Raw genomic sequence first — 114,454 nt, 5'->3', positions numbered from 1 at the left:
CTTTCAGCCCTTTGTCAAGGCATCAAAGGTCATGTTCTTCCTTATCTCCTCAGGCTCCATAAACCCCCTCCCCATGGAGCGGATGTAAGGTCACAATCTCCATGATACCTCCAGGGTGTCAGTGCACTGCAGGACCCACTGAGACCCATCACCCTTCTCCTTCCTGGGACATGGCAAAGCTGTGACTGAGCTTGTCTCACTGGTCTGTTCTCTCTGTTGTGCAGCCTCCAAAAGAAAGATCCTGAAGGAGTGTGGGACTCCCCAAAACACAGCAAAACTCAGCCAAGAGGAACTGCTCTCCCAGTCCAGCTAATTTTTCACTAGAAGACTCCTAAAGCACCATCCAGGACATCCCCAGAGAATCGGCGAGAGACAATTTACAAGGGCCTGGAGTGACAGGACAAGGGGGAATGGCTTCCCACAGCCAGAGGGCGGGGTTAGATGGGATATGAGAAGAAATTCTTTCCTGTGAGGGTGTGGAGGCCCCGTCACAGGGTGCCCAGAGCAGCTGTGGCTGCCTCTGGATCCCTGGCAGTGCCCAAGGCCAGGCTGGACATTGGGGCTGGGAGCAGCCTGGGACAGTGGGAGGTGTCCCTGCCCATGGCAGGGGTGGAATGAGATGAGCTCTGAGGTCCCTTCCAACCCAAACCGGTCCAGGACTCTGATAAATTGTGCTGAGCATTTCAGACTGTGTTTTACCAAATCTCATTTTATTTGAATTGAATCAGACTTCAAATTGAGCAGCTTCTTGATTTCTGTCTGAAAGACATGATGCACAGCCACTCCAGCTGGTATTCCAGGGCTGGTGGCCCCCCAGGGCAGTGTCTCCTGCCTCCTGGTCCTGTGCAAAGGGACCATGGCCCCACTGAGGTTCAGATGAGCTTTTCCTCCAGTGACACACTGGCAGCCCGCTCAAGGCAAGAGCCTTGGGGCAGCAAGAAAGCCTGGAGGAGAAGGGATGTCTCAGGGGATGGAGAGACCAAAGGTGAAGTCTGGGCTATTTTTCTTTCCCTGGTTTCCCCTGCAGCCCTGAAGTACCCATGCCCTGTGGAGGGCAGTTCCCCACACTTGGAGGTTTCCCACCCACGGGGTTTTGAAGGAGGGTGGAGACGTTGGAGTTGCCAGACCTGGAGGGGATCTCCTGACCAGGGCACCAGAGAGAGCAGTCCAGGGAACACCCACACCCACAGAGATATCCTCTCTCTTCACCCCAGGCCCCAGCACCACAAGGCTGGAGTGAAGCCACCATACAGGCAGCTGCCACTCCCAAATCCCTGCCTGGAGGGTGCTGCTGTGTCCCATGGATGGCACAGTGGGATCTCTCAAGGACCCTCTCTGGGCTGGAGAGGACCAGGTCCAGCAGCACCCTTTGCCTTCTGAGATGTTTTGGAGTAGCAACACCACAAACGCACACCATTAACAACACAAGGCTCCCCAAATCAAGCCTTTATTGCCTTATTCCAGCACAATTCACACCAAAGTCAGCACTACATGGCAGGTTGGGCACATACCCTTCCCCAGCAGCCTGTGAGATGAGCATCAGGGCATCAGTGATCAGGGGACTCCCCTGTCCCCGTCAGTGGCACAGAGGGTTATGGCACATCCCTGCTGCAAAGTGCCTTCCCAACATGTGGCACATGGTGGTTATCACACGTGGCAGGTCACCCCAGCAGCCGGGACCATGTGAGAATCCTGCCAGGACACTCACCAAGGCACTGAGGTGTTTCCCTAGTGCTGCCCCACTCACAGGGAGAAGCTGGTTGGGCTCCCAGGTCTCTGCCCACCAGTGACAAACCAGGGCAGCCACTGTCACAGGATGATGCATCCAGTCCCCTGGGGGTCCCTGACCCAGGAGATCACCAAGGGTTCTGCATTTCTGCCCCCCAAAAAGGCACCCAGGAAAAAGAGAGGCCGGAGATTGCCCGAGAACTTGTCAGTGAAGGTGTAAATGTGGGAGCGGTCGCTTACGCTGTAGAAGGAGACTTCTCCCGCCTCGTAGTCCAGGAAGATCCCGACACGCCGGGGTCTCACACTCAGGGTCAGGGGGGACACAGGGACGGTCAGAGCCTCGTAGGTGCCCCCGTTTTGCAGCCGCAGCACCCAGTAGCCATTGTTGGGGGAGAAGAGGACAGTGCCTTTGCGGCCAGCAGCCTCCCGGCACAGCCCCAGGCCCCACTCGGGCTTGTCTCCCACCTGCACCTCCCAGTAGTGGCGGCCCGAGGAGAAGCCCGGGCGGCCCAGCACCACCGGGGTGGTGCCGAATCTCTTGGGGTTGTCAAAGAGGGACAGAAGCAGCTTCTTGCTCCCGCGCCGGACGCTCTTGAGGTCCTCGGACACAGTGAGGTCTGGGTGCGCCGTCTCTGGGTCCAGAATCACGTCCACTGGAGAGAGAGAAGGGTGGAAGGATGGACAAGGCTTCAGGCATCTGCAGGCACGGACACAAGCAGGTGCCTGTGACCTGGATGCTGGGCTCTCCCAAACCATCCCGCCTCCCACCATTATTTGCTCATGGTTCTGCACAGGTCCCAGTGCTGCCTGGTAGTGGGGAAGTGCAATATAGAAAATCAGCCACATCAAAATATTTGGTGTCCAGCTGCAGAGCCAGGGCAGAATGAGGGCAGCTTCAGAAAGAGCCAACACTGAAAGCAAAAGGTCACGGGCAACATGGTGCTTGAAACCCCTGAGGGACATCCTGGGCTTCAGGGTCCCCTCACAATCCATCCAAGACCACAACAAAGGTCTTCCCACCATGAAACCAGCCTGTGCACAAACTGGGAGCAGCTGGACAAAGCTTGTTGGAAAAACCTCCCTGTGCCCCAGGGTACTGGGGGAAACCAGAGCCCAAATGTGCCTGGAGCTGGCACAAAAGCAGCCCCCTTACCTTTGAACTTCTTCAGCATGTCCCTCATACCCAGGCAGCGCTCAGGAATGCTGTAGTTTTCCTTCAGGGTCACAGACACAGCCTGGGGGGATTGGAACTTTACCCCTTCACACCTGAGAAGAGAGGGATGTCCATGGGCTGTATCCAGAGCCTGTGCCATGACCCCTCTCTTCTGGGGAGCGGAGTTAATGCCCTTTTGTTGGCTCCATAGATCCATCGCCTCCCTGGAGCTCTGGCTGGGAAGAGCACTAGGGATAATTACTTGCATATTGGCAACCCAAGTGAGATCAGAGTTAAACAATACAGGGAGCAGGAGTACCAGGCCTGGGGAAGGAAGGAGCAAAGCCACTGGGCAGCACATCCCTTAGGAGGGGACACATCTCTCATGTCACAAGCCAGGCAAGACCTTGGCTCTGAGCTCCTTGTGAAAGAGGATGGATCCTCTGAGGGATTGTCTCTGTCCCTCCTGTGTCTATCCCAGGAGGACCAAAGCAGATGCTGGGCAGGGAGGACGGGATGGAACAGACACAAACATCTGCCTCAGAGCCTGGAGGCAGCCTGGAGGACAGTAGGAGGAACAACCATGGTGCCTGCCAGAAATAACCATGGGTACCTGCCAGGAGTAATCAAGGCACCTACCAGCAAAAATCACCCACCTGCTCAGGATGCTTTTCATGTCCTAGAAGATAACAAAAATGATTCTAGGTTTGTCTGGGCCAAGCACCCACCCAGGTGACAAAGTCACTGGGGCTGAGTTAGTGGTGCTGGTGGCAAAGCCTGACCTTGAGCAGCCCATCAGCTGGCTGCTGGCTCTTCTCCTTTATCTCCAGGATCAGCTCCTCCAGCAAGCACTTCTCCTCCACCAGCCTGGCCAGGTTTTCATTGATCAGCAGCAGAATCTGCTTCTCCTCCTCCTCCAGCTTCTGGAGCAGGAGCTTCTCCTCATCAGCCAGCAGCCGATGCAGCTTCCCAAACTCACTTACAATCCTCTCCCGCTTTTTCTTCACTGTCTCCTTGGGATAAGAAGATTCATGGGGTGAACATTACCCAGGCAGCCGAGACAGAGCCGGATGCTCCGGCATCCATGCCCAGCATCAGGCCCTGGGAAAACACCGCATTTTTGTGATAAGTGCATGAATTTAAAAACCAGCTGGAGGCAAACTTGTGCTTCCACCTCACTGGAGTTCCTGCTTCACATCCTCAGTTTACCAGCAGCAGGACTCTGCCTAGGGCATTTCTGCTCAGCTGGACCCCAGATGTCTGGGGTGTGTTGGGCTGCAAGGAAGTGACCTCAGGTGTTGGGGTAGGTTTTTATTACAACTCATACCTCCAGCCAAATCCAGGCTAATTCACTGCTTGTGCAGATGGAAAATGCTGGGAAAATCCCCAGTAAAGGGCAAGAGGTGGAAAAACCATAAAATCATGGAGTGGTTTCAGTTGGAAGGGACCTTAAAGACCATCTGCTTCCAGCCCTGCCACGGGCAGGGACACCTTCCACTAGATCAGGCTGCTCCAAGCCTCATCCAACCTGGCCCTGGACACTTGTAGGGATGGGGCAGCCACAGCTTCTCTGGACAACCTGTGCCAGGGCCTCACCACCCTCACAGGGAGGAAATTGTTCCTTATCTCTAATCCAAATCTCTCTTCTTTTAGTTTAAAACAGTTCCCTCTTCTCCTCTCTCTGCCATGTAAAGAAGCCCCAGGGCTGTGGAGGGCTCCCTGGGTCTCACTATAAGGTGAAGAGCCAGCAATAGGCAGGCTCTGCCAGTGCTTTAGGGTTTTTCACCTCAGCCCTAAAAACTAGCTGGAAACCTGGAGCTGCAGAAAGACACCCTGTGGTGAGCTTGGGCCGGGAAACCTCAGAACAAAGAAGATGAAGGACAGGAAATTGAACTTCATTTTTTTTCCATCCAAGTACATCACTCCTTGGACCTGAGTCATGAAGACTTGATAAGCCAGAACAGCCTCTTCCACCCACCATCCACAAGGGACTTCTTGCTCTTTTTGCTCTAAAAGCACAACCAGAGGAAGCTGGAGGCAGCTGAGCCACGGCCCTGAGCCCTGACTCAGGCAGATGGGAGGATAGTGACACAGCTCTCACAGTCTCTATCCCCAGCCCCATCCCAGCCCCAGGGGGGACAGAGGGTTCACAGGGACTTCCTCAAAACCCAACACCACTTGCCTGGACTGCCACAGGCAAGGGAGCTGAGCAAAAAACTAGGGGAGTTCAGAGAAGCCTGTTTTCCCTGCCAGAGCTGATTAACCATCAGCTCACATTCAGGGCTGGATAACTCATCCAGCAGTTTCATTTCCTTTTCTACAGTAACTTTCACTTTCCAGCTTTCACCCCAAGGGACTTGAAACGCAGCTGTTTGCTGGCATCTGCTCTTCCCAGAACTGTCTGGAGTCAGGCAGAGGTGCAGTAATTCAGCTTTTTTTTTTCTTATGAAAACACTTCTGGTTCCTGCTGTTGTGGAGCACAGCTCACCACACAGCTCATGCCTGGCCTGGAACTCAAGCACATGTTGTAAAACAAAGGGCAATAAAAAATAGCCCATGTCTCCTTGTTTAACCAGCACAAAGTCCTCATGATTCCAGGGAATCTGGCATGCTGCTCCTTGCAAACCTTTTTATGGAGCCACACATAGTTACTGAGCCTGGCTTCCAGCATTGCTCCTACATGTGACAGCAGGACACGGGGACATGTCCAAGCCTGGAGACTATGACAAATCTGTGTTCCCAGACAAGACCATTCAGGGTGTTTTTTAAAAAATCCTGATATCTCTGAAGCTCATTCTTTAAGAATTAAGACAGGCACCTGCCTTGCACTCCTGGGTTTTCATCCTTTCTGCTGACTCACGCTTCTTCACCTCCTCCACTTCCTTTGAAAGATTCTCCAGGGATTTCTGGAGTTTGACCTGGGAAGAGGAAAAATGGGCTCAGCTCACCCCACCAGCACCCGCTGAGCACTGCAGGTTGGCTGGGTCCCCTCTGCCTGGGGGGAGACAGTGACCCGGTGCCAGGCGGTGCCAGCACTGGCACCCGAACCAAGCAGCTGCGCTCTTCATTCCACTTGCAGCGTTAACCCTCCCCGTGCTCCTCAGGTTTACCCTATGCTTTTCCTCACTATTAAGGTTCTGGAGTGCAAAGTGACAGCCCTCCTTCAACGCTGGGATGAAGGGTGGATGGTGGTACTTCCAGGATCACTGCTGGGATGTGGGGTTTGGGTGCCAGCATCCCTCCACCGAGGCAAAACGTCCTCAGGGACCCACCGGCTCAGCTTCTGCAGGGGTTGTGAATGGGCAGGGAGCCAGGCTGCCTCCCTGAACTGGATGGACAGGGTGAGCCTGGGTCCATCGACAATTTGGGAGACAAGGCGGGTCCAGCCTTATCCCTGCAGCGAGGGCGGCTGGGGGAGCGTCACCGTCTGCGCCACCTCTTCTCCGCTCTCCCAGCGGTGCCACTGGGCATGCTGGGGTCCCGGTGGCCGCACGCCCCCGTGCCAGAGTGCCTCGGGGCAGGGCGGGGACCCCCGGTGCGCCACCGTGCCCTACCTTGTACACGTGCGCCGCCTCCTCGATGGGGTAGACGGTGTGCGGGCGGTGCTGCAGGGACTCCCGGCACACCACGCAGATGGGCTCCTCGTCCTCCTCGCAGAACAGCTTCAGGCGCTCGTCGTGCTGGGGGCACAGGGGGGTGCCCGGCTCCAGCTCGGGCCCCAGGCCGCCCCGCAGCCCCAGCTGGCGGATGCTCTCCACGATGTTGGCCAGCTGCCTGTTGGGTCGGAAGCCGCTGCGGTGGCAGGAGGCCCGGCACTGCGGGCAGGAGAAGGGCCCGTCGGCCCAGAGCCCCTTGTCCTGGCAGTGTTTGGCGATGCAGCCCCGGCAGAAGTTGTGCCCGCAGTCGATGCTGACCGGCTCGCTCATGTACTCCAGGCAGATGGGGCAGATGGCCTCCTCCTGCAGCCGCTCCAGGGCACCTGCCAGCGCCATGGGGACCCGCTGCTCTCGACGGGCACTGCCCTCGCCCCTCCTCAACCAGCAAAGGCGGACTCGCAGGCAGGCACGGCTGGCACAGCCCCACGGCGAGGAAGTGGCGGCAGTGCCATGAAAGCCTGGAGGACGAGCCGGCCTTGCTGCCGGGTAGCACCGGCCACGGAGCTTCCGTGCTGGCGGGGGGAGGAGCTGGCACCGGCCGGGACAGCTGCAGCCAGCCCCAAGGGCTGGGACTGCCTCCAGCCCGGCGGGGCAAAGCCAGAAAAAAGCCCGCGGGGAGAGCGGGACAGATTAGGAAGCACCAGAAATAACCCGCGCCCAGAGGTAACCCCAGGCCAGGACGGTGGTGGAGATGCGGTCGGGTCTGGTGTTGGCTGAGCCAGCAGCCCCTGGAGCCCCTGTGGCACCTGCCTGCTGCCCAAAGGTGCTGGTCGAGGTCGGGGACCCCTCGCCACACCAACAATTGTGCCAAAACATCCCCCGGGACACCCACTCACTGCAGAGAGCTGAGAACTTGGGAATGTGCCGGGGCAGGAGGCAGGAGGGACAGGCAGGATGAGAAATGCTCTCCTATGCATGCACACAGGGGCTGGGGGACAGCCAGGAGTCACCCCATCACTCACAGACACTCGAGTGTCAGCCCTGATCCCCTCCCAGCCACTGGTACGCACCCCAGTCTCTGCAGAGCATCCCAAGAACCACTGGGAGAAGCTGCAGGGTTTGCTCCTTTTTATTATATGATAACTTTAACACATTCAGTACAAAGGAGGATGAAGGGCTTCACTGAAAATGCCAAATAAATTAAGACTACCTTTGCATAATTCTAAATAAAAGAGGTAAACACTGAGTTGAATACCCTGCCAAATTCCCAGGCAATGAGAAAATGGAATACGTCTCAGAGGTGTCCATGAGAGCAGGTCCTTGCAGAAGTGATGCTTGGAGAGAGCTCATCCACTGTGCTCATTCTCCTTTAATTGATTCATGATGTCCTGGACCCACTTGTCATTCAGGTTGGCACAGACCAGCTTGTTCTTGACAGTGGTAAATCTGGAAAAGGAAATCCAGTGAGGAAAGGAGAGGGAAAGGAAGACAGAGAGGAGAGTGGGACCACCTGCTCCACACCACCAGTGAACCCTGCCAGACAGCTCTACAGGCTGCAAAACAGCCCTAGGAAAATGGAGTGGGGGTGGGTCTATGTCATTAGAGGTATCCCGCTCTCTGTCACTTAAGCCACTTTGTCCCCAGCATCTCTGCAGCTGGGACACCGTGCTGGCTGGGTCCCACTATCTGGGGTGAGGGGCGTGACCAGCAAAAGCTCTTTTGGCTCAAATTTAATAGGGAGGTTCACAAACTGGCTGCCTGGGATGTGGGCTTGCCCTGTGATATGTTCCCAGGCTGTTCTCCTCACACGGGAGAGCCCTGCCCAGTGCTTTTCCTTGTCAGGATGAGGTGTGATGTGGGGTTCCCTGACACTGTCAGGACAAGCAGGGTCCCCAGAAACAGGGCAGGAGACCTACTCACATCACAGCTGGTGGGGAGCAGTGTCTGCCCGTGTGCTCAAACTTCACCACACGGCTCAAGGGCAATGGTCTGGTGATGCGCTCAACACAGCAGGGACCATAAAAGTTGAGAGAAACTGGAAGAGAAGTTTTCTGATTACACCAGATCAGGAAAAGTGCCAGTGGGGAGAAATAGGGTCAGAAGATGAGAAGATCCCCATTGGAGGAAGTGCTGCTTCCAGAGTGGCCTCCCACCACAGCCACCTTCCCCTCAGGGAGCCAAGGTAAGACAGGCCTCTCCTTTCCTGCAGCAGATGCTGGGGAGAGAGAGCTGCCAAGCATTACTAGACCTTATGCAACAGATAGGAAGAGGAGAGAGCACCTTGGAGAGGAGAGATTGGACTCACTTGGAGAAGAGGCAGCCTGGTAGCAGAAGACAGCCACAAAAAGTACAGCAAGGGCTGCTGTGAAGGTCTTCATGGTCCTGGTGGGTGGAGATGAATTGTAGGAGTCAGGCAGGACTGTTGCAGAGTGTCCCTTACGGTGCCTAGTGTGGGATCCATGGGTTCAGCCCTCTTTATAGAGGGAGAGAGCAACCAAGGATGGAGACATGATGGAAACATTGCTGAAAGCCGTGACACAATGGAAAAAGTGCAGTGTCAAGGATACCACACAGCCCTGCAGAGGAAACCATCCAGAGCCCTGATGAGAGCAGTGTCCTGATATGGCACCAGGTTCGATACCATTGAATGATATGATACCATGAGAGGGCAGAGAACAGGATGTGGCTTGTCATTTTCTTTCCCCTGACCTAAGGACTCTGCAGAAAACCCAGAATGAGCGATTCAGAAGATCGTTAGGTTGACCACTTGCCTAGAAGTCACAGCAATGGATGGAGGACGACCATGGTTGTCACACACTTGTGTTTCCCGGAACATCTGCATCATGGACAAACAGGAGATCTCACCTCTGCCACAGCAACTGGAGCAGGGAAAATCTGTGAGTCGGGCTGGCCACCCGTGTGCCCACCCAGCCATGCTGGGTCCCACTTGCAGTGGGGGCTTCCTCCGTGGGACCCCAAAGGCCATCGGTGCATAAATGTGCAGAGCAGAGGGTGGAGCATGGTGCCATTCCAGACCTGGGCTCCTCTTCTGTGCTTGAGCATCCCTTCCAGCAAGTCTTTAGGGAATTGGTTCTGTTACATCACAGCTTCCCAAATACCAGTGACAGCTAAAATAGGACTCAGTTCTTCATGGACATGGGAATCAGCCATTGATGCCTACAGAGAACTTTAGGAGCTCATGACCATGTTGGCACAGCAAAGCTGACTCAGATGATTATTTGGTTCCAGCAGTGTAGCACTAGCACCCTCTTGACACTGCTCTGTCATTGTCCCAGCTGCCAAACACACACACAGAAAAGATTGGCTGATTTAGCTCATATTGCTTAGGACAAGAATGGTGTCTGCACTGTCAGAAAAACTGTTGGAAATGTTACATCCCTCCAGAAGGGGTCTGCTGTTTTCCAGGCAAAGGTCTGTGGACAGAGCCTCAGGAGAGTGGAGGAAGAGAGAGGTCTCCATGGTGCTAGGAAATGTGTCTGGGTGCAGGACAACCACAGCCACAGTGGGAAAGCCAGAGGAGCAGGCTGCCTTTCCTGATGGTCCAGTAACAAAAGGGGTCTTGCTCCTCTCTGGAGGAGGATGATCACAAAATAGAATTCCCCAACCAAAGTGGGGCTTCTTGGAGGAACCCAGAGGAGGAACTCAAAGGGAAATTAAGATAGGTGAATTTAAGATAGGGAAATTAAGAAGGGTGGATTCCAGGCCTGGGGCTCCCAAGTGCTCCAGGGCATGTGATCGATAATCAGCACATCTCAGGAGACTGAACTCCATGGAAAAGTGAGCCAGACTCATTAGAGGGTGCAGGCTGGTGCCATGGTGGTGTTTGTTTTACACAGAGCTTTTTCTCTCACTACAACACTCTGTTACTAAGCATGAGCAAAACTGAGCCTGGGTGAGACCACACGTGGTGCCTTGGTGCCAGGGAGGTGCAGGTACAAACCTGGGGAGTGGGCAGTGGAGGAGGGTCTGCCCGCAGAGCCCTGGGAGCACAGGGCATGTTGCTGGGTTTCTGAAAGGACATTTCCTTAGCAGACACATACCTGCCCCTTCCCACAGCAGTCAGGCAGGCTCCATACAGCCCATGGATTCTCTGTTGCCATCACAGCCCAGTCCCCAGCTTAGCCTTGGCACATCCATTTCCTCTCTGAAGCTCTTTCCCCATGCATTGGCTCGCTTCTATCCCAGCTCCTGCTAAAAGGTTAAACTCCCAGAGTGAGAGTCAGTTGAGACAGCCAGAATCAAGGCTGAGGTTTTACTTGTGAAGAGGACTCGGAATACCCTGCTCCAAATAGCTGAGGAGCTCAGGATTCCTGTAGGATCCTTCCTGCTCCATGATCTGCCTTGTCCTGTGTTCCAGAGCCCATTTAGATACTGGGATGAAACCTGGCACCTCCAAGGGCATGAGGTCCTACCACCACCCTGGATCCACTCCCCCCCAACACTGCACACAGTGGGACAAGGAAGGTGTGAGGGGACCGAAACCCAAAGCTCAGCAAGAAGGAGTGCAAGGACAGGGACAAACTGCCTGCACACCTTAGGAGCAGGAGTGCTGATGGAGCTTGGTGTGCCATTCCAAGGGAAACATGGAACAAAGGATGGAGCAGCACGGAGGCACTGCAGTCATTCTCTGTTGAAATCAAAGCAAATATAAAACAAAGGATGGAGTGACACAGCAGTGTCGTGGACAGGCAAACAATGCAGCTAATGGGAACTGAGCCAAAGGAATGATCTAGATGGAAATCGAAAGCTGAACTTTGCTCAACTCAGAAATACATATTACTTTTCACACTTCTTCATATGCTAATAGCTAAAGTCACTCAAACTCCACCTAAACAGTAAATGACATCAACTGTAACTTTACTGTTTCCCAAGAAAATAATATAAATATAGCTGAAGTGGGGAGGGAGGTCAGGAGACTCCAATATTTTTGCAGTCGGTTATTATCAGTGGCAGTCTCTGAACCTGTCACGGTCTTCTCTGAGCAATGTTAATAAACTGCTCAAGTGTGAGTCACAGAATCACAGAACCACTGAATAATTAAGGTTGGAAAAGCCCTCCAAGATCAGGTGCCACAAACATCTACTCCTTCCATCCCCTACTCCTTCCATTTCTACCAGCATATGCAGAAACAAACTTGCCCAAATTTCCATTTGGACCAACCCTACACTGCTCTGACACATCTCTGCACAAGGACCAGAATAAAACTGAGAGGAGGAGAACAGACTGGGGAATGAGCTGGAGCCTGCTCGCTGATGGCTCACACCAACACAGCCCAGCTCAGAGCAGCTTTAGTTGAGTGTTCTGGATGTTCCACAACATTCAATTACAGGTTTGATCAAAATGTCAAGATTTGTTTTGAAAAATCAGTATTTTATAGCAGGAATATAAATGTACCTCAACACTGTCAATGAATTCTCCCTCCTTTCAGATACACCGTGCTGTGTTTCCTGCTTTTATTCATCCCAAAGGAATTCTTGGAGGTTTCAACACCTCTGTTATTTCCCCTATTCACTGTTTTCCTCAACTCTCTTCCTTCCTAAAGATTCTGTATTTCAGTCTTGGCTGCTCCTTCCTGCCAAGACAAATAATGCAAATCTCTAAATATTTTGATTTCTAAAACCTCCTCCATATTATACATCCTAAATAGTGGCTATTTATGGAGTCTGTAAAACCTCTGCCTTATGGTGTGTTTCAGCTATAGAGACCACACACGATGTCTTTGGATCCATCACCAGGACAGTTTTGGGATGTGGGAGGAAGCCTCTGCTCAGCCCTGAGGGCAGCCTCCACCACACCACCTCCTGGGCTGGAGTCATGTCTGGGGGATCACATTATCACAGTCCTCCTGGGAGCTGCTGGATCACTAATGTGGGAAACGGAGTTTAACTGTGAGCAAATCAGTTGGAAACAGAAAAAAACTGACTGGGGCCAGAGATCCCGGGGTGGTGCAGCTCCAAGCAAGATCTCAGATGAGAAGAAGTATTTTCAAGAAGAATTGAGACTTTCCACATGGGAATTGAAGTCTGCAAGATGATAAGTGGCCTAAAAAGAGGGACAAAGTGAATAGTCACTGTCTGTCCCAGAGCAGGAGCTACAGATCATTCAATGGAGCAGGCAAGAGGTAGGTTCAAAAGTAACAGAGGGAGGCAGCTCTTCACATGAGGAGCTCCTTGCCAAGGGACATGGTGAGCACAAGGAAATTTCCTTGAGTCCGAGCTTGGATTTCAGACCGATAAGCTTGAGAAGATTTGGAAAATGAGAATGGTTGGGGGCTGGAAGTGCACTCCAGGGTGGCAGTACAAATATTGGTCTGTTTCTTCAAGGGGTCTGCTGTGGCCACGTCTGGAGGTATCAAGGCTGGTCTAGATGGATCCTTAGTCTACATCCTCTGGGACTGTTCATCTTTGATTCCCCAGGACAACTGGCCCAACAGGACCATCAGGGCTACAGAGTAGCTTGTGAAATTGCATTGAAATCCCTGGACTGAAATCTATACATCAGGATGTGCCTCCAGATAAATATTTTTGGTAAATGTCAGCAGAAAGACACCAACAGTTTCTAAGCAGACAGCAAGGCAGAAATACATTGCTGCAGTTCTTGCAATTTTCCAAGACAAATTTGGGGCACCTATAAAAACTTCACTTTGGGACCAAGAGTCTAAGGAGCAGGAGGTGGCTGGATGCCAAGTTGGGATGTGGCCGTCACAGAAACGTGATGGTACTTCCCAGGACAGCCAAATGATGCCTCTGCCACATGACAACTTTGTTTCCCCAGTGATGCACTCAGTACTGAGCAGCCACTGGCCTGGAGCTGAGCAGGGCTTGTCCAGCAGCTGCAGCACAGCGTGACAGGTTTAGCCACGGTTCAGAGACAGGAAAATAAAACCATTTAGTGTTGGGTTTGAGATGGGCAGGACCTGAGCCTGCCAAGCACCAGCATGACGGCTGCGTTGTCCTTGCACACTCTGCCGCCTGTTGTTGTCAGCTGGAGGTACAGGGGACCTCTGCCAGTCAGGCCATGGAGTTGCAGGAATCCTGAAAACAACGTTTGACAAGAGCACTTGTGCATGTTGGATCATGGAAATCATAGAAATCATGGAGTCATTTGGATTGGAAAAGACCTCCAACATCATTGAGTACAGCACTGCCAAGGCCACCACTAACCATGGCCCTAAGCATCACATCTCTATTTCTGTTAAAGCCCTCCAGGGATGGTGACTCCACCACTGCCCTGGGCAGCCTGTTCCAATGCTTGACCACTCTTTCAGTGAAGAAATTTTCCCTAATATCCAACCTGAACCTCCCTTGATTCAACTTGAGGCCGTTTCCCCTTGTCCTATCACTTGTTCCCTAGGAGCAGAGCCCGATCCCCACCTGGCTCCACCCTCCTGCCAGGGAGTTGTAGAGAGCCAGAACGTTTCCCATATCATAAAGGGAAGACAGGGATATACTGGCTCTCCAGATCCATGGCCATGCCTTGCTGCAGCGCCTGCCTTGTGCTCTCCCAACACGGCTCTGCAGCCAGCACAGGGCTCCTACACCCAGCTACACAGTAGGACACCCAAGTCCCACACAGAAATCCTTTCCTCGGTGATCCCGCTCTGGCAGCCAAAGCTCACAACACAGAAATAAAGGAAGAACTAGGAAGAATTTCTTCACAGAAAGGGTGATCAGACATTGGAATGGGCTGCCCAGGGAGGTGGTGGAGTCACCATCCCTGGAGGTGTTTAAGGAAAGACTGGATGTGACACTTAGTGCCGTGGTCTAATTGACAGGGTGGTGATCAGTCACAGGTTGGACTTGATGATCTCAGAGGTCTTTTCCAACCAATTGATTCTGTGAAACCAAGTTTGCCATGCCCTGCCTTGGAAGAGACCTGGGCTTGGTGGGTGCTCCAGCTGGACCTGCTGGCCATGCCAAAGGGAAGGTCTCCAGCAAGTGGCAAAAACACTTCCCACCTCCAGGTCCTCTCATGAGCCGGTTTCTCACCTAGGCAGCTGCCCCTGCAGCCCAGCATCCCTGTGGAGTTCAGGTCTTCTCCTGTTCAGGTCTTTGCTCTGGAAACCTGTTCAGCTTTGCTTTTGAATTCTTGGGCAAGCAGAGGCAGTTGCTGAGGCTTCCATGCAGAAAACACAGCAGATGATGTTTTGGGGTTACAGCCCTCCTTGTAACACCTGGGCAAGTAGGAGACCTCCTCCTAGATAGCACAGAGGTGAGGGCCCCATGGACCTCAAGCGCCTTAGTCAAGCAGTCTTCTCCAAGACCTTCTCCCAATCCCAGGCTGCTCTGCCTCCAATGCTCTCCCAGGTCCTGCACCAGGACTGTCCCTGCCCCACATAGCAGCCCAGGGTCTCTTTGGGAGCATAAGCAAAGACTCAGCAGCAGCATCTGGTTTGCCCAAAGCATTCAAAACATGGGATCAAAAAATGAACAACCTCTCCATGCCCCCATGCCTGCTCCTCCTGGCACAATCTTTGCTCCCCAGGGACCCTTCTGCTGGGTTTGGACCACTACCCTGCTGTCTCCAGATGGGCACTTTGGCTCAGAAGTTGTTTTTATCCCACAGTCTGAGCAAATCACCCCATCACCAGGGCAGGGCTGCATCTGGGGCTGCAGGATTGGGTTTATGGAAGGCTTGAAATGGCCACTGCCCTTTCCAGATATGCCCCCCAGGGATGGCTCATCTGCTCAGGTGGGATCAGGATGGCGTGCCTTGGAATGTGTGAAGGCACTACTGAAGGGGATCCATTTGGGATCCATTTTTCTCACCTCCAAGGGGGAAAGAGCAGGATCTTAGCACAGAGCCCTGTGCCTGCCCACTCCAGCACAGCCAGCAGGATAACAGAGGAAGGACTGTTGGAGCTCTGTGATTCTGTTTTCCTGCTGAAACAAGGGCGATCTGTGCTCTCCCTGAGCCCAGGCCAGGCCATGGGAGGATCATGAGTGCTGCAACAGCACCCTGGGACTCTGCAGCTCTGGCTGGGGAGGGGATTGGAAAAGGAGACTCTAGCTCCCAGCCCCTGGGAAAAGAGCATCCCTGAGCCCCGGGCAGGGCCCACAGCCCCTGCAGTCCCTTCTGGCCCCTCTCCTGCCACTTGTGCTTCCCCTTTGGGTTAAGGCTGTCCTGACAGAATGGGAGCAAACGCCCTTTAAGGGTCCTGTGGATAGGAGCCTCTGGGGATGGTGCAGGAAGAGGGAACTGCTGTATGGAGCCCTGCAAGAGGGGAAGGAGCTCCAGTCCCACCTGCCTGACCTGAGCAGTGCTTGATGGGTACCACACTCTGCTGAGCAGGAAAAAAGAGAGGGCACACATTGTCCTCTACATGCCCAGACAATGTCTGTCCCTACACAGGCCAGACACCCCCATGAGGGGTTCTGCCATCACCCTTCAGTCCAGCCTCTTGGACAGGAGTCAGGACAGAGCACTGGAGCAGGCGAACCCCAGCCACGGATCCCAAAAAGGACCTGCTGGGGAGGAAGAGCAATGCCCAATCTGCTCTACCTCCACCCTGCTCACTTCCAGCCCTTCCCCATCATCTCCCCATGGAACTGGAGGCAGAGGAACAGGCACTCCACAGGAACAGCTCTGTGCCTTCCCCTCTCAGCTACCTGAAAACAAGGCACTCTTTCCCACTGGAAAGGAGCCCCTCAAATCCCTGCAGAGCACCACAGCACATTTCAGCAGGGATGCTGTGTGGACTGAGCCAGCCCAGGGTGGTCTGACCAGCAGCCCATGGGTTGGATCCCAGTTCCATCCTGTTACAGTCCCTTCCTGGAGGAGGCAGGAGCAGCCAGTAGAAACAGCCTGGTTTGTCCCACATCCAAGAACCTTCCTCTGCTCCTGCCCAGGTCCCAGAGTGGGCACTGAGCCCTGGCCAGGGAAGAAAAGGCTGTGACCCTGCTGTTCAGCAGGAGGGAGCAGCTACACCAGACCTCAGCCTTGTGGTCCCTTGCCATGCTCTCTGGAAGCAGAATGTTCTGAGCCAGGTGGAGGGTGGGACAGGTCCAGATCACAAGGATACCACTGTCCTTTGTCCAGTGCCCTCCTTTGCTCTTCCTTTCCTCCATCTCTACTCAGCAATGACATAATTTCTTCAATTATTAATCACCTTGCTGCAGTAGTGGATGAATCAAACCCATTAAACCTCCCCTGGGAGCAGCCCCAAGAAAGGAGGCAGGTTTCCAGAAAGTACATTAAGGAGAATGCAGACAGGCAGTTGAGACAAGCCCCAGTGGGAGGAATGGCCTCGCTGCTCCGTGCAGGCCATTTCCCATCAGCTGGGATTTGATATCCAATGCATGGGGACTGGGAAGGCCTATGATGCAAGCAGCCTGTCACATACCCTGCTGGGCAGCTCCAGGAGGGTCCTGGTGTGGCAATTATTTCAGCTGAAAAATAAGCCACAAAAGAGAGATATGCTGGAAGAGTTGCTTACACAAGAGCTCCTGACAGCTCACATCCTACACAGCTATTCCCAGATTGCCCCATCACCACAGCAGTGTTTTGCACAGTTCCTCCCCACCTGGAGCAAAGTCACTGATTTGCTATGATCTGCTTTTAAGGATGCAGGAACCCAGCTGGTATGACCCTAGCACAGCCCATCTGCCATCTCTGGGGATTCAGTTTTCAGTCCCTTCACAAAAAACGTAATTTCTCCCAATTTTGCGGAAATGTTCAAAGTGTGAAATTTGCCTCTGGAATGGGATGATATTCCTGGTCAAAATTAAAGGAGTCAGCAATTCACCATGTTGAGAGAATCCCAGAATGGTTTGGGTTGGAAGAGACCTTAAAGTTCATCCTATCACCAAAACTGTGGGAAAAACAAAACCTTTCCAACAACATTTTTTAGTGTTAGAGAATTCAAGCATTACTTTATTCTGGCCAGGATGTTGTTCTGTCCAGGATGTGCAACAGAAATCATTTTATCCACACATTGGCCGGATTGTGCAAGGAAAATCATTCCATCACAGGTGTCTCTCTCCTAGATTTTTCACATACTTACACAGTCAAAACCCAGAGAAATTCATTAGTTCAATGTTTATTGGTCTCAAGTGGTTCTTAGCATTTGGTTTCCTATTTGTTATTGATCCCTTTGACTTCAATGCTAATCAGGTCCTCTTTATTCATTCTCTTATGATCTTTTCCTAGACCAGGTGTCTCCGACACACACACCAGGAAGGATGTTTGGGCATTGGTGTTCATTAATGGTCGCTTATCTCTTGTGCATCCTCTGGCAGCTCCCAGTGCATTGAGATGTTAAGTTCATCGGGCCTTGCCCAGGGAACAGTCTCTCGAAAAGAAACTTCCATTCCCTTCCCCCTGGGCAAAGATGAACAAAGCCTCTGACTAAAGTTAGTTAAAAATTTTAGAAGTTGTATCATTTCCAACAATCCTGTTCCACCCCCTGCCATGGGCAGGGACACCTTCCGCTAGAACAGGTTGCTCCAAGCCCCATCCAATCTGGCCTGGATAACTTCCAGGGATGGGGCAGCCACAGCTCCTCTGGGCAACCTGTGCCATGGCTTCAACCACCTTTACTGCCAAAAAACTCCTTCCCAGTATCCAATCTAACCCTACACAAACCTCTGATGAGTGATGGGACCACCAAGACATAGGCTTGGATCAGATTATGCCAAAGTACAGTCCAGCTGCTCAGGGGAAGCAAAATCCTTCTCTCACCTCTCTTCTTTTTCAGACACCTGTAACCACACTGTATTCATTACAACACTTTGCCCCTCTGCCAATGCTACACCCTTCTTGTTGGGCTCTGCCAGCTGTGCCTGCAGCACCCCCTCCAGAGCTCCCACCCACAGCCTGGATCCCACAAAGGAAAAGCCCCACACAAGTCCCGCAGGCTGCCGGGGGCCCTGCTCCCGCTGACGGACGGCGGAGCCGCCTCCCCATCCCTGCACCACCCGGTGCGCCAAGCACAGCCTGACAAGGGCGGTCAGCGCCGAGAGGGGCCGGGCTGGGCCTGACACGGGTAGCAAGAGAGGGGGCATTGGTGCCGTGTCACCCCTTGGTCACAGCCTGGGCCCGGCTGAGGGGCCGCAGCCTCGCAGGCAACACCCACGGCCTGTTAAGGACCCCCGAGGCGGGCGGGCACGGATGGTTCAGCCGCGGCTCGGAGCCGTTCGACAGCGGCTCCCCGAGCCCCCGGGCCCGATGGACGCCCCGGCGGCGCCCCGTCCACGGCCGAGCCCTTCCCGGCGCGGCCCGAGCGCGGCCCGATCCCCGCCCGGTCCCGGCATCGGCGGAGTCCCCGGTACCGGCAGGGGGCGCCGCGCCCCGCACCCGTGAGGGGCGGGGCGGGGCACCGCAGTGTGAGCGGCAGGGCCGTGGGCCAATTACAGCAGGGAACGGCACGAAGGCGCGGCCACAGCGCTTGGGGACTCTTGGGGGGCGGGAGCCAGTGTTGAGTGACGTTCAGCCGAACCAATGCGCTTGGCAGCTGCCGCACAGGGGCTGGGCCTCCCGGGCGCTCCTCCCCAGTGGCATTGCCGGGAACCAATGAGAGCGAGAAGCCGGGACGGTGGGCGGAGCTGCGGAGTAAAGGCGGTGCCCGCGGGGTGTGAGTGGCAGGTGGGCAGGCCAATGGCGCGGGGCCCGTGCGGCGGCGCCGCTGAGCGGGGCTGCGGGGCCGGGGCGGCGGCGGGCCCGGGGCGGCCATGGACCGCGTGAGCAGCACTATGAAGCAGGTGTCCAACCCGCTGCCCAAGGTGCTGAGCCGGCGAGCGGGCGGCGGCGGCCTGGAAGCGGAGCGAGAAAGCTTCGAGCGCGCCCAGGTGCGGGCGGAACAGGGCGGGGCGGGGATGCGAAGGGCGAGGAAGGGAAGGTGCCGGCTGCCGGGGCGGGGCCGGGCTGGGGCGGGGTGCGATGGGAGCGGCCCGGCAGGTACCTGGAGTGGGCACGGCGGGGCGGGGCTGTGCCGAGCGGGCGGGCTCAGCCAGGTGAGCCGGGGCGGGGCTGTGCCGGGGGCGGGCACAGCTCGGTTGCCCCGCAGGTTGGGGTTGGCACGAGGGGCGGAGTTGGCTGGGCCGGCCTGGGCGAGCTGGGCTGGCGCCAGCGGGCGGGGCTGCGCCTGGGAGGTGGGGATTGACGGGGCTGGCCCCACCCAGCCAGCGGGTCGCCAGCGGGGACAGGGATGGGGACCCGCGGGTCCCCTGGTTGGGGCTGAGCGCGGCCCTGGAGGAAAGCCCGGGGGCATCAGGGTGCAGCGGCACCCGGGGTGCCCCAGCCCAGCTGCTCAGCCTGGCCTCCCCACCAGTGGGGCCAGGGCACGCTCACCCGCTGGCCTGGGCTGCCGGCTCTCCAAGCCCAGCCACAGCCGGGCATCTTGCCCAGGACAGTGCCACCCTGTCCTTGGAACCACCCTGGGCACACATTGCCTGTGTCTCCGCTGGCTGGAGGGTACATGGAGTGGCTCTTTGGCCAGTGGAGTCAGTCACCCCACTGGGTTCTGCTCCTGTGTCCCTCAGGGACACCAGGTGTGGACAGGGCAGGGGACAGGGTCTGTCTCTGTGGATGGCTCCTGGAAAGAGGCACCGACATGTTGAAAAGCAGACAGAATTTGCTCCTCAGCAGCATCCAGAATATCCAGATGGAGCCCTTCACTCAGGTGTTATTAGGTGATGGATTGATGTCCTGCACAGAGAGAAGGTGGCAACCAAGCTGGAGGAGCAGCAGGGGTGCTTTGGTGGAAAAAGCTGGTCATTTGAGGAAAGGATGTGCTTGGAGCAGCTGGGAATATGCCTGGACAAGGCACTGGGAGGGTGAAGAGGGAGGGATGGCAGCAGGGAGAGCTGGGGACAGCTTGGCCCCTGCTCCATGTCCAGGGATGGAAAGTACCAGTGAAGCAGAGCTGTCCAGACCTTCTGCGAGAGAGGAAGGGAAACTGAGGCAGAAGCAGGGTAGAAGTAGGTCCAGTGGGAGCAGACTTGGATGAGACCAGAGTGGGAAAAACACATGGGAGATGGCTTAAGGATGGAAATTAACACCAAGGATCAGGTCTGAGGGGATTTTGCAGGAAGAAAACCCACCAGGGTGTGAGGTTGGATGCAGGATCATGTGCAGGGCTCTGCTCACCTTCCCACTCAGGTTACCTCAGACATCAATTATTTATTCATAGTGCTAGAGGTAGGACTGGGACCGGTTTGCTCCTGGAACCTGCCATCTCCTTGTGTCAGCAGCAGCCCCATGGGATGCCTGGAGCTCTCACGGGCTCCCCCTGACACTCGTGCTTTGCCGGGAGGGGCTGAGTGGAGAGGGCAGTGGAGCAGCACACACTCCCTACATCCCTGCAAGCTGGATTTCATCTTCCTCATCTGATTTCCAGACTAATGACACAGCATGGCTCTGCCTGGCTTTTCCTTCTTCTGTGCTTCAGCTCCATGCAATTCCCTTTTTCACTCATTTTTTTATTTCCCCCCTCCTTTTTTTTTTTTTTTGCATAATTCTCTCTCTTAGTTTAGAGAACTTGCCAGGCACCCCTTAGGTCTTGGTCATCCAGTTTTTGTCCAACTTCTTCTTTCTGAGGTTTTTTTTAGAGAAACTTTGTGTGTTTGCGGTTTTTTCTTTTTGAAAGTGACTTCTTTTAAGAGAAGTTTCATCTGTTAAATGGCTTTAAAATGAAAAGTCTACCTGTGTTTCAGCATGTACAGACTCCTTCCCTCCTCCCCTCCAAATCTCCTTGTCTCAGGGCAGCAGAACATACACCGCAAAGCCTATTTTGGGCTAAAAGAGCCCAAACAGGCAGAAAGTGTGTCCAAATGGGCCTTTGGGGAGCCTGAGGAACACCTGCTTGGGTTGACACCACCCAATTTCTGTGGTCTGAGCTTAGTTTGGAAGAACAAGAGCACCCTACAAAGCTGTGGTGGTGGTGGGACACCCTAGTAGTGGGGAGGTCTGGTGGTGGGATGTTCTCATGGTGGTGGGATGCTCCTGTGGTGGTGGGATACTTCCATGGTGGTGCTAAACTGGTGATGGAATGGTTCCATGGCAGTGGGACGCTTCCACGGTGGTCATTACATTGCACAATGACTCTTCCCTGACAACATCCATCTATTGGCTTGGAGACAAACAGGAATAAATTTCCTGGTAGCCTCTCTTCTGCTCCTACAGTTGTTCAAGTGTCTCAGTTTTCCTGGGAATGCAAATGTGGGAAACCTGAGGACATGCCCAGGCACGGTGTTCCTTTCATGCTGTCCTTGCTGCCTGCTGGGCACAAGCAGCTCAGGGAGAACAAGACACAGCCAAGGGCTCCTCTTTTCCTTTCCTGACAATGCTGATCGTTTTCATGGGAAGTTGAGCAACAGGGACACCAAATCCTGCAGTTCTGCTGCCGTCGGGATGAGCTGGGTGCAGCCCTGCTGTGGGAGTATGAGTGTTGCAAATGTGCCCCCTTTGCTGGTGTTTCACGTGGTGATTCACCACCACTCATCACCTCAACCTCAGCACAAATCTTTGGGCACAGCAAAGGTCACCAAGGGAGGAGAAAAAAAGTGAAAATTCTGCCGTATTTTAAGACAAATGTTTGTATTTCATATGGTGTCTGATGTTTGCATCCCCTCCAAGTTCTCCTGGTTGGATTGAGGGGCATGTCCTGGTGCTGGAGCTCTGTAGGGAAGGTCTTCTTTGTTTAGGTTGGTGCTTGGGATCTTCCCTCCTTCTTCCTCCTTCCACACTGTAGTTGTCCACAGCAGACATCCTTGTGCCATGATGGAGCCAAGGAGGTAAATTCCTTCTGTGCTTGGCTGGTTGGCAAAGACTGGATATTCATCAACTGGATGAGCCAAAGCACTGAGGGTGAAAACAGAGTTGGAAGGACACAGGACTTCGGCAGGGCAGGGATGATGCTCCAAGGGTGATGTCCCAGGCTCTCCTGCTCCTTCACTCATGTTTTGGACTGCTGTGGGATATTTCCCTTCATTCCCAGCAGGGCATCAGTGCGGGTGCAGCTGCAGACTCCCAGAGGTGGTGCGTGACATTCCCAAGCAAAGCAGCATCTGACTCCTGGAAGGCTGGAGGTGTGGAAAGATCTCCTTCCTGACACAGCTCAGCTCTTCCTGCACCAACCCTTTCCTTCTTTTTGTAAACCCATCACTGGAGAGGGGCAAAAATGCTCGGACATCAAAACTGAGGGAAGTGCCCTTGAAGTTGCAGCAGGATGTGCCCTGAGCTTCAGTCCTTGTCCCTGCCCTGTGGGTTTTGGTGGAAGGGAAGCGGCATGTTGTGGTGGCATGTCATCTCCTGGGCTGCACAGTCACCAAATAACTCTCTTGTGTCTCCCATCCTGAGCACTGCTCCAGTGCCTGGCTGTGCTCCACCATGAGCCATCATGTCCCACACCACTGCAGGCTGCCTTGTCCTGAGCTGGTGCTGTGTCCCAGGGATGAGGAAATGAAGTGGAGACAGTATCTGGGGCTGTGGAGGAGCTACAGAAATTCCATGTTTGTTCCCCAGAGCTCATGGCTGCTGGGGCTTTATGCCAGCAGATGTGGCTGCATGCCCAGCATGGTCCCTGTGGCATAGGGACAATTCCAAGGATGATCCATCCTGACAAGGGTGAGGGTTGAGACGAGACACTTCTTTGAAATTCCTGCAGAAAACCTAAAAAACTTGCATTTTAGGTTCTTTGGCAGCAGTTTTTTTCTGGGAAAGTCATGGAGTAGCAAAGGGAAACAAGGACCACTTGGGCTGCCCACAGCCGCCACTACCTCTGGCGCATTTACACGCTGGGTCCTTAGCACTGTGTGCAGCAATAAAAGCAATTTATGACTCAGAAATGACCCTGGAAAGACGTGTTTGCAGCAGAAGGTGATTGCTGACCTGGCTGCATCTCCACTACTGCCATCAGAGTCCCCAGGGTAGTGTTGGGGATGTCAGACCCTCCTGCTAAGGGTTTCCCAGTGAGAAGGTGTGGCATTTTCATGTCAGGAGTTGCAGAACTCTGAATGCAGCTGATGCCACATCTCTTCAGGAAGGTTTTAAGGTCCTGAGTATCCACGAGCCATCCCTCAGGGGCTGCAAAGCTGTTTTGCTTCCTGCCTCGCTGCTGGAGGAGCCTTCTCCAAAACCAGGTGCAGAGAGATGGTGCAAAAGAAAGAGAAAAAGTATCAGGTGCAAATTAAATGGATTTTTTTTCTCCCCCAGTATCAGTTAATAAATCCTTTTGATGTGTGAACCAAACTTTTTCACAGTCAAATGCAGGTTAAAAGCAGCTTTGTGCCCATCCAGTCCCTGCCATGGGCTATGCCACCTCTGGGCACCATCACAGCCCCATTAATGCAATTAATCCTTTTCTCCCATCATTTTTATAATTGTGAATCTGTATCTCCCAGACACAGCAGCCCAGCTGGTTTCAGACCAGACCCAGCTTGGTCCGACTCACAGTTGCAGAGGAAATACCATTTTACTACTGAAAAAAACAATTTTTGTGGTTCAGATGCTGCAGCCACCAGCAGCTTTGCCAAGAACTTCAGTTCTTACACAGGAAATGAGGCTCCTTTCAAAGCACCAGAGTGGGGCTATATATATACAGCCTCTCCAAAAAGATATTTAAAGAAACATATTGACACTATCAAGAACAGGAAAAAATAGCTCCTGGCTGTGGGGAGCGAGGGCTCAAGGCAGCTGAGCCCATCCTGGGGGAGTAGGTGATAGAGGGGATTAATTCATGGCCCTTTCATCTCCAGGAAAAGGAACTCCTGGGTTTTGTGCTGTGTGAAACCCCCATGCTTTCGGTCTCCTGGCTTTTACTGGGAACTAGAGGTGCTGGGGATTGAATACAGCTTTAGCAGTGAAGTAATGAGTCATCTCCTCTCTTTTCAGCAAGTCCCTCTTAGAAACTTATTTCCATCCCCAGGGAAAGAAAATAGTTTGTCTTGTACCAGATATGGGGCTGCTTTTCTCATCAGTGCACGCAGGGATGGAGGGGTTTAGGAGGTTTTTTTAGATATAGAAGTATCTATTTTAGATGCAGAAATATCTGATTTTTTTAATGTGGGGATGGACTCCAGAAGCAGCTGAGCCTCAGGAGGATGAATGGATTTGGTGCTGAAAGTACTGCCACTGAGTCCAGGAGCTTCTGCAGCTGGGAAAACATGATGGTTTTGGACCACCAAGTGACAAGGGGGAACCTTGCCCTGAATTACACCAGAGGCCGAGTGGGAAGACGGAGATGCTGGGGGCTGTTGCTGCCCCAAAAACCCCTTTGCCTCTCGCTCAGCATGTACTTTCCCATCAAGGATGTCCTGAGGGGTGCAGGGGGGCTCTTATCCAGTTAACTCCATCCATCTGCAGAGCTGAGGAGAAACAGCCAGGAAGGCAGGGTTTTTACTCAATTTCCCATCAGAGGACTCTGGACTGAGTGTGGTCCCCTCTGCTGCCACTGGCCATGACCCGAGTGCAGGGAAAACAGTGGGGAAGGGCATATAGGATGTGGGCACCTGTCATGAGGAGGGGGTGACTCATCCCAGCCTTGCTCTCCCAGAAGAAAAAACTTCTGGACAGGGGCTGGAGCTGCAGAAGGGCCAATTTTGGCTGGAAGACTGAGAATCCAAGGATGGGGAGAAGGTGCCCATTGCAGCCCATTGCATCATCCCATATATGTGACATGGGGCCAGGATAAGCATCGCCTGCTCCAGCAGCGTCCAGCACATGACACTGCAGCACAAACCCCAGCACCTGGATTCTGTCCCCACCCTCATTCCATCGCCTGCTGCTGGCTCGGCACCCTCTGAACCTGGGACAGAGCGTCAGCAGCTGGGGGTCATGCAGCAGCATGAGGGCTGGAGGAAGGGCTGGATCCTGGCCCTCATCCCTACCACCAGCTTGGCTGATTTATTTTGCACAGTCACCAAATAAAACTTCCTGGGGACAGCCTGTTCCCCGGGTGACAGCAGCAACAGGCAGTACAGCCGGTGTTTTAGCCCGGATGTGTGAGTCCAGCCCACGGCTGGACTAATTATACATTGTGTGCTGTCCTGGGCTAATCACAGGGCAGGGTAAATGATCCCAGTCCACAGGAGAAAAGTGAATTATTTTATCAAATGCATACACAGACATTGAATAGTTTATTATGGACTCGCCGAGGGGGTTGGGTCAGAAGGCACCTTTAAAGCTCACCTTGTTCCACCTCCTGCCATGGGCAGGGACACCTTCACTAGACCAGGCTGCTCCAAGCCCTGTCCAGCCTGGCCTCGGACACTTCCAGGAATAGAAGTGGAGCTGTTGGAGCGAGTCCAGAGGAGGCCGCAAAGATGTGCTGGGGCCTGGAGCCCCTCTGCCCTGGAGACAGGCTGAGACACCTGAGGGTGTTCATGTGGAGAAGAGAAGGCTCTGGGGAGACCTTAGAGCTCCTCCAGTGCCTAAAGGGTCTCCAGGAGAGCTGGAGAGGGACTTGGAACAAGGGGCTGGAGTGACAGGACAAGGGGGAATGGCTTCAGATCAACAGAGAGTGGATAGATAATGAGATGCTGGGAAGAATTCATGGCTGTGAGGGTGGGGAGGCCCTGGCATAGGTCGCCCAGAGAAGCTGTGGCTGCCCCGTCCCTAGAAGTGGCCAAGGCCAGGTTGCATGGGGCTTGGAGCAGCCCAGTCTTCCTCCAGTGGAAGGTGTCCCTGCCCATGGCAGGGGGTAGAACTGGGTGATCGTTAAGGTCCCTTCCAACCCAAAGCAGTCCGGTATTTGTGCTATGTGAGTTCAAGCTTTCCTGGTGCTCTTTAGGAGTCCCAGTGGGCCATGACTGCTGAGGTCTCCCCACTGATGCCATCCCCTGTCTTCTGGGCTCTCAGAAGGAGAAGGGACAATTCCTGGGTGTCCCTGAGGTTCTGGCACAAGCACCTTGCAACACAATTTGCACTTACAAACCCTGAATTCTTGTTCACTTCCATGTGAACACAGACTGGAAAAAACTATTTTCCAACTAGTATCTGCTAATTCAAATAAAACGCGATGCCACAGGCTCTCTCGAGAACGCTGAGCTGCTCACATCCATCTTTTATTCCAATAAAAGAGACAAATGGAAACAATAAGCAGCAAGTCTCCAACCTGGCCCTGGCGAGAGAAGCCACTTCTCCCAAAGGATCCCTCCTCTGATGGAAATTTCCTCTTTCCTGCATGGTGAGCACTTGGCACAACAGGACCAAACACCCACTGGGGAAGGGCACAGGCTGATGATGTTAAACTGGGATTTATTGTCATCACATAAAGCTACCAGTCAGACTAGACAAAAATAGCATCTAAAATTATGGAAGTCTTGGAATAAAGTAGCCACAGCTCAGCAGGGTTTTATTAGTTTGCTTCACTGCCAGGCAACAAAGGGTTTTCTTCACGTATGGCACATTTGGGCAACCCCAGTTCCCCTTGAACCTGAGTTTCATGGCCAAACCATCAAACCAGCCTGACAACCTCCCTATGAGCTGAGTAAAGCTAGAGCCAACTCTGGAGCTGCCCAATTCCTCAGTCCACACTGTTGCCAGCCACTGGACTGGTACTTTCTGCATTGGTGGGAAAAGAGGCACCTTCTTGTTGGAGCACCAAACTGGCACAACCAAGGGACAGGAAGGGATCAGTGAGTGAGTGCTGAGCACTGTGGAGCACACAGACTCCAGGACAAACGTGATAGATATACCCAGCCCAGCCCATGGTGGGGACTGACACCCTGTGTTGGCCTGAAGATGTTGTTGGAAGCCATGACCAGGGTCTGATTCTGCAGCAGCTACAGAGCTGAGCCCATCCTCATTGCACAGCACCAGCCACAACCACAACCAACACTCAGGACATGCTTTCCATTGGTGTGAGGCTTGGTAAGCTGGAGAAGTGTCCCACCAAAGAAGGGACTGAGATTCCTCAGTTACAAAAGTCAGCTCCATGTGCTGAGAGACTCTTAAAACATTGGGGTAGGCTGGAGGACCTTTAAAGATCATCTAGTCCCAATCCCCTGCCATGGGCAGGGACATCTTTCTCCAGGGTCAGGCACCTGAGCACAGGAGGGCTCTGTTGAACTGTTGAAAAGAGCAACTGGCATCTTTTGCACAAGCCAGATGTGACCCTCAGATCCCCAACCTGATCCTGGTGAAGTCACAGTTCATCCAGGTCTAAATGCAACCTCTGCATCCCATCTCTAAATGAACTAAATGCAACCTCTGGATCCCACTGAATAAAGCATGGATCAGCAGTCTGGCATCTCCATGGGCTTGGCAGCAGGTCACGCTGGTGCCCTCAACTTGTTGATCCATGGGCATCACAGAATCATTTGGATTGGGAGACACCTCCAAGGTCATCGAGTCCAGCCTGTGACTGATTCCCACCTTGTCCCCCAGCCCAGAGCTCTGAGTGTTATGTCCAGTCATTCCTTGGACACCTCCAGGGATGGGGACTCCACCACCTCTCTGGGAAGCCCCTTCCAATGCTGAACAATGCTTTCCATGAAGGAATTCTTTCTGGTGTCCAACCTAAACCTCACCTGGTTCAGCTTGAGTCAATGCCCTCTTGTCCCATCTGTTGTTCTTCTCCTGAACCGTGGTTACCAAGTGTGCCAACCTCAGGTTGCTCCATATGGACCACCCAGTCCAGCTCTACAACCCTTGGAACTGCTCAGGAGAAAAGTCCCACAGCACCAGTTAGTGGTGTGAGGATATCTTCTGAGGTCTTAAGGGAATGCTGAAGTGGTGGCAGAGGAAGACTTCGACTTTCAGGGTGTTGAAGAAGTCAGTGTAGGCTAGGAATGGCTCCCCAGAAGAGATGCTGCTTCTACACTACGTCAGCGAAGCCATTGAAGAACTCATCTCTCCTGGTGGCTCCGTTCCCAGTCAGTGGCCTGGTGGTGTTTTTCCAGCCAGGAATGTTTTGTGCACTTCACAAATGGGAATGAAATGTTCCGACAGTCTGCAAGGTTTGGCTGCTTCTGCAGAGGTAAATACTTGTCTGGAGAGGGCAAAGGTGGGTATTCCTGAATTTGCTGAAGTTTATGGTCACCTGGAACTTGCACAGTCCATCCTGTCCTGCTGGGATTCATGGAACAGGTGTCGGGTGAGGCTGTTAACCCTTTCAGCAGCCTGGGGAAAGGGGAGCTGCGGTTTGGTGGAGCTCCTTCCACCCTGTGGTCCCGGGGGACACTCCATGCCCTGTCCCTGATCACTGTGGTACCTGTGACCCTCCCCAAGCACAGGGAACCCAGAGTTGTGTTGGGGTGATGGATGGGGCCAGTCCTGGACCTTCTCCTCACACAGGAGGGGTGGGAGGTGGTGGGGTGCCTTGGGATACGGCACAGACAACATTTTGGTGGGTGGGATCCAGCCTGGAATTTTTGTTGTGCCCCACAACTCTCCTTCCTTGGGGGCACCTCAAAAGGTGGGTTGAGCAAGACCCTCTCCTGACTTCACCCATGTCCTCAACAGGAGGGTAAACTACTCCCTTGTTTGTCTTCCTGGCTCTTGCAGTCCCACTCCAGCTCTTTTTATAGCTCGGGAAGAAGTGCCTTGAGTTTCTGAGTCGTCTGGGAGGCCAAGCACACAGGGAGGAGTCACAGCTAGAAATAGGGCTGCTCTCTGCTCCTGCATTCCAGATTTTTTATTTTTTTAGCTGAAATGTCCAAATTTGAAGAGTCCCATTGCTGCAGACACAGAGCTGGGAACCATCCACATTTTTTCCATTCACATTGGGTCTTCTTTCTCCTTTGCCTTATTTCCAGTGCCCTCACACCAACCGCTGAGCCTCCTCGAGATGATTTCCCCAGGGAATGGGGTCTGTCAGCCCTTCCTGTGTTTTCTGTAACCCCCAGATTTCACCCCTCAACATGGCTGGTTTGCCAGGAGAACTCCCTGAGGAATTAGTAATGTCTGGGGGGGGTGGAGGAGCGATCAGGTACTTGCCAAAGCTTCTGAGTGGTGGGCAAAAAGCTCAGACTAAATATCCAGGATTTTCTGCCTACGGGGAGGGAAGAAAAGCTTTGGCAGCAGCACGGACAAGAATAAACCAGAGCAAAGGAAAGAGGAGAAATTGTTGGACAAAACCTGTGGTTTCCAGCCCGTTATTATATGGGATTTTGGCTGTGGTGCTATGCTAGGGCAGGGGCATGTGGACAGAGCTGCAGAGCATCCACAGCATCCTGGGGTCAGCTCCTCTCTCCCATAGGAGCAGGGCATAATTAACTGTGTCACCTCAAGACTTTTCCATTAATCCCTTAATATTTGGATACTATTGGAGTATGCAGCTAGGGTACTAGCTATGTAGTAGCTATGTAGGGGCATACCCTAGCTGCAATCTCCCCTCTGAGAGTTCTTTTAGCACAGAACCACTTTGGGTCCCTGCTGTCCTTTGTCAGCCTCCAGGGTGCTGTGTGTGTGCACCAGCATCTCTGTGAGCTGGGAAAGGAACATGCCAGGGAAAAATAAATCTGGGATCAAATCTGAACCAATCTTTCTTCTAATCAGCTGTCACATCGTTAATAATTTTAACCCTTTTTCCTCCCTTTCTGCTGCATTCACTAACTCTGTGAGCAGTTGCAATCCAACTTCTCTTCCCCATCAGCAGGGAAAAGAGGTTTTTCATATTGTGGGAATGCTAAGAACTATGGATTCCTGTCAGAGGGGGGAAGTCTGTTAGGCCCTTTCTTTGGATAATAAGAAAATTTTGAGAACCCAGTCCCAGCACCTCCAAGGGATTCTTTCTTTCCAGCTGCAGCAGGAAGTGCTGTGATTTCTGCTTGGGGAAACAGCAAGCATCTCATGAACAGTATGTGTAGCCATGGTGAGGTCTTCTGCTTCTTCTTCCCATGGGTATTTCCACCTTTCCCAGCCCTGGAGGGTAAGGATGGTACTCAGCTCCTTACACAGCAATCCCCGGCTGGTCCCACAGCCTGGGTGTTTCAGGACCTGGAGTTTTGCTTCTTCTCTGCAGGTGTTCCTGGTCCTGTGTTTGGCTTCAATATGCTCTTCCAGAAGGAAGCAGCATTTGGAAATTCCCACCGATTGTCCCCACATGGATTTGTTTCTCTGCCTCACCAGGGTACAGCAGAGGGCCTGGCCATGGTGGTTGGGCTGTGTCAGGGCTCTCTGGGTTGTTTCTGATTAATATCATACAGCAGATTTCTAGCACATTTTTATTTATTTATTAAAAAAAAAGAAAAAAGTCCTGACTCCCTGAACATCATCGGAACACTGAGGATTTTCTCCGCAGAAGTGCTGGGTGCAGCTCCCACTGTCCCCGGGCTGGTGCCTGGCTTAGCCATCCATCATCTTCTCCGAAGCCACTCTGATTCCCGTGGCTTTTGTGTCCCAGGAGCCTTGTCCCTGTGTCACTCCACCCAACCCTGTCACCTCCCAGCACAACATGTCCCCAGCAGGAGGATGTGCTGGGGGCGGGGCAGTGGCGTGGGGGGTGTGAAGACCAGGGTGCCCTGTGCTGGGCTGGGCTGGCCTGGCAGTGGCTGACGGCTGCTGAATTGCTGGAAAAGAAGGAAATTGGGTGCGTTTAGTGTCTCTCAGAGCTGTCCCGTGTGCCCTCTGCCAGCGTCGATGGTATTGTGTGTGCTCCACGCGTTGTGATTTGCATTTGAGAGCAGAGATTTCCCTCCCACATTAAACCCCCTGTTTTCCTGGAACAACATGGAAATCCCGGGGCTGTCCTTCCCTCTGTCCTGATGAACTCTAGCAGAGGCATCCCTGGGGTGCAGAGCCCTTCAGGCGCCCATCTTCGTGCCTTCATTCTGCTGTGGAAGATGTATCATCCTGCTCGTAGGGCCAGAGGAAGCAGGGAACAGAGTGGCAGGCACAGCCCTCCACGCCCAACCCATTCCACTGTGGAATTACACGTGGGGGATGCTCTCCATGCCATGGGGAACCAGTGGCTCCCAACACCAGGGGCATCCCCTGCTGCCAGAGAGGCTCTCGATGGAGCTGCATCTTACAGTCTGTGCTTATTCCAAAGTGCCTCCCATCCGTTTTCCCAATGCTTCCGGGAGGCATGGGCGTGTCTTCCACACCCAGAGCTGGGTTTCATGCCCTTAGTGCCCCTCCATCCTCGGTGCTGGGGCAGGACAGTGCAACCTTTCTCCTTGGGCTGCATGAGCCCAAAAGTATGCTGGCAACACTCCAGCCAGTGGTGTTTATTTCCACACAAGGAAAATGAGGAAAACCAAATATTTATATCTCAGGAAGGGATTTTGCAGCCTTTTGCATGGAATCGTGGCTGCTGTTCCCTCCTCGATCAGCTCAGACAGGCGGCAATAACACATGAAACACAGTTTCCTTTATATGCTGGGGTTTTTTCCACCTCGGGCTCCACCCTGGTCGCAGCGGAGATCCCTGCTCCAGCCCTGCCGCCTGCCCAGGCCCTTCCCACACCCAAGGAGCCGGCAGCGTGCTAGGTGCTCTCAGCCAGGCTGAGAGACCAGGCTGTTGCAAGACCATCACCTGTGGCAGGAGCAGCCACAGGCATTAGATGCAGGAGCAGGGACTGTTAAAAGAGCACAAGGAAAGCTTGAACTCTCATGGCAGAGAATCCTGGAATGGTTTGGATTGAAAGGAACCTTAAAGACTCCACCCCTTGCCACGGGCAGAGACACCTTCCACTATCCCAGGTTGCTTTAGGCTCTACCTCACCTGGCGTTGGCCACTTCCAGGGATGGAGCAGCCACAGCTTCCCTGGGCACCCTGTGCCAGGGCCTCACCACCCTCACAGCCAAGAATTTCTTCCCAATATCCCATCTAACCTCGCCCTTTGGCACTGGGAAGCCATTCCACCTTGTCCTGTCTCTCCAGGCCCTTGTCCAAAGTCGTTCTCTAGTTCTCTTGGAGCCCCTTTAGGCATTGGAGGGGCTCTAAGGTCTCCCCAGAGCCTTCTCCAGGTGAACACATCAAGGTATCCCAGCCTGGCTCCAGAGCAGAGGGGCTCCAGCCCTTGGGGTTCACCCACGGGGTTTCATCCTAGCACTGGTGCATATGAGGGGATGCCAGGCTGGGAATTTACCATGTCATTTTTAGCTGTCATTTGGACACCTATTTGCTCCAGCATTTTCCCCTTGGACTGAACTGGGCACCTCCATCCTGCTGGGTCTGCTGGGAGGGAGACCAGCCCTTGGCCCCTCTGCAAACCTGCAGCTCTCTAAAGCCCATGGCTCCATAGCCCTTCTGGGAAGCAGCTGTTTGGGACACAGGGAGGCGGACGGGGTCTCGGTAGCTGGGGTGGGGGGAAGAGAGTTGGGAAGTGGCCTCTGGGGCCAAAGCAAGCAGCCAAACCTGTGGGAGCACTGGGAGGAGGCAGCTTTGCTGCGACCCAGCATCGCCCACTCTGCTCCGACCTCTCCCTGCAACCACACAGCACTTAAATACGAACAAGCTCAGGGCTGGAAACTGTCCCCATGCTGGAAGTATGTTGCATATTTCCTATAAATACTTCGGCTGCTGCCTGTTAGCCAGAGGCAGGCGCAGCATCCACATCCCCCTACAGCCCCAGCACTGCTGAGGGGGCTGCAGGCAGGGGCTGGCCTCATGGGGTGTGGTCTGGTGCAGGGAAAACACGTGCTGTGGCATTTCCCAACCTATTGCATCCAGTGGTTTCACTTCAGGCGAGTTTGTTCCCCCTTTGCTATCTGGTTGCAACAAAACCGTTCACATTTAAGACTCGTGCTGAGGTGTGTGTGCCTGTACTGTACCCCTGCTCCCCTGTCCGGGTTCACATGGATATAAAGCTCAGGAGAAGGCTTGGGAAGGTCCTGGGAGGTGGTTATGGGCTGGACACTGAGCTGAGCGTCACATGTGGCAGTGGTGTTGCCAGGCTCTGCTGTCTCAATTCAAGGGACAAACAAAAGCAGATCATTAAAGTGATTCCTCTGAGGGTGCAATTGAAGGATCACCTAAGGCAAATGTTTGGAGATTCACAAGGGCCTCACTATGCTTTGGGAGAGGGAGGAAGGCACCTGAGAGCATACGCTGAATGTGTTTTGGCGCTGTGCTTCATGTGAAGCTTCAACTCCCCATTTATGAAGTCTCCAGGGCAGAACTTGGCAACTTTAAAAGGAAATGAGTGGGAGATGTGTTTTATGGTTTCAAACTGAAAGAGAGTAGGTTTGGATTGGGTGTTAGGGAGGAATTCTACCCTGCCTGCAAGGGTGGTTGTCCAGAGCAGCTGTGGCTGCCCCATCCCTGGAAGTGTCCAAGGCCAGGTTGGACAGGGCTTGGAGCAACCTGGGATAGTGAAAGGTGTCCCTGCCCATGGCAGGGGGTGGACTCAGATGAGCTTTAAGGTCCCTTCCAACGCAAATCCCTCTGGGATTCTATGATGTATCAACCATCTTCTGAGTCACTGGTGACACTGATCCAGATATGGAAGGGCTGCAAGTAGAGAAGGGAGGACAAAGTTGGGGGCTGTTGATGGGGGGGTCAGTGGACTCATGGCTGGGGGTAAACGTCCCCATGGATGGGGACAGCTGCTGGGGGCACTGACACCTGTAAACTTTGGGGCTTGCACTTGGGTGACATTGGAGCTCTGCTTCCTGTGAGCCCAGGGAACAGCAAGGGTCAGACATGGCAAGATGAACCAGTTCCCAGTACAGTTGTCTCCTTTGCTGACCCTGTTTCCTTCTTCTGGGCGTTGTCTCATCTCAGTGGTGTCAATGTGAGGCAAGAAGGAAGCGACGCCACAACAGAGCATTGTGTGTGTGCAAAGGAAGAGCCAGCCTGGGGTTCCCAGGAGGGTTCCCAGATAACCTGCATGTAAGGATGGGGCCACAGGGGACCCAGGAGACATCTGCAATGATGAGCAAGTTGTCACATAGAGGTTAAGTGTGCAGGTTTACATCCCACTGCCATGATTCACCTGTGCCAGCCCCTCACCTCCCTCATGGTCCAGCATTTCTTTCCCATGTCTAACCTGACCCCACCCTTGTTCAGTTTAACATCATTGTCCTGTGTTGGGGCCCTAGAGGTAGAGGCAGCCCCAGGGGGGTCTCAGAAGACACTTGGCTTTTTGGGCTGTCAGCATATATGGCTGGATCATGTCCCATTTGTCACCCACCAGAATCCCCCAGTCCTCCTCCACAGGGTCATCTCCATCATCCACCCATCCATCCATCCATCCATCCATCCATCCATCCATCCATCCATCCATCCATCCATCCATCCCTCCATCCATCCATCCATCCCTCCATCCATCCCTCCATCCATCCATCCATCCCTCCATCCATCCCTCCATCCACCATCTATGAAATCAGTGATGGTGGAATACACTGAATCACTATGGAGTCAGTGGATCCAGGATATGGAGGGGCTGCAAGCAGAAAAGGGAGGACAAAGTTGGAAGCCATTGGTGGGTAAATGGCCCCATAATGAAGAGAGATGCTGAGAGTGTTTATCCTCACAGACCTCTGGGGTCACCACAGACCTCCCTAGTCTCTGCTGGCACTAGGGATTGCCATGGCCCAGGTCCATGATCTGCCCTTGGCCTGACTGAACCTCATGAGGCTCACATGGACCCACTGCTCCAGCCTGTCTAGCGCCTTGTAGATGTCCTCCCTTCCCTCCAGCCCATCAATGGCACCACTCAGCTCAGTCTCACCCTTTCTATGGGTTCCCAACCCTCCACACCAGGTAGGAAACAGGAGTTTCATCTGCCCTTGGTTTGGATGGGAGGATCTACCTGTCTCCTTGCAACACTGGCAGGAGTTGGAAGCAGCGAAGGGGGAGGATGCTGCTTATCCCACCTCTCTCTTTCCCTCTTGCATTTTTAATCCCACTGGCATTGTATTGCTGCTCTCTGAGCTCCTGCTCATCTTGGAGCAGCCCCACTGAGCCGTGTTTCACAGGGCCGTGTGGTTGTTGTAACACCAACAGGGATGGATTGAACAAGGAGCTAAAAATACCAAATGATCGATAATGGCACCATGAACCCAGCTTTTGCTTTTTATTTTTTTAAAGAAAATCTCTATATTGACAACACAACCAAGTGGCTTCCTGTAAAGGCAGGAGGGATAATGGAGCTCGGCTCCCTGCCCGCACACGGGGCTGGCAGCGACCCGCACCCCTCTGTCCATGAGGATCCTGTGGTCTGCCCTGGGAGCCCTTCATGGATCTCCTGCCCGGGGTGATGTGGAAGGGCTGCTCTCCTCCCTGCTTTCCATGCTGGTCCAGTCATGATGAGCAGCTGGGAGAACTTGGTGCTGAAATAGCCCCCGGTCTGCCCACTCCTGCCTGCTCCTGCACGCTCTGTGCCGGCACAGCCCTGGGCACAGCCGCCAGCCCTGGCCCCGTGCCTGCTTCAGCCTGATCTGCTTTTTCCTCTCGCTTTCACATGTCCAGGAAACTGCAGCATTACAAGGATTTGAAAATGGCCTTGAGCTTTTTAAGCACTGCTCCCAAGCGGATATTTTTCCTAAATCAAGATTTGCAAGATTTGGGCATTAGCCAGCCAGGGGGATTTCCAGAAGTGTTGGAGCAGCCAAACACCCTTTAAATCTGCCTCCATGCAGTGTAGGGTTGAGGCTGGAAGTGGCTGGTTCATGAGGACAGTGACCATTTGGAGACATTTTTTACATCACCAGTGTCAGCATGAGGGTTTTCCAGAGCTTGTTCATTGATGGATCTCTTTGGAAAATCACAGTGGGTTGGGATCAGGCCTGAGGGATTTGGCTGTACTGCAGTGTCCGAGTCCAGAGAAACTCATCACACCTCCAGCTCCTGCCAGTGCTGTTCCATCCCTATATCCTGACTAATCCATGATGTGGTGCTGGCAGTGGGGAAGGTGCCTGGTGCAGGTCTTGGCTCTGTTTTGGAAAGACATGGAGCAGTGCAGGAAAGCTGATCCCTGTTAGAATGTTCTAACATCCCATTCAGTGGGGAAAAAAGCCATTGCCACCAATGTGGTGACAGCAAGGCAGGATTTTCCTCTAAGTCCCACTATCCCAAACACTGCTGGTGCCCAGCATTCACTCCCTGCTCCTAAAATGCAAGCTCCTCACACAGCCAGTGCTGCTCTTGCAGCTCCAAGGATGATCCAGACACCAAACCCAGCCTAACCCAGCCTCCTCAGCACATCCCCCAAGGGAGTGCTCCAGGGCTGGAAAGCTGCTGGAAAGAGCTGAAACCTGAAAAACAGACAATAAATTGTTTTGTAAGTGCTTGGTGGTTTTCCCAGTGAACCTGCTGTTCTACCTAGAGCTCTGAAAATCCCAGGATCCTGGAGCTCCCCTATCAGAACAATGCTTCAGCAGCACTGGGCAGGTGTAAGCTGTGGAGCAGAATTAGTTTATGGTGAGCTGAGGAGCTGGGTTTAAACTGCTTCTACACTGGAGGAGCTGGGAAAAAATACCATTCTCTGAGGAAAATGAATTTAGGAGTCTGAATCTAAGGGGTTGGTTGAGAGCACAGCTCTGACTTGGTTCCTCTCCTTGGGGAAGACTTGGGAAATAACAGAGAGATCAAGAGGGAGCAACAGATATTATTAGTCATCCAGGAGGGAGGCGGCTGCAGGGGAAGAGGGTTTTTAGTAGAGTATTTTTAGACCTGGTAAAATGAACAGAAGGAGAGGAAAAAAAGAGGGAAGGAGACCTTTGAGAGGCACATAAATGCTCTCTGGAGCAGCTTGGCCCAGGCTTCCCACTCCTGCCCTGAGCATCAGCTCAGGCGGAGATTTGCTCCAACAGAAATCAGAGATGTAAAAGCAATAAAAGACAAAGCCTTAGAGAGCATTTCCGAGGAGCCTCTCTGGGCTGCAATGACAAAAGCCCACACTTGCTGAGACATTTTACCCTAATTCCCATCATTTTAATGGGAGGCGATTGCTGAAGTAGAGTTTAAAAGCTGCTTGCAGAGCCTCTGGCGGGTGGGGGAAGATGCTGATTGTCTCTTCTTTTTTCATCCGTCGTGATCCGGACCACACATACCATCCTGGAAGCTGGCAGGAGAGTCACGGAGCTGCAGGAGGATGGAGGGTGCTTCCAGGGTGGAGAAAAGGGACTTGGAGTGAAGCACCCAACGAGATTCAGTACAGCCAGGGGGAGAGGAGGGATCTCCACCTCTCCAGATCAGACCAGAGGATGATGAATGAAGGCCCTTAGGGGACAGGGTGAAGCAAGGAGCTGCCTCCCCCCTGGTTCTCTGGGGAAGCAGCCCTCACTTTGCCTTCCCTACTCCCTGTGGGAATGGCTCCTTCCTACCCCAGTGGAGGCAGTGCCTGTGATGCCCTGCAGTTGTTCAGCAGCCCCATCAGTGCATCCCTCCTAATTCCCTCCGTCCCACCTGGAGAGGCTTGCTACGGCCTCTGCAAGCACATCCCGAATTGTGGAGATAGGATGCAGCCCTGGAGAGGGTTGCTGGAGCCTGAGATGAAGCGTGTGGTTTTGCACATCTGCCTGGGATACTCTGTATATCCCTTGCTCTTCGGGGGAACCCCTGGGAATAATCCAAGAGCAGGGTGGGGCCAAGGAATGCCTCTTCACCCTTGTGTCCTCAAAGTGATGCAGTGAACCACAGCAAGGAACTCTCCTGGGAAGAGCATGAAATTCTTTCCACCTCAGTGAATCCCTGAAGTGGTGGGATTTGTCCCCATAGGCTGCACTGGCCTTTCTTGAGCCCTGGAATGGTTGGATGCTGTCATTCCTGCTCAGTGCTTCCAGCTTTCCTGGCCGCTCTGGAACTGGTGTTTCCCTTTGCTCTGAGGATCCTCCCAAAATTCCTTTTAAGTTAATTTCCAGATTTTCTCCTCGAGCTGCCTTGGCTCTTAGTTTTGCCCCCTGGCTGAAGCTCCCCCCATGCTGTGAAGCCAGGTGGATTTGGAGCTCTCTGCCTTTGCCCCAAGTGCTTCCTGGTGGTGTCCAAACTCTGGGCTTGCTGGAGCAGCTCAGCCATAAGGAATACACACACAGTGGCTTCGGATACTCGGATGTCCCAGCTCTGCAGGAGACCCTGGATAGCAGCTATAACCACCTTCCCCCTGAGCTGAGCATTTTGTTCAGGGGGGAGCTGGTCTGAAAGCTTGATTTGGAAAAATAAGGTTAATGATGAGCTGATTTTAATTTGGGGGATTGAGGAGGGATGCTGGAAGCACAAAGCCTGTGAGTGAGGGGTGGGCAGTCTGGCATGACTGCATGCAGGTTCCAGTGGCACTACAGCATGTCACCACTAACTATGAAAAAATGGATGTATCCTGCTTATTCTTTTAGAGGCTATTTTCCATGCAGGGGCCATTGTAGAGAAAGTCCCATCCATCCTGTGCATGTGGGAGGAACTGGGTTTAGTCCAGATGCTCTTTGGCTTTGGCTGTGCTCTTTGCATACCTGCCTTAAGGTCTCTTCATGCAAATGAGCCATTAATACTTGATGACCCAGTGCTAATTGCAGCACTGTGGCCTCTGGAAGCTGTGGCTTGGCTTCTTGGTGACTCCAGAGATGGTGCCCTGGAAATTCTGGACTGCACCTCCAGGATATCCTGGGGCAGCAGGCAGCAACAGTCGTGGCATTGAGTTCAGAGTGATGCTAAACCCAGCTAAGGGGGAATTAATTAATTCCAGGACCCCTTTAAGCTGGGGGCAACACTAGGCTGGTGGGTGGGCTGCACAGCAAGGATCCAAGCTCTTACTTTTCATGTTGAGAACATGTCTGGGAGTCGCACGCTGAGGGGCTTCACTGGGGGGAGGGCACAAAACCTGGCCCCATGATGGCACCTGTGACAGGAGCAGGTACCTGCAACAGGGGCAGTGCCTGCCCTGATTGCAGAGCATTGACCCGTGCTCATTCCCAGGCTCAGAACAGGATCCAGACTCTGCTCCCAAAGGAATTTGGCTGCTGCTTAAAACCATCTGGTCCAGCAAAACATATTTAGTCCAGCAAAAAACCTGTGAGCTGTGTGCTCTGAGACAAGCAGTGCTGCCAAGCGGTGCTCCGTTCATCTGTCTGTCCATCCCAGGGATCTCATAGGGGCTTTAACAGCTACCTGAGGAAAATACAGCCTGGTCTTGGCCCTAAAAGCTCCCCCAAGGCTGGGATGAACTGGGTGGTTGCGGAGCTGGGTGTTGGGAGAGTGCAGGGGTGGCAGTGCTCTGTCCCCTCTGGGATGTGGGATCCTGTTATCTCATTAAGAGAGGCCAAGTCACCATCCCGGAGTAAGTGGCTGAGCTGTGACTAGACTGCAGTAATCCCAAGAGATTAGTGTGTTGGCTGGGCTGGCCCTGCAGCAGCACTTAGTTCTTCGGGCTCTGAAGCGTCTCCTCCGCCGGCAAGCCAAGGGCCCCGCCAGTGCTTTGGGATTGCTTTTAGGAGATTCACTGAGTAATAGAAGAATTGTTTGGGTTTCTTTTGTGCCTCCAATCGGAAAATGTTCCTTGAGCACAAGGAGGAGCTGGGAAAAACCAAAATCCTCCTGCCTGGATGTTCTCTTGTCCCTCGGCAGGGTGGTTGTGGCAGTCAGCAAGCTGTGCCTGCCTGTGGGGTGGGCTCGGGCCAGGGGGTTGTTACCACACTGGTTTAATTGCTTTTGTTGTTGGAACCAAGACGCCAGCAGCCGAGTGGGCTCTGGAATAAGGGAACCCTGGGTGGGTCCCAGACAGATCCACCGGTGTAGCTTCACCCCCAGGCACAGAGGTGGGGCAGGGGATAGAGTAGGAGGGGCTGACAGGGAATGGACATGGGGACACACACAGGGGTAGGGAGTCTGACAGGCAGTAAGAGAGGGGTCTGGCAGTGGAGTAGAGGGTCAGGCGGTGGGGCAGGGGATGGAGCAGGACGGTGCAGGTGGTACGAGGGATGAGGCAGGGGATGAGGCAGGAGGCAGGGATGGGGCAGCAGACCTGGCAGTGGGGCAGAGGTTCGGGTGGGAGTCGTGTAGGGGATAAAGCAGGGATCTGGATGGAGCTCGGCAGTGGGGCAGGAGATGGAGCGGGGCGGCGGCGCCGAGAGGTGCGGAGCTCCCCAGGCGCCCACCGTGCGGCCACCCTCCCCCCGGGTACCCTCTGCCACCGCCCCGGGGCGGGCGCGGGGGCGCGGCGGGGGCGGGCGGGCGGTTCTGCGGGACGGGGACGCGCCCCGCGCGTGCCGCCCCCCGCGCCCGCCCCCCGCGGGCTCCTTTGTGATTCCGGCCGAGCGCCGCGGCCGCGCCCCCGCCCCCCGCCCCGGCCGTGCCGCCCCTCGCCCCGGCCGTGCCGCCCCTCGCGGGAGCGCGCCCCGCGCCCCCGCCCCGCTCCCGTCCCTCCCGCGCCCCCCCGCTCCCCCGCCCCGCTCCGCCGCCTTTGCCCGGCAGAACCTTCCAGCGCCGCCGCCCCGCGGGGCCGCCGCCATGGGCGCCGCCGCCGCGCCGCGCTGAGCCCGCAGCCGGCCGAGCCCCCGCCGCCCCCGCCATGGAGCTGGGCAAGGTGGTAAGTGCGCGGCCACGGCCACCCCCCGGGGACCCTCGCGCCCCTCCCGGGCTCATTCCTGAAATCAAGGCTCGCATCCAGGGAAACTCCTTCCCGGGGAAGTTCGTTCCCCCCGATAGCGGCGGTTCCCGGAGGAGCATCGCGGGGAGCGGGGATGGTTCGTGTGGCGGGGGGACCCGCCAGCATCTGTGGGGGGCTCGTCTCCGTGGTGCTGCGGCCGGGGCGGGTTCGCTCCCACACACCCGTGTGAGTCGTGTTCCCCCAGTCTTCGGCTCGGCCGGCTTCAGGCCGTGCCACGAGCACCCGTGTCCCCACGAGCACTCACTCGTGTCCCCATGCATCCATGTTCCCGTGTCCCCAGGAGCACCTGTGTCCCCACATACCTGTATCTCCACGCGCTTGTGTCGCCATGTCCGGTGCTGCTGTCACAGCTCCTCCGGCCCATGGGGACTGCCCCTCACCCAGGTAGAAGGAATGGAAACAAGTTTGGGGCAAGAAGTGGGTTTTTAGGGTCCGTTTCTACAGGGAGCATGCTCACCCCTGCGCTGCTCTCCTGGGAAGAGGGGTTTGGCTTTTCCCGGTGCTCCAGCAGGTCCCTCAGATGCAGCATCGAGCCCACATGGTCGTGGCTGCTATTGGCACCATTGCAGGATCCAGACGTCCTGGGGGGATAACAGGGGAGGGATTGCCCCATCCTCCTCCCGGGAGTTGCTGCTCACCCAGAAGCATTGCAAGGAACGATTTCCACCAACACTAGATCCCAGCTTAATTTGGGAATATCCTGCTAGGGCAATGAGCACCGCCGTGTTCCTGCCAGGGTGACACTTCCCAAGAAAGATGCGTCCTGAATGGCAGCTGGTCATAGAAATGCACGTCTGGATGTGAGCTCCTTGCATCTGCTCCCCAAATTCTCTATCCTCGCTCCTTTATCTCCTCCTGTTCCAAAAAATGCCCAAATATTTGCATCTGCTGGGAAGCAGAAGACTCTGGTCAGCATGACTGGGAATGTTTCAGGAACGTTTGAAGGTGGTGGAAGACCTTCCTGGACCACTGACACTGTCAGACACAGCCACAGTCCCTCCCCAGACAGAAGTCACCACTGCTGGAAGAGATTATCCTTGCATAAAATCCCCATTTAGAATTAAAAGCCTGGATATTGGGGCAGCTCATGAGAAAGGCTCTGGCTGCGGCCAAGCCAGCTGGGCACATGGGGCAGGATTGACAGAGTGCCTTGAGCAGTAATTAAGTGAGGAGAGTAATGAGCAGATGTGCATGTTTTAATGGAGGGATGGGGGTCCTGGGGTCCCTCTGGATTTCTGCCTCTCCTCGGATCCAGCTCCCTGTGATGGGCTTTGGTTGTGCTGTGGGGTCGGAAGTGCTGGCCAGCAGCAGCCTGGGCTCTGAGCTTTACAGTGTCAGCTTCCCTAGTGGTCCCTGTGAGGTCTGCATTCTGTAGCCTTGCTTTTTGCCAGCTGTTCTCCCCAAAATTGCTCTTTACTATCCTTTTTTTCCCCTAAGGTTTATCTGTGTATTGGAAAAGTCCACATTCCTTAAACTGGATTTAAAAATTCCATGTCCAAGTAATTAAACTGCATAAGTTGTTTATGGCTGGACAAATCCAGTTGCCCAGCACTCCACTTGCTGGTTCCCTGTGGTGGGCAGTGATGTGTTCACTGTGGTGAGCTCTCGTCCCTGGTGTTGGTGGAGCCAAACCCTCCCTGGGGTCATTCCAGCTCTCCCCTGCTGGCATCAAGTATCTCAGTGGAGCCCTTGGGACCCACCACAGATTGGTTGGGTGGTTGTGTTCTTTTCCTTTGCCTCGAAGGTGGAGGAGCAGTTGGATCACACTGTCTCATCCTACCCTGTCTCTCCTGATGGTGCGGAACTCGGGATTTTCACTGGAGGCTCTGGAAGAGCCAACAGTGGGTCAAGTCCTTGCACACGCAGCTCATGGGTGCATACCCCTGTGGATCCCAACCTCTGCTACCCTCAGGAGGAGCTGGGAGCTGGTGGAATGGGCTGTCCAGGCACACTCCAAATGGACATCCTACAACTTTATTTTGGTTTTCCTAGTGGGATAACAGCACTACAGCTCTCAAGGCAAAGGCATGCAAGTAGTCAGGCGTCAGCTTCCAGCCTCACATGTCTCCTCGTGGTTGGAGACCTCTGAACCTCATATCGCCATTCCATTTCCTGGCCCAGGTGGTTTTTTCCCTGGAAACCCCACCTGTGCTGGAAGAGCTCTGTAACACTCCATCGGGCATTGCTGAGTGCTGGAGGGGCTGGTGGTGTCATCAATCTGAAGTCATCATCCTCCTGGCCTCAGGAGAGCAGACCTGGAGGCAGCAATGCCAGGGCAGGGTCTCTGCTAAGAAGAGCATCATGGTGATGCCACTGGATTCCAGCGTGGCTCACAGAGCCTGTTGCCATCTTCCCAGTGACTCTCTTTTGAGGTGTTCCGTGTGCAGGTTGTGGGACAAGGTGACCCCAAACACCTACACTGGTATCTCTTGGGATTCAGGGCTGTCTCTGGACACCTTGGTCCTCCTCCTGCCTGCATCTGGGCTGGTGGCATCGGCATGTCCTCCTGGAGAGGGACATCTGAAGCCATCACCACTGGGAGTGACCCCGGTGGATGCAGCAATGTTTTGGGGTCTCTGTCACTGGAGTATGTAGTTGGTTTGGGAAAAATGGTTGTTTTTATGGGCCAAGCAGTGGGAAATCTGAGACTTGTGTCATTTTGGGAATTACTCTCATCTGGAGGGAGCAGGAGGTGAGAAGAGCAGCAGCATCTTCCGGGAGATATTCACACAGCCTGGACAAGGACCTTCATCCCCAGAGCAGCTCCAGGATGTAGCTAGCCAAGAGAGGAGCACTTGCTTTCCAGACTCATGGATTCAGCAGCAGATGCAGCCAAATAACCTGGATTAAGTGGTGGGAAGGTATTTTTCACATCTTCTGACTTTCTGCTCACAGGAAGCCCATGGGACTGAGTGGGAAGACAGGTTGAGCATCCTCCTATCCAATACATAGAAATATATCCCTGGGTTTTACATCCTGTGGGGCTGGCCAGCCCTGCCGGCATTGCTTTCCTGCCTTCCTGGCTCCCTTTCCCTCCGGCTGCTGGCAGCCACAAAGCCAGGCTTGTTCCCTGTTCCTGCTGCTGCTGTCAGGCCACAGGTGCCCAGCATGGGGGGACTGCAGCCACCCCAATTGTCCCCAGGAGCTCTCGCCAGTCCTCAGCGGAGCACTGTACACCCCAGGTATTATCCAGCTGTCTTTGCTCCAGGATTTTGCTGGACAAAACCATTCCCTGAGCCCCATCGAGGCTGGGATTTGCCACTAGCTGCCGGTGGTGGGTGATGTTGAAAGAGAGATGTGTCCTTGGAAGAGCTTGCCTGCGTCCCATGTCCTGCACACCTCCAGGGCCTGACCTGAGCTTTGCTTTACTGGGGTTTGCATTATAGTTAAGCCCATGGATTTTTCTTCCAGGCTTGTTGTAGTCAAGTCTCCCTGCTCACTCCCTTCTCCGAAGCTCCTGCGTCTGCAGGGCTTGTGAGCGTTTTTCCGGAGGTATGCTCCATCCCGTCTCTCCATTTATAGAAAGGAATTAAGGAGAAATGAGGGAGCATTACTGAGAGGATTTGCACTGCGACTTACTCAGTTTCTCCAAATAATTTGCAGTAGCTCTGGATTCTTTAATCAACACTCATTTCCTTTTGGAAATGAAAGAAGCGGGAAGGCGTTGTGCTGCTCCTGAGCCAAGCTTGGCTCTGTGCCTCCAAATGGGAAATTTTGGATTCAGGGAGTGAGAGCGTAATCTGGGGTGACCTGGTGGGGAGTGAGGGTGTGTGTGACAGAGGGAAGTGTGTGTCAGGGCTCAGAAAGCCTCTGTCATCCTGACCCTCTCCCTCCATACAGTTTTGGGCTCCTCTGTCCCTGTCTGGAGCCTGCAGACACACGCCCAGAGAGGTGACATGAGACCTGATCCATGGATCACTGTCCAGCCTGGCAGAGCCCCATGCCCAGCCCTGCCCCAGGTCCTGCCCCACTAAGCTCAGTCCCACATCCTGGCCCTGTGGCTCTGCCAGGGTGGCCGGATGGCAGTGTCACCCTCACACCTCTCCTTGTGCAATGGGCCCCTCTGGACTCTCGTCCCGCTTCCCGCCTGGCCTGTTGCACAAGAGGAAACTCCAGGGTTTCCTGTCCCAGCAGCAGGGTGGGGCATGGGGCTGCCCCATGTCCCCCATGTCCCCTGCCCTGTTCAGAAAACTGGAGCTGGGCCAGCAGTGCTGCCCAGATGTGTCCTGGTGGGTCAGAAGTTGCCCTCATAGGTTGGAAGCTCATAATTAAATTAGAATTCCGTCAACTACAGGTGTGGGATGGTGGTGGGAAGTGGCATCTCTGAGTCAGGGTGAAAGACCCTCTGTGGGGAAGGGGTCTGGGCTTGCTGTCCAGGCAGCCCCAAATTTCCCTCCATTCTGACCCGATTTTGCAGCCAAATCACCCTCCCTGACCCCACTTGTCCCCTGGAGCTGACAATTCCAGCTTTGGTCTCCTGCTGCTGCTCCATGCTCTCCCAGTTTGCTGATGTGGGCGCTGCCAGAGACACTGGTATGGAAATTTGGGCATGTCTCAATTGGCTCCCGGGATGGGACCCCTGCCCTGCACTCCTGGGGATGCAGTGGGAAAGGGGTGTCCACAAGGACAGGAAAGTGAGATCCAGCTTTTCCTCGGAAAACCTTTCTGCCTTCCAGAAAGGAAGTCTGTATGTGCTTGAAATGGAGTTGAGGAACTTGGGGATGGAAGCTCCGGGAGGTCCCTGCCCGGATCCAGGGGCTGCCGGCCCCTGTCACCCTCCCACTGTGTCTCCTCACGCTGGGAGGTCACTGGGGCTTCCTTGGTTGGAAAAAAGTGTCCTTGCTTTGCTAGGAAAAGCTGGCACGAAAGAGCAGTTAAACTGGGAGCTCCATTTCTAGCTTTCCCAGGGATGCAGCACTGCTTCCCTCCGGAGACCACCCCTGATCCCGTCGTTCAAGGGCGGCAGGAGCGGACACGTGCTGGCTTCAGGAGAGAGGTGTCTACATCCCGCCTCTGGCCGTGAGCTTCCACTCCCCAGCTCTGGCTTTGCATTTGGCTTGTTCCTTGTGGTCCAGGATTCCGTTCTGAGGTGGAATGTGCGTTTAAATGCCAATCCTGGCACTCCTCGCTGTGCTGGCTGGTTCATCACGGCTGTCCTGACTGCGCCTTGGGGCTGTGGACTGGGATTTTGGATGAGGACAAGCTGCCCCTGGAGCTGGATCTGAGGCATGTGTCACAGATGGCTGTTGGGATGCAGGCATCCTGCTCCAAGCCTCTGGGACATGGGCATCCCTCTCCAGACTGGCAGAGGCACCTTCCCAAGCATTTTTTAATGCTGAATTTAATTTTATGGTTTTTCTGACAAGGGGCTGTGGCTGCTGGGACAGACAGAGCTGCAGAGGTGACTCCCACTCTTGTCCTCATGTGCTGGGAACCTGTTGCCTCCATCCAGCTCCTCAGGAAGGGATGGATGGGTCTCTCCACTGCTGATGTTCCTTTCAGCTCTCCTTAAAAAACCAAGCTGAGATCCAGGTTCTGCTCTGGGTGCCTTGGAGGGGTGTCTTGCAACTGGCATTCTGGGTCCCCTGACACCTCAAAATGAGCCTTCTTCATCTTGCTGATGACCTCCCATGTCACATCCATGGTCCTTACTGGTCACCTCCATGCTCTCCACCCAGAGCCAGTAGGGATGGGGCTGCAAACACCACAGAGCAGCACCATCCCTGCAGCAGAACTGGTTCATACTGGGACATCCAGACACGGTTTCAGCTAAGAGGGTGCTTGGCTCTGGGCTGGGGGTGCAGTTGTAAGTGGGGTCTCATCTGTCTCAGGCCATCATCATTCCCACTCCAGCTGGCACATGTTTTGGTGGCAGAGGGACTTCCTGGGGGTTTGGGCTGTACCCCCTCCCACATTTGGGGCTCCTGTGGGCCCCTCCAGTCCCGCTCAGCACAGAGTCACCAGAGTCCATAGAGATGAAGCCATATGGGGCCACCTCAGAGAGGGCCAGGAAGCAGAGCTGCAGCAAGGATTGCAGTGAGGAAGGCATTGGAATTAATCTCACAGCTTTAATTGGTTTATATCAGTAATGAGCTACTTCTGGCAGTGCCGAGCCAGACGGTTCCTTCCCTTGGCAGCGGGATGTTCACGGAGCAGGTGCCAGGGAAGCACTTGGTGATGTGGGAGCTTGGGGAGAGGGTGACCCTGAGCTGGCATCATTGTGTCCCTGTGTAGGATCAGAAATGGGGTAGAGTTAAAAATCCTGCCTGGAAAACGCTTCCAGTAGCTGCCACTGCCTTCCATAGGGTAAATGGTGGCTGGCTGTGCCCAGGCTCCTCAGCATGGACTCCCCAGGGTCCTCAACACCTGCATGGCCAGTCCTGCCTGGGGATTCCACTCCTGCCCCTCTAATCCATGGAGCAGCCAGGACCTTGCCAGGCAGCCCTGACAGTGGTCTTGCCATCCCACTACCTGATTCTTGATGCCCCCCCAAATTGTCCTCCCCATTCAGCCCTGCCAAAAGTGGGGTAGGAGCCACCAGCTGCTGCCCACAATCCAAGGGCAGGAGAGGGACTTGCCTTCCCTCTGCCTGTCCCACCACTGTGAGGGCAGCAGAGGGTTCTTTGTGGGCGCTGCTTTAATTGCATCATTATTATCCTGAGTAAATGAGTCCTGGCAGCAGCTGAACCTGGCGGATGCCAACTGCATCCCAGAAAGGCATCCGGGAAGGGTCAGCATCCAGCTGGCACAAGCAGGGACTGGGGACCTGGATGGGACCCAGCCACTGGCAGGTGCTGTCAGAGCCGAAGGGTCTCAGTGAGCAAGGGGGGGACCATAAGGGAGCTTCAACCCTCCCCATCTCACCCCCCTCCATCACTTCTCTCTTGCAGACCGTCAGCATCAATAAGGCTATTAATGCACAGGAAGTGGCTGTCAAGGAGAAACACGCCAGGAATATCCTTCTCAAAGCTGGCCGTGGGACAAGGAGTGTGGGAGCGGGGCTGGGGCTGCCCAGAAAAGGGGCAGCATCAAGAGGGTGTGTGAGGAGAGGTGCCCAGGGTGCTGGGGAGGCTGGATGGGACCTTGGAGTGCTGTTAACGACACTGGATATTTTTCCAGCATGGCACAGGGTCCCTGCTCCTGCTGTCACAGCCACTGAATGTTGGTAGGTGCCCTGGCTGGTGCTCCCAGCACTGCCATCCCATGAGAGGGCAAGAGGGGAAGGTGCCCGCAGCAGGTTGGGACACTGCCACCAAAAGTGGATCCCCAGCATCCCAGCCAGGCACCTGGGAAGGCTCAGCGGAGGCACAGCCCCAGCCTTGCATGTGCCATGGTGCTCCTAGAGCAAGTCTGTGGGAGAGAGGGTGGCTTGTGCCACTTTGGGGACAGCACATGCTTGGGGTGGGCAGTATTAGCTCCCTGTGGTGGCCTGGCCCCCCTGGGCTCTGCGGGTGCAGCCGTCTCTGGGTGGCCATTCTCCATCACCAAAGGGCAGAGGAGTGTTTCCTTGACCACCAGCACCGTGCATCCTGGGCACGCACCATGAGAAGGGAGCACAGACCTTCTGGTCAGTGGTGAACCGGCTGCCGCTGTCTGGCAATGCTGTGCTCTGCTGGAAGTTCTGCCATGTGTTCCACAAGCTCCTCCGGGATGGACATTCCAATGTGAGTGCCCAAAGCTCAGCTTGGGGCCAAATCCTTTCCCCTGCAGGGCTGCACTGGGTGATGGGAGATGCTGAAGGGTCAGTATCCTTCTGGGGGGTCAGTCCCGGGGTGGGGACTGGAGCTGGAGCCCTCCCAGAGGGTCACTGGCCTCCTAGGGGTCAGTCCTGAGTAGGGACTGGATCTGGAGCCCTCCTGGAGGGTTGGTGCCCTCCCGGGGGTCAATCCTATGTGGACACCAGTGCTAGAGCTCTTCCAAAGGGTCAGTGCCTTCCTGCAGGTCAGTCCTGGGTGCCAGAGCCCTCCTGGTGCTGCCCTGCCCAAAAACCTGTGTGCCTCAAACCCCAGTGCCAACGGCAGTGCCAGTGCCAGAGGAAATGGCTCAGCGCCTGGCAATGGCATTGGTGCAGGAGCCGTCAGCAAGGCTCCTCCTTGGGGAAGCTGAGGCACCCAGGACTGGCAGTGGCGATAAAGGGTTGGGAATGCATCAAGACCTCCCAACCTCCCATTTCTCACCCAGTTCCTGGTTTCAAGTATGGAGCATCGTGTCCTGGTGCTCTGCCTACTGATTGTCACCATCATTCCTCCAGGTCCTGAAAGACTCCGTGCGATACAAGAATGAGCTGAGCGACATGAGCAGGATGTGGGTAAGTGACCAACCCTGCCAGCCATGATGGGGAGATCCCAGGGGTCCCTTGGCCAGGCTGGGGGGGTGTAGGCTTGGGGGGTTCTCTCTCTCAGGAAGTGGAGCGCAGCCATGGCTGACTTGTGGCTGTCGTCACCTGCCTGGGCTGGGTTTCAATTGCATTCGGTGTTCCCTTCCACCAAAATCAAATGCCTCCTTCCTGTTTCGTGGCAAAAACCCACTAAAAACTCGGCTCTGACAGTCAAATGAAGCATAGAAACATGCAGAGAAGGTGATGAGAAGGTCTGACCAAATCCCTTCAGTACAGCCAGCCTGCATCCAGGTGCCAGCGAGGAGGGTTTGGCTGTGGTTTTGGGGAGATAAGGGAGGGGCCAGTCATTCTGCAGCAGAAAAAGGCTTTTCGACAGCCTGTCCTGGATCTCAACAGCTTTTTGGGGTCTCCACAGGGCCACCTGAGCGAGGGCTATGGGCAGCTCTGCAGCATCTACCTCAAACTGCTGAGAACCAAGATGGAATTTCACACCAAGGTAAGCCCCCCCACACCCCATCCCTGTCCCCAGGGCTGTAGCAAGGGGTGGGCACTGGGGTGGCAGCAGTGGACCAGTATGGCCATCCTGCTGCATCCATGAAATATTCCCGAAGCTGCCAATGGCCGTCAAAAATGGCCCAAGGACCAATGCTTTGGGGGTGGCAGGATTCCTGGTGGCCCAGGGCTCCTCGGTCTGGGCTGGGAGTTGGTGGGCTGCAGCAGTAGGAGACACACACCCCCTTTCCCCCCCCAGCTATCCTAGATGGGAAAAGGGGGAAAAGTGCTGGAAAGAGGTGTTTTCTGTGCCCATCACCCTGTTTTGGAAGTGTGATATGACCTTCCCCAAAATGCCAGAGCGGGTACCCCCTGGGGCAGATATCATTCCATCCCGTCCAGCTCTCTGCTGGCAGCCTCATCTCCTCCCTGCTTGACAGATTTCTCAACCCAGGGAGAATCAGCTTTTCTTGCTGGGAAGAGCACAGATGCTGTGGATTAGGGATGTTGTGGTCAGCCAGGATTCAGAGACCCTGTGTTACCTCCCTTTTCCCCCACATCACTCCCCTGGCTCATCCAGGAGCTGACTTTGAGGCTGCAGGATCACAGCTCTGGTGCTCCCAGAGCTGTGGCCAGACCAGGAGAGCCTCTGGAACCCTTTCCCACCTCCTGTTTCTCCCACAGAATCCCCGATTCCCTGGAAATCTCCAGATGTCTGACCGGCAGCTTGATGAGGCTGGGGAGAATGATGTCAATAATTTGTGAGTGTGGGGCAGGGGAAGGTCAGGGAGGGAGTGGGTGCAGGTGGGGGACACGATCTCCCCAACCCCACCGGCAGCATAACCAAGCAGGGACAGGACCTTCCTCCTGCCCCCTGCCCTGTGGCAGGTCCTGAGAACGGGCAGAGCCTCAGGCAAGGCTGGTGCATCCACACTAGAGCACCCTCATCAAAGATTGAGGCTCGTGGGTGGCCTTGGGGACAGTCCTCAACCATCCTCAACCCTGTTTCCTAGTTTTCAGCTGACGGTGGAGATGTTTGACTACCTGGAGTGTGAGCTGAACCTCTTCCAGACAGGTAAAGCCCTGCATTACTCTGAGACAGGGTGGAGTGAGAGATCTGCAGGAGTCCAGCCCCTTCGTGGGGCTGATCCGAGTTGGAGGAGGCTCTGACAGGGGATGTTGGCTGAGAGCACCACAGCTCAGCTCTTCTATGGGCACTTCACCTGAATTAAGGTTCAACAAGGCAAAGTGGAAGGTGCTGCACCTGGGTCAGTGCAACCCCTGGTATCAGTCCAGGCTGGAGGATGAAGGGATGGAGAGCAGCCCTGCCAGGAAGGACTTAGGGGTGCTGGAGGATGAGAAGTTCAACGTGCCCCAGCCGTGTGTGCTCCAAAACCCCCTATGCCCTGGGCTGATGACTCCAGGGTTGGAGGCAGCTCTGCAGGTGGGGTCTTACCTAAGCGGGGCAGAGGGGCAGAATCCCCCCCTCACCTGCTGCCCACGCTGGGTCGTCAGCCCAGGAAGGATTTGGGCTGCTGGAGCAAGTCCAGAGGAGGACACAGAGGTGCTCCGAGGGCTGGAGCTCCTCTGCTCTGGAGCCAGGCTGGCAGAGCTGGGGGTGTTCACCTGGAGAAGGCTACAGGAAGACCTCAGAGCCCCTTCCTCTGCTTGAAGGGGCTCCAAGAGGACCAGAGAGGGACTGGGGACGAGGGATGGAGCGACAGGACAAGGGAGAATGGCTTCCCACTGCCAGATGGCAGGGTTAGATGGGATATTGGGAAGAAATTCTTGGCTGTGAGGGTGGTGAGGCCCTGGCACAGGGTGCCCAGGGAAGCTGTGGCTGCCCCATCCCTGGAATTGGTCAAGGCCAGGTTGGATAGAGCTTGGAGCACTCTGGTCCTAGTGGAAGGTGTTGGAATAAGATGGGCTTCAGCTGCTCCCAGCTGGATTTGGAGCATCTTCCCTCAGGCACACCTAGCACACTCGAGTGCCAGTGGGACAACAGTGACAGGCAGAGCACAGCAGTCACATGTCATCTCTGCCCAGGTACATGGCTGGGGCTCAGTCCCAGTTGGAGGCCCATGGTGCCAGGCTGGAGTGTTCCCAGGCCTGTGTGGGAGACCTGGGTGGGAATTTCCCCTCGCACTCAGCTCACAAACAGCTGCAGGACAGCAGGCTGTGTCCCCAAGGGCCAGTGGGTATCTTGCTCCAGGCGAACGGCTCTTGCTCAGGATGACATCTGTGGATTTGGCAGACACAGTGTGGCACCTCCTGGTGCTGCTGGTGCTGCTGGATCTGATCCTGCACTTCTTCCCTGCAGTGTTCAGCTCCCTGGACATGTCGCGCTCGGTGTCGGTGACGGCAGCGGGGCAGTGCCGTCTGGCCCCGCTCATCCAGGTGATCCTGGACTGCAGCCACCTCTACGACTACACCGTCAAGCTGCTCTTCAAGCTCCACTCCTGTGAGTGCCCCCAGCAGCGCTGCCTTTGTCAGGGGGGACACAGAGGGAGGCACTGGGGCCACCACCCTGCTCAGCCTGGGCTGTTCACCACCACCTCTTCCCCAGCCTCTTTTGGGGGGTGAAGGGAGTCACCATGGCAAGGAGGTGCAAAACCCATATCCTTCAGGATCTGGAATTGTGGCAGCTGCCAGCCCACGCTTTTCTCTGCCCTGGGGGGGTATGGGGTGTGATCCCCTCCTGCAGCAGGACACTGCCTGGATTATTTGGACCCCCAGAGGAGGGTGGCCATCTCTGGGAAAGAGCCATCTCCATGTGGCTGTGCTGATGGGTTTTTCCCTGATCCGTGAAGACACCCGCTGACATTTCTACTTGCTGCTTCTTCCAGGTCTGCCAGCGGATACGCTGCAGGGCCACCGGGATCGCTTCCTGGAGCAGTTCCGAAAGTAAGTGCCCACACCCAGAGCATCGGTGCTCTGGGGGTGCTCCCAATGCACTGAGATTTAAAATGAGTGAGCAGGGACATGCTGTGGTCTCTGGTACATGAGTAACCAAAACAACAGCTGGCAACCGAGAGCAGGGAGGGGATGTCATGGTGCCAGGGGAGGATGTCATGGTACTGACCAACAGCTTGATTCAAGGTCACAAACTGCAAAGAGCAGATAGCAGGGCTGGCTGTGCTCTGACCACCCAGGGACTAACCTTGGGACAGGGATCAAGAGCGCCAAGATCCTGACTAGGTTGCTCAGGTGACTGGGAGAAGTGAGAGCTAGGAGTAGTGCAGCTGGGCACTGTCCCTCCTCCCCAAAACTGGGAGTCCTGGAGGGAGGTACCCTGCTTCTGTGGAACTGAAGGTGAGGGTGGAGATGTTGGCTCCAGGCAGGAAGCCCCCTGCTCCTGGAAACTTTGGGTAGGCAGGAAATGGTTTAGGTTGGAAGGGACCTTTGAAGGTCATGAGGTACAACCCCCTGCTGTGGACAGGGACACCTTCCACTAGACCAGGCTGTTCAAGTTCCAGGTCTTTCTCCCTGCCTATCAGGCTGGGGATTTATGGGATAAACCCTCCAGCGGTGGGAGGCTGGCTCCCAACACCTGCCCTGAGTTTGGTGGCAGCACAAAACGCCTTCCCCTCCAAGGCAGTACAGTGGCCAGGTGACACCTCCTGGAGCCAAGCAAGGGGTTGTCCAGGTTGGACAAGAGCCATCCTTCACCATTCCCTGCCCCTTGCAGGCTCAAGGACCTTTTCTACCGCTCCAGCAACCTGCAGTACTTCAAGCGGCTGATTCAGATCCCGCAGCTGCCAGAGGTGAGACCCTGCAGTCCCCGTGTTTCCTGTCCCTGTGCCCAGGGGCAGCAGTGGGGCCACTGGCACTGGCAGATGGCCAAAAAAAGCCTCTTGCTGCCTTGCCCAGCTTCTTAGGTCTGGTGGCAACATGGGGTTCCTGGACCTTGAGGATCATTCTTGTATCCCTCGCTGGGTGGCATCCGGCTGGATGGAGCTGCCCTCTGACTGGCAGCTGGGATCCCCTCTCTCACTGATCCATAGCCCTTGCTGAGATCCACCCCTGCGGGTCCTGGTTCCATCCTTGTGGGTTCTGACTCTATTCCTCTGCATCCTGACTCCATCTCTGTGGGTCCTCGCTCTGTTCTCATGGGTCAAGGCATGGGCCAGCTGAGCTCCAGGGCAGGATTTCAAACAACTGTGCCTTCAGCCCAGCAGCAGTGCCAGTGTTTCCCTCTCAGCCCTGCTCCCCTCCCTCCCCAGAACCCTCCCAATTTCCTGCGTGCCTCTGCGCTGTCAGAGCACATCAGCCCCGTGGTGGTGATCCCTGCTGAGGCGTCCTCGCCCGACAGTGAGCCCATCACAGACCTGGTGGAAATGGACACAGCCTCGCAGGTAAGGATGGTGGGGGCTCTCTGGCGCTGAGCCTGGGGTTATTTCTCCAAACCCACACTGTGGTGAGGGCTGAGACAGTGGGGATGGCCTTGGGAACTGGGGAGTGTCACTGCAAAGAGATGGATCGGTTCTGAGTGCCCCATCTGGTGCTGGGTGACCGTCTGGGTGCTGGATGTCCTATCTGGGTGCTGCGTATCCCATCTGCATGCTGGGTGTCCCATCTGGATGCTCCTAGGGCTGAGCCAGTCTGAATTCTCCTGGTGTCTGCTCAGTGGTGTGGTGCCCTCCAGTGATGGGCAAGGAGAGGTTTGGTTTCGAGCATTGCCGAGTTGTCCCCAGGCATTGAGTGCGGAGGGGAGGGAGCATGCAGTGATGTGGCTTTGGGGATCTTCTCCCTCCAGGAGTAAGGTGGGGATGGACTACAGATGCTCCATGTTCATCAAGTTCATAACATTCAGTGCCCTGGGAGCAGCGGGGCCCCAGTGTCCAGGCACTGGACAGGCTGGCTTGGCAGGGACACTGGGGACATGGAGGGACAAGGGCTCCCAGGTGGTGGTGGGGTCACTCCAGGTCTGTCCTGCTCTTCCCCCAGAGCCTGTTTGACAACAAGTTTGATGACATCTTTGGCAGCTCCTTCAGCTGCGACCCCTTCAACTTCAACAGCCAGAATGGGATGAGCAAGGATGACAAGTAAGCAATGCTGGCGATGCTGCAAAATGGCCAGGATTGTACCGGGAGCTCCCTGCCTGGAACAGCCATGGTGGCACAGGGGACACCTCCCCTCCCAGGCTGTGTCCCTATGGCACTGAGGGTGTACCCCATGTCTCTCCTTCCCAGAGACCGGCTAATTGAGCAGCTTTATGGGGAGATCGCTGGCCTGAAAGAGGAGCTGGAGAACTTCAAGGCTGAGGTGGGTGACAGCCAGGTGGGCAGGATGACACCCACTGGGAGTGTGGGGTAGGCTGGTGGCTGTGTCCCTGGGTGGGCAAGACAGTGACCCCATCTCTGTCCTGCCCTGTTCCCGGTGGCCTCCCTCATACGGGGGGCCCCCAGGTATGCCAGGGGGCTGCATCCCTGCCGGGGGGTGGGCTCAGCCCCACTGCCCAGCATCCTTGTGCTTTGTCAAGATGCACTTGGGGGCCTGCAGTGGCCCCCATGGGGGGGCTGCTGGACATTACTGGTGGGCGTTGGATGGTACCAGTGGTCATTGGATGGTCCTGGTGGGCACTGAACAGCACCATCAGCCCCCACCCATCCCCACAGAGCACACGGGGTGCAGTGCAGCTGCGTGGCCGTGCCAGCGAGCTGGAGGCTGAGCTGGCCGAGCAGCAGCACCTGAAGCAGCAGGCACAGGATGAGAGCGAGTTCCTGCGCACAGAGCTGGAGGAGCTGAAGAAGCAGCGGGAGGACACGGAGAAGGCTCAGCGGAGCCTGACGGAAATCGAGAGTGAGCAGGAAGTGCCAGCACTGGCGTGGGGTCGGGGTGAGCCCCAGCTGGGGGGTCCCAAGTGCTCAGCTCTGTGTCACTGTGCGTGTGGCAGGACGGGCACAGGCCAATGAGCAGCGCTACAGCAAACTGAAGGAGAAGTACAGCGAGCTGGTGCAGAACCACGCCGACCTGCTGCGCAAGGTGGGCTCCCCAAACCCCCCCCAGCATGTCCTCTCCCAGCCATGCCCCCTGACACCATGGGCTCCTCATCTCATTCTCTGCCATCGCCAGAACGCGGAGGTGACCAAGCAGATTACAGTGGCCAGGCAGGCCCAGGGAGATGTGGAGCGGGAGAAAAAGGAGCTGGAGGACTCCTTCCAGCGGCTGAGCGAGCAGGCACAGAGGAAGGTAAGTAGGGATGGGGGAGGGGACACACCAGGGATAAGCACGGGCTTCCCATGGGGCACCAGTTCTGCCAACCTCTCCCCTTGCTGCAGTCTCAGGAGCAGGCAGAGGTGCTGGAGACACTGAAGCGGGAGCTGGCAGCCAGCAAACAGGAGCTGCAGGTGGTCCAGGGCACACTGGAGTCCAGCACACAGGTGAGAGCCCATGGGGGCCCCAAGCACCCCTCTGGGCTGGGTAGCCAGGCCTTACCCATTTGAGAGGTGATACCCACCACTGACCTCAAAACCAGCTCCCTGTCATCTTCTTTCCCACATCTGAGTGGGTTTGATGTCACACAAGGGGGTTTCACACTCCTGGGTGTGGTAGTATGTGGAGCAATGGGCTCCAGCAGCAGGGATCATGGAATAAAATGCCTGGAAGAAGAGGGTCAGTCAGCAGCTTTGCCTGCTCTAAGCCCAGGTAGCAGTGTGGCATCACACTGCAAGATGTGCCAGAGGGTATCCCATGCCTGCAGAGCTGTGGAAGACAGCAGGGGTGCCTGGACTCGTTGCAGGGGGTAGAAGCTGGCAGGAAAATGTAGTCACCCATCTATGAAGTGGGCAGACTCAGCAGCAGGATGGGGATGGGGCAGAGGCACCACCGTGCATCCAGTCCTCCATCAGGATGGTGACAGTCATGATAAAAATGCATTTTCACTGACAAAAGTGAAAGGGCTCCCCAGAAGCCTCAGGTGTCACCAGGTAAGGTCATCAGTGCTGCTGGGGGAGTGGGGAGCTGTGCCTGCACAGGCCATGGTGCACCCAGCAGGGACAGTCAGGGTGACCCAAGCCTGGAATGAGTCCCCAGACTGGAAAGTTCACCCTCAGCACAGTCCCGACTGCTGTTTCATGCCCCCCCAGGCAGGAGCAGAGCAGAATACTCGGATTGCCAGCCTTGAGCAGGAGAGGGACAGGCTGAGCCGAGCAGCAGAGCAGCACAGGGACGAGATGGCAGCTCTGCAGGCTGAGCTGCAGCAGCTTCAGGACACGCTCAGCAGCGAGCAGGAGAACAGCAGGACAGAGCTGGAGACGCTGCAGACCCAGCTGAGAGACAAGGTACCGTGAGGGTCCTCATGGCCATCCCCATTCTGGCCAGACCAGAGGGGTTCAGTGGGGCCAAGTGCAGGGAATGCCCAGTGGCCCAGCAGGGGCCCTGAGCCCAGCTCTGGCCCAGCAGGAGAGCACAGAGCGGGCGTTGCAGCAGCGCCTGGCCCAGGAGCAGCTGTCCCTGCTGCAGGGCACCGCGCGCGAGGCCGAGCGCATGGTGCAGGACGCCCTGACTCGCATGGAGGATCCTGCTCACATCAGCTGCACCGGCTCAGCAGGTGACGCCCCTGCTGCTCCCAAAGCTGGCGTTACCCCAGCCTGCCTGCTCCCTGTGCTCCCGGCTGAGCCCTGCCTGCTGTCTGCCTGCAGATTGCCTCCTGTCCCGGACATTGGCAGCCTCCGAGTGCGCAGAGCGGCTGCGGGACGCACACAGCAAGTACCTTTTGGATGGCGCAGGTGAGAGGTGGCAGCCCCGGGCAGGGGGCACAGGGGCAGCCCTGGCATGCGGGGCGGGTGAGCAGCACGGCGGGCGCTGAGGCTTGTGCTCGCTGTCCTGCCGCAGCTGTGGGTTCCCTGCTGCCCTGCCTGGCCCTCTTTGCCCACCTGGTCAGCGACACCCTCCTGCAGGGCAGTGCAACCTCCCATGTGGCCCCTGTGGAGCCTGCTGACCGTGAGTGCTGCCCCAGGCCAGGGGCTGGGTGGGCAGGGGTCAGAATGGGCAGGGGATCAGGGTGAGCATGGGTGGGGGTGGGTAGGGGTCAAGGTGGGCAGGGGCTGGGGTAGGCAGGGAATTCAGTGGGCAGGGGCCAAAGTGGGCAGGGGATCAGGGTGAGCAGGGGCTGGGGAGAGCAGATGTCAGAGTGGGCAGGGGCTGGGGTGGGCAGATGTCAGGGTGGGCAGGTGCCAGGACAGGCCAGGGCAAGGAGGATGCTGGAGTGAGCAGAGGCTAGGGTGGGCAGGGGTCATGGCAGCATGCTGGGATAAGGTGGGCGGGATGCTGGGGCAAATAGGGCGCTGAAGTGGGCAGAAACCAGGGCAGGCAGAGGCCAGCACAGGTAGGATGCTGTGGTGGGTAGGAACCAGACATCTCCTCCCCACATGTGGCCCCCTCAGCCCCCCATGCTGCCCATGCAGGTCTGCTGGAGCTGTGCAAGCAGTGTGGCAGTGCGGCTGTGAGCTACCTCAGCGCCCTGCAAGACCCAGGGACGGTGGCAAGTGCTGACTGCAGCCTGGTGACAGCCTGCCTGGGCCAGATCAGCGCCATTGGGGAGGTGGGTGCCCCAGGAGGGCTAGTGGGATGGGATCAGGCCATGGCAGGCACCACCACAGGGACTGTACTGCTCCTGGACAGTCCCTTTCATCCCATCCTATCCCTAGGAGCTGCGTCCCAGAGGTCTGGACGTCAGGCAGGAGGAGCTGGGTGACCTGGTGGACAAGGAGATGGCAGCAACAGCCGCAGCCATCGAAACGGCATCTGCCCGTATTGAGGTGAGGGTCACCGTGAGCAGAGAGGTGCCCACAGGCACCGTGCTGGGGGCCTGCTGGGACTGCTGGAGAGGCCAGAGAGGCGCATTGGGCTGAGCACAGCCTCTCTCCCCTCAACCAGGAGATGCTGAGCAAGGCACGGGCTGGTGACACTGGGGTCAAACTGGAAGTGAACGAGAGGTGAGTGGTGGTTGGGGCACTGGACAGAGCCAGGCAGGCCAGATGGGGACAGGTGCTGCAGGCAGGGCAGCTGCTCCACAGGTGGGGCTCAGTGGTGTTTGTCTTGCAGGATCCTGGGCTCCTGCACAGGCCTCATGCAGGCCATCCATGTCCTGGTCCTGGCCTCCAAGGACCTCCAGAGAGAGATCGTGGAGAGTGGACGGGTGAGCTGGGACAGGGATGCAGGCAAGGGGGCAGGCAGGGATGAAGACAGGGGTGCTTGTCCAGCTGGGGTTCATTGCGCACTTGCTGGGATGTGCTGCTCCAACCCTTGGCCCACTGGGACTTCCCCCCCAGCTGCCAGGAGCTCTTCTCCAACCCTAGAGTCTCACCCTGGTTATGGTTCCTGGGGTGTCATGGTGATCCCTGATCTCCCTTCCCACACAGGGGACCCCACAACCCCCAAGTTCAGTGTGTCTCCAGCTCCCACACACATCCTGAATGACACCTTGACCTCCTCCTTTCCCCCCAGAGCAGGGGTCGGGGGGTGCCCAGTAACTAATTGTGCCTTTACCAACGGCAGGGTGCAGCATCCCCCAAGGAGTTCTATGCCAAGAATTCACGCTGGACCGAGGGTCTCATCTCCGCCTCCAAGGCAGTGGGCTGGGGTGCCACTGTCATGGTGTAAGTGCCACTGTCACCAGAGCGGGGAGAGGATGGCAGAGTCCTGCCATCACCACAGGGAGGGGACATGGATGGTGGGACGATGCTCCAGCCCCTCTCTGCTCTCCTGCAGTGATGCTGCCGACCTGGTGGTGCAAGGCAAGGGGACATTCGAGGAGCTGATGGTCTGTTCCCGGGAGATCGCGGCCAGCACCGCTCAGCTGGTGGCAGCCTCCAAGGTAGGAGCAAGGCTGCTCCCCTGCCCATGGTTCAGGGTGATGCTGGGGCACCATGTGGTCACCCCAAATCGTGGGGCTGGTCTTCTGCTTGCCAGGCAGGGTGTGACCCCTCCTTACTGTCCCGGCAGGTGAAGGCAGACAAAGACAGCGCCAACCTCTGCAAGCTCCAACAAGCGTCCCGGGGCGTCAACCAGGCCACAGCCAGTGTGGTGGCCTCCACCAAGGCTGGGAAGTCTCAGGTGGAGGAGAAAGGTAAGTGCTGGGCTGCAGGGATCTTAGAATTATGTAATCACTTAAGTTGGAGAAGCTCTCTAAGACAATTGAGTTTAATTGTTCCCCCACTACTAACCATGTCCCCAAGTGCCACATCTACATGGCTTTTAAATCCCTCCAGGAGCTGTGACTCCACCATGCCCTGGGCAGCCTCTGCCAGTGCTGAATAACCCTTTCCGTGAAGAAATTTTTCCTTTTATCCAACCTAAACCTCCTCTGGCACAACTTGAGGTCGTTTCCTCTGGTCTTAATGCTTCGAGCACACACCTGACCCCAAAACCTTGAGTGCTCTTGGCACTCACCACCCTTGGTTGGTTGTGCCCCTGTGGTCTCTGCCCATGGCTGCCCCTCACTCCCTCCCTGCATATCCCATGATGCCAGATCCTGCCAGTGGTATGGGAGCTGCCGGGGGGTCCGAGTGGGGAGCAGAGCTTGAGGCGGGCTGGTGGTGTCTTTCTCCACAGATAGCATGGACTTCTCCGGCATGACACTCACCCAGATCAAGCGTCAGGAGATGGACTCACAGGTAGGAAATTCCCACATGTTTTGGGAAATGCCTGGTCATGTCTCTCTTGGGCTGCCCGGGGTGGGGCATCAAATTTGGGGTCACCATGCCCAGCTGCCCCCAGGTAGCACAAGCACAGGGGAAGCCCAAGGTGTTTGCCCAGGAGTCATATGCACTTGGTCCTTGATCCCTCCCCTGTGCTGCTCCCATCATGGCATAGCAGCCCACGGCCACCCCTGTCCCCTGTGTGCTACCCACAGCACCCACCTCTACCTGGCATGGGGCAGCTCTGGGGAATTCCCCTGCCTGGAGTGCCCACACAGATCATTGCGCCTTCACCTGCCTGCACAAGCAGTGCCCACCTGAGCTCCATCCCCTCCCCAGGTCTGCTTGTCATTGGTGCACTCGTGGGATGCACCTCTGTGGTCTTTAGGCTCGACATTGGGGGCATAATGGGTGTGAAAGGGGAGTGCTTGGCCCAGCGCCGTACCAGGGTGCTGGCTGGGCATGTCCTGGGCCATGTCCCCAGGTGCGGGTGCTGGAGCTGGAGAACCAGCTGCAGAAGGAGCGGCAGAAGCTGGGGGAGCTGCGCAAGAAGCACTACGAGCTGGCTGGAGTGGCGGAAGGCTGGGAGGAGGACGGTGAGTGGTGCCAGCCCTGCTCCCAGAAAAGGTGGGGCAGGATGGAGAGGCCCTGCCTGCCATCCATGGCAGTGAGCAGGTTTTGCTGCAGCTGGCACGAGCCTGGGGATAGTTGGCACACATGGGCAAAATCCTATGTGGCGTGTGGGATCTGCATCACCCCCAGGCAAGGCCACCAGGTGCTGCTAGAGCAGCCCTGTGGTCCCAGAGGTTTGGGGCAGAGGGATGCCGGTGGACACTGCACCCCCTGACCCTGTCTTCCCGCCTATAGCTGCAGATTAGCACCAGTGGTAGAAGCAGCCCACGGGGGACAGCTGGGACCCTGCGGGGGACACCCCTGGGACCCCACTTGGTGCAGTCTTTTGAGAAGATCCCCAAGGAAGTGGTGCAGAAGCCCCCCTGAAGCACACATCCCCTGTGTTCCCCCAGGAGCCGCCTCCAGCACCAGAGCCGAGCCGCCAGCGAGAGCCCGGGCCCAGGGCGAGGGCTCGTGCAAACCGCACCTGTATTTATTAGAGCTGCTGGGGGTGGGGGGAGGTGTCTGCGTGGGGGTCTTTAACCCTTTAGTTTTGTTTTTGCACAGATTATGGGAACTCTTAGAGCCGTCTCTGGTTGAGCGAGAGCGGTCGGGCTTCTCTTGCCTCTCGTTGCTTTTCCAGCCTTAATCCAGCCCCTGGCTCGACATGAACGTCCCCCCGCCCCAGGAATGAGCATGCTGAAGGCCACAGGGGTACCACCGGGTGGGGGACAGCTTTCGGGGTGCTGCTGGGCTTGGTGCTAAGTGTGCTCCCACTCAGCAGGGGCACCAAGTGCCTTTGGCCACTGCAGGCTGGGAGGTGGTGTTCCCATGGGACACCCTGGCCAGTGACACGGGGTGCCAGGAACAGCTGGGAAAGGGGTGGCAGCAGGAGCGGTGCTGCCATGAGCTCCTGCGCCTCATTCCAGGTCCCCAAAACACCTTCCAAGCCCCACCTGAGCTGGGCTGCTCTGCCCTGACAGATCACTGTGTTCATGCCAGCAATAAGCCCTCCGCAAGGTGCTGGGTGCGGGTTTGGGCCACCGCGGTGCCACTGCACAAGCCACCAGCTCCTGGGGATGGAGGGTGACTCTAGGGCAGCAGCACAGAGGGTTTGGGGGGCAGCCAGGGTGCCCCAAAACCAGAGCATCCCAAAGCCAGAGCAAACAACTCCCTGACCCTGCTGACTTTGGTGCCACCCTGGTGCCACCGCCACCCTCTTGGGTGCAGGGGGACCAGGGCCAGTGTGGCTGTGGGCAGGGGTGGCCATGGGGCTGGCACCAGCGAGGGAACCTTTGTGCCTTGAGCAGGGGGCTCAGAGGGCAGGGGGGAATCAGCCACCTCCGGGTCCCCCAGCTCATCTCGCTGCAGTGGAGACAGTGACGTCAGACCAGGCAGCGATATCCCCATCCCCCATGGTCCTGCTGGTGCCCCTGCAGGGGCCAGTGTCCCTCCACTAGGGGTGCTGAGCACAGGATTTGGCCTTTCTCCCTTTGGGAAGGGGCTGGGCTGTCACTACGTGCTTTCCAACAGTGCCCACCCATCAGCACCCAGCTGGCACCTGGAGCAGTGGGACCTGCCACCACCGTGGCCTCGGAGCTGCCACCCCTCCACACAGCCATCCAGCGTACAGGGACCCGCTGTTCCCATGTCCTCCACCAGCCCTGGTGCCAGACCACCCGCTCTGGGCGCCAGCCCGCCAGAGGGACCTGGACCTGCCCCCGGGGGTCCTGCTGCCTCCCCACCCTCAACCCGTGCTGGCTCCCCTAGGATGCAATACCAACCATCCCGTTCCTGCAGGACACAGGGAGCCCCAAAACCCTCCCCACTTTTTTGGGGGGGAGTCTCGCCTGCACGACCAACTACCTCAGGCCTTGGGGCCGGGGAGCAGCATGGGGGTGACAGTGGCAGCGGGGGCTTGGGGGACAGTGGCACTGTTCTCGCCCAAATCCACTTGTCCCTTTTGTATCTCAGCCAGGTGTGGGAGGAGGGTCCCTGCGGTGTCCCTGGTGCTGGCAGCTGGTGACAGGGATGGTGGGGGTGCCCCCCCACTGCAGGGCAGGTTGATTTGAGTTTTCATTGTATGATAATAACGACCATGTTGTTTGTTTTGGATTTTTCAATAAAGCCTTCAGCCCAGCCCCGCAGCTTGGGGGGGGGATGCAGGGGACCTGTGTCACAAGAGGGTCCTGGGCTCTGACCCCTTCAGTGTGCTCAGTGGCCCCCAAAATCACTTGGTGTCGAGGTGACCCAGGTGTTGTCCTGGTGATGACCTCCAGCCTTTGTCCCCCCCTGTCCCGCACCTGTGTGTCCCCATGGCCACTCTGCATGTCACATCTTTTTGCTGAGAGGGCACCAGGACCTGGTCCCTGCCCGGCCCCAAGGAGCACAGGTGGCTTTGGCCTCCTGACCTCTCCAGTCCCTTCCTGGGGGGGTGATGCTGCAGTGGGGAGGCCATGCAGATCATCCCGGGCTGTCGGCTCACCCTGGCAGAGTCATGGCAAGGTGGTCCTGCTACTGGGTGGCCCATGGAGTCCAGACAGGGATATAAGGGGAATGTCACCTCCTAAGCATGGTTAACCCATCCTGGGTAGCACCTAGTGTCCTCCAGCCCTGCCAGGGCCACCCAGACCCTTGAGGTGCGGAAAACCCCCTGACAGCCACCATCCCTGTCAAGGCCCCTGTCATTTTCCTTGCTGTTGTCGCTGCCTGCCATGGTCCCTGCTCTGCAGGACAGAGCTGGCTTGCAGCAGCGGGGATATCCCCAGGGATAGCCATGTCTCCTGAGGACCCTAAGGGCGCAGCCAGCCAGAGTGAATTTCCCACTGCTCTGTCCTCAGAGCAGGGTGGTGGCAGTGGCACCCTTCAGTTGGGACAAGGGGACAGGTTGGACACGGTGGTGACTGGCGACAGGCAGGACTGTGCCCACGTGTTCTGCACGTGGGCCGCATGGTCAGATACGGGGTTGGGACTGGGGACATGCGAGGACATGCAGGGACCGGGATAGGGGGACACAGAGGCTGGAATGGTGTAGGGGGGCTGTAAGGGACAGGATGGGGAGGGGGACATAGGGAGGGGCAGAGAGGGGGACACAGAGGCTGGAATGATGCAGGAGGGGTGTAAGAGACAAGATGGGAACACAGGAACCGGGAGAAGGAGGACATGGGGATTGGGGTGGTAAACAGGACGGTGGAGTAGTAAATGGAGAAATTGGAATCTGGGTGAGGAAGACGCGGTGGGGAAGGGGTGGGGGTGGAGCAGGCCCGAGGGTCCGGGTGGGGACAGGGGCACATGGCCTGGGGCAGGGGTGATGGATGACGAGCGAGACCCTGGCCGGGGGACGAGAAGGGAGGACAGGGGCGCCCGGAGCGGTCACGGGGGCGGGAGGGGGACACGGGGCGGGGCCGGGAGGAGCCCCGCCCGCCCCGCGCAGAGCATGCCGGGAGCCCGCGCAGGCAGAACCGGCCGTGCTCACCGGGGAGCCCCGCCCATCCCGGAGAGCCCCGCCCATCCCGGAGAGCCCCGCCCATCCACGCGGGAGCACCGGAAGCTCCGCCCCAGGAAGCCGCGCCCCCCGCGTTGAGGCCGAGCGGGCCGGTTCCCCTCGCGCGCACTAAGCCCCGCCTACCCGCGGGGCCCCGCCCCCTCGGTGTACGGCGGCAGGACCGGCGGCGCTGAGGAGGGGAGCCCCGCCTGCCCGGCGTGTCCCGAGCCCCGCCCCCGCAGCGCGTACCGAGCGGGCCGGCCCCGTTCCCCCAAGCCCCGCCCCCCGCGCAGCTCCTGCCCGGTCGTTAAGCCCCGCCCCTGCCCCCGCCCCGCAGAGCACGCCGGGAGCGGCGGGCGCGCGGCGATGGCGGGCGCGGGGCCGGGCGGGCGGCGGGATGGGGCCGTGAGGGCCGCGCTGGCCGTGGCCGCCGCGCTGGCGCTCGCCCTGGCCTGGCTGCTGCTGCGGGGCACGCTGCTGGGCGCGGCGGCGCTGGGCGCGGCGGGCGCCTGGTGCGCCATGCGGCCCGGCCCGCCCGCGCCACGCCTGCCCGGCAAAGCCGCCGCCAACGGGGGCCCGGCCGCGAGGGCCGCGCCGCGTCGCCCCCAGCCCGGGTAAGCGAGGGGAAGATGGGGGTAGGGCGCGCGGGGAAGCTCCAGATCGCGTCGGAGGTGTTGACCGCGCTCTGTCCCCGCAGGGCTCCGCGCTGCCGGCCGCAGGCCCCGCGCCGCCGGTACCCGCTGCCTCAGACCCGGCCGGCCGTGCCGCTGTGCTTGTCCGCCGCCCGGTGGGAGGGCGGCTCGCCCCGCAGCGCGCCTTGGGCCCGCCGCGCCTGCCCGCTCCGCAGCCCCGTCACCGTGAGAATCGCCCCGCCGGCCGTCGGCATCGCCCGCTCCCCGGCGTGAGTACGGGGGAGACCGGGACACACCTGGGGGAGCCTGGTTATCAGCCACGGTGGGGACCAGGACACACCGGCGGTAGCCCTCGGCCGGTGTGCTGTGTCCGGGATCAACATCCCATCCCGAGTGCTACCATGTGGCTAGGGAGGATGGTGCTGTCCAAACCTCCGGGAAGGGCCGTGTGGGAGAGCCGTGTCCCCGCTTCTGTGGGGGGATCAGACCGGGGAGCCAAGCCTGCTTCACACCTCACTCTGCTCTGTTCCGCAGTCTGGAGCAGCTGGTCTCGCCTCCGGCTTTCCCGGCCACCAGCAGCCCTGACCCGTGTGCGAAGGAGACTGTGCTGAATGCCATCAGGGAGAGCAGGAAAAGGGCTGTGGAGGAAGAGGAGGAAGAGGACCAGACTTTTGGGAATGATCAGGAGAGCAAGAGAAGGTAAAAAGTCAGCAATTTAAGTTGCAGCCAGTGCGTTGGGAAGGTCACAAATGGGATTCTTGCTTCAAAGGTGATGAATGGGATGTGTCCCAGAGCGTGCCAGGCCCCATGAGACTTGGAGTCAGGGCTGGAAAAGTACTGTGAGAAGTGAACTGCGGAGAGGAAGCACACCCCATCCATCACCTGGCCCTTGGTGCTGCATCCAAAAGTCCTCCAAGGTTTTGAGGTCAAAGGAATGTGGTTTAGGTGTGGGTCCAGTGTGTTCCCCTGCCTGGCTGGGATGTGTTGTGGGAAGTGGCTTCTCACAGAGGCTTGTAGACTGGGAAAGCCTGGTGGGAAGTGTTTGTATCTGCCGTGGGCTCCGTCATTCCGTCAACCCTGGGCTCCCAGGAGAGACAGGATTACCGGGTGGAAGCATTGCATTTGGAGAGCTCCATGCGCTTCCCTTGGGAGCTGATCTAGCAGAAGGAGGTGAAACAAGAGCGTAAACAAGACACTGCTGCTTTTGTTACTCAAGGCCAGCAACTTCCATCCCTGCTTTCAGAGGAGGGAGAGTGCTGTGTTTTCGCCAGTGTTCTAGGAAGGACAAGGAGTAAATCCTGAGAGCCATGGTCTCCCAAAGCCTTTCCAACTACCCAGGCACAGCACTGCCTTGCCATCCCATCCTCCTGTTTTTCATAGAATCATAGGATGATTTGGGTTGGAAGGGACCTTAAAGCTCATCCAATAAGCTACCCCTTGTCGTGGACAGGGACACTCTCCACTACACCAGGTTGCACCAAGCCCTGTCCAGCCTGGCCTTGAACACTTCCAGGGATGAGGTAGCCACAGGTTTTCTGGGCAACCTGTGCCAGGTCCTCACCACTCTGAGGGAAGAATTTATTCTGTATATCCAATCTAAATTACCGTGCTTTCACTTTGCAGCCTTTCCCCCTTGTCCTATCACTGCACTTCTTGATGCAGTGCCTCTCCAGCTTTCTTGCAGGCTCCTCCAGATCCTGAAAGGCTGCTGAGATCTCCACACAACCTTCTCTTCTCCAGGCTGAACAGCCCCTGATGTCTCAGCCTGTTTCCATAGGGAAGGTGCTCCAGTCCCCTTACCAAATTTGTAGCTCTCTTCTGGACTTGCTCCAACAGTTGCTTCATCCTTCCTAGTTGTGGCCATGGAGGCTGTTCCATCTGGGTTGGGCTGGGGAGCTGAGACAATGCTTGGGCAGTGCCTGGGGCATTGTCCTACACCAGGGCTGCTGCTGGAGGTGACCCAGGGAGCAGAGCAGGGTAAAGCAGAGCACACCATCCTCCTCCAGCACTGAGTTCCTGTCTCTGAACACTTGGCTCACTGGATCTGAGCCCCACAAGAGCCAATCAGGGTGACAACAGAATGGGTACACAGGCAGGATCAGCTCAGGGTATTATTCTTTAAACTTTTTTTAATATGGCAATACACAGCTCTGCCGCAAAAGCCAGTTTTGAAGTCATTGATGTCTGGCAAGTATGAGGAATGCTTGTAGGTAGAAAATTCCATGTACTTGATGGACAGAAAGGAGCTGTGTCAGCTGGAGAGTGTGGAATCGCCTGTGCATTGGGGTCAGCATGCTCTGGGCGTGAGGGGAGCTCCTGGCCAAGTGACAGGGCTGTCCTACACTTCCAGCTCCATTTCACAGCAGGGAACACAACATGTCTTCTGTGATTTTGACACTTCAGATCCTCATGAAATCATAGTGGGAAGGGGAGTTCAGTTTTTGACTTGAACCGTCCAGGACACTGGTTAGGAAGAGCTTGGAGGTGGGAGTTTCAGAGCTCAGGTCTGTTCAGAAAGACTCAGCAGCTCATTTCTGGAAGTATTTTGGCCTATAGTAATGGATTTAAGCAAAGATTTGTATTTTTTTTCTTACACCAAACTACTGTGCCCAGGAGGCAGCTGGGGGAGTTCCTGGTGTTTGGGGTGAGAGTCAGTGAGGACAGGCCCACAGAGAAAATCTGCAGCAGGGTGTAGATGGGGGAAAGCTCTGTCCTAGGCATTTTGTGCTAGGAAAAAAACAAGATTTGATCTCTCTCTGGGTGCTCAGCCTGCCTTTCCCCAGGCTGGAAGAGCCTTCCACGCTGTCACAGGCTTTCACCCTCTCTTTCCACAGGCGCCACGACAGCAGTGGAAGTGGGCAGTCAGCATTTGAGCCACTGTTAGCCAATGGTGCCCCTGCCTCTCTCATACCCAAGTAAGTACCCAATGGGCCAAAAGCAGCTCCTGGGACGGGAGGGAGAAAATGTCTGTGGGATCTGGAAAAGGGGGCTTGGATTTTGCTTGCAGAGCCTGGCTTTGGGGCAGAGCAAGAGAGGCTGTGGTTGTGCCCTTCAGTTTGTCACCCTGTGACAGCAGGGCTGTGCTGCTGCTGAGGGTTGTTTCTAAGCCCTGTGCCGTAAGAAGGAGCAAGATTGCCTTCCTCCACCTGCCCTGCATGGAAGGGACTGGCGGGCAGGAGCGGTGAGGGGCATATCAGACCTTCATCCCCCTCCAGGCCAGGCTCTCTGAAGAGGGGCCTCATCTCGCACTGCCCCGATGACTGCTCCAACAAGAGGTCTCGCACCTCCTCCATGAGTTCCCTCAACAACACCTATGCTGGTGGGATCCCCAGCTCCATCCGCAACGCCATTGCCAGCTCCTACAGCTCCAGCCGGGGCCTCGCACAGGTAGGGACACAGTAGCTTGACATTCTTTTGGGATCACCCATGTAATCCCAGCTCTGGGCTCGTGAGGAGACTGGTGTGACTGGATGCCTGGACCCAGTGTGGCTCAGCCTGGCAGTCTCACCACCCTGGGGATCAGGTGGGCTGTGGGCCATGGGCCAAGCAGCAATTATGTGGTTTTTGGCGGAATCTCAGGCTGAGCTGTACTGCTGCTTTTACACCAAACCAAGAACACGACTGTTTTCCCCTCCCTCCTCCTCCTTTCCTGGTCTGTTAGACTGGATAGATCCAGGTAAAGGAAAAAAAAAAATGGTTTTGCTGTGCTGACATCCTTTCAGCTGGAGTCAGCAGTGTGGGAGCCATGTGTTCCCACTCTGACCCAGATGCCAGCTGCTGACTACAATGGAGCACTGCTTGTGGCCTGGCTGGGCTTGCAGACATGCAAGGGACACATAGACATGGCCAGTGGAGCTCTGTCTGTGTGGGGAAAGGTTTGCTCCAGGCGGTGAGAGGGAGGGGTTTGCTGGGGCTGCAGAGAGTCTGACCCTTGCATTGGGATCCATGTGCTTTGAATTCCTGGCAAGGAGGTGCTGGCTCCCTCCAGAGCAGCCCTACACACAAGGGTGTCCAAAGCAGCTGGGTGGCCTCTGCCTGTGTCACATGAAGGCTGGCCCGGCAGTGTCCTCCCTCCCTGTGCTCAGCCAGGGCTGTAAAGGCCCTGGAGGCTGCTTGTTCCCCATGTGGATTCAGCTTGGGGTGGCCAGACTTTGTGCTCCCTAAAATGTGGAGGGGAGTTAAGTGGTGGTGAAGCAGGAGAGGCTCTCAGCTCATTGGGCTCAATAGCTATGGCCCTAGGCAATGGGGCTTAGTGTGAGTGAGCAGGGAGGAGAGGGGCTGTGCTCTCTGCCAGCCCCACGCCAAGTTACTGCTGGTATCTCTCTGCGTTCCAGCTGTGGAAGAGAAGTGGTGTGAGCGTCTCCCCACTGTCCAGCCCAGCGTCCTCCCGCCCCCAGACACCGGAGTGGCCTCTCAAGAAAGCCAGGTAACCAGCCAGTCACCTGGTGAGTGCCTGCTCACTGATGGCCAGCCGGCAAGAGAGCAGTCCTTCCCAGCCATCCTAGCATGCAAGTCCCACTTTCCACTGGAGCTGGGACAGTCCAGGCCCCTCTCCCAGACATAACGATCAGGAGACCCACTTGTGTCGATTGGTCTCCCTGCCACCTTGTCATGCTGTGGCTTGTCCAAGCTGTGCCACCCCTGGCCCGCTCCCAAGCCGGGTCAGAGACTTACGGGCACAGGTTGCAGCAGTGGCGATGGTGCCTCGTGGCATTGGCATGGCCTGAGTTGCTGGTTGCTGGATCATTGGGAAGAGACAGGCCCTGATTTTTGCCATCTCAAAGTCAAATCGCAGTATTTGTGTTTTAATGCCTTCCTTGGAGCACAGCCTGTGTTCTCCTCTTTGCCAAGTCAGAGGGGCCTGAGCTTATGTCAGAACTAAAACTGACACAACCACCTTGGTGGGCCCAACCTGCGAGGGGCAGTGACTCCCATCTGAGGACCCCAGCTACTCTCCTGAGGCTGACTCGTCTTGCGGAGGGCGCACAGGCTCAGCCAAGCTGAGTCTGGAGCAGGAAGCAACTCCTCTGCCTGGAGCTGGGCAAAGCTTTTGTCCTGAGATCTGTTCACAGGAGGCGAATAAACACACCAGGGATCCTCGTGCGAGTCTTCAGCATGTTCAGTCTCATCCTGCTCCCTGGGGACAGGGCTGAGCCCAGGGCTGACCCTAACTGTCTCTCCTGCTTACACAGGGAAGAGGAGTCACTTCGTTCCAATGCTTCCACCCCAGTGAAGTCAGACAAGGAGCTGCAGACAGAGAAAGGTAAGTGTAGGTGTGCCCTGACACTGCACCCAGGTTGGATGGGTTACCAGTGCAAGCAAGAGAGCAGGACAGGAGGTAGCTGAGGTCTGCAGTGGGAATGGTTTGAGAGATCACCTGGAAACTTGGCATGTGCTGCTCCCAAGGCAGTGGCACTTCTGCTGGCCTCAGTGACTGCTCTAGTGGGATTTCCAGGTGATAAGGGGATGCTGACAGTGTTGGGGTGCTAGCAGATGCCTGGGAGGTGGCTTGCAAGGGGGAACTCCAGCTCCCAACCCAGCACGGGTCAGGTGTCAGCCTTAGTCCACAGCCTGCTGTGGCATGAATAGCACCCTGACCAAATTCCAGTCTGAGCTTATTCCAATGCTTCCTCAGCTAAAATGGAGAGGAAATCCTCTGTGCCTGTGGCAGGTGGGCCCCCATGATAGGGTGCCAGCTGTGGCATGTGGTTTGGGTAGGCAGTGTGTTGGCACCATCCATGGAGCTGGGAGGGGGCCACTGCCCCACAGAGCCCTGCCAGCCTCTTGTCACAGACCTCCTGGATGTGGAACTGCTCTTCAGGGCATCACAACCTTGTCCTCAGCTTCAAGCTGTGCCCCTGGCTCTGCCCTCTGAGTGGGGCCACCCAGAGCAGGGCCAGAAGAGACAACCCCGTCACTACAACCAAACACCTCTCTGCCCAGAGCTTGGCCTAACTTGTCTCCTTCTATAGTGGTGGAGTCACCAGTGTGGAAGAAGCAGAATTCCCTGAGCCCACCATCCGCATCGGGGAGCAGTGGGAAGCGCAAGCGGAAGATCCCGTTGCTATCGTCTCTCCGTGGGGACCAGCTGGTGCTGGTATGTCGCTGTCTCACAGCCCCTCTGGCCCCGCTCTGGCAATAGAATGTGCTCACTGCAATTTCTGCAGGGCTGGGGGCACACTGACCTGCCTGCCCTCAGGAAGGAGGCCCCGTCCTTGGCCGAGTGGGAAGTGACGCTCTCCCCAGCCCCAGTGTCTGGTGGGCTGTGCGTGGTTGTGCTGCCTGCTGCCGGACCAGGTAATGGCCTGGGGAAGGCTTGCCATGCCCTCAGTGCCACGCCGGGGGCCCACCAGAGTTGGGGACCGGAGCTCCGCGGTAGCTGCGGCAGGACCACCTGCTTCACAGGGCTCGCCACGGCCAGTCGCCAGCACACCTTCAGAGAGGCTCTGCCTGCTTCCCTGGGAAGGAGCTAAGCTGCTGCTGCTCTCTCTTGGCAGCCCCCGCCGCCTCAGCTGGGCTACTCCATCACCTCAGAGGACCTGGATGCAGAGAAGAAGGCAGTGCTGCAGTGGTTCAACAGTGTCTTGGAGGATAAGGCTGGTAAGGATGGGCTGGGATTGTGGAGGGGTAGGAACAAGCCCAGGTCTGGCAGGCCAGCATGGGCCAAGGAAGCTCCTGGGCCAGTCGTGCCTCAGGTCTGGGGGTGCTCTTGATGCCTTCCAGCTGAGGAGATCTCATGCCATGTGGTGCTGGGTGAGGTTCCCCAGGGCTGTAGGGTGTAGGTGCAGTTTCCCTGCCTGCTGGGAAGCTCTGCTAAGGGTTTGTTCATCACAGCCACTTGTGAGTCCTTATATCTTGCTGTTTCCCTGTAGATGCAGTTCCCAGCACCACTGCAGAGACAGTGCCTGTGTCCAAGCCGCTGGCGTTTGCTGTGACCTCCCCTGGGCCCATGCCTGCCTCCACAGCTCCTGCCCCAGCCAGCTCCTCACTCCTGGACAGCCTGAAGAAGATGCAGAGCAGCCAGGCTGTATCCACAGCATCAGGTGAGGAGGAGGGGGAGAATTGGCACAGTGGAACACCAGCAGAGTTGGGCAGGTGCAGCGGGAACTCCTCATTACCTCTGCTTGAGGCAGCTGACAAAACCCTCTGCTGACAGCAGAGCTGGCAGGCAGGGCTTGAGGGGACACCTTTGGGAATGCTGAGCCCCTGGTCCTGCTGGAGGCTTATGGTAAGCATGGAGGTTTGGGTGTGGTGGGTGCTGCTCCGGGAGCCTTTGCAGCAGTGGGTGGGTACCTGGCAGAAGGGTGAGCTGCTGAAGGTGCCCCCTTGTCCGTAAATAAGCTCTCTCCCCTTTCCAGACTCCACTGGAGCTGTGGCAGCATCCCAACCACCTCCATCAGCTGCACAGCCACCTGCTCCTGCTGTGTCATTGGAGTCGAGCTCTCTGCCTGCCATCTCTGCTGACACCAAGCCCATGCCTGTGTTGAGCACACCTGCCCCCAGTGCCCCCCCTGCCCTGGCGGTGCAACCCCCCAGCAGCCTGGCCCCTCCTGTGTTCACCGAGCTGGGCCAGACCCCCAGCAAGCCTCCCTCCTTTGCAAAGCCAAGCATCCTGTTTGGGATGCTGAACACCCCTCCAGCCAGCCAGCCAGCAGTGACCGTGGCCACTGCCGCGCCCACCACAGCCACTGCCGCACTCACTGCATCCACTGCTGTGCCCACCACAGCCACTGCTGTGCCCACCCCCCCCACTGCCATGCCCACCACAACCCCCATCTTCAAACCCATCTTTGGTGCTGTGCCGAAGAGTGAGAGCACAGCAGCCTGCACGGCTGTCACCTCCACTACAGCCACCGTGTCTGCAAGCTCGGGCCCTGCCTCGACGTCCTCCACATCCTCCATATTCAAGCCGATCTTTGGTAGCATCACTGCCACTTCATCTCCAGCGAAAGTTTCTCCTTTCGCCTTCAAACCCGTGGCACAGCCAGCCTCAGAGCCACCAACTGCCTCCACAGCTACTCTGGCAGGATTCACGGGTCTTCCCAACGTCATCTTCACCACTGCAGCTACAACAGCCACCACCCAGAGTTCCTCCACGGATGCCACCATTAAACCTGTCTTCAGCTTCGGACTGAACCCGCCTGCCTCCACTGGCCCTGCCGCCAGTGTGACTCTCACCACTGCCACCTCCACCAGCACAACACAGCCTTTCCTGTTCGGGGGCCTGGCCAGCTCTGCTCCCAGCACGGAAACCAGCTTTGCCACCCCAGGGCCTGTGTTCCAGTTTGGGAAGGCGCCTCCAGCCACAGTCACTGCCACCACCAGTGTCCCAGGAGGCCCTGCCTTTGGCCAAGTACCTTCAAACTCAACAGTTGCTGCCACCACTGTGGGCTTTAGCATATTTGGGAGCACTACACTGACCTCCTCGGCCCCAGCCACCACAGCTCAAGCGCCACTGACATTCGGCTCCTCCGTTTCAGCTTTTGGCAGCTCTTTCAGTGCCAGTGCAAAGCCACCACCACCGTACCCCAGCACTGGGAGCCAGCTCACCTTCAGTACTGGGGCTGCTGACAGCCAGGTGCCCGCCAGCAAGCCTGCTGCTGGCCCCATCAGCTTCACCCCCCAGTTCAGTTTTGGAGCCCCCCCAGCACAGTCAGTGGCTCAGCCAGCATTTGGCAGTGGTGCCCAGCCAGCTTTCGGCACAACCAATGCCCAGGGCTCCTTCGGCACCAGCAGCACCCAGGCAGCGTTTGGGACCACCACCTCGGTGTTCTCTTTTGGAACAGCCACCTCCACCACATCCAGCTTTGGTTCCACCACCCAGACCACAAGCAGCAGCACCGGTGCCGCCGTCTTTGGCACCACCCCATCTCCATTCACCTTCGGGGCCACCACCCAGCCGGGCCCCTCCACCAGCGCCTTTGGGATGGGTACGCCGGGCCTCAGCAGCGGGTCCCCGGCCGTGGCCTTCAGCTTTGGGGCTGGGCAGAGCGGGGCAGCCCCAGCAGCAGCGCCGTTCGGCTCATCTCTGCCGCAGAGCGCGCTGGGAGCGCAGGGCCAGAGCACGCCCTTCGCCTTCACCATGACCAGCACTCCCAACAGCAAGCCTGCGTTTGGAGGTGAGTCGTCATGGATGGGTCATGTTGGAAGGGACCTTAAAGATCATGTTGTTCCATCCCCCTGCCATGGGCACAGACACCTTTCACTATGCCAGGTTGCTCAGGGCCTTGTCCAGCCTGGCCTTGAAAATTTCCAGGATGGGGTGGGGGCAAACAAGCCATCTTGGGTGTCTCGAGTTGGGCAGTAGTAGTCCTGATGGACCTTGCCAAGCTCCTGGGGTCCACAGTCCTGGTGAGGCCAGTGCCCCTGTTATGCAGAGCTGAGCCTTGCCATACAAAGGGAAGGCGCTCCCATCACTGCCTGTCAGGATCCTGGCTGTCTGGGGAGGGGAATCACTAAACTCTGTTCATTGGCCCTTGCAAAGGCACCAGTTCCCCAGCTCTGCCCATCCAAGTGTCCTGCAGGAGCCAAAATCATTCCAGTCCTTAACAGCCACCTGGAGTGCCTTGGTGAGCTGGAATGCTGCCAGCCAATGGCTGCCATCACTTCGTGCTTGCTCTCAGGGTTTCCCTAACACTTCAGATCCTCACTGGATATTCCCAGCTCCCACAGAACTGAAACCCACACAGTGAGCAACTCCTTGATCTAGAAAGGCCAAGGCTTTGTTCCTCCCTGGCAAATCCTTCTGTGCAGCCCTGCTGTTGGGAGAGCCCAGGGATTATCCAAAGTGTAACTTATGCATTAAAAGGGCTTTTCAGGAGCAGAGGCTGGTCCTGGGGGATGGACTGTGGTGCTTCAGCCCCCAGATGGCATGCTGTGCCTCTTCTGGGTGCCACTGACTCCCAAAGGCTCTCTCTCCTTTGCCAACCCTGGCTCACAGTGACCTGTTGCTTTCCAGGAGCTCCTGTGCCCACCTTTGGGCAGAGCACACCTGTCCCAGGAGCCGTGGGCAGTGGAAGCAGCACCATTTCCTTCAGGACACCCAGCACTCCTGCCTCGAGCTTCGGAGGAGTCGGCACTTCCTTTGGTAAGGAGGGAGTTGGTGCTCCAGCCTTGGGGAGCTCACGGGTCATGGTGTCCCCGTGGGCTGGGGACAGAGGTGAGGCCAGGTGTGCTCTGGGAGACAGCTCAGGTGGTACCTGCTGGACTCTGGGGGATGCCAAGCCTTCCGTTCCTCCCAGGGTGAGGATCACGCTGATCCCAAAGCTACAGAGACCTGAGCAACCTTTCTGCTTCCAGGTTCATCCACCCCCACCTTCTCCATCGGGGCAGGATCCAAGATGGGCACTCGCCAACGGCTTCAGGCACGGAGGCAGCACACCCGCAAAAAGTAACCCTGGTGCTGCTGGGCTCCGCTGGCCCACATGTGGGGGGTTCTGGGCTGGAGCTGCCCCCGTGGTGGGACCAGGCCTCATCCCCTGACACCCACCGGAGACCGTGCTGGGACGGGATAAACCAAACTCTTGTTACTTGAACAGTTCCAGAGCCAAGGCTGGACAAATCTCTGTACATATCCGCAATGTTCTTTTCCTCAATTTACTTTGCCATGTTTAATAATGTGTAAATTTCTCCCCATTTGCTTCTTCTAGCTGTTCCCGTGTCCCTCCCCAGCCCTCAGCCAGCCCCATGGCTGTGTCCCACTCAGAGCCTGACTGGTGACATGCTGGGGTTCTGAGCTGCTGTCAAACACCATCTTCACCAGGTCCCGAAATCTTTCCCATTGTTCATCCCATGGCCTGGTGAACACGGTTCCATCCCCGCAACCAGGGCTGGTTCCAGCCTGGCACTGTTTCGGTGCCACAGGTGACTGACATGGGTGCAGCTATAGGTGACACTCCTCGCTGGGGCCTAATGTCCTGTTACCTCCAGCTGAGGACATGCCATAGCCCGGGACCTGGGCTGGAGGCACGGGGTGAGGATGGGGGTCCCCCCACCCCTGTCCCATTCCCGCTGCTCCATGGGGCTGTGGGCTGCCCCCACCCTGCTCCCCCGTTCTGCTTTATCTGTGCTCCTGTTCCTGCACTCACTGAATCGAGTTTGGAGGAAGAGCTGAACCGTGTGTGTGGCGGCATGTTGGTTATGCCGGATTTGCTGTTTGGAGTTTCTTTTTTGGGGGGCACCAGTCCTTGGGGGGAGATGTGCCCCGGCTAATTGGGTGTTGACAGTAGCATCACTGCGTGGCTGCTCGTGCTGGGGAGTTGTCCCTTCCATGTCGTTACTGGAAGGCAGCTAGGACAGGGGGTTCCAACCTTGGCAGTCTCTCCACTCCCTTTCCCTCTCTCCTAGGTCCTCTTCCCCACTTCAGGGGGATCTGGAATTGCTCACGCAAGGAGTCCAGAGCAGATGCATTCTCCCCCCTATCCCAAATCCAAGTTGTTTTTCATTTCTTAGCTCATCTCCATCCCTGTGGGTTTTACTAGCTCCTAGGAACTGTGGTGCTGCCTCCCCTGTCCCCATCCAGCCAGGAGTGGGAATCCCACCCTTCCCTGCCTTGGAGCTTCTGTGGAAAGAGACTGCCAGAGCTGGGGGTCACCAAAGAGCCACCCCCTGCCCTGCCCCAGGTGAGGGATGGGCACTCCATTCCCAGGAGTGCTTTGCTGCCAGGTTTTTACTCTCCGAGCCGTGTGAGTGTGTGTGTCTGCTGAGGTCTAAATTAAAAAAAAAAAAAAAGCAAGAAAAAAAAACCAAAAAAAAATCACAAATATTTAAACATTTTTTAATGAAATAAAAATTTATTTTTATATTTAAGCTAAATTGCCTTCAAATTCCTTCAAGCTTGGTTCAGTGAAGTTGCCAGTCCCGCAGCTGTTAGTGTTTAGCTGTTCCCACCCTGGCTGTGCCTGCGGGAATGCACTGTGCTGGGAAACGCAGCTGCATCCTGCAGGCTCTGCCATGCTCCCCCCTGCTGTACATCATCCCCTTCCTCTTAAATGTGACGTATGTGGATGTGACTAAACCTTTTTTGTTTGTTTTTATTTTTTAATTATTTCTCTGAGGGTGAGGAGCAGGAGCTCTCACATTACGGTGCTGAGTGCCAGGGTCAAGGCATCTCTCCCAGCAGGATGGGCTCTGTGTGGCACAGAGGGGACACAGCCCCATAGTAAGGGGACATTAAGGACCTGCAGGTGCTGGTGAGGATGTTCCATCACCCACCAGCATGGCTGAGGGTGCAGTGGGCCAAGAGCAGCCAGGCTGGGAAAATGTGTCCTTGGTGTTGGAAGAAGCAGATGGGAAGGGGCTAGTGCCTGCCAACTGACCCTGGGCCAGGAGAGCACCCACTCCCCATCCTTGAGGTGCCAGGGTTTGGCCAGGTCAGCTCTGATGAGATGGGGATGAGCTGGGACAAGGCTGAGGGCACCCTGGCTCTGGATGCTGCCCCGTGTAGTCCTACATACCTGTGAGGAGCCAGGCTGTCCCTTCCCTGCCACAGGCCCCGCTGGGAGAGCCCCTTGTGCTTGGGGGGAGGCTGCGTTTTAACTGACTTGAAGACTTGGATCATTCCTGGTGTGGCTGATGAGGATTTTAGTGTGAATGTGCAATTTTTGTTTCCTTGCTTCTTATGTCCCTGGTTTAAAATAAAATTACTGTGTTCACGTGGCTGTGCCCGTGTGCGATTCCTGGGGCTGGGATTCCCAGGGTGCTAGTGGGGTTCAGGTCCAGCACCCTCTGGCTCGTGTGTCCTTGCTCCCCCAATTCAAAGACAGATGCACGGACAGGATTAGTAGTAGTAGTATTTCACTTTTTTGCCCCCAATTTGCCTCTACTATGAGCAGTAGCAATTTCAGGGCAAGACTGCATAAACACCCTGGAAAAGACAGTGAAGAGAAATAAACTTTTAATCTGCTTCATCCCTACAGTGAAATGTCTTTTCAAAGCTCCACATCAGGCTCGGGGTTGGAATTTTTTGGGGGGGAAACATGATACTCCACCCTTAATCCAGCTGGAGGACCCCAGCCCTGCAGGGTGTGGAGCGGGGGTTGGCTGCAAGGGGCAGCCCTGGCTGAGCAGTTGCCCCTTCCAGGCTGGTCCCAGTGTTGGCACTCAGTCCCCGGTGTTACAGAATTCTCACTATGACTACAGCTGGCACATAGCTTGACTTGGGTTCAGGCCAGTGTGTGTTCCCCACAGCCCCAGCTGTGAAGGGGTCTGTCCAGAAAATGTTTCACTCTTTCACCCGCTGCTTTTTCTTTTTCCTCTTCTTGGGAGCTGCTCCTGGCTCCATTCCCTCTCCTGGCTGTGGGTTCTCCTTGGCTACTGCAGGCAGGGAGCTGTGGACAAGAGCAAACTGAGCCACACTCACCAGTGCCCTCTGTTCCCACAGCCACGTCCCCTCACACCCTCCCCTGGGTGCCTGGAGCCCTGACCTTGGCAATGGGGCCCCCCAGAAGTAGCTGGAGTCCCCCACAGCCCCCTCTCACCTGGGAGCAGCAGCCCCTTCCCTGCACCGCTCCAGCACAGCCACGAAGAAGCCATGGGTGAAGGTCTCTGCAGGGGAAGCACGGAGGCAGCTCTCTGCTCCAGAGAAGGCAGCGAGTCCTCGGCAGGGCCAGGATGGGAAGGCAGTCACCAGCCTGCAGCATGGAAAAGGGGTCAGCACCAAACCCTGCCCCTACAGCCCCCCAAGTTCCCTGAGCCAGACCCACCTGAAGGCCGAGCCCCACTCCTGCAGCACAGCCTGCACCACATCCTCGTTCTCCTCCTGGTGTAGGGAGCAGGTGGAGTAGACCAGGCGCTGGAGAGCTGGAAAGCTCAGGGCATGGTTCAGGGCCCGGCGCTGGAAGCCAGCCAGTGCCTGCAAGCGTTCAGCACTCGGGGCCGCTTCCTGCCCCAGCCCCCGGGTCACCATCCCTGCAGGACAGGAGCTGTCACCTGGGGTCTGCACACCCACAGCCCAGCTTCAGGTGAGCAGCTGGAGCCTAACATTACCTGAGCCACTGCAGGATGGGTCGAGAAGGATGTGGGTCACCCTGCTGTATTTGGGGTCTCTGGGGTCCACAGTCAGGAAGTCCTGCTGGGCCAGCTGGCAGCCAGTGACCCCTGCCCGTGTCAGCAGCGTGTTCATGGTGGCCACGCGCTTGGGGTCCACATCAAAGGCAAAGATCTGTCTGAAGGCAGAGCCCAGCGCCCAAGAGAGACTGTGAACAGACCACCTGGCCCCCAGGAACACGCAAATACTGGGCAGGCAAACCTTGAGAGCTGCCTCCCCTCTGGCAGGAGTATGGAATAGGGCCAGGGCCGGGAGGCTGGGAGTGAACCCCTACATGACTTCATGTCCCCTCAGGTCCTTCCAGTGGCCCAGCACTGTCAGAGCCACCAGCTCACCTGAATTGGTGACAGGCTGCAGCTCTTCCTGCCACCTTCTTGTGCTCTCTATGGGCTCAGGAGGACCAGGGCCACCTCCCCCCTTCCCTCCACCCCTGCACACAGCCCTGCCCTCACCCCTTGTTCTTCAGGATGGCAGCCAGGTGGCTTGTCTTGTTTCCAGGGGCAGCACAGGCATCGATGACGTGGGAACCGGCAGCAGGGCCAAGGAGGAAGGCAGGGAGGCAGCTGGCCTGCAAGAGAGCAAAGACCATCAAAGGGGTGGGCAGAAACACCTGGCCCCTCCTCGGACTTGGCTGATGCTGTGGGGTCACAGGGACCACCATGACACAGGGCCAAGGCCACCACCACCCTCCACCAACAGCCTTGCCCAACCCACAGTCCCCTGCTCCTCCCAGCTGCTGGTCCCCAGCTCCCACAGGGGTTTATACCCCAGGATTTCATCCTGAACCTTCAAACTATGGAAGCAAAGCCTCAGGGGAGTCCCACAGTTTCTGCTCCCACAGTAAATGCCGCAGCAAGTTGAGCCATTGTGGAAGGAGCTCACCCTTCCCACCTGTCGGTAGTTTTCCTGCCCTTGCAACTTCCTGCTCCCCAGTTCCCTCACCTTGTCCTGCAGAATTATGTGTCCTGAAGTATACAGCAAGTTGTCATGGAGGTCTGTCTGTGCAGGGAAAACCAACAGCTCCGGGAGATGAAGATCCAACAAGAATTTTTTTCCAGAGAGGGCCTTCAGCTCCTCCACACTGCCCATGAGACATAGGGAGCATGAATACAAAGTCTTAATCCCAGTGCCTACAGCAGAGCCCAGGCTGAGAACCCCCTTCATCCCACAGCTCCTCTCCAGCTCCAGGCAGCACCCAGAGAGGCAGCATCTAAGAATGGGGGGTGATTGAGACCCCAGCCCAACCACCCTGAGCACCAAGTTCAGCAATCCTTCAACCCACCAGACCTCATCCCACGCCACTTGCTGACATCCCAGGAAAGGCAGCATAGCAGAAAGAAATACTCACCTGGCTGCCTTGCCCAGGTAGGTGTATCCCTGGCGCTTGAAGAAGTCGATCACATCATCCACACAAGTCTTCAGGGTGTTGACCCGGACGTAGCGTGGGACCTGGGAGGCTGCAGGGGCTGGACAGGTCAGACGCGGCCCTCCACTGCTCCCAGCACAGGGTGCCCACCCAGCCCGAGCCCACTCACCTGCGGGGCTTACCGCCTGCTCCGGGGCCAGCAGGTCCTCGTTGCGGCTCACCTTGTGCCGCACCTTCATGCGGGCCAGCTCGGCCTCCAGCCGCGCCCGGTGCCGCCGGGCCAGCGCCTTCCACCGGCCCCCGCACTTGAGCCCCTTGCCGAAGAGCAGGTCATACACCAGGACCTGAGGCGAGGGGACGACGTGAGCCCGGCCCCGGCGCTCCAGGACACCGCGGCTTCAGGGTACCGCGAATCCCGGACACCGCGGCCCAGGGATTACGCGACTCCCCGTACCTTCGCCAGCTGCGGCGGCAGCTTCTTCTCGGCCTGCAGCAGCGCGGCTCCATCCAGCAGCTTCTCCAGCACCGAGGCGTACCGGAGGGTCTCGGACACCAGCGCGTACAGCTGCCGGACGTGCTGCGGGGCAGGCAGCGGTGAGCGCCTCCGGGCCTGCGCCAGGCTCCAGGGCTCCCCCGCACCCTCCCGAATGGGATTCCCCCCCGGCCGCCCCGCACCCCCGTCCCCTCCGGGCGCACCGGGAAGCCGCTGTTGTACACGAGGCTCTTGAGGCCGCCCTCGCCGCGCTCCAGCCCCGCCAGCACCGCGGCCGCCGCGCTGTACAGCGCCATGTGCGCCCCGCGCCGCTTCCGCCGGGGCCTCCGGGGCCACAGGGGGCGAGCGCGGCCCCGCTCCGGGGTCGCTGCCCGGGGAGCGGACCGAGGGCAGGAAGCGGGGCGGGCGCCGTGCGGGCGCTGCTGGGCGGGCAGTGCCGGCGGAAGGACCCGCGTCACCCTGGCTACACCATCATCGCAGTGACCCCGGCCAACCCAGTCACCCCGGTGATCCCAGCCACCTTGGTCACCCTGGCCACCCCATCATCACAATGACCTCGGCCACTCTGGTCACCCCGGCCAGCCAGTGACCCCGGTCACCCCCATCATCCTGGGCACCCCATGATCAGTGACCTTGTCCAGCCCAGTGACACCAGCTACCCCCATCACCCTGTTCATCCTGGTGATCCCAGCCACCCTGACCAGCCAGTCACCCTGGCCATCCCAGCCACCTCCATCACCCCAGTGACCCTGGTCACCGACTCCGGTCACCACCCTGGACACCCCATCCGGTCCCTGCATGTGGAAGCACGCTGACGTTACTACTGGTTGCTAGACCTTGTGATACCCTGTGGGTGATGGGTTGGTGGGGATTTACTGTGGACTTTGGTGGTGTTTATGCTGAACTCAAACAAAGCAAAGGATGCCCAGCCCTGGAAAGAGGGGTCTGCTCCAGGAAAGGGATCTGCTCTGGGAAGCTCAGAGCTGTCCATGGAGGGCAAAGGATACCCCAGGACAGCCACCATAAGGCAGTATCCCAGCCACCTGGACATGGCTTTGAAACTGTCCCAGCACTGTCTGGTGTGAAGGATCAGTCACTCCAGCACGACCAGCTCCAGGGACACCTGGATCCAGGGACAGACAAGAGCTGCTTTGCAGCGTCTGAAGGGTTAGCAGTGGGTGCTGAGGATCAGTCAACTTGTACCTGAACAATCAAAGGGTGTAAGAATCTCATCGTAGTGACAGGATCTGAGGGAATGGCTGGAGCTCTGTCACTGTCATGGAAGGTTTAGGTTGGTATCAGTAAAAGGTTCTTCCCACAGAGGGTGGTGGGGCACTGCCCAGGCTCCCCAGGGAATGGGTCACAGCCCCAAGGCTGCCAGAGCTCCAAGAGTGTTTGTACAACACTCTCAGGCACAAGGTGGGATTGTTGGGGTGTCTGTGCAGGGCCAGGAGTTGGACTCGATGATCCGTGTAGGTCCCTTCCAGCTCAGGATATTACATTGATCCTACAATACTTGAACCCATGGAAAGGCATGATCAGGAGCCCCAGTTTGGCGGGGATGCAGGAACAAACATTTACCTTGGTGGTGCCGTATTTTATGCCCTGGCCTCTGGTCGGCACAGGCTGGTTGTGCATTTTGGTGACAGGACCAAGGAGCAGGTCCCTGGTGACCCTTTGCAGTTTGCAGGAGCCACTGGAGAGGCACTGCTGGGCTGTGTGCAGAGTGGCTGAGCCCCTCAGGTGCCCCGCTCCGCTCAGCCCATGGCCCTGGGCAGTGTCCCCCCCTAGCAGGCTGGGCACACAGTCCCCCATGCCGGCTCACAGCCCTGGGCAGCTGGAAAGACCAGGACTGACCTGCTGCCTGCACACAGCTCTTCAGCTGCTTTTTGTGCTCCCATTTCCCCCTTCAGCAGCCCCTCATCCTGCAGAGCACCATGGTTGCCCACTCAGCTCCGACTGTGCTCGTAGTCTCAGAGAGGGTCCCTGTCTCAGCCAGCAACCAGCCCATCCACCTCAAGCTCTGTTTGGAAGGATGTGCCACAAAGAGCCTGAACACTCATGGCTCACCCTGTTCAGGCATACAGACCTTTCCAGGGGGAGATCCAGGCAGGTAAGCTGTGTTTCAGACTGGGGATGGGGATGCTGAGGTCAAGGCTGACATTTTATGCTCTTAGAGGAGAGGGAAAGGACTTTCCTGTACTGATGGAGCTTGTTGTGCAGCACCACAGCTTCCATGGGAGGACAACTCTGCCACAGCCTTAACTGAGACAAGCTGAGAGAACTGAGGCTGTTCAGTCTGGAGAAGAGAAAGTTCCAGTATCTGAAAGGGGCTACAAGGAAGCTGGAGAAGGACTTTTCATCAGGAACTGGATAGATCAAGGGGAAATGGGTTCAAACTGAAAAAGGGAATATTTTAGTTAGATATAGGGAAGAGATTTTTCCCTGTGAGGGTGAAAAGGCCTTGGCACAGGTTGCCCAGAGAAACTGTGGCTGCCATCCCTAGAAGTTTCCAAGGCCAGGTTGGATGGAGCTTGAAGCAACCTGGTCTAGTGGAAGGTGTCCCTGCCAATGGCAGGGGGTTGGAATGAAATGATCTTTAAGGTCCCTTCCAAGCCAAACCATTCCATGATTCTATGCCTGTGCATCTGTGGGATGCATTGGGCAGGACTCTGAGGTGAGCTCTGCCCTTGCCCTGGCTCCACAGCACCTCAATGACACAGGCCAGCACAATGCTGGGTGCCAGGGGGCTGCAGGCCCTGGCTTGGCAGCACACAGAGCACAGGATCTGCCCCTCTAGCACCCTGGGGAGGGACAGCCTGCAGTGGTAGCAGGACGAGTGCCCACACTGCAGCATCAGTTGCTTCTTGAACACATCCAGGCAGATGGGACAGACCAGCTGCTCCTCCAGCTTGTTGATGTTTGTCTTCTGAGCCATCCTGCCACCTTCCCACATGGATCTGGGCTGGGAAACACTGGTGGGAGATCAGTCCTGTTCCAAGATCAAGATTGGCAGCGCAGACAGCTGCAAACCCATCATTAAAACTCCAAACAAAGTCTGAGATGATGATTTTAACCCATAATGGGTTTGTGGCTACACCTGGCCCACACCTGGTCATGTGTCCTGGATCTGCCCAAGGTGTCAGCAGTCACCCCCAAGGTGACTGGGCCCAGGCAGGGATGTCAGACTGCAGTGGAGTCCTGCCTGTGTGCCAGGGCTCAGACACAGCCAGGAGGGATTTTCTGCTGAAAAATCCCAGTCTTGACCCTGTATGAATTCCCACCGATCTCTTTGGGGTTCTCTCAGCCCATGGACATCCTCAGAAGGACTGGCATCGCCCAAGTGATGCATCTAAGCAAAAAGCAGAAGGAAAACACAAAAAGCACATTTATCTTGGAGGTGGGGGGCGATGCTGGATTTGGGAAGCTGAGGCACAGCTCACCCCCTTGAAACTTGTTTCCATATTCCATGCTTTGGGCCAGCACCCTCAAAAGATGTGAGCTGAAATCCCAGCCTCTCCCATCAGCCCCAGGGAGCACAGGGCAGCGTGTTCCCAAGCTGTAAGGCTCAGGCAGCACTGCCTTCCCTGCTGTTCGCAGTGGGACAGAACTGCCAGATTCCTGGGCAAGTCACACACATGGCCTGGAGTTGAAGAAAACAAACCTGAAGCCAGGGACTTGGTTATTTCCCCAGGGAAAGGGGAGGCTGTGACCAGAGCTGGGCTGGTGTGGCGCATTGCTGTGGGGTGAACCAAGGGAAGCTCAAGTGTCCACCAGATATCCCAGGACCCCAAGCAGAGGGACCAGCCTCGGGGGCTCCCTGTGCTCACAGGAAACACCTCCCAGACACCCAGATAATACCCGACCACTCAGGTGGCCTGCACGGATTTCTCTGGCTCTGCTTCTCCCAGTGCATGGATCCGATGGACTTTCCTCGGCTTCTCCTGGCCAAGCTGATGTGACCTGGTCAGACAAGGTAGCTCATCCTCAGGATGGGGACCCCAGCAGCTCTCCTCCTGCAGCCTCAGCCCTGCCAGGATGTTCCCGCTCCCAGGGAGACCCAGGCAGGCTCTTGTCCCCCTCTCCTGTCCCTACATGCCCAGGAAGGGCTGCGTGGACCCACGTGTGGGCACACACAGCACATGACTGGGCAGGACCGAGAGAAGAGCCGGCCGTGTTTGCCTCCCGCAGCAGCCAGGGTCCCCAAATCCCCATGGCACTTCCCTTATCCCCACTGCAACAGAGGGAATGTTCTCACCAAAGCACTTTGTTATCAGCTAAGTTTAAGATAACTTGACTTTAAGACATTGTTATCAACTAAGCTAACTTTGCTATTAACTATGTAATTTTTTTTTTGGTCAAACCAGTGTTTTTCTGTTCTCTGGTGAAAACCTTTTATGCTTTTGGAAAAAAACCAGAAGGAAACCAAGCATTGCTCTTACTGTGTGGGGCAAGGCACAAGGAATTATTTTGTCTGATTGTGAAAAAATATAGTTTCTCATATAATAACTCCTGGTTCATGGATGTGTTTGGCTTATGAGCATCCCTCATATGAATCCCATCATGAGCCCATCCTCTGGCTTCCCTCTCAGCATCTCCTGGGGAGCTGGGGATGGTCCTGGCTTATCCCTGAGGAGTGTCCAATTTAGGGAACGCAGTGAGAGAAGGATTAGCCTGGGGCTCACACCCAGCCTCACAATGAAGGTCTCTGAGACACAGCAAAGCAGAGAAAGCAGCACCTTCTCTCCAAAGGGGGACTGGGGACAGGCTGTGGGGATCCTTCCCTTCCTTCCTTCCTTCCTTCCTTCCTTCCTTCCTTCCTTCCTTCCTTCCTTCCTTCCTTCCTTCCTTCCTTCCTTCCTTCCTTCCTTCCTTCCTTCCTTCCTTCCTTCCTTCCTTCCGAATTCCTTCCTTCCTTCCGAATTCCTTCCTTCCTTCCGAATTCCTTCCTTCCTTCCTTCCTAATTCCTTCCTTCCTTCCTTCCTTCCTTCCTTCCTTCCTTCCTTCCTTCCTTCCTTCCTTCCTTCCTTCCTTCCTTCCTTCCTTCCTTCCTTCCTTCCTTCCTTCCTTCCTTCCCGCACCTTCCCGCACCTTCCCGCACCTTCCCTTCCCGCACCTTCCTCCCTTCCATCAAAAACTTGGGTTTATGTTCTTTTGTGGTGATCTCAAAAAATCTCAAGAATGTGGGTTTCTTCCTGCTTTTATTTTGCATTCTCATTTGTTTTGCATTTATACCATTTCAGTTGCCTGAAGAAAGCTGAACTTTCAAACTTGTTCCAAACCAGTTTGGATTTTTTTGCCTGTGGTGATTTTTTGTTGGTTTGGTTGCTTGCTTTGGTGTTTTTTGTTCGTTTGGCTGGTGGTGGGGGTGGTTTTGCTTTTGCTTTTGTTTGGTTTGGGGTTTTGTTTGATTGGGTTTTGGTTTGGGGGGCTTTTTTTTTGTAGTATTGTGGGGGGTGTTTTGTAGTTTGGTTGGGTTTTTTGACGTTGCTTTTGTGGGGTTTTGTTTTTGGTTTTTGAGTTTTGGGTTGGTTTGGGTTTTTTGGTTCGTACGGAAGGCAGTGCACGCCGTGGACTACATCCCCCAGCATGCACTGCTGCGCTCCGTGACGTTCCACCTCCTATTGGTCCATTCCCGCGCAGGGGCGTGTCCATTCCCGCGTGGCTCTAAAGCCGCGCGTTGGGACGGGGTTGCTGTTCGGAGCGTGATTGGCTGAAGGCGCCACTGTTGGCGGGCGGTGGTTGGCGGGCGGTGATTGGTGGGCTGTGGTTGGCGGGCGGTGGTTGGCGGGCTGTGGCTGGCGGGCGGTGATTGGCGGGCGGTGGCTGGCGGGCTGTGGCTGGAGGGCGCTGATTGGCGGGCGCTGATTGGCGGGCGCTGATTGGCGGGCGGTGGTTGGCGGGCTGTGGTTGGCGGGCGCTGATTGGCGGGTGCTGGTTGGCGGGCTGTGGTTGGCGGGCGCTGATTGGCGGGCCGTGCGTGGCGGGCGCTGCCTGGCGAAGCGGGTGAGGCGCGGTGGAGACGCGGCGTGGCCGTAATGGCGGGTGAGGAGGACATCGTGGCCGGGTGGTGGGACCCGGACCTGGACCCGGCTTCGACTCCGACGTGGGCTCTAGCACTGACCCCCGCCCCAGCACCGATATGGGCCCTGACCCCGGCCTCGACACCCTCTTTGTCTGTGGCCTCGGCGTCTCTCCAGCCCCTGCAGGACCTGACCAGTGATGGAGGGGTGCGCAAGGAGCAGCTGCGCCCCGGCACCGGGCAGCCCGTGCCCCCATCCGCCTCTGTGGCAGGTACAGCCGAGTCTGGGGGCTACAGAGCCTCCTGTGGGCTGTGGGAGGTCCCCTGGCCGTGGCCTGGGGCACCCCTGTTAAGGATGTCCCAGTTCTCTGGCACAGGTTGCCCAGGGAAGCTGTGGTTGCCCCATTCCTGGAAATGTTCAAGACCAGATTGGAGCATCCTGCTCCGGTGGAAGGTGTCCCTGCCCATGGGCAGGGGGTTAGACTGGATGATCTTCCAGGTCCCTTCCAACCCAAACAATTCTCTCAGTCTCACCAGGGCTGGCGTCCTGGAGCGAGGCTGCCTGAGCTTCGCCTGGCTGCCCCGGGGGCAGTAATGCTGTTCCTGAATGCACAGGTGGTTCAGGCACCGGTAACCATCTCCTAAGCAGCTTTTAAATAGCAATTGTCTAGTTTAATCTGTGTTCAGCAGGACTACGACAGCAAAAATCCTTGGAAGTGTGGGCTGGAGTGAGGGTCTGGTGCTCATCTGTTGTCGCCTGTGTCTCGGTGTGAGGTTTGTTCTGTGTGGCTGGACCTGAAGCAGGTGCTGAGGGAAACAGGGCAGAGCCTGTTGGGAAAGATCCCCCAAGCCTCTAATGCTGAGGTGCCGGTGGCTGACAAAGACCATAACAAGGACTTAGAAGTGCTGGTATTATACCGTGGTGTGTGTCTGTTTCAGAGACTGTCTCTTCTCCTTACCAGTATTTTAACAGTTTGATACCCTGTTTAACTTCTTGTGGCTGACACATTAAATGAAAAGGCATTTTGACCTTGAGGAAAGAAGGATTTCTAGGGCCCACCTATGCTCACAGAAGTTTGAAGCTGGAAGTGGTTCCTGAAGTGCAGGGCCCTGGTGCTGTGTCAAGAGAGGCCCATTACAGTATTTTCTGAGGCAGAACTGGAGTTACAGACGCAGAGCTTGGGCTGGTGGTACATTTTCCCCCTTGTTCGTCTTTCCAGAGCTCCAGCTTTGGTTAGGGAATACTTTTGAAGTGTTTCTACATATAACTGGGGAATTTTAATTTACTCAGCTGAAGTTTCCGATTCTTAAAAGCGCAAAATCACATCTCTTAATTAGCTCAGGACTGTGGAGCAGCTGCTTTGTCTGGGAGTGATGCTAAAACACACAGCACTTGGCTGCTTGGATGTGACCAGGTTTTTGGTGTAAAACACAAGGGTTTGTGCTGCCTCTGCTGTTCTATAGCAGAACAGAAAAAGAGAAACAGGATAACTGGGTGGTTACAACTCCTGGTGTGTTCCTGATGTTGCCATTATGGGATATGAAATCAAACTCTTGCTTTTTCCCTTCTCCCCACTCCTTGCTTTGGGCTGCACAGTGAAGTACTCCGGGTACCTGGGAAACTGGAATAAGCTCTTCTGTTCAAATGAAAGCAGCAAGTATCCAAGGCTGATGAAACTTGGAAAAGGTAGGTTTGAGCCACAAACTTTGTCCTGGGGCTTAGGATTGTATTAAGACATTTTGGGACCTGGGGTTGTATTAAGGCATTTCAGTTTAAATGCTGTTTGGTGTCTTTAGGTTGTTTGAAACCTTTAACGCTTGTTCATGGAGCCCAAAATCCTCCTGATTCACACAGGAGATGGAATCTGGACCTGCTCACCCTCTGCCTGAGGGTGGTAGGGAGGTGTTTTCCAGGCTGGACAGGTCTTGGAGCATGCTTGTCTAGTGGAAGGTGTCCCTGCCCTTGGCAGGGCTTGGACTGGATGATGTCTAAAGCCCCTTCCAACTCATCCCACTCTGGATTTGTGATACCATGTGCTCAGTCCCACAGCAGGCTGCCCCAATAATCCCTACTGGAGCAGCTGGCTGTTGTAGTTACTGAGACAGGAGCTCCCAAGGATTTTTTTCCTTCTCCTTTTCTGCTTAAGGAGGAATCAGTGTTTGGTGTGTGAGGGGGGTTGGTGTTTGTGAACCTCACCTGTGCCACCCCTTGTTGTGACAGACATTACACTGTGGGGGCTGGAGATCGGGCTGCTGTCTATGACCAAGGGAGAGACTGCGCTGTTCGTCCTCAGACCAGAATACGCCTACGGCCAGCGGGGCTGTCCCCCCTGCATCCCCCCAAACACCACGGTCCTCTTCAAGGTGGAGTTGCTGGACTTCATAGACTCAGAGGAGTGCGACGCATTCTTTGAGTTGACTTATGTGAGTTCCCTTAATATCACTTGAGACCGAAATCTGGAGGGTGAACCATCGTTGTCCTGTCTCACAGCTGCTGTGGCTTGTGTGTTGCATGTGTTCAGGTGAATGCAGGTGCAAGTATCCAGTCCCTGGGCTGCCAGCTCTGCTCTGATCCACATACCTACCTGCCCTTTGTGTCTCTCCATGCCTCGCTCTGTTTGCCCTCCCATGCAGAGGGAGAAGGCGGGTGCTGCCTTTGTTTGCTCCTGTGTGCTGGATGGAGTCAGTGGAATGGTTCTCATTTATTTTTAGTTTTACCAGAAACCCCTCATGGTTGCACTAGAGGGCACCAACTTCCAAGAATTTCTTTAAGGAACAATAAGGAGCTGTATGTAACAATCCTCTTCAGTCTGCAGTATTCCAGCGCCCCACCAGCCCCCACCCTTTGTCTCTGCCTCTTGGCTCCTCTCCCAAGTGTTCTTTTCCTGCTCTTTTTCTCCCTGGTGAGTTACTGTACTAGTGTTAATTCACCTTTTCATGTCAGGGGCTTTGGGCTATGGTTGTGGGTCAGTGAGGGGAGGCAGAAGCTAATGGGGGAGTCCCTCTAGCTCCCTCCAGCCTCTGCACAGGCAAATTTTTCCCAGAGCCCTGTGAGCAAGCCACACTTGTTGCACTCCCTCCTTGCCCACCCTTTTTGGCTGACTGATCTCTCTCTGTGAGCTGGTTCCAACTTGCAGACCCAGAAGAAATCCTGTCTCTCCATTTTCATCTTTTTCTAAAATTATTGTTGGGGTTTTTTGTTTTGCTGGTTGGTGTCTTTGGGAGTGTCAGGCTGTCCCAGAGCTGGCCTGAGAGCAATTAGAGCAACGGAACCTTTCAAGCAGCTTTGTGCTAGTGGCTGCATTTGTGTTAACTCAGCTGTGTGCTGAAAGACTTCGGCAAGTTTTAAGGACGCATTCCTGCTTTTTTCAGTCCCTCTTTGGGCCTGGGGAGCTTCCTGACCTCTTTACTAGGAATAACCAGCAGAAGAACACTGTCACATTTCAGCCTGGCTGGGGAGATACCACATGGTGATGGCCTGGCCTTGGCAAGGACCTGGCTGCTGCTCTGTGAATGGGGGGGGGGGGGGGGGGCTGTGCAGGACTGTCCTGTCTGAGTTCTCTGCCTGTTTTCTTGTGTTTGAACTGAAATTCAGATATTTCTTCACCCAGGAGCAGCAGGATAGACATCCTCTAGAAAAGGTGTTGAAAGTGGCAGCCACAGAGAGAGAGTTTGGCAACTACTTCTTCTATAAGCAGCGCTTCAAGATTGCCAAGAGCAGATATAAGAGGGTATGGCACCAGGAAAATGTGGGGTGTGCTTTGGGAAAGCTGTGAAAGAAGGGATTATTTTAGCTCACCACAACAGGTACAGGTTAGAGATCAAGTAACTTTGTGGTATTTTCCAGGCATAGTTTGTTACTTAAGAACAGGGCTTCCACACCTGGTTTTGTGTGAGCGGCAGTGGTAAATGAAGGAATAGTCACAGAATCATTTTGGTTGCAAAAGCTCTTTGAGACCACAGAGTCCAAGTGTTCCCCAGAAGTGCCAAGGCCACCACTGACCCATGCCCGCAAGTGCCACATCCAGAGGGCTACCTGGGAGCAGAGAATGACCCCCATCTGGCTGCACCCTCCTGTCAGGGAATTGTAGAGAGCAAGAAGGTACTCCCTGAGCTTCCTTTTCCCCAGGCTGAGCCTCTTCAGCTCCCTCTACAGGCAGAGTAAATGCTCAGTTATTCTCAAACTGGAATGCATCTGCTACTTTTTCAGAGGTGGAGGTGATTCAAAGTTGCTTTTCCTTGGTATTTTTGAAACAAAAGTAGTTTGACTTGTCTTCTTCCCTGTAAGATTTCCATATTTGTCCTTAAAATCTGAGTCCTGGGTGTAGTTTGGTTTTTTAAAATTCTGCTTTCCTTGGTAAGTTCCTAAGCCTGTAGTCGTATGGCTGAGCTGACTAGTCATGCTGAGAATGCCATGCCCTGTATTTAGAGTTTTGAATGTTATTACTTGTAAGTGACCTAGGTGAACAGAAGCATGGGTGTAGCTGTTGGATGAGATGGATTTCTCACTTTCCATGATGGATTTGTTGTACACTGGCAGTTTTTTCCCTCTCTGCTCAGGCCCTCTCCATCCTGGGTCGCAGCTCTTCCAGTAAGGCAGAGCAGAGTCAGATCAACGCTTCAAAACTGCTGCTGTTCCTGAATCTCTCACTCACTTACCTGAAAATGGAACGTGCTGACCGAGCTTTGAAATATGGGGAGTTAGCCTTGGAGATGGACCAAGGAAATGCCAAAGCGCTGTTCAGGTGTGGCCAGGTGGGCAAATAAATCATCATGGAACTTCCCAGCCTGGCTGTAGAGGGAGCCCAGAGGAGAATCCCTGAATTCTGGGCTGCTGCAGCAGTCAAGGTGGTTTGTTTGCATCTGTCCTTTTGGAAAGTCTGGCTCTCTGGAAATGCATCACATGGAGCTTTTCCTGGGATATTCCTGAATTAGCTGGCTCTCTCTCAGGAATGTTTGTTGTTGCACGAGTCCTGAAGAAGGGCAGTGGGTCTGTATTTATTTTGTGATGCATCTATCTTTCCATGACAGGCTTGTCTCTACCTGAGGGAATACAGAAAATCCCATGATTTCCTGACCAGGGCTCAGTGCATCCAGCCCTTCAACCGTGATATCAACAATGAGCTGAAGAAGTTGGCAAGGTGAGAGCCCTTGTTCCCATCCCTGGGGAAGAGAGAGTGTTTGGACAGGCTGTAATACCCATTCCAAAATATTTAAAATGTTCAAAAAAACCCGGAACCCCAAACTACTGGGTTAAGAAGTGACTTGGGAAAACGCATGTGGAGAAAACAGCTTGAGACATTTTTCAGGCACAGAAAGCTGCAAGTGAGGAGCTGGGAATGCCCACCCTTTCCATATATTTCTTTGGTGCAATGTATGCCACCTGACTTGTGAGGACAGGGATGTGGGGGCTACTAAAATGCCTCAAACACAGTGATATACAGTGGCTGATGCTCCAGCTGTTAATGTTCTCAATAAGTATGATTTTCATTCCTTTTAAGATGTGTTGGTTAATTTCAGCAGCTTTTCTCACGTGCTTCAATGCACAATACTAATGTTCATTAAAAGTGAATTTCTTGCCATCTTGGAGATAATAAGTGAACAGCCCTGAAGACAAACTCTCCCTTTGCCCGCAGGCTGAGTACAGGACTATGCTGCCAACTTTAGTCATGCCCCAGCCCCAGCAAAACATGACTAATGCTTGTCTGTGCCCTCATGATGCTCTTCCTTTGAAACTACCAGAAGCATTAGCTTTTTCCCAAAAGTGTGTGCTGTCCTCCTGGCAGTGTTCACTGAGGCAGGAGCAATGCTGTCCTCATCTCTGGAGCTCACAAAGCAGCCTTTGAATACGAACCCTCTTCTCTATGTCACTGCCCGGCACTTGCAGAAAGGCACCAGTAACATCTAAAAAGAGTGATTGGTGCTGCTGGAAAAGCCAGTCTGATGGGCTGAGTGCCTTCCACCAGGAGATGTGTTGGTGGAGGGCTGTTCTGTCCTGTGTTGTATCCATGTTGTCTTTAATAGTCTGTCATAACATGAAGTCTTCAGATTTGTTCTGTTACTTCTGAAGTACAAAGAGCTTGAAGGCAGTATTAGCTGCTGGTCTGGAAATTTGAAATTAATCTCTTGTATTCATCCTGATCTCCCACTGGGTTTAGAGCTACCAAATTGTCCAGTGAGGGTGGGGAGTTCTAGACTAGATCTGTCGGGCTGCTCTTGGAGGCTAGTACATGTACAGTGCTAGAAGGCCTGATTCTAGAAGCCTCATGTATTCACTTAGATTTTTTGGAAATACGTTGGTAGATAAGTTGCTAATGATGTTGAGGTGGTGTGGCCAGGAAGCAACAAGGCATTTCTGTCTTAGTCAGCTCCAGCTCTGGAGAGAGCAGCATGTTCAGTGAGTGTGTGTGTGTCAGAATTGAGTGCACGTTAAACCACTTGTCCTGGAGTTCCTGCTCTGCTGCCTCTTAAAACTGGTGTATTTTTTGCTTTTAACCATGGAATGGTTTTGGTTGGAAAGGACATTAAAGCTCATCCCACTGCCATGGGCAAAGATTCTTTCCACTAGACCAGGGTGCTCTAAGCCCTGTCCAACCTGGCCTCGAAACACTTCCAGGGATGGGGCAGCCACAGCTTCTCTGGGCAACCTGTACCAGGGCCTCACCACCCTCACAGGGAAGAATTTCTTCCCAATAGCCCATCTAACCCTGCCCTCTGGCAGTGGGAAGACATTCCCTCTTGTCCTGTCACTCCATCCCTTGTCCAAAGCCCATCTCCAGCTCTCCTGGAGCTCCTTTAGGCTCTGGAAGAGGCTCTGAGGTCTATCTGGAGCCTTCTCCAGGTGAATGCCCCAGCTCTGCCAGCCTGGCTCCAGAGCAGACGGGCTCCAGCAGCTCCATGTCTTTCTGATGTTGGATCACAGAGCTGGAGGCAGCACTGCAGGTGGGGTCTTTTGCCTATGACAAAGAGTGGAATTAGTGTGAAACGGATGAAGCAAATGTTACTGGGTGTTGTTAATGAGGCTTTACCTCAGGCTAGATATGTAATGTTGCCAGCCTGCCTTTGCCTGAGAACTTGTGGGGTGATCTGACAAATGCTTCAGAAATGGACTATGAATCAAAATCTTGTTCTTAGTGGCTTTTCACTTCCTGAGTACATTTATACTTCGTTAAAAGCAATGTTGTGTGGTAATCAGCAAGCTCTCTTTTGCTGTCTAAAACAAAGCTTTGGAATGCATCTCTTTACCAGCTGAAACAGGTTCTTGGCAAAATTCCCTGGAGAACAATAGGCAGAATCCAGGGTGAGGGGTACGTAGAATGTGTCTGGTATGAGCTGTGGTGGTTTTGGTACAAATTCTGCTGCTGGATCTGGGAATTCTATTGGAAGGCTTGCAATGCATAAGAAATAGAATGAAATGGGGTTCTTCCGACATTTGGCATGAATCTGTTCCTCCAAACAAGGGGCTCTTGGATTTCCTGCTGTCATAGCTGTGGAAATGTGCCACCCTCAGGTGGGCATCCTTGATCAGCAGCATCTGTCTGAGACTTACCAGGAGAGATTTGCTGTGTCGGGATTTCACACCCTCTGAGGTTCTGGGCCTCAAGGGTGCTGAGGGCTGGGGCTGGGAGAGCCTGAGCCAGCCTCTCACTGGGGCTAGTTCTGGTGTGTTGCACAAAACTCTTTGCTTTTGGCCTTATATGGCAGCAGATGCAGGAGAGCCGAACTTGTGGGCAGCCACTGATCCCTGGGATGGTGTTCCCAAACTGAGTCACCCTCCAGCTCAGGGATTTCTTACCAGTGAGGTGAGAGCACAGGGAGCAGAGGATGCTGTGCTTGGAGAAGTTCAAATGGAGCAGACTGGGAGGCTTTTGCTATCCTGTGACACTGGCAAGGAAGAGAGAACAAAGGAGGAAACATCTGCCTTGTCATCCACTTAGTCCAGACACAAATCCCTGCTGTCTCCTGCCCACCCTGTGCCCAGATCCTATATCCGTGGTAGATATCCTGGTGTATGGCACTTGGATGCCTGCATGTCTCCTGGGTGCTGAAAGAACTTGCATAAGGAGACACAAAAGTATCCCACAGCACATGGATGGGGTTCCTCTGCACTGTCCCATGCTTCCAAAACTAGTGCAGAAAGCACCTGTCTCACAGAAGGCAAATGGTTGATTTAGTCCCCACCAGAGCAGAGACCCAAGGTCTGGGGATGAGATGTGACATTTCCTGCTCTCCTTCCCTGACACTGCAGAAAGAAGGGCTTGGAGGAGCTGTGTCTCTGCTGCCAGCACACTCTTCCATTATGTTAATTTATTTATATCTGAAAAATAACATCATTTTCAGGTTGTGACACTGAGGGTGGCACAGACAGTCTCCAGCCCCTGATGCCATCCTGTGCTCTACTTTGCAGATACTACAGGGAGTACATGGAAATGGAGAAAGAAGTGCTGCCAAGTATTTGACCCTCTCAATTCTTATGGCTGAGAAGAAATCAAGGTAACCAGGTTTTGAAAAAACCTGAGCTCTCCCAAAACCTGTCATGCCTGTACTGTTCTCACGTGGGGAACCTGCTTTTTTTCTGCATGGGAAGGTTTTGGAGGCAAAATGGGAAGTGGTGGGAGCGTGTGGAGAGGAACGGCGTGGAAGGTGGGGTACTGCTACATCATCACCTCAGACAATCTTTCCTGTGAGGCAAAGCTTGTGTGGGACAGGGACCTGGATCTGCCAGCAGTTGAGTACGTTTGGTTTGTTGTTTCCTGTGCTGCTTAACGCAGCTATTCCTGATGAGAGCCGGGGGTGAAATAGCTCTGTAGTCTTGTTTCCCTGCCAACTAAAAGGAAGGAGAAAAAAAAAAAAAAAAGTAAGTTCCTGTCAAACTTAAGAATTGGATTTCCTCCTCCCCTCCAGCACTTCTGTCTGGAGCTGTTGGAATGCCTCACTTCAGAAAAATCTAAATACTTTATTTCTGGGTTTTTTTAAAGTATTTAAAAAGTCTGTTTGGATAGAAAATTTCAAATAGATGTTTTGGACTCTTTAAAGCCTTAAATCTTCTAGCAAAATTGATGGGTTTATAAATGCACAAAGGCTCTTTGATCATTCTTTTTTTCTTCTCAAAATCTTCAGGGGAGTGCAGGCAGGAGTGGAAATCTTTGCCGGTCTCTTGCTTTGGGGGAAAACCTAGGGAAAGAGTTCTGGAAAATGACAGCATCCTTCTGTCATGAACCATCCCCAGCACAGGGCCATCAGTTTGCTTCTGTTGTCTCTCCTGCAATACCTCTTCGCTAGTAGAAAATGAGTATTGGCAGCCTTTCCATCAGCTCTGGTGTTTTAAGGTTGCCTCTTTGTGCTTGTGAGGAAGCTACGGCAGTGTTTGAGGAAGAGGTTGGATTGAACGCTGCTTCCTAAAGGAGCACAACCTTCTTTTGGCTGGACGTGCCTCCTTGTGGAGCCTTTACCCTTCCTGCTGCCCCCATGTTCTGGTCTGAGCTGGACATGTGGCCTCAGAGCACAAGTCATGCTGCCCTGGGTTTGGGATGGGACTTACTAGATGTGCTAGCAGGTGCCTGCCCCCAGGAAAGGAGCTCTGAAAGGGGATGTAAGGTCTGATAAGGTCTTGTGCAGAAAGTCTGTGGCTCTGGACTTGGCAAGAGGCTCTGGTTTTCCACTTGCTATGTTTCAGGAAGTTGCTGTTTGGAAGCCTGTAGGACCTCGGGTCTCATTCCTGGTGGTGCCTGACCTGGGAAGCTTCTTGTGGGGCTCTGGGATCAGCTGAGCCTGGTTTGTGGTGCGAGTTGGGGTGAGTGTGGTGATCTGCTGGGGCACCAGACAGTTCCTACCCTGGGAAGGTTGTGGGGCTTCTTGTTTCCCAAAAAGCATCTTGTGAAGATGCTGATTTTCACACATCTGGTGTAAGTAAACCAGTGATTTTGGTTAGAGGAGACTGAGAAGTACAAAGGGAAAGGGAGAATCTCTCTTGGAGGCAAGCTTAAGGGCTGGGCTGAACTGCTTATCAGCCAATTCATCCACTGACTCCTATGTGTGGAGTTCTCCCACCTTACACAGATGATGGACAGCTGTCAGTCAAAAATATTTCCAGGCTTCCTTGAAGTTGAGTTTTGTTGCAGTATTAAAAGGAAACTAAGTCTCCCAGATGAACATAAATCACTTGGACCCAAATAAAAATCTACTGTTCATTTATGGCAAAAGGAGTCCTTTGCTGGAGGAGGTTCCTGCAGGGCCCTGTGGGAGCTGGAGGTTGGGCTGCTGATTTAAAACTTCATTACACATTCAGAGAGGAGCAAAGCAGTTCCAGCAGGAGCTCCTGCTCCCTGTCAAAGGCACTGGGAATTGGTCAGAATTGAGGCGGAACATTCTTTAGTGTTTCCTAACAGCTTTGTACCAGTTAAGTTTAGGGCACAGGCTGTACTGGGGCAGTTTGGCAGGCCTGCTTCATCCATTCTGAGTTAGACACTGAGTGAGGAGATGGGCTGGGAATGCTGCCTGCAGTCCATGGTTAATGGTCCAGTGGAATCACAAAAGTTACAGAAAACCTCCCCAAATAGCAGCTGCCAGGTCCTTGTTGAGCACTGAGCTGATCTGTGGTCCAGCTCCTGAATGACTCAGAGCTGTAGTTGTGGCATCTCTTCCCTCCTGAACATTGCTGCATCCATCCCTTGCTTCAGAGCTCTTTCCCAGGTGGGACTGCTGTGCCTTTGGTGAGCCCTGCTGTGTTCCAGGGACAGAGTTCATTTCTCTGCCCTGAATAATCCAGGGCTGTTTTGTATAATTACATTCAGACCTGGGTACACCTGAGCATCTTCCTTCTGCCTGGTATTTTTGCAAAGGATTTTGCAGTGGTAGGACAAGGGGGAATGGCTTTAAGCTGAAAGAGGGGAGATTCAGATTGGATATAGGGAAGAAATTCTTCCCTGTGAGGGTGGTAAAGCCTTGGCACACAGTGCCCAGAGAAGCTGTGGCTGCCTCATCCCTGGAAGTGTTCAAAACCAGGCTGGATGTGGCTCTGAGCACAGTGGTCTAGTGGAAGGTGCCCCTGTCTATGGCAGGGTGTGGAACTGGGTGGGTTTTAAGGTGCTTTCCAACCCAAATCATCCCATGATTTCTGTATCCCCTGCCAACTGTAGAGCCCAGTTTTTCTAATTGCCACGAACATCTTGCTCAGAACACACTTCCTACCTTTTCAATGGAATTTCAGGTCAGAATAGATTTTCCCTTTGGTGAAATGCAAGGTTGCTTGTGTTGCTTTCTGAGGGGAATTCAGAAGTACTCAGAGGGAGAAATAGAAGCACAAACTCCTTTTTGAATCCATCCTGCTGCAGGTCCTTGTAAACCCCGTTGAGTCTCATGCTGGCCGCTCTCAGGGTTTGGTTTATTTACCTGCCTCTGTTCACTTTGTGTGGTGCAGGTATATCGAGTCTAGTTTCCTGGGATGTCCAAAACTGGAAGTCTTCCTTGGTGTCCCCTAAACTGCCAAATGGTGGGCCAAAGCCTCTGGCTTTTTGGAGCTTTTTGTTCTGTTTTGATTGAAAGACCCATCAGAAAAAAAAGAAATTTCCCATTGTTGTGTTGCTGTGGTCCTTCATAAGAGAACTAAATCATGAGGAGTGGGGACAAATTCCCTAAGAATGTCTGGATTCTATTAGAGGCTCCTTGGTGATAGTTCTGTCCCAGGAGGATGAGTCTCTGAGCTATTATATTTGATTTTAAGTGAGCCAGGGTTGAAAGCTTGTCTCTAATAATGTATCTCAGCTCAGTACACAGGAGAAGTGGTCCCAGGAGGTGGGAACACACAGGGAGGTGTTCCAGTGAAAACAAACAAGGCTGAAATTATGACAGGAAACAGTAACTTTGAGGTCAAACTGGTGATTGCCTTAAATAGCAAGTTCTACCAATTCCGGAGGCATTAATGGGTGAGAACTGGCTGCAGAACTGAGGCTGTGTCACCAGGTAGGAGTGAGTATAATTTGGCTTAAAATCAGCAGCAGCAGTTGCCAGTTGAACTGATTTAGTAAGCTGCAAGAGACTTGCAAATAAACTGAGAAGTCTCTGCATAACACAGTGAAACTTCTGCCTCGGGAAAGCTCCAGACTTGGAATAAACAGCAACTTGCTTCCTTCCCCTCCTGCTCTCTCATATTCCTGAGCAGATCTGAAGTGTACCTCCTGCTGATCTTGTCCCTCCCCACTGCGGCTGAACAACAGAGAACCAGCAATTCACTGCGCCTTTAGAATAAGCAAATTCCTGTCCCACTGAAGTGTCCTGTGCTGCAGAGGAAATTGTTAAATCTCTGCTTTCTGCTGAGCCTTGCTGGGTGAGGGGGAAGGCTTGAAGGAGGACTTAATTAAGCATTCTCCTTGTTAAGCAGAGGAAGGAGAGAAGCTTTAATGAGGTTGTTGGGTTGGGGGTTTTGTTTTCCCTCCAGCTCTCTCCTCTTCTAGCATCTCGTGCTTTTTTCTGAGAATTTCTGCAGTTCTGGCCTGCAGTAGTACCTGTAATACCTCTCTGGAAGTATCCTGGGCTCTGATCACTTCTGGAAACTGAGGAAATGACCGCAACACCTGGTTTTAGGGATCCCTGATATGCTTTCCCAGTGGGCGTACTGGACATGGGTCTGGATGCACTAGGGCTGGCTTTGCCCAGACTGGGAGGCCCAGCCAGGGCTTAGGAGCCACAAGATGATGTGAAATGGAAGGGACAGAGACCTGTGCAATAGCCCAGTGTCCCACTGTGCCTGTCCTTCAAGGCTTTGGTGAAGTATTGATTCTCCAGCCTCAACCAAGGATGGGCCCTGGGCTCTTCTCTCTGATTTAGGAAGTGCCTAAAGCCCGTGATTCCCCTTTGTGCTCAAACATAAAGCTCCCAGGTGAGGTAGGAGCAGATACCTGGCTGCAGTGCTGAAAGGAAGCTTTGCTGACAGGAGGTTGGAGCCAGGTGGGGTTGGGCTCTGCTCTCAGGTGACAAGGGGAAACAGCCTCAAGTTGTACCAGGGGAGGTTTAGATTGGATCTTGGGGAAATTCTTTTCATGGAAAGGATTTTCATTGTAAAGCATTGGAATAGACTGCCCAGAGCAGTAGTGGAGTCACCCTCCCTGTAAGTGTTCAAAAAAAGTGTGGATGTGGGACTTCAGGACACGGTTTAGTGGTGAACGTGGTGGTGCTGGATTGATGGTTGGACTTGATCCTAGAGGGTTTTTCCAACCTTCTGTGATTCTGTTCTCTTCCAGCTCCTGCCTGCTAAAGGTCACCTGGCACTGGTGACTGGTGAAGGCTAGGCTGAGACCCCAAGGGATATCCCTGTGTAAGGCTTTACTTCTCAGAGCCTTTGCCAGCAGCTCTAATATAAAATATTCTCGTGTTACAAATCAGTAGAACATGAAGAAGGTGCTGGGCTCTTTTCATTCCCATGATAACACCTGGTTTATCATGCAGGTGGAGTTTAAAGAGAATTGGCTATGTGTAAGATGGGAATTTCTTTATGAAGTTTTAGCTTTGCAGAGCACTCAGAGTCACTAGCCCTCACTTCCAGCAGCAAGGAGGCACATGATTATCCTAAGTTTTTCTCTGAGTTATAATTTTTAAGGCCTCCTTTCTCTACGCCTCGGGTTGTGCTCTGTCTGGCCATCGGTCCTGCTGCTTTGGAGGCTCCTGACTTTCCCTTTGAACCAACAGAAGAGATGTCTTTGTCCTATCTGTTTTTCTTAGTCTTTAATCCAGGGATTTTAAATGATCATGGATGCTTATTACTGTCCTGATACCCTGCAGGGGAAGTGCTCTCCTGATTATGAGAGGGTGTTTGGTGCTGGTCAGAGTCCTGAGACCTGCCAGCTCTCTGGTCCAGTGAGCAGTGAAACACTGACAAACTTGGGCAGAGTTTTAAATGCTCTAATTGGGCATTGCAGTAGCTGTGATGACAGAGGGACAGCTGAGGTTAATGAAATAAGTGCTGAGGGCCCTCAAAAGTGTTCATTGTGGTTTTGGGAAACACTCCTCTGTTTGTGAGCTCCCAACCCTTGTTCACCTTTGTTCACTTGTGCATAGAATCACTGAATCACAGAATCATTAAGGTTGGAAAAGCCCTCTAAGATCACAGAGTCCAACTATTCCCCCAGCACTGCTAAGGCCACCGCTAACCCATGTCCACAAGTGCCACATCCACACACCTCTTAAACCCCTCCAGGGATGGGGACTCTGACTGCCCTGGGCCATCTGTGTCAGTGCCTGACTAACCACCCAGTGAAAAAAAATTTCAGAATATCCCAACTAAACCTCCCCTGGCACAGCTTGAGGCTGTTCCTTCTTGTCCTGTCCCTCATTCCCTGGGGGCAGAGCCCAACCCCCACCTGGCTGCACCCTCATGTCAGGGAGCTGTGGAGAGACAGAAGGTCCCTCCTGAGCCTCCTTTTCTCCAAGTTGAGCCCTTCCAGCTCCCTCAGCTGCTCCATATTGGAGTGTCTTTTCCATTGTCAGCAGCACAAAGCACCTGATGGAATTGGGGGCTGCATCCCTGCTGGAACAGCACCTGGGCACTAGTGGCTGTGTCTGACACAGTGTCAGCAGCACTTGGCAAACAGATGATATTTTTGGCTGTCGGCACCAGGAGATCCCAACAAGGACTCCATATTTAGGGAATGAGCTTTTGGAAGGGCTTTTTGCTTCAGATGCAGGGAGTGTCTTGGTACTGCTGGGAGTTGGTTTTCAGAGCTCAAGAGTTACTTCCAGTAAGGATAGACATGAACTTAATGTGCCTCTTGTGCAGCCCACCCTGCTTTATCAGGGGCTGTTGGTTCCATAGAATGCTGAACATTACTGTCATAGAAGTTATCTGAGCTCTTGAAGGACTGGGAGCTGCTCCAAGGATCAGTTTCAGCCTCAGCTTGCTGGGTAAAGTCCTTCCTGAGTCAGAAGTGTGTGTTGAAGGGTTCATCCCTTCTTTCACCTTCCCATAATCATTCCTCTTGTGAGACCTCTTGCTCTCTGAACAAGAAGTTTTGCTGTTTTGGCTGGGCGCTGTTTTAGGGGTTTGGGGTTTTTTTTAAAGGTGTGCTTGGGAAAGAACTGCTTTCTGTTCTTTGTTTTTGCTTTATGTATCCTTGTCTTACCCCAGATCTAAGCAAACTTGACGGCTCTTGCTTCCATCACTTTAGGTTCAGGATGGTTAGTACATGTTATCAGCAGTCAGGGCCTTTGGAGTCAAGGCTTGTTACAGATCTCTGGAGCATTCCTCCTGCCACAGAGCTGGCTGTCTGGCATACAGGCAGCTCTTGGAACTCACTGTGGATCCTTTGCAGAGCTGAGGATCTTGACAAATTGACTTGGAAGAAACAGTCCTGAGGAAAACAATGTGTAAGTGCAGATCTTCAGATAGCAGTTGAAGTTCATGTAGCTTGGCTCTAGAAAAGAGGAGCAACATATCTGTTCCTTCCACCTCAACATATCTGTTCCTTCCACCTTCCTCTGTGGATTTGGGCATCTGTGATGGGGCAGGCTCTGACTTTGGATGTGGGAAGGGTGAGTGTCTGTGTGCTTGTGTGCTGCCATGCTCTGAAAATATATCCACAGCCACCTCAACCATTGGAGTGGCCACTTGAAGCCCTCATAGCTGGGACATCCCTGAACAGCACTTACAGAGAAAAGAAGAGGGCATAGCTGACTGCAGAGTCACTTCCACAGAGAGCATATAAATGGTCCTTAATTAGGGAATTTTCTCCCTAAGGCATGTCACATGCTCAGAGAAGGCTCCCTGGGATGCCCAAATAAATCAGGACAGGCTGGCATTGTAAATGGCTCTTCCTTTCTTGGTGTCAGGGTGGATTGCCCAGCATGTCGTGTTATCAGCTGCTGAGAGCACCCTGGTGCTGCTGGAATTTCTTCTCGGCACTCCAGAGCACTGCAGCCTGTCAGGAACCTCTCGTGAGGTCCACGAGATTGTTCCTTCCTGGTCGTGGTGGTTTTTCTCCAGAGTGTCATTCCAGAGAGGCAGTGCCTGTGGGGCTGGTCAGGCTTTGAGTGAAGAGTGCTTCTCAGGCAGTTGCTGTTCAAGGTTTTGGCTCTTTGCTGATGTGTGCACATAATTGCTTTCCCAGCCAGGCTTGTGTGGAGCTGTGGTGTAGGATGTGCCTTATCCTTCTGGCTACTGAGTCACAACTTCCCTTCCTTTCTTCTCCATACTCAGTGTGAATCCCATTTAGATCTGAACAGAAACATTGAAGAGAAGGTGCTCTCTTTCCCCTAACAGAGGAGGCTGCATTTCTCTGAATATCCTTTGAGGTCACTCTTCTGAGATGTCAAAGCTTTCCAGGCTGCCACCACCAACCTGATTTCTTGGATACTTGCCTTGAGGAGCACTCTTCTCACTGAGCGTTATCCCAGTGCAGGACTGCTGGGAGCTGCTGCCTCAAGGCATGGGGGTAGTGAGGGCTGAACTGGCAGGAGCAATGTTTAAGTGCACAATTCTGAGTTTTCCAGTTCCCTCGTGTTTTGACAGAAGCTTTACCTTCCGTGTTTGGTGCTTCCCTTCAAGCCCTTCTAGAGATGGAGGCAGAAAAGGGAGAAGATGCACCTGCAGTTTTTATGCAAAAAAGCAGCTTAGACAAATTGTAAAGCTTTAGTTAAGCATTAACTGTTAATTGTGGCTTTAATGCAGAGTAAAGGTGACTGGGACTATAAATAACCCATGACCGGGCCTGTTGCTTCCTGTGAATTGATGATCAGCTTTGTAGTTCCAAAGGATGAGTTAAAATAGCTGGGACACAACAGGCTTGTGTGTGACCTTCAAAGCCCGAGTGTGCCTTGCTGGGCTTCGTGGCTGAGTCACTGCCAACCTGCTGTAGTGAAGGAAACAAATCCTGGAGCAGGGTTCTGGTTGGAGTGTGTCGTTCTCCTCCGTGCAGGAGCACCACTGGTGTTGAATCCCATCCAGCTCTTGTGTCTGCAGGGCTCTGTGGTTCCCCTCCACTTCTCTTCTGATTGTGTAGCTGGTAGGTGGAAATGAAAGAGGTAAACTGATCAAACACTCCCTGAAATGGCTTTAGGATTTCAGTTTGAATATTTTTTTAATTAGCTCCACGTAAAGATTTTATTGCTTCAAATAGCAGCACAAAACCAGAAACCTCTTGGTCTGAGCCTTTATTTTCTTGGTGCACAAGAAGCCTCAGCTGTAGGCTTGTTCCCAGTTAAGACACCCCAAACCACAGCTAACAGCTGGTGGGAACATCCAGTGATCAGCTTTGAAGTATTCCTGTTTGGGAACATGTGAAGGAAGTGCTGCGTGGGGATGGCATTAGACTGACAAGGAGCAGAGTGGAAGTCAGTTGTATTTTAGGAGAAGCAAGGATGCTTTCGTCTAACAATGCACAGAACACTGTAGCACATCAAGGATAAGGATTTCTTTTTCCCATTTGAAGCCCTTTTTTCCTTCTCCTGGTTGATAGAACTTTCTTCTGTGAACTGGAGAAATGATTTAAGTGTTTCTCTCTCTGATTCATTTTCAAAGAGGAGGTCAGCTGAAGTGTCCTCCCGTAATTTTCCTTCTTTATGGACTTCCTTTCCCCCTTCTCCTGGAAAGTGCTGCCAGCCAGGACTGACTATGGATATCTTGTGTGTCAGAAGCCTCGTGCACCCCCAGTTTTGGAAGGTTTGGCAGTACAAGGGGGCCTATTAAATGAGGCTGTAACATGGGATTTGGTGAGTGTGGATGAACCAGGACAGTGACTGCACTAAATCCCAGTTTGCGGTAGGCTGGAACTCTCACTCCTGTGTTTCTGGCAGTCTTGAAAGTTCCTCAATTCTTTTATGCTTTTATTATCCCGAACTTTAAATTGGGGATAGACGTTGTAAGAGGCACATGGTGTTGAATCAGACCTGGTTTTCTGGCAGGGTGGCCCTTGATCACGGGTTCTGTGTGACTCTGAGCTCACACTGCTTCGGGGTCAGCAGAAGGATGAGTCTTTGGGGGTGGGCTGGAGAGTCCTGATGTTCCTCGAAGCCCCAATTATCCCGTGATCCTGTGGTGCCTTTCAAGGATGTTTAATGAATGAGGTGTGGATTTTGAGCATCATGTGATGCTTCATCTTCTCCTCTTTTAGTCAGTAAAGAGGCTATTTCCCTCACAATTCCTGCTTGCTTTTTTTTTTTTTTTTTTTTTTTTTTTTTTTTGCCTCCTGCTTAGCAGCCTGTAACTCGATATCCTCTAAGGAACAGGCTTCCCTATTTTGCTACCACTAATTTGATTTATGTGTGCTGGAATGGCCACTGTAGCTGAGCTGGCTGGGCCAGCTGTGGTGGCCTGCGGATGCTGGAAGGGTATAAAAATGGGTTTGGGCTCCTGGTATTCCTGAGCTGAGAGCAGGTCAGGCACCTTTTGGATGGGATCCTTTGATCCTCAGAGTTCCTGTAGGAGACAGATACTGGGTTGTTTTGGGGAAAGGTTTCCAAGGATTTTCTTGGTTTTTCATTTATTCTATTTTTCCTTCTGCTGATCATCCTATGGATGACAGAGGGGACAAGGCTTATGTTCCAACAGTGTTTTGGTGCCTTTTGTGCTGACAAATTGGGGAAATACTTCCAGTATCAGTTTTTCTGTGTTGGTATTTGAGAGGAGCCACTTGCAGCAACATCAAGAGCAGCAGGATGTGACCTGTGGCACCAGGCACAGGGGAAAGTGCTAAGTCTGTCTGAGGACCAGAGAGGGGAAGGTGCTGCTTCTGCAGGAGCAGAGGGAAAGCCCACCTGGGAGAGGCACTGAAGGAGCAGGTGAACTTTTAGCAACAAGGTCAGTGAAGCCATTAGAAGGTGAGGTAGGTGAGCCAAGTCCTGAGCTCCCAAGAGGTTCCCCTTTGAAATTTAGAGCTGAGGAGGGAGGAATCACCACTTAAAAACAGTCCCGGTTCTTATCCAGACCAAGCTGATGCTGCACCAAGGTATTGGTTTCCTTCTGGTTACTCTAAAGAAGGGGAGGGATGGGTGGAGGCCAAGATGAAAGAAGGAGGTTTTGCTGGATATGGGCTCCAAGACTGTCAAGGACCCAACTGCAAGTGGGGTGAGGTAACAACACCCAGAGTGCTGGGAGTGCTCTGTGATCCATTGCTGGGTGGGCAGTCCTTCCAGTGCTCCTGTCCTGCAACAGGAAGGAGCCGGGAGCAGGAAAATATGGGGAGAAACAATAGAAATCTGGATTGATGAGAAATTCCTGTGTCTCATACAAGATTCACCTTTCTCCCAAAGGCAAAGAGTAAGTATCCAGGCTTCAGTTTCCCAGAACCAGGGTGGAAAAGCATAAGTGATGGGGAAGCATGGATGACCTTGTGTAGGAAGGGAGGTGGCCCAAGGAGTGCTCTGGGGATTTCCCTGGGGGCCCTGGCTCATTTTTAGCTCTTGTCACTTAATACTCAGGTTTCTGCAAGTCTTTCATGAGGAAGTTGAATGGATTTTAAGGGGATTTCGCTGTGTTTGTTCCACTTGTGCTAATCCATGCAATTCTAGGTGTTTCTTTCAGGACCGCTGGAGGTGTGTGCTGGTAACCATGGATCATTTAGTGCGAAATTAAATAAACTGTACAGGTGATGCTGGGGAGACACTGACTGTGACACTTTGTCATCCTAGGACTGTTCCAGCTGTCCAGCTCTTGGCACATAGAGATCTCAGCATCATACAAGTTTTGGGAAAAGGGGCAGGAGCACTGTCTTACTTTGAGAGACTGAAGTGAAGGTTCTGGGTTTATACACAACCTGATTTTCCTGAAGTTGGGTTTGTTTGCCATGTTTTGAGGCAGTTTTCAGAATAATTAAGTCCTGCTGTTGGAGAGAGGAAAGGGTCTGTGTAAATTCCTTCTCTTCTCCCATGCACACAGTTTGAAGAAAACTCTTTCCTGGCATCCTGCCTCTAGCAGATAGATTCCGGGCTGCTTTCAGAGAATTTGCAAGTTGGGAGGAGGATGCCATGAAGTTTTCTATTTATACAGGTTGTTCTTTAAAAAATTATGTTTGATGTTTTTGTTCTGAGAAAATAAACCAACCTGAGCACTAAAGCTGGCAGGACTTGTGCCAATTCATTGTGCAAGAGTGATTAATGCCTTAAAGGAGCTAGAATTTAGAATGGGGTCTGTAGAGCTGGCTCCCTTCGTGGGCAACAGGTTGTTGTGCTCTTTGTTTTGGCTGAGTGTTCCTGTGAATGTTGATGCTAGATTTAAAATTACTGAATAATACCAGCCTTGGAGCAAACTACAGAACTCTGTGTGCTCAGAACATGTGGCTGTGGCTGGGACTGACTGAATAAATGCAGAGTCAAAGATGCTCTGACGACTGGAGCTCCTCTGCTCTGGAGACAGACTGGGAGAGCTGGGGGTGTTCACCTGGAGAAGGCTCCAAGAAGACCTTAGAGCCCCTTCCAGTGCCTAAAGGGGCTCCAAGAGAGCTGGAGAGGGACTGGGGACAAGGGACTGGAGTGACAGAACAAGGGGGAATGGCTTCCCAGTGCCAGAGGGCAGGGTTAGATGGGACACTGGGAAGAAATTCTTGGCTGTGAGGGTGGTGAGGCCCTGGCACAGGGTGCCCAGAGAAGCTGTGGCTGCCCCATCCCTGGAAGTGTCCAAGGCCAGGTTGGACAGGGCTTGGAGCAGCCTGGGACAGTGGAAGCTGTCCTTGCCCATGGCAGTGGGTGGAATAAGATAAGCTTTAATGTCCCTCCCAACCCAACGCATTCCATGATTCTGTGACTTCCACAGCCATACCAGCCAGGGCTTCCCAGCCATCCATGCATCACAGGTGGCCTTGTTTGTCCATCTTCTTGGCCTTGCTCTTTCCCAGAAGGGCCTAAAACTGTCTCCCCAGTCAGTACTGGTTGGGCTGGCACTAAGAGGAGAATTGTAGAAGAATGGAATATCTTGAGCCGAAGGGACCCACTAGGATTATCCAGTCCAGCTCCTGCTGGAGGCGAGTGTGCTCCTGAGCCCTTTCCTAGCCCGACACTAGATGGCAATGCCTCCTTCCCAGCGGTGTTCAGGACTCCTTTCTGATGGCCTTTAAATCTGGATATTGGTCTTTTTCTACACAAATTTTGTAGTAACTCTGGGAATTGATGCCTCTTCCCTACAAGAAGCAGAGAATTTTGTGCTTCCTGCGATAAGATAGTTCTGAAGACATAAGGCAAGTTTTCCAGAAGGGGACAGCTGTGCCTCCCTGGAGTTCTCTGAACTGGGCTGTGCTGGCACTTTCCTGCCAGCCCTTGGGTCAAACAACCGTGGGCAGCTGGATCCATGAGTGGAAACTTGGCACATCCCTGTTCACCAATGACCTTGGAAAGGCAAGTTCTCCTGGACCCCAAACTGTGGGGACAAAGCCCATTGAGGAAGGCATTTCATCTGCTAAATCTGAAGTGTAGGAGTGGTGTGGCTGCTGTGGCACAGTGAGGAGCTTTCCAAGCCTCTGGAAGGTCCACTCCAGTCCTGCTGCTGGTGGTGCGCACTGCAGGAACACCCTTCCCTGTCACCCAGGCCACACCAGTTACTTGTACTTTACCCAGAGTCCCTCTGCAGGTTGACAGGCAGTTTGTTGCTGTTGGAGACTTCCCATGGTGAAGTAGACCTTGCTGAAGTGCATTTTTCCATTTTTATTTACCAAGTTAGGGCCAAAAACTACTTTCCTGAGCTGCTTTTTTTTTTTTTTTTGGTGTGTGTTATTAAAGAACGAAATACAATCTTTTAGCCTCTGGGCAAAATCAGAGGTGTGTTTGGATCCTGACTTGGCATAAAAGCAGAAATATTAGTCCTTGAGCAAAAGAGACAAAAATCTCCACAGAGAACCTCACTTCTGGGTTGGTAGTCAAAAAATACCGACTTGGAGAAAAGTTTCCTACTGGAATTTTTAATTTTGGCCAAAATGCCTCCCTTTCCCCCTTCCATAAAATAGGTTTTGACAAACATCTTCAGTGTGTTCCCCGAAGAAGCTGTTCTGAGGGTTGGTCCCAGCTCTGCAGTGGTCTTGTATTTCCAGTTTGGGTTTATCAAATATCAACCTGCAATGCTGCAGCTGTGCCGGGTTTGCTCAATTCCAAGATTATCTGATCTCGGGTGAAGTTTTCCTGGCATGGTTGTTTATCCAAACCTGAAATGTCATGTACCCTCAACCCATCAATCCAGCAGCTCCGTGGGCTGCAAAGGTAAAGCCTCTGTGAAGTGTGAATCACAACCCCTGTATGTCATCTGAGCGTCTCCCATCATTCTCCTCCCCTGTGCACCACTGACCCCCAAGAACACATAAGGGCAGTGAGATCCCACTCCCTGCCTGTTCCCTCCACTGGCAGTTGGTGCAGAAATCCTGGATCGTGTGGGTGGGTATCCTTGTGCCCCCCACGGTGTGGGCTGTGCTCTGCCAGGGACAAGGGTGGGCTGAGACCGCTGGCAGGCAACCAAAACATGGGATGGCTGTGCTAAACCTGGGCTGAGACATCCAGGGCATGTGAAATAGGGATGTTGGAAGGTGCTCCGGGTTGTGGCACTTCTGTTACAATGCAGGCTGGTCACAGGGTTCCTCCAAGACACAGGGTGCTGCAGTGGGAGATCCAGCACCTCTCCAAACCTTCCTGGCATGCATGCAGGTCCCATCAGCTCAGCCTGGGTGGCTACTCAGCACCCTCCCCATGGCCAGGAGCAATCCTGCTGATCCCAGGGGCTTGGGGGCTCAAGCAGCTGCCACCACCCCTGTGCTGCTGACAGGGCAGTGGGGAGGCTGTGGGCAGGGACCAAGGGTCCCCATGGCACTGGATCCCCTGGATTGGTATAGGGGCAGAGGACTCCCTAGGGTTCTGGAGCCCCTTGAGTCACTAGGCACACTGTTCTTCTGGGTTGGGACAGGACCCAGGAGCTCCCATGGCACTGGAGTCCCTCACCTCACTGGGCGTCTGTTCCCCCAGGTCAGAACAAGGGATTCACACCTTTTTATTCCAGTGGCTGGCTCTGAAAGTCATGGAAGCAGAAACCCCTCTGTGCTGCCAGCCATGGCCAAGCCCAACCGGGCACGGAACACGCCAGCTCCGTGCTCTGCTCCTGGCCCCTCGTTTGTGTTGGCACCAGCCGGAGAGCGAAGCCAGTTTAATTGGCAGTTGTGTTTGTGGCCAGAGTGTTATGAAAAGGTTTTCTGTCTCCCTCTGTAAGTTCCCCTGAATATGTTTTCACTCTTAATATAATATTCACTTCATTATTAGCTGAAAGAGGCTCTTTTCAGAGAGGGCCTTTTTTTCCTCTCCTTCCAAAAATACATTAAACCGCCCCTTCATGCAGTGCTGCGCTGAGGGCTGGGATTGTCTACTGGACGGGAAGTGAGAAACCCAACAGTAAATGGGATTTACACAGAAATTCCTTTCTTCCCCAGCATGCTGGCTGGGTAATGGAGGAGGCGGCTGTTGCTTACGGGGTGATTGGGGGTACCTCACCTCCCCACACTGTGGTCACCAAGGGGAATCCCCACCAAGAAGAGCAGATGCTCCCAGAGGCTCCCAGCGCCCTGGGCTGGTGTTTCCAGGTGCAAACCCCTCCAGCAAAGTTGGGACCCAGCCACAGGGATTCCCATGTGTCCCCATTCAGTGCTGAAAGTGTTTCCAGCATCTGCCACGTTTTGGAAGCTTGTTCTCTCTTGGGTGGGTTTGAGGGCGTCGGGTGCAGCTGGACCCCCATATTGCCATCTTGTGTTGCTGCTCTTCATGACTTTGCAGCTTCTGTAAAGTTTTTTCCTCCAGCTTTGGGAAAATCCCTGTAAGCTGCAGAAGCAGTGAGGGTGGTATCACACGCACAGCATCCAGCCTGGCTCAGCCTTTGGGATCCAGGGGAAACAGCTCTGCTTCCCTCTTGCCTGGGTTCCTTGAAGGGCACCCACAACCCAGCCAAGGTTCAGTTGTTTGCCATATTTGGGTGGTTTTGCAGGGTCATGCAGCCCCTGATGCCGTCACTTAATGTCCTTAGCCCAGTCCAGCTGGGAATATCCCAGGCTGGGGCTGCCTGTGGGGTTGTGCCATCCCAGCCCTGGCCCCAGGAACTTTTGGGATGCTCTAAGACAGCCAATCACAGCAGGGGGAGGTGGGGGTGACACTGGCCAGGGCAAAAGGGTCCCCTGGGCTGGCTGTTGCACTACTGCTATGGGGCACTGGGATCCCTGGGGACCCCCACATCCCTGCTCCATCCCTCAAGGAGCTGCTATGAAAGCCCAGGGGAGCCCAAAGCTCGTTTTCCCTTTCCCTGAAAGCAGCATAGACACAAATCTCCCCTCTCGGGGCAGACACCAGCAGCAGGAGCCTTCCCCAGCTCCACTGCCCCCATTCCCAGCCATCCTGCAAAACTCATTAGGGCTGGTACCATGTGCTGATGAGTATCCAAGGTCTGTCCTTAACTGGGAACAAGTAGCATTTGTTTCAGGATACAGCTGTGGCTCCAGAGCTGACAGAAGCATTCCCATCCAAGCAGGGCCCAAGGGAGCTCCCTGGGGATGATGCAGCTCCCAGGTAAGGATGCTCTTTGGGAGGGGTCCAGCTTATGCATCCTCAACCTCTCACCTGGTCCTGACATTGGCAGGGAAGTGGGAGCTCTCTGATGTTCCTGCACTTCTTTTTCCAGGTTTTGGGAAAAAATAAATCAGATTTGAGCTGTTTTCTCCAGGGTTTTGCTGGTTCATCCACCCCTTCCCATGCACATCTTGTGTTCAGTGTATCCTCGTGCCTCCCCTGCCTCCCACAGTACGGAGCATCCTCTTGTGTGAAACCAGTCAGGAACTGTGCCTGACAGGCTCTGGGGGGTGATCCTGGAGAAGGTAGTAGAGAAGTTTCTGGAGTTATGTGGGCAAAGGGAGACTTCAGATTTTGCACATAGGTCTGAAAGCTGAGGGTGGAATATTGACCTTGGTCAGGAATGAGAAGGGAAAGATTGTGGTCATTCCAGTGTGGAAGAGTCAGGGACATGGTGATTCCCAGCTCTACTCCCCTTGGTGAGGCCAGAGCAAGGGAGACTGGTGTCTCCCTGGCCTCATGTGCCAGATGCCATAGGGACCAGTCCCAAGTGTGGGGTCAGGAAGGCTGGAACTGATGCAGGGCCTGGGCTTGGAGCAACACAGGGAAAGGTGGATGGGGTAACCACTGGGGCTTCACCAGCAGCACTTTCACCCTTGAAGCTCTGGCTGCTCCACAAAACCCTCAGTGAGCCCCAAAACAGGCTCACTTCAGCTCGGGGTGCTCTGAGTCCTGCACAGGGGGAGTGGGCAACCAGCTGGGGTGGGACACTGGAGATCCCAGAACTGGACAACCTGTGGTTTGAGAGTCAAGGGGCTGAGGAGGAGAAGGAGGAATGTGGCCTGGCTGACAGGGACGGGCTTAGTTTTCCATGGCCTCACATTTTCCTGCACTGGAGGTTTGCAGTGAGAGTGGAAAATGTGGTGGGAGGGGAGGGGAGTGGGGCCACTGGGGGCTTTGGGATGTGCCCTGCCTGCCGGGGCAGAGCCCATGGCGGGGACATGGACATGGGCACACACCAAAACCCGATGGATCTGAGAAGTGTCCCCACTCAGGGTGGCTGGGGACTGGAGTTTGGTGGGAAGCAGAGCAGCATCACAGGCTGGCCTTCAGCTCTCATGGGATGGGCTGGCACCCCTGGGGCTGACATGTGATGGGAATGCTACAGAGGTGCCAGGGGACCCACCAGAACATGGAGCACAGAGCTGGACATAGGTTTGCTGCAGTGCTGCAGCTCCCTCCCACCCAAGGCCATCCCTCATGGCACACAGGTATCCCAAATCCCACTCAGACACCTCACTGCTGCTCCTGGGGTGTTTGCAGCAAACCTGTATTACTGGGAGCCATGAGCTGGCTGCAGAGACACTTGGACTCACCTAAGAGGGCAGCTGGGTTCTGCCCAGAGTGCTGCCAACACAACCCTCAGGCAGCCGCAGCAGGATGATAGGATGGGACATTTCCTCAGGCCATGGGATGTGGTGTTCCCTCAGGCCAGGCTCTGCTGCAGACCTGGAGGCATGTTTGTTTTCCAGCCCTGGATTCTGGGAGTATGGAGAGCTGGTGGGACCTTCAGCTCTCCAGCCAGCAACAACTCCCTGCCCATGGCTCTTTTCCCATGGTACAGGGCAGGATTAGGGATGGTGAGAGGGGAAAGATAACTCAGAGTACCCTGGGGCAGGGCAAAACCAGGAACTTGCAGGAACTTCAGAGGAAGATGCTCAGCAGGGCACCCAGGGAGTTGGGATCTGCTCTGGGATGAGATCATGGAATCACAGAATGGTTTGAGTTGGAAGGGACTTTAAAGCCCATCCAGTTCCAACCTCCTGCCATGGGCAGGGACACCTTCCACTAGATCAGGTTGCTCCAAGCCCCATCCAACCTGACCTTGAACATTTCCAGGGATGTCACCTCCAGCTGTCGGCCTCCCCAATAATAGCTTTTTCCCTGCCCATCTCCTCCAGTGACCAGCACATGCTGGGGAAATTGGTGCTGTTTGCAGGGCCGGGAGAGGGACAGGCTGGACTTGGGAATGGCGACAGAGAGGAGTCACCCCAGAGCCCACCCCAGCACTGCTGGAGGAGACCAGGGATGGGTGACCAAGCTCACAGCCTTGGTGACACATCAAAAAGCTCATTTCCTCACCTCCAGGCTCCTGCCCAATGATGCCAGAGAGCCTTCACTGCAGCCGCTGACCTTTAAACAAGATGGTTGGAGAGATGGAGGTAGCAAAAATCCCTGAAAGATTATTTGTTTCTCACAAACTATATTTAGACACCATCAGCAAAACCCAAAAGTGCTGAGTTTGGCTGAATAAATCTGGGAGCTTTGTGGTTTTTTCCCCCTCGAGGAGAACAGGATTAGCCAGTGAACGGGGAATCGTGTTTTTGTTTGACATACCTGAGGGTTTCCACTCCAAGTTGCTGTTTTGAGCTCCTGGTGCCGTGATGATGATGATGGACCTGACAAGGCACTGCCCCATCTTGTGAAGATGTTTTTTGGAAAAGAAAAGGAGCAGCTGACTCACCCACCATGGTGCTGCTTGCTTTCTTTGTTAAACTTTGGTTTTTTGAATATTTTCAGAGATCTTGGTGTATAAGGATGTTTTTGAGATAGAAGTAGGTCACGCTGGTGCCGCTCAAGTAAAAAGTCCTTCCCTGGTGGGATGCACCCCTCCAGCTCCCTGCCTGCATCCACCAGTGCTGCCCCAAGGAATGGGTGCCCTGGGGAGGTGGGAGAGTTGACATGCTCCTGACTGGTCTGAGTGGGGAATGGCAAGAGGTCACCTTGCTTGTCTGGAACACACTTGGGGTTGCACTTGGGTCATCTGGGGTGTAATTCTTTGCTGGTTTGGATTCCCTGTGCCTAAATCCCATCTCCCCCAGGGAGACTGGGATCAGGT

General features: G+C 54.9%; 5 protein-coding genes across 8 annotated transcripts; 3 read left to right on the top strand and 2 right to left on the bottom strand.

Moving 5' to 3' along the window:
- Positions 1 to 1,439: 1,439 nt before the first annotated feature.
- TRIM50 (tripartite motif containing 50) lies at positions 1,440 to 7,042 on the bottom strand. 2 transcript variants are annotated; one of them, XM_082294513.1, is made up of 6 exons: positions 6,436 to 7,042; positions 5,700 to 5,799; positions 3,664 to 3,887; positions 3,538 to 3,560; positions 2,882 to 2,994; positions 1,440 to 2,381 (listed from the first exon to the last, which is right to left on the bottom strand). In XM_082294513.1, exons 1-6 carry the CDS (start codon positions 6,871 to 6,873, stop codon positions 1,810 to 1,812), a joined length of 1,470 nt encoding a protein of 489 aa, XP_082150639.1. In that variant the 5' UTR covers positions 6,874 to 7,042; the 3' UTR covers positions 1,440 to 1,809. The 2 variants fall into 2 exon arrangements, with proteins under 2 accessions (XP_082150639.1, XP_082150638.1); XM_082294512.1 differs by having other exon boundaries at positions 3,664 to 3,894; positions 5,704 to 5,799.
- A 12,063-nt stretch (positions 7,043 to 19,105) lies between these two features.
- On the top strand, positions 19,106 to 63,179 carry HIP1 (huntingtin interacting protein 1). Of its 3 annotated transcripts, none has more exons than XM_082294456.1 (31): positions 19,106 to 19,283; positions 47,815 to 47,878; positions 48,446 to 48,588; positions 49,176 to 49,232; positions 49,678 to 49,758; positions 50,439 to 50,515; positions 50,768 to 50,829; positions 52,075 to 52,215; positions 52,601 to 52,658; positions 53,443 to 53,518; positions 53,978 to 54,109; positions 54,702 to 54,799; positions 54,947 to 55,019; positions 55,373 to 55,556; positions 55,651 to 55,739; positions 55,830 to 55,946; positions 56,036 to 56,137; positions 56,843 to 57,037; positions 57,219 to 57,306; positions 57,398 to 57,484; positions 57,591 to 57,698; positions 58,163 to 58,299; positions 58,406 to 58,516; positions 58,635 to 58,693; positions 58,803 to 58,896; positions 59,256 to 59,356; positions 59,469 to 59,574; positions 59,703 to 59,826; positions 60,312 to 60,373; positions 60,882 to 60,993; positions 61,265 to 63,179. In XM_082294456.1, exons 1-31 carry the CDS (start codon positions 19,167 to 19,169, stop codon positions 61,273 to 61,275), a joined length of 3,066 nt encoding a protein of 1,021 aa, XP_082150582.1. In that variant the 5' UTR covers positions 19,106 to 19,166; the 3' UTR covers positions 61,276 to 63,179. The 3 variants fall into 3 exon arrangements, with proteins under 3 accessions (XP_082150582.1, XP_082150581.1, XP_082150583.1); XM_082294455.1 differs by having other exon boundaries at positions 57,159 to 57,306; XM_082294457.1 differs by lacking the exon at positions 19,106 to 19,283 and adding an exon at positions 40,717 to 40,843 and having other exon boundaries at positions 57,159 to 57,306.
- Positions 63,180 to 64,925: 1,746 nt separating this feature from the next.
- On the top strand, positions 64,926 to 77,778 carry POM121 (POM121 transmembrane nucleoporin). The gene is made up of 13 exons (XM_082294440.1): positions 64,926 to 65,107; positions 65,191 to 65,394; positions 65,660 to 65,824; positions 67,960 to 68,040; positions 68,341 to 68,512; positions 69,460 to 69,551; positions 70,318 to 70,388; positions 71,098 to 71,222; positions 71,623 to 71,725; positions 71,998 to 72,168; positions 72,484 to 74,244; positions 75,084 to 75,212; positions 75,425 to 77,778. Exons 1-13 carry the CDS (start codon positions 65,013 to 65,015, stop codon positions 75,517 to 75,519), a joined length of 3,264 nt encoding a protein of 1,087 aa, XP_082150566.1. The 5' UTR covers positions 64,926 to 65,012; the 3' UTR covers positions 75,520 to 77,778.
- Positions 77,779 to 77,996: 218 nt separating this feature from the next.
- NSUN5 (NOP2/Sun RNA methyltransferase 5) lies at positions 77,997 to 81,354 on the bottom strand. The gene is made up of 10 exons (XM_082294519.1): positions 81,235 to 81,354; positions 80,993 to 81,115; positions 80,708 to 80,882; positions 80,521 to 80,629; positions 80,115 to 80,253; positions 79,625 to 79,740; positions 79,112 to 79,290; positions 78,829 to 79,033; positions 78,604 to 78,756; positions 77,997 to 78,453 (listed from the first exon to the last, which is right to left on the bottom strand). Exons 1-10 carry the CDS (start codon positions 81,325 to 81,327, stop codon positions 78,348 to 78,350), a joined length of 1,398 nt encoding a protein of 465 aa, XP_082150645.1. The 5' UTR covers positions 81,328 to 81,354; the 3' UTR covers positions 77,997 to 78,347.
- Positions 81,355 to 87,070: 5,716 nt separating this feature from the next.
- On the top strand, positions 87,071 to 95,535 carry FKBP6 (FKBP prolyl isomerase family member 6 (inactive); the record flags this gene model as incomplete). Its single annotated transcript, XM_082294873.1, is given in 8 exon segments — positions 87,071 to 87,326; positions 88,652 to 88,741; positions 89,276 to 89,478; positions 90,666 to 90,785; positions 91,615 to 91,809; positions 92,086 to 92,195; positions 95,462 to 95,494; positions 95,496 to 95,535. Coding segments are annotated over 8 exon segments (1,047 nt in total).
- Positions 95,536 to 114,454: the final 18,919 nt, after the last annotated feature.

This window comes from Coloeus monedula (genome assembly GCF_965178545.1).
Source record: "Coloeus monedula genome assembly, chromosome: 20".
NCBI lineage: Eukaryota > Metazoa > Chordata > Aves > Passeriformes > Corvidae > Coloeus > Coloeus monedula.
Note: the sequence above shows the minus strand (reverse complement) of the source record. Positions and strands in the feature narration are given on the sequence as shown.

Bases quoted from the DNA above. Each gene is read 5' to 3' on its own strand.
- TRIM50 (XM_082294512.1), bottom strand. From the start codon at position 6,873: ATGGCGCTGGCAGGTGCCCTGGAGCGGCTGCAGGAGGAGGCCATCTGC. The intron at 5,800-6,435 runs GTAGGGCACGGT...TCCTCTTCCCAG, and splicing joins AGGCGGCGCACGTGTACAAG to GTCAAACTCCAGAAATCCCT. The intron at 3,895-5,703 runs GCAGGTGCCTGT...TCTTATCCCAAG, and splicing joins TGAAAACCCAGGAGTGCAAG to GAGACAGTGAAGAAAAAGCG.
- HIP1 (XM_082294455.1), top strand. From the start codon at position 19,167: ATGGACCGCGTGAGCAGCACTATGAAGCAGGTGTCCAACCCGCTGCCC. The intron at 58,897-59,255 runs GTGAGCTGGGAC...TACCAACGGCAG, and splicing joins AGATCGTGGAGAGTGGACGG to GGTGCAGCATCCCCCAAGGA. The intron at 59,827-60,311 runs GTAAGTGCTGGG...CTTTCTCCACAG, and splicing joins GTCTCAGGTGGAGGAGAAAG to ATAGCATGGACTTCTCCGGC.
- POM121 (XM_082294440.1), top strand. From the start codon at position 65,013: ATGCGGCCCGGCCCGCCCGCGCCACGCCTGCCCGGCAAAGCCGCCGCC. The intron at 71,223-71,622 runs GTATGTCGCTGT...CTCTCTTGGCAG, and splicing joins GTGGGGACCAGCTGGTGCTG to CCCCCGCCGCCTCAGCTGGG. The intron at 72,169-72,483 runs GTGAGGAGGAGG...TCCCCTTTCCAG, and splicing joins GGCTGTATCCACAGCATCAG to ACTCCACTGGAGCTGTGGCA.
- NSUN5 (XM_082294519.1), bottom strand. From the start codon at position 81,327: ATGGCGCTGTACAGCGCGGCGGCCGCGGTGCTGGCGGGGCTGGAGCGC. The intron at 79,741-80,114 runs GTGAGGGAACTG...GCTCTCTTGCAG, and splicing joins ACATAATTCTGCAGGACAAG to GCCAGCTGCCTCCCTGCCTT. The intron at 79,291-79,624 runs GTGAGGGCAGGG...CTCTGCCTTCAG, and splicing joins GCCATCCTGAAGAACAAGGG to ACAGATCTTTGCCTTTGATG.